Genomic DNA, 144,179 nt, shown 5'->3' with positions numbered 1-144,179 from the left:
GGGGCTGGGCACATACTCCCTATGGATCAACCAAAAGTTGCACTTCAGATGGTGAAAAGCTGGATGGATGGGAAATTGACCGGGGCAATGAAATGAGATAATGTCTCTCTTAATTGATGCAATCACTGCAAATTAAAAACCAACCTCCTCTCACATGAATAGTGATCACATTTTCTTGTGTACATGACTTCATGTATTATATTTGGAGGGTGGAATATATATATATATATATATATATATATATATATATATATATATATATATATGGTGTGTGTGTGTTTTTCTTTATTAAATTCATCTTCTTTATATCTTTGTTAACACAACAAGACGAGAATTCGATCCGAATACGAATAATATAACCTGTTTATTTTGTGAGTTGACACGGTACGACACGAATAACTCAAAAACTCATAATGCAGGTTGACAAGAATGACACGTCATAACACAAATAATCTGTCAACCACAAATTGTATTACTTTTTATGCGGGTAGACACAACACGATAAAATACGAAAAAACCTGTTTATATATATACAACAAGACACGATACAATAACCTATAAGAAATTAATGCGAGTCGTTTCGTGTTCGCATGTTGATACATAACAAGACACAATTTTTTTCAAATCAACTTTTGTCAATCCGAACATGAACGAAGTTGAAAACGGATCGACCCGAACACAATTTTTTCGTGTCATGATCATCTCATCTCATCTTAGCAGGTCGTATCGATAATTACGTTAACCAACTGTGCACAATCTTTGTGTTGATTCTGTATAAGAAATTGTCAATTATTGAACAATAATCAAATATATTCAGCATGATGCCAAGTGATATATTCATAAGCGATTCATTCCATTGCCATGTCATAAACTAGAGGTAAAATACGACAAAAAAACTAAAACAAACAAATTTTTCAAATGGGCCGAAGATGTGGTTTTACCAAAAATGAAGTATAGTACTAAGTTTATAAACTTAAAGATATAATTAATCAAGTAGAATTGTGTGACAAATTTACAAAAGTCATGCCCACGGTTTAAAGTGAAATTAAAATACTTAGTCATTTCACTTAAATGACACGGTGTTGTATTGTATCATTTATATATTTGTTATGGACTTGACATAAAAGCTCACATTCTAGAAGGCTCAAGAAGAGCTAATGTAAGAACCTGCACCGCTAAATTAAGAATTTAAATGATTAATTATGAATTTAAGAAAATACTTCCATAATTGACTTGAATAATTATTAGAAAACTTAAATAATTATTATAAGGGATTAATTACACTGAAAGCCGCTTTTCTGACGAAAAATGCAGATACCGATTCTGTTTTGCGGTATAAGTGCGTACCGGGGAAGTATCCCGAAAAATTATAATAAGTGTATGAATATTCCTAAAATAATATTTAGGACTGGTATGTCAAGTTTGAAGTCAAAATAATGAGTATTTGTGTCAGAACTTATACCGACTGCATGAAAATGCGTACCGGAAAAGTATTGCGAAAAAGTATTATAAAAATATGACAAATCTTAAAAAATGGCTAGGTTCAGAATATGAAGTTTGAGATTAAAATGATAAGCGTAACTATTATACTAATACAGTGGGATTAAACTTAAGTGCGCCTATAAATACATGGGCACAAGTCCCTAGGTCATAATTTCCATTCCTCTACGTGAGTTTTCTGAGTTCCTTGAGTGCAGCCACCTTCTTCCCTCCATTGAAGCTCCAAGAGACCACTTTTTCTCTTGCCTTCTTCACAAAATTTCCTTGTATGAGTGTGTTCTAGCCTTAGGAGGTTGAAAGGCCAACCATTTCTGAGTTTACAGCCCCTATTTTGAGTGTGAGAGTTGCTGACCTTGTGTTTGTGAGGTGTGGGAGCCATTTCTATGCCACTTGGTGCTTCAAGAAGCCACCTTTTGGTATAAAGGGCTAAGCTTGGTGATCAAATTCGTGATCTTGCAAAGTCAGAACTTGTGAGTTGTGTTGAGGGCTCCAAATCACCTTCTTGCTTCTGAGTTCTTGAGCCATAGGTATACCTTGATCATTCCTCTTGAAAATCCATGATTTTAGCTTATTTAAGTCACTAAAAGAGGGAACTTTGATTAATCAAGCTAAGAGTTGTTAATCTATGCATGTTTAGTGTTTTTGAACATTTATTTTTGTGAAAAACCGAACCTTGGATCATGGGAAGCCATTACCACTTAGGATTATGCAGAAAAATTATGCAGAATGTTGTTCTGTCCGCGTGGTAATCGATTACCTTTCACTTGGTAATCGATTACCATGTGCAGCAATCGATTACTCTGTTTTGGGTAATCGATTACCAAGTGCAGTAATCGATTACCAAGTGTTCGGTAATCGATTACCACCTGTCAGAATGACCTGAAACCAGTTTTAATGCGTGGGAAAGTTCTCATTTGGGCATGAGGCCCTAGAAAGTCAGGGTTACTATCGGGAAACAATAATACCTTTAATTGTGGGCTTAATGCTTGATAATTATGAACTAGAAAAGATGTAAACGAAAAAGAAAACGTTATCATAATGTAATTAATGTCTAGAGTTGGAATGTTGATAATGTTTCTATTGTTAAACAGACCGTGAGTGGGTTGTTTGGTGACTGTGGGCTGTTGTGGACTCTTGACTTGGGATTGATCGCTTAAGAGGTAAGCTTTCGTATCCTCAGTTTTGCCCATTGTTGGTTCCACCATACTTCATGGAGGGATGGTTATATGCATGCTGTGTTTTTGTGAAAATATGAAATGATTACTGATATGCTATTGAGCTGTGATATTGAGTGCAAGTGCCATATGATATGTATGTAGTGTTCCACCTAGACGGTAAGCCTGAGTATGTGGCGACATACAAGATAGTGATTCTGTGGGTGAGGTACAAGCGGGGTCCTTGTACCGTAGGTTGTAGACGTATGTATTCCCTACATTTTGTTCTTTGGCCAGTAGGATGTTGACACACATGACATGGATATATCCTGCATTGCACCGATTTTGAAACTTATACTGTTTTACTGTTTTAGGACTTATATTGCACATGTAAGTGAGCTTGGGGTGGAGAGATCTTTGAGGACCCCTTGTCTTACTGAGATTTCTTTTTAGAGATCTCACCCCGTGTTGGGGCACATTTTCAGGTTCAGGTACCTCGGGGGTTGAGACCTCAGGCAGCAGGAGGCTGGAGTTGAGCTGACTGATGCATGCTTATGATTTAGCTATTTTACATGATTATGCCTGATTCTCCTGTTATGACTATTGTATTGAGACTTGATGTTATGTTGTTTATTTGGTGAGCATGGGGGTTGTCCATGCCACATTGATTTCAGACTTGTTGGTTTATGTTGGAGTTGTATAATGTATCAGGATATTGTCCGGTCTACGTGTTGTAGTATCGTGATTAGATACACACTTATATTATAAGGTTATTCTTTTAGTTGTTTAATTGCAATTTACATACACGCAATGTTTTGAAAAAGAAATAAGTAATCAACTCGGTTAATAATAATGACATCATAATTGAAAAGAAAAAATTAGCTTCCGCATTTAATTGAGCTGCGCTTAATACTGTAATATGATAACAATCCGGGTATACACGGGGTGTTACAGCTAACAACTAAGAAAAATTTAGGAAAGATTCCTTAATTATACTAATCATAGTACGACATTAATGGATCAAGAACTGGGTCCCCAATATTCTTAAGGAGGCCCAAAAATCCACTTCTCCCAAGTAACTCATCTATAAATAAAGGGTTAAACCAACTAAGTATACACATTCTAAACCCTTTCTCTCTTGATTGTCACTGTGCACACACCACACCCTTTGGCTATGCTGTTATTATAGTGCACAGTGATCCACTATTCTCTAAGATATATACCTCCCCCATATGTACCTAAAAGAATGCATTTTGATCCTATATAAACATACCAATCTATGATTGATAGTCTCGATCCTTCTAGGATCGAACATTGGCACCGCCTGTGGAAAGATTTGAAAGTGCAACTTGGCCATTGATCCAACCCTTTTTCAAGACATTGGAGTTGTAGTAGTGGTTCAGTTTTTCCCTTTCTGCTACTGATTGCAAACTTTGTAACCCGTTTTGGTAAAAAAATGAGCTGAACTGGCAGGTTAGGTACTTGGCTGCCTTCTCATGCTCTGCATCTATTGGATTATAATTTGATTGCGATGGCAGCTGCGCCACACTCACCACGATTGGATAGAAATCGAAGTTTATTTATTTTCACAAACAACCCATATTCTAGAAGGCTCAAGAAGGACTAACAATATATATAACACTTTTATAAAAATATTTTCTATCTGTTTTATGGTTGATTTCATTAACTTATTTACAGAAAATGAAATTATGTAATGCAGTTACAATTTTTTTTTAAACAACTTTAAAAAAATATTTTCCTCAAAATAATGTTCATATCCAAAAATAAATAAAATTTTCTCTGTTGAATAATTAATATCTGTTTGACCGGTGTTTTTTAACTTATCTTCTTTTTATAAAGAGCAATTATGTCGAACATATTTTTAATTTAGGAGTTTGATACGACACAACATGGATTTAACACAAAAACAAATGCAATCAATATGATCATGACACGAATTTGAAAATGAGTCAAAACTTTTGACACGAACACAATACGCTTATTTTACGGGTTGACACGACACAACATGAATAATCCACCAACCTCAAGTATGTTACTTTATTAAGTGAATTAACACAATATGACACGAATAACCTACCAATCTCAAAATATATCATTTATTATGTGAGTTAACGAGATACAACATGACAATAATAAACTGTAAAAAGATCGACATGAGTCAATTTCTTGTGTGCGGATTAACACGTAACACAACCAACTTTTTTTTAATCTGATCCTCCTTCTCTTCAAAATACTCAAAAAGTCGTCAAGAATAATGAATAAATTATCTTTTTTTATCTATTTTTCCTTTAAAATATTCATCTTTAAAACATTTATATTTTATATTTTATTATATCTGTGATTATCTAAATAATAGAGATCTCTAACGCTTTTTTGGTAATTTAAATTCAAAGTGGTTTTTATGAAAGTTATTTTATTAAATAATTTACTTTTAATTCGAATTTTCAAGTAATTTTCAAGTTAAAATTTTTATTCAATTATAAAAATATTAAATTTATTTTATTTTTAACTTAAAATTAATTTTAAACTTAAAAAAATACGCCAAACAAGTTTCGAAATAATTTATTAAAAACCAAACACAAGGAGTATTTTTAATTTTATTATTTCATGCTTTTATTTGAATTTTATTTAATTGTATTATTAACCTTGACCTTGAGTTTGCGGTAATGGGGTGGCTATGTAACTTCTAGTATAATAATCAATGTGCTACAAATTCCTAAAGAAAGCGCAATCTATTTCTTTGAAACAGAACCTAGTAAACACATACCGGGCTAGCCCACTGGGCTCATATTTGAGGAAATAAAAAACAATGCAATGTTGACTCAATTCGGTGAAGAAAAAGTAATGAATGGGGTCGTGCTGCACCCAACTTCACAGGAAATTAAGAAACTTGATTTTAAAAACAATAAAATTTAGCACCTACATGTTTTCTCTTTCTGTGCAAAATAAGCTAGCTAGCTGTCTGTGGCTGTAATTTTATAATTTCGTATATCCTATAATGTGCAAGGCGATCAGCTTAAAGTGTGACCCACGCCCTTTTACGTGTCATTAATATATTCGTTGTTTTAAGTATATCTTGCAGGAAACCAAAAACCGTGCTTGCTTAACTCAGTTTATTACTGTCTAAGAAAAGTCAAACATGGAGGATAGAGCTTCAGTACTGTTTTGGATCCCCACCTCAGGCTCACCAGTTAGGTCCAATCTCTTAAGTTCACATCTAGAATCTTCTAGAGGGCACTCATGGTAAATCATAGAAGCTCACCACTGGAGAATTCCCCTTCTTGCACAGCTGTCCCTGTACACTGACAGGAGCAGAGAGACAGCAGAGGGAAGACCAACAGTCTCCCCCAAAAGAGGACTCTCCTCTCTAAATACCCCCTCACACATGGAGGGGGGATCTTCTTCCCCACTCTTGACTATGCTGTCACTCTGCCCATTTGGTAGAGCTATCCTTGCCATACACACACCCCCTTATGCACCATGGGAAGCTTCACTAGTGCTTGGTCTCTACCATTGCCACTATGGACTCTCCCTATATCAACATACTTCACCCTCTATGGGAGACATCTATGTACCACCATAAGTACATTGGCGCCGTCTGTGGGAAACCATAAACTCTTATTCCCACACCATTATGGAAAAAGCTTTCGACCCATTTCCGATATTTTAATGGCAGATTCTTAATTTCGTCTGCAACGACGATCTCAGTTCTACAAAGCCTCATCAATGTTCTTTCTTAAAGGGTCCAAACCCATATCTGCGAAAAGAAAAAGAAGCACCACATCCAGAGAGACAAGAAGAATCGTAGATACCCACCAGAATGCAGAACCAGAACCCAGAACGAGGAGCCAGAAACAAAGCATGAAGAACCAGATGGATCGTGTCAAACGACCACCTGGACCGCCACTAACGGTGAAACTCACCCACTCTATCAGAAGTTCAATGTAAGAGCCTGCACCGTTAATTAAGGAAAATAATTAAATAAATATGAGAATTAAGAAATAATTTCATAATTGACCCTAATAATTATGAGAAGGCTTAAATAATTATACTAAGTGTGAAATAATACTGAAAGTCGCTTTTCTGACGAAAAATACATATACCGGTTCTGCTACTCGGTATAAATGCGTACCGATGAAGTATCCCGGAAAATTATAATAAGTGTGAAAATATTTCTAGAATAATATGTAGGACTTGTAAAACAAGTTTCAAGTCAAAATAATGTGAACTGATTCCAAAACTGATACTGGCTATGGAAAAACGCGTACCGGGAAGGTGCTGCGAAAAATAAAATAAAAATATGATAAATCTTAGAAAAATGAGTAGATTCAGAATTCTAAGTTTGGGATTAAAATGATAAGCGTAGCCATTAGCGCTAACATTGTGCGATTAAAATTTAAGTGGCCTATATAAAGATCCTTGCACATTAACCTAGGCTGATACTCAGCCATTTTGAACGTGATTTTTTGTGCCTTGGGCTGCTGCCTCCTTCACCACTTGGTCCTAAGGCTTTCTTCCACCATTTCTCACCAAAGACACCACCTTTGATCATTGTTTCTTTTCTAAATCAACATAACTTGGTGTGAGCAACCTTGAGTGGGTGAGAGACCTTTGTTGCTGAGCATTGGTCACTGCTTTTGGGAGGTATAGGGGGCTGACTTCTTTGTTGGGGAAGAAGGAGCCATTGTCATGCTTCAAGGTGTGACCTTTGAAGAGAAAGGGACCTCCTTGTGTGCCATTTTCGTGCACCCTTGTTGTCTAAACTTTGGAGCTGAAGTGAGAGCTCGAAGAGCATCATCCACCTTTGTTTTGGTGCTTGGGGTATGTGTTGAACCTTGATCATGAGTTTTAGTTGTTTAAAGGTTGAGTCTTGGCATGTTAATCGGTTAAATAAGTAACCAACCAGTATATGAACTTAAAAGAGTGTAAAAATGCATGCTTGGACGTAGTAATGGGTTAAAAACCCAACCTTGGAAGTGATATCTCACGAAATGAAGAAACTGCATTCTGTCGTGAAATATCCGGATATGATATCCGGATATGGGGTCTTGAGATATCCGAATATGGTTGGTGCACGGCTCGTTCACCCTTGACGAGTATCTGGCGAAGTTTAATGAGCTGGTTAAGTTCGCTCACTTTCGGATTGTTGTGCCTACTCCGACTTTTTTGGCTGCTAAGTTCCGCAGGGGACGTACTGAGGAGATTGTAGAGCGTATTGCTGGAGCAGCATCAAGAGATTTTGGTACACTGGTACAACATTGCAAGGACATTAAGGATGTCTGCATTGTGAGTGAGGCCAAGAGGGCCAAGATTTCTGAGACGAAGGGAATTGGTAGTTCCACCTCCTAGAAGGACAGGAAGTTTTCTGGTAAGGGCAAAGGAAAGCAGTTGGCGGCTAGGTAAGCGCCAAATCAGTTTAAGAGGACTTCCACTCAGGGAAGTACAGCGAGACCTCCTACTCCCAGATGCACGGGATGTGGGAAGGTTCATCTGGGGCCATGTACTACCGGCCAGACTATATCTTTCCAGTATGGCAAGGAGGGCCACTATGCTAGGGAGTGTCCGTCGTCGATTGCGAGAGCTGCAGCCGTTCAGGCAGTTCCACTTCAGATGGTTCCTCTTCCACCTACAGCGGCACCTGTGGTGCCACCTGCCACGGGGCGAGTTTACACTTTGGATCGGCAGCAGTCGAACCGAGCTCCAAACCTAGTTAGAGGTACTGTTTCCATTGGTGGATCTATTGTTGATGTCTTGTTTGACTCTGGGGCTACGCATTCTGTAACATCCCGTATATATCCGGTAATGTTATCATACTATCGTATAAAGCTGTGCTTAATTAAAAATGCGGAATATCTTTTTCTTTCCAACTTATGATGTCATTATCATTACCAACTTGCTTATTAATCAATTAATAAAACATCGCCTGTATGTAATTGCAATAAAACAGCTAACTGAAATACCTCATAACATAGATAATATAAGTGTCTCTAGAAATCACGGGACTACCACAAGTAGGCCGGACCAACTAGCAGGTTATACAACTCCAATCTAAAAGTACTAACAGAAAGTGTCATGGACATTCCCCATGCTCACTCAAATAAGGCAACAAGCCCAACATCAGTCTCAACAACAACATAATCATAAATAGCGGAAAACATAAACAACATCTAAATCCAGTCATGTCAGCAATACAGCATAAATATCATAATTAGCTAAGCTCTGGTCTCCTGCCGCCAGAGGCATCAGTCCCCATACTACCTAAACCTGAAATAAGCATTTCCCAAACGTGGGGTGAGATCTCTAAACCAGAAATCTCAGTAAGACAAGGGGTCCTCACGGATCTTCCACCCAAGCTCACTTACATTTGCAATATAAGTTTAAAAGCAGTTCATCAATATCATTTCTAAAACAGTGCAATGCAGCAGATAATCATGTCATGTGTGTCAATTCTATTCTACTGGCCAGAGAAATGCAGGAATAAGTATACGTCTATTATCCACAATTAGTGCAAGATGCTACTTGCATCCACCCCGGATCACCATCTTGTATGACGCTACATACTCAGGCTTACCGTCAAGATGGAACAACACATGCATATTAAAAGCCATTACACATAAAGCTCAACAGTATTTCAAATATTCAAAGCATGTAACACAGCATGCATATAACCATATCCCCATGGGACATGGTGGAACCACAACATGGCTAAACCGAGGACACGAAAGCTTACCTTGTAAACTAGCTATCCAAACCAAGAGTCCACACAAGCTCAAGGCCCACAAACAGCACAATCACAATCTGCCCATACTATAATTAATAATCAATAATCATAGCACAGATTACACTAAGTGATTAAGTATTTCTTACTCATTTTAACTCATTACATGTTGTTTCTGCAGGAGGTATTCAAATACTCCACGAGTAGTATTCGAATACTCCAGCTCTCCAGAAAGTATTCGATTACTTTCATTTAAGTATTCTAATACTTTTCTCCCCAATATCTGAATACCATAGTATTTGAGTATTTGCATACATCACATGATTAATGATTCTTAGTATTTATCTCACTGAGCAAGAGATTATACTGTCATGATATAAATGCCTTAACATGAACATGCATTGAAATTACTGTTTTTAAACTTATATTATACTTGTAAGTGAGCTTGGGGCGGAAGAGTCCTTGAGGACCCCTTCTCTTACTGAGATTTCTTTTTAGAGATCTCACCCCACATTTTCAGGTTCAGGTACCTCGGGGGTTGAGACCTCGGGCGGCAGGAGGCCGGAGCTTAGTTGACTTTTTATGCATGCTTATGCTGTTATGACTGGATGCTGACATGTTCTATATTTATCTATTATTATGTTATTTGAGTTGAGACTCTATTGGGCTTTGTTGCCTTATTTGGTGAGCATGAGGGTTGTCCATGCCACATTGATTGACTCTGTTTTATTTTAGAATTGATTTTTATAATTGTATCAGGATTATGGTCCGGGCTACGTGTTGTAGTTTCGTGATTTAGATACACACTAATTTATATTATGAGGTTATTCAGTGTAAATAGCTGTCTATTTGCAATTTACATACATGCAATATTTTGAAAAGTGATTAAGTAATTAACTTGGTTAATAATAATGACGTCATAATTGAAAGTAAAAAGTTAGTTCTGCATTTTTATTTAAGCACTGCTTAATACGATGATATGATAACAACCGGGTATACACGGGGTGTTTGATTAAGTGAACGAGGGCAACAGAAATCGGATCAAGTAGTTAGAGTTATTATCTTCAGTTGACAGTTTGGAGTTTGTATCTTATAAGCTTTATTAATCTCATGCAAGGGAAATTTTCTAATGCTATAGAGATAATTATATATAGGACCACCTACTAATAAAAAAAGAAAAAAAGAAAATGCAATACGGGAAATGATATATTTATAGGAGAGAAAAACACTCTTCTATAAGATAAGAGTATATTTTCATATCATATTATATCTTCAAAGTCGCAGTAAGTTAAAATAAAGTGATGCTAAAAACGTATAGAAAAAATGACTAAACAGAAAATTAAGATTTTACAAAAAAAAAAGTAACCCTTCGATCCTTAATTTTTAATTAGCAAAATAACAAAATTTAACGCATAGAATAAGGGTCATAAGCAGCCTTTTATAAATTAATTACAAATCGATACAAACTTCAAGATTCAAAATCTAAAATCCTAAAAATAAGAAAAATTTCTAAAATAAATATAATGGTAAATAACTTCCAAAAATAAATAAATTATTATAATTAAATCATTCAAAACACATCCCAAATCTTAGATCTCAAATCATGCCAAATCTGTTTCCAAAAAAAAAATATGTCAAATGTGTTGCTTTCCTTTTCCAGCCAAACAAATTACAATCGTATCTGCTTTATTGAGATTTGAATTTGATCATAATTTGTTATATTTTAAATCAATAATTCTTTCAACAATTGAGCTATACTTATTGAGCCACAATTCTGATTAACTCTGAGCTTCTTGAATCAATAGTTGACCCATGTGCAATGGATCAACTTTAAATACATCATAAAGCAAAAGAGCATGATATCTGAATAATTTTATAATCTCGACGTACGTTTGGGTCCAGCGTGCATGTAGGTCAATAATTACGTAGTATTAGTGATATATTGTGATTATTGTCCTATATTTTGAAGTTTGAATTGCTATCTCTAGTTTTCCTTTACATTACTTCACATTTATTTTATTTGATAAAATTTTATATATATGAGGCAATTGTATATTTGTATGTTCCCATTTGATTACAGTCGCACTAATACATATACACAAGACACAGCTCGCGAGCATGCTCATTACACAAGAAAGTGACCATTTTACTAACGAGGCAATGACGCTGACTTAAGTGCATATTCTGTTTATCTAAAGTTTTTAAATATTATCACTCAATTATTCTGTCGTATAACTAACTTTTTTTAACAACATATATAAGAAGTTAATTAACATCACATGATTGAGTAATAATTAAAAAAATCATTATTTAATTGATTTTTTATTATTTAAATTCTTTTATTACCATTACTCATAAGTTAAATAACTTAACTAGTAAAGGTAAAAACATCAATTTCAAGATTTAAACTAAAATCAATCTAAATCTACTCAAACCCAACTAAAATTAAATAATTTTTTTATTCATACACAACTAAAGATAAAATGATTTTAAAACCATATATATTTCTTGGCTTTAACATTTCTAGAGTGAATGTAAATAAATTATCTACATTCACTCCCAAAACAACGTCGTTTTAGGTTGAAAGTTTAAAAAATTATAATGAGAAAGATTATTATAACACTGAAATAAATTATAATTACAAAAATACCTTGATTTTCGTCCCAAAATGATATCGTTTTAGACTCGATATAAATAACTTATCTACATTGACTGCAGAAAAAACGAACTCATATTCTTTCCAAATATATATAAGACTTATTTATAGAAGAATATAAGGTCAGACATAGGTTGAGTTCGATGAGTTATTCATTGTGGAAATGTTGCCACAACAATGAGAAATATTTATGGCTTGAATTTATTGTTATATTATTTATGGGTTCGTTTTTCTGCAGTTACTGCAGATAAGTTATCTACAGTAAGCTCAATACGACGTCGTTTTGGGTGGAAATCATGGTGTTTTTGTAATTTTAATTTATTTCAGGGTTATAATAGTCTTTTTATTTATAATTTTTTAAGATTTCAATACCAAAATGACATCGTTTTGGGAATAAATGCAGATAACTTATCTACAGTAACTGTAGAAATATTTTTCCCATTATTTATTATGATAAATAATCAATACTTGTGATGTCATAAATATTGATATGTGTAGTCTTTATATGTATGTAATGTATGCAAATTGTTATTTTATGGTGTTGACAAATGATAATTCTTGTCCATAATGCATTTTATAACATGATGGATATATGAGTTTTATATTGAAGTATCTTATGATATTATGTGAATTTGAAAGGGTTTTTTTTTTAGATATTCCAATCGATTCATCGCTTCGCGACTAGTCCGATTTTAGTGATGGCATGATCAAAGTTGTTTATCAAAACGTAATTTGTGGTGTTGATGGGATTAAAATTTAATGTGAAATCTTAAATCCTAAAATTGTTTGCACAATTTTTACATCTTGGAATTAAATTACGGTAAATTTCTGGATGACCAAAATGGTCAAATATTTGATTTGATTTAGTTTCAAATTGTATGATTTTATTTCAAATGCCCAATATTCGTGCAAATGCAAATAACTTACAAAATCTAGTAGAGAAAAAATTATTTTAAAATTCTGATTCTTTGTTTATTTATAGAAAACGTAAGGTCACGATTCAAAAGACATATATTCGACGACGAAACAACACATCAGTTCGACATAAAAGAACACATCCGTTCGATCATGAAAAGACACAGCTTTCCATATCAAACTTCTTATTTACAAACATAATTAATTCAAAATTAATTCCAACACCTATTTGATTACGTTCGCACTAATACATATATATATATACACAAGACATAGCTCGCGAACATGCTCATTACTCAAGAAAGTGACCATTTTACTAACGAGGCAATGACGCTGACTTAATTGCATATTCTGTATATCTAAAGTTTTTAAATATTATCACTCAATTATTCTTTGTCGTATATATCCAACTATTTTTAACAACATATATAACAAGTTAGTTAACAACACATGATGGAGTAATAATTAAAAAAAAATTCAAATTAATAATATATCAAAATGAAACAAATTCATTTCATACTTAGACTGCATAAAAGTAAAACATGAATTTAATTGAATTTTTAATATTTAAATTATTTTATTACCATTACTTATAATTAACTAGTAAAGGTAAAAAATCAATTTCATATAAAAAATAAAAAAATAAATTACAAGATTTAAACTAAAATCAACTCAAACCCAACTAAAATTAAATAATTTCTTTATTCATACACAACTAAAGATAAAATGATTTTAAAACCATATATATTTCTTTTTTATTTCTTTCCAAATATATACATATATATATTTTATAAATGAAATTAGTAGAGGAAATATTTCATTCCAAACGTATTTACTATAATCTGAAAGTAGGTGACGCTTCGCAGGCAAAGTTTGCATATGGAGTGCTATAAATTCAAATCCATTGCTAAGCATTTTCCGCAAGTGAAAACAACATGGCATCATCACCAACCTTCTCGAAAATCACTCTGTCTCTTTTTTCTCTCTTCATCATTTCAGTTTCTTCATCCTATGCAACTTCTCGCAACATCAATGACCGTGGCTTGTTATACACCCCAAAACCACAAGCAGAAACGCTCATAAGAGGCCTTAACCTATTTCCAAAAGATCCTGTTAACATAAGACTAGGTGACACTGTTGGTTTTGTCCCTGGAAAGATCGTGGAGAAGAAGTTTTCGTTTCTTGGTGCCTCTGGGGCTTCTGTTGAAGACCTTGGTCACCATGCAGGGTATTATTCGCTTCCTCGTTCCAAAGCAGCAAGGTAAATATTCTTCTGATTCAAACTCTGGCATATGTTACAGGTTTTACTTTTCTCACCTGGCAGAGGAGAAACTATGTTATGTTGTGAATGGGGTCCACCAATTAAAAAAAAAGAGTAACCACCTTTTTTAGTCCCTGGCAATATCTACGAAATCTTTTTCAGTCCCTGGCAATAAAAAAGGACTAAATTGATCCCTGAAATTACAAGAAAATGGCCACTCTACATATTTGGGAGTTGACATAAGGACTAACATGATCTTTTTTTGTAATTTCAGGGACCAATTTGGTCCTTTTTTTATTGTCAGGGACTAAAAAGGATTTCGTAATATTGACAGGGACTAAAAAATATAGTGTTTACTCTTAAAAAAATAAATAAATATGAGAGATGAAAACGTGAGAGTATAATTTCCTACATTTTAAACTTTATATTGGGTTTTTAAGTTTCTATGTTTTTTATTTTATTTTTCTGTCTAGAACGAGAATCATCAAGACAAATATTTTTCTGCGATTTTAAGGGGTTTTTTAGTTTGCGTAATTCTTTATATCCAGACAAACGAGAATCTGGTGTGGCAAAGTGCCAAGAGATTCAGAGTAATGTGGAAAATGTAAATAATGTATATACGAAGGATATTTTGGTTAAAACGATATATAAATAGTTGACGTGTTCTTTTAAGTTTTTGTAAGTAATTAACTGTGATCATGTGTTAAAGTTGGGCAGGTTACAAATTTTTTTTGTTTACAAACTATGTTATATTCTTTCGGGAGAACACTAATTTTACTATGTTCTCTCGCGGGAACAGTATAATTTGTAAAAATTTATCAAAAAATTTTATAAACGGATCATTTTCCGTTAAAGTTAACGTAATTAGCTACACCAAATGATAGTAGGTCAGTTAGTGTTAGGAAACTGCATGTGGGGTGAGAATGTGTTTGATCTTCCTTAGTATCTTCTTTGGGAGGGGTTTAAAGTCTTAATTCCGATATCCGTCCCAAATTAAACTAGTTGCGAATCGATGAATTAATTGGAATATATATTTCCAAAAAAAAAAAAACGTACTTAGCCACACAAAAAAAAAAAATTCTTCATGATGTTTAAGGTCAATCGTTGGTTGTATTGTACCGCTTTAGTCTTTTTTTACAAGTAGCTATTATTTTGGTTTACTCGCTTTTTTCAGTCGATCGTGATGTTTTCAAAGTGACGACGGATATAAAGGAACCGTAATATTGACCAACAAGTAACGTGTTTGTTGATACGTCATAAACATAATATAATTATACAATAGCTAATTATATAATTTCACATGGTTGTATCATTGTGCAGTCGTTTAATTAACGCAAGTGTTTTTTTTTCCAAATTAATTAATTTAAAATCTCTCTCTTTAATTACTGGCTAACATGTGGTCCTGGCTTGAATTGCCATATTTTCTTCTATGATTTGCAGAATGTTCTATTTTTTCTTTGAATCCCGAAACAACACGAATGACCCAGTTGTCATATGGTTGACTGGTGGTCCAGGGTGTAGCAGTGAATTAGCTTTGTTTTACGAGAATGGTCCTTTCAAAATTGGCAATAACTTGTCTCTTATATGGAATGATTACGGATGGGATAAGGTAACAATCATTGTCATACCAAAGGCATTGGTTAATTCAGAGAATCAAGTTGTTGCACCAAATTTATTTTCTCATTCTCATCATCAAGATGGTGTTTTCTCATTTTGTAGGTATCAAATATTATATTTGTTGACCAACCAATTGGGACAGGTTTCAGCTACACTTCCGATTCTGCTGATATTCCCCATGATGAAATGGGTGTTAGCAATGATTTGTATGACTTCTTGCAGGTAATGTAGAAAAGCCAAGCTTATTAAGATGTAGAGAAGTATATATATGTTATATGCTTATATATAAATAAGATCCACTAATTAATCTTACTATAATGACAGGCATTTTTCAAGCAGCACCCCAAGTTCGTTAAGAATGATTTTTACATTACTGGAGAATCATACGCAGGACACTACATTCCAGCTCTTGCATCTCGGGTTCACAAAGGAAATAAAGAAAAACAAGGAATTTATATAAACCTCAAGGTCTTTATACTACTTCTTATATAATTTATATCATCAGTCATCATTATGAAACGATAATTAGTTTAGCCTTGCTAGTATTGATTTATTTGATCCAATATAATAACAGGGCTTTGCTATTGGTAATGGGTTAACAAATCCTGGAATTCAGTACCAGGCATACCCAGACTTTGCATTAGACACGGGATTAATTTCAAAGGCTGAATACGAAAGTATCAAACAGTTTATCCCAGGGTGTGAGCAGGCCATAACAGCATGCAGTACAACTTCCCCCTAGTTTTTTTTTTCCCTATTTGTTAATTCATTGAGCTAGCTAGAAATGTATGTTTTATCTCTTTGTGATGTTCATTGATCTGTGTTTGATTCATCAGACTCTAAAGGTGGACAAAGCTGCGTGTCTGCGTTAAGTATTTGCGAAAACATATTCGCTCGTATCTTGGACATTACTGGCGACATTAATGTAAGTAATCATGAAAGAACATTATTTATTATCATTATACTTTTTTTCTGTTCAGCATGGTTTGAGAAAATAGTGTAGTTCGAGTTAATTACTTACTGCATTTTGCTTATTATCGAATTGCAGTACTATGACATCAGAAAGAAATGTGAGGGAGAATTGTGTTATGACTTCTCAAACTTGGAGACACTTTTAAACAAGCAAAGTGCGAGGGATGCTTTAGGTGTGGGGGACTTGGAGTACGTATCATGCAGTCAAACAGTGTATGATGCCATGATGCAAGATTGGATGAGAAACCTTGAAGTGGGAATCCCTTCACTTCTTGAGGATGGAATCAGAATGCTTGCGTATGCTGGGGAAGAAGATCTCATATGCAATTGGCTTGGTGAGCCTTCTTGATTCATTTGAAAACAAAAAAGTTGTATGTTGGATTGCATTCTTGATGTTCTTCTCAATTGGCAGGGAATTCAAGATGGGTTCATGCCATGGAGTGGTCAGGACAAAAGGAGTTTGGGGCATCCCATACAGTGCAATTTATGGTTGATGGTGCAAAAGCAGGGAGTCTGAATAGCTATGGACCTCTCTCTTTCCTCAAGGTTTGTGTTTAGGGGTGTATTCTTGACCCTAACATTGCTAATAACACATTTGGTAACTTTGTTTTTGTGATACAACAGGTATATGGGGCTGGGCACATGGTCCCTATGGATCAACCAAAAGCTGCACTTCAGATGTTGCAAAGCTGGATGGAAGGGAAATTGACTGTGGCATTGAAATAAGATAATGTCTCTCTTAATTGGTTCAATCACTGCAAAATAAAATCCAACCTCCTCTGACATGAACAGTGATCACATTTTCTTGTGTACATGACTTCATGTATTTATTATATTTGGATGGTAGAATATATATTTTTTTTTTCTAAACCTTTTATCAAGTTCCTGTTCTTTATACCCGTGTTAACAAATGGTGCACAATTTTTGTGCTGATTCTGTGCAAGAAAATGTCAATTATTGAACAAAAATTGAACATATTCGGCATGATCCCAAGTGATTGATAAGAGATTCATTCCGTTCCCATGTCATTGTTGGGACCAAACTTAATAGCCAAATGCAAATTGAAGTAAATTTATAATACAGAAAACCGCAACAGTAATAGCAGCAACACAATAATTTCGAACACACTAAGTTGAAAAGTCAATGTGGGAAGAAAAACCACGGAACTTTTATCGGAGTCCATCTAAACTTCCACTATCACCAATCAATAATAATAGGTACGCATACATAATATTATCTCTCTATAGGAATCCAACAACATCATCAAATAGATAGAAATCAAGAGATAGACTAAGGAGAAAAGTCACCAAAGAAGCTTCAAAAGGAGAAACCATATATGTGGGTCTAGAGATCTCCAAACCACAAAAGGACAGGTGGATGTGAAGTAATAGATGTCACAAACACTCTCCTAAAATTTGAGCTTGTTCCGACGAAGTCTCACCGTTGAATCCGCCGGAGAAAACCTTTTCTTTCCTTCTCCCCTACGCGCTTTTGCTCTCTCTCTATTTTTCTTCTTTTTTTTTTTCCTTGTGCACCCGTTCTCTCTCTCTCTCTTCTTTTTATTTTCAATCATTGTCTCTCATGGATCGTCTGACTTGTGATTTTACAACCTCTACTTGTGGGGGCTGCCCCCTACTCAATGATCTCTCATCAACATTATCCACTACCTATGAACCATCATGACCAACATGCTCTTCATAAACCTCTTCTCCTCCAATGGCGCCATTTTAAGAAGAAGGAATTAATGTTGGATCAAACATATTTTTTCCCCCTTAGTAGGCCCCACAATCTTCTCAAAGTGTGTAATATTCTCAGTCACACGGAGTACTACATCTCTGCTTATGAAAATATTCTTCTTTTCTTGGTCCCATCGTTTGTAGCTAAACTCTTTATTTCCATAACCCAGGAAAATGCAAGGAATAATTTCGGCCACTGCTCTTTTGAAACATATGTAAGAGCCTTGCAACCAAACACCATCAGATGAGAGTATGAGGCATCTTTCCCCCTCCATAACCTTTCTGGAATATCTGAGCCTAACGTAGATGAGGGAGATCTGTTCATCAAATAAAAGGTAGTGCTAGCAGTTTTTCCCCAATGCAGCTATCTTCAACATACATCAGATCTTCTCAACAACTGTGTGGTTTTACCTCTCTACTACCCCATTGTGCTGAGGGGTTCAAAGAATTGTCCTCTCATGTCTGATGCCATATTTAGAGAAGTAATTTTCAAACTCTTTTGAAGTATACTCGCCTCTATTATCAGTACAGAGACATTTTAGGAGCTTTCAGGTTTCTCTTTCTACCATGACATTGAACTGTTGAAAATACTGGAACACGTTGTCCTTATATTTCATTAGAAGCAACCACATCTTTCGTGAAGTGTCATTAATAAAAGTAACAAAATATATATTACCTCATAATGATGGAACATCAAATGGACAACAAACATCAGAATGCACTAAGTCTAATATATTAGATTTCATATCATGATGCTTTTGGAATGAGACTTTATGATGCTTGTCAATCACATAATAATCAAATGTATTTAAATGCATACCTTTGACAAAGGGAATTAAAGACTTCTTTCCTAGTACGTGCAAATCTTTGTCACTTGTAACACCTCGTTCTAGAACTGATTTGTTAACATTGCATATGATATTAAGCGCAGTTACAACCAAAGTATTTGAATTAAAATTATGGATAAACTTTTTCTTTTACTTTCTACTTAAGCAATTTATTTTGTACTCATAATATTCAAATACTTTAATTATAACTCATATATTGTGCGGAACATCATAAATCAACTTAATATCATCTACCAATTAGTTCCCATAAATTATCCTGTGTAATACTCACTTTTCCATTTAGACATATTGTATATACTTTAACTAATTTATTATTAATCATAATCAATTATGCAATCATTTAGCATATCACTGTTATATGATATAAACCTTCACCAATTATAAATAATGGTTAATCATACCTCTTATCTTTAACATTTTAAACTTTACAAAACCTCAGTGATGGTAATCAACTACCCGAATATGGAAATCATGTACCATATTGGTTCGAAATAAAATGGATAGCACCTAATTGGAGGGTTTGAGACATTTTCCCAATCTCATTAAACTCTTAATGAACAACATATATAATTTCATACATATTCCAGTCTATCTACTAGACTACTCATAGGATCCATCAATGGATCTTACATATGATTCTTCTAAACATAACTTTTACATCAAAATCATTATTTACATGGCTTCAATCTAAAACATCATAAACTAGTACATTTAATACATAAAGTTCAGGTTTGTGACCATAGTCTCATAATTACAACATCAACCTCATACCAAATTACCTAGCCTCATTGGCATATGATTTCGTACATATGACTTGCACCACAAGCAAGCATTAAATTTACATCTCATGCACAATACATATCTCAAATGAATGTACCTCATTACATAATCTCATTACACATTTTTAATACTCATAATATAAGCCTATACATGATCATTTATCAAATGTAATGAAGGCTTATACAAAATGTATAACCAAAACTGTCATATATATCATGTTTCCATTTGCTCAATACTGATTACATACATCATAATAGTAATCAAGCTATATGTTATGCAATCATTCCACTGCTGGCTTCTTGCCATGTGAAGCACCTATACCATCACTGCTGGTACCTGAAATGATATCCCCAACACGGGGTGGAATAAAAATATCAATAAATTAAGGATCCTTGGAGGATCGCTCCACCCCATAGTTCACCTTACATGCATCACAAAAAATAAACATAGCATATAATACATAATCTCATGCATTATATCAATTCAACTCACAGGAAACTTCCAAGAAAATCCTTTTGCTTTCTTAGATATCTAATCTTAAGGAGGTCCTCATCGGGCTAACTTCAAAGGAAGTCCCGATAGTATAGTCCTTTCAAGAAATATTTTTTCTCTTAGGCATCATATCCCCAAAGAACCCTTTTGTTCCAAGGAAAGTCCATACATGTAGTGCACTTTCAATAAACCCTTTTGTTTCTTACGTATCTAACTCCAAGGAAATCCTCGTCGGGCACCAAGGAAAGTGACTATAAACATACATCTATCTACTGGCTAGAGATCATCTCAAACATAAAGCTCAAAATCATAACATAACTATTATCAACTCAACATCAACTCAAATGCATCATATTATGCTCAAATTCTACAATGCACGTTTATCCATCAAACCATCTTCACGAAGGAATATGGTGGAACACACAAGGGGATTAACGCCAAGGTCTAGAAGTTTACCTTTCTATAGACTTTCATTCACTAATTTTCTTTAACTCGAAATGCTAACAGTCACCACTTTCACACTAAGACAACCTATGGCCAAGGTGAAAGTGAGATCATCAACTCAAACAACACATAAATATTAAGTCAAATGGCTAAAATTTCTGAACATTTACTCATTTGTGGACTTACCCTCTTAGGAAATTTCCAAGAAACTCGATCTTGGTCTAATGAAGCTACCAATTGGTTTTCCTCAATCAATAGACCTCTCGAAAAAAACTCTACATTATGAAATAATACAACATTCACCATCAACCACCATTTCAAGTCTTAAATATCATAAGACTTAATATTTTTTCATGACCAAAATCTCAAAGTGTTCAAATAATGATTTCTTTTGTTGTGCTTTCACAAGAAATAATCCTATGCATATTTAATAAAGTAAACTATATCCAAATCACTCTTTAACTCACCCAACCATTAAAATTTTGAAGTTACTATTCATGCAAACCTAAGATTTTGCAAAATTCATAAAAACTTGAAATAAGTGATGAAATCTTACCACCAATCACCTTAGAATGCTAGAAAAAGTAAACCTCAAGCTCTGATGCACTTAAAACCTCTCAAAACACCAAAAGGTCTCAAATTTACGAAGTGGTTGAGGGGTGATAACTCTCTCCACACAGCTCCCCACTCAAAAATAAGGGTGGAATAGGTTCTTTGCGAGATTCTACACAAGTTTGGCTTTGAAATCACTCAATTTCATGGAATATAACTCAAGTTATGGATTTTTGAAACTTTTCTCTCTTTCTCTCATGGTGGCTGCACGTTTGAAGAAGAAGAAAGGTGTTATGTTGTGTTTTTGGTGGAAAAATGACTTAAGTTAAGTGGTCTCATCCCCACTTGGTTTGGTCAACATCTCCCACATAATTACTTACTCATTTACCTTCATTTATTTACTCAAAACTAGCAATGACTTCACATTTTACCATTGTGTGTTTAACTCATAAATCATGAATTTACTCATCTATCATGGATTTTAACATTAATTGTTCTCATGAGATATCCTCTCCCTAACTCATTCTCGAATTTCTGGTAACTTTTGCAATACCGCATTTTTAACCGAAACTCACTGTAATTACACTTTTATCTAAAAAGTGACTTACATCATATAATTAGATTTCTTATCTAATTAATCTAATATAATCATGCAAAAATCTCTTATTACTCATGTACGAGTTATTATATCACTCATGTGACTCAATCTCCTATGCCACGTCAAGTGAAGAATTATCATGTACTATATTCAATCCACTCTGACATATCTTTACTATAGTCTTGTATAAATTACAACAAGCATCTCTTTCGGCAATCACTAAAGATCCCTTGGTCAGCTTCCACTTTCCATTGTTAAAAGTGCTCCCAAAATCTCTTTTATCCAAAGCAATCCCTGATATCAAATTGAGGTGTAACTCAAGAACATGTCATACATCCTTTAATGTCAGTGTATAACCCATGTTTGTTATTATGCAAACATCACCAATTCCCACAATGTTGCAGAAGCTAGTATTACCCATCTTCGCAGTACCAAAGTCTCATACCTTGTAACTTCTGATGAGGCATTATTGCTTCTTCCTTTTGGCGAAGACCATTGTTTGCACGTGTTAGGTAAATAAGTTGAACGTAAAACTGACACAGGAGCATCTTCTCATACATAAGTAGTAATGGTATTCTTATCATCGTCTATCCTCTAGCTACTATCTTTAATGTGCTCTCTTTTCCAAATCTGACAATTCCTCTTCATATGCCTCTCTATGCCACAATGGTAACACTTGACTTTTACTCTAGATTTTGATATGTTCTGTGACTTTCCATGACTCTTATCTTGGTAATGACCTTTATTAAATTTTTCTTTGCTCCTCCCCCTGTTCTCTGTGACAATTGCTTGTGCATCATTCGAACCTATGGACTTTCTTCTAGTCTTTTCATTCAATAAGGCACTGGTAAGCATACTCACAGACAGTTTACCTTATGGAGCAAAATTACTAATAGATACCACCAAGGTCTCTTAAGAATATGGTAAAAAGCTCATCAACGGTAAAACTTGCAATTCATCTTCAAGCTTAACTTTATTGTGGTCAACTAATTCATATACCTTGATACTCATTCAAGTGTTCATTGATAGCGATATTACCCTTGTACTTTAAGTTTACAAGTTTTATCATCAGTAATGCTTTGTTCCCAACTATTTTCCTCTCTACAAAGTTTTCAGCTTTTTCCAAAGCTCTTCAATCGATGTCTCATTTGCAACATGATGAAACATTGATGTCCAACCACTGCCTAATTGTGCCAATTTTTTTTCTATTAAATTTATTCAATTCTGCTTCTGACATCCCTGATGGTCTCTTAGCATCACTCTCAACAGGCTCATACAAGTTTTTGCATAATAAATAACCCTCCATCATAGTCTTCTAAATCAACCAATTTGATCCATTGAGTTTAATCATAATGCATGAACCACCTTCCATTTCAATTTACACCATAGACACTCATAACTACAAACCAAGGCTCTTGATACCACTTTGTTGGGGGAAACACAAAAACCAAGTGCAAATTGAAGTAAACTTATAACACAAAAAAAATAACAACAACAATAAAAGTAGCAACAATAGCGACACAATAATTTGGGACACGAGATTTTTTACATTAAAAATCCAATTTGAGAAGAAAAACCACTAGACATTTATCAGAGTCCATTCAAATTTCCACTATCACCAATCAATAGTAATAGGTACACATACATAATGTTATCTTTCTATATAACAATAGAGTAATCCAATAACATTATCAAATAGATGCAAATCAAGAGATAGAGTAAGGAAAAAAGTCACCAAAGAGGCAAAGAAGGTTCAAAGGGTGAAACAAGATATGTGGCTCTAGAGACCTCCAAACCACAAAATGACCGGTGGATGTGAAGTAATAGATGCCACGAACACTCCCCTGAAATTTGAGCTTGTTTTGACGAAATCTCACCGTTGGATCCGCTGGAGAAAACCTCTTCTTCTTTCATTTTCTTCCCTTTTCCCCTGCACGTTTTTGCTCTCTCTCTCTCTCTCTGTTTTTCTTCTTTTTCCCATTGTTATCATTGCCCCTATCTCTTTCTTCCTTTTCTTTTCAGTCGCTGCCTCTCTTTTTTGTTTCTTTCTTTTGTTGCAAATGGGCCTCACCATTAATAGAAAGGGGTCACGGACCTAACAGTCATAAACTATCTGGTTTTACCAAAAGTGAAGCCTAGTACTAATTTTTTTTTTAAATACCTCCACTACATATTTAATACTCAAGATTTAAACTCAAGACTGGAATAACCCATATCATCCACGTTTTATAAATATAATAAAGAATGGTCTTATAAATTTACAAAACAATTTCTTAAAAGCCATGCCTATGTTTAAGACATCTCTTTTTCGAATCGTCTGATAAAAGTTATAAACTTGAATATATAAATGATAAAGCATAAACAACAACATAAGTTGTTATTGAAACAATGGAGGCATGCTTGAATTTTGTTCCCCTGGATAGAGGATTGAAGCATTTGAAGTCATTGAGTTTGTAAGTGAAGAAGCCCATTGCCTGTGACAGGTTAATTGTATTTGCTTAACCCCAACTATGTAATTCAGCACAATAAATAAAACCAAGTTGCTTAAATCACCCAAAAGGTGCCTATGTGAGTATGAAGGAAATATTATTTCCTTTTTTTCCTTTTTCACTCTTGTAAAATTGATCTATAATTGTAAATAATTCCTAGAGGGTAATGTTAGAGCTTCTAAACATTGCAATTTTATTTTAATTTTTTTCTGAAATAACGTATACAAATTTTATCCAAATCCTCTTTGAATCATTACCTCAAGCTAATTGGTCGATAAGCATTTCATAATATTTTGATAAAATAAATTGCATGGGAAGTAGCATTGCTCTAACCAAATTCAAGCAAAGGACTGTTATATCTTATGAAAAATTTATATAAAAACAATGAGAAAATTATTAAAAAAAATTGTCACACTCACATAAAAGTAAATGAATTCTATTAAAAGGGAAGAAAGAAAATAAATTAGCTAAACATGTTCATTTTTTATGTGAATGTAAATGAAAGGAAAAAGAAAGTTTCTATAAAAAAAAAAAAACAAGAATATCAAACCAAAAAACAATTCAAAGAAGATGTGGGCGGTAACATTTGGTTGTTTCTTACCTTAACCGCAATAATTGAATATTATAAATAAAAGTATAATGTTATCTAAACATCCAACACAATAATTGATCATTCATAAGTTTTATGTGACAATGAGCAATAATTTGTAGCATTCTTTGATAAACCGTTTTGTTTAAAAATGTTCATAGGTTATATAATAGTCAAATAATTACTCTGGGTGGCTATTTAACTTCAAATTATAATAATCAATGTGCTACAAATTCCTAAAGTGTAAACTTCATACATATCCAAACCTAACTATATATCAGTTCACTAGACTCATATTTGAGAGGGGAAAATATATGCAAATGGTGACTCAATTTTGTGTAGGAAGAGCATTGAATAGGGTCATGCTCCAACCAACATCAAATGAAATTAAGAAACTTGATTTAAAAATAATAACATTTAGCACCTAATTGTTTTATCATTTTGTGGAGAATAAGCAAGCAACCTGTGGTTGTGATTTTATTAATTCCTTTATCCAGTGATGGCCAAGGAACTTGTGAAACATAACTCAATGTGTGACCCACACCCTATTATGTGTCATTAATATTAGGCTAAAATATAACTTACTCCTTTGAACTTTGACCATGTTTTAAATTATCCCCTTGTACTTTTAATTATTTCAATTAACCCCTTATACTTTGTAATTGTATCAAATCAACATTTCTGTTAAAATTTTCACAAAAAGTGTTAAACCTCTTTACATGCCCTAAGCCCTAAATGTCAAAAGTTTATTCTCTTTTTTCCTTTTTTTCTCCAGTGGTCTCTCTTATTACAGTGTGCTTTGGATCTTTTCTTAGCAATATTCGTAGATTGGGATGATTTGGATTTAAATATGAGAAGATTATCGTTCCTCTCTTGTTGGATTAATAAAATGGTTGTAAGAACAATTGTAGGTTGTGAAAATTGAGAACAACTCAAGAACTTGTGAATAATTCAAAGATGCTTTTAAAACCTTGAGAACAACAGATTAAGGTTGGGAAAATAATTGAGATAATATTGCGGTAAAGAACACCAACACCTTTATGATCCCCACCTTGTAACCTGAATTAACATTTACATTCAATTATGCAATTGATCAAACGATTCACTATCTTTTAATTGATTAGTTAAGCATTAATTCCTTAGTGATCTTAACTTTATTAACTCTATTAGAATCCTAATCCCTTAGAAATTCCTTTTCAAGTTAAGCCTTTTAAATCAGTGAATCTTTCACGTTTGCAATTCATGTAGCCTATCCCTAGTGCTTACATGAATTGTTATTTTACCCTTTGTCAGGAACTAGAATCTCAATATCCCTATTGAAAACCCTAACCCTCGCAATCCCAATAAAGTGATCGGTTCTAGAAGAATTATAAGATGAAGAACATGATAAAATAAATGCAATTGGAATAATTAAATATAAAAATTAATCAAACTACAAGGGGTTCACATCAAGGGTTGTGACCCTTACCACAATAATAAAAGACTAGCCAGACATATTCATGTCTGACAATTCAATGTGTGAAAAAAAATTCATGAATAAATAATAACCCGAAAATTTGGGAAGAAGAAAGCTTGAGTCTTCAATCTAAGAGCTTGCTCCGAGTTCTGCCTTCGTTATCTTCTCCGTGCAAAAAGTTCATTTCTTTAGGGTTTCTGACTCCCTTTTATACCCAATAGGGGTGTCAATATAGGTTTTGACACGTGAGTCGACCCGCGACACGACACGAAAATTTGTGTTCGGGTTGGCCCGCAAAAAATTCGTGTCGTGTTCATGTTGGAAAAAATGACACGTAAAAAATTCGTGTCGTGTTCGTGTCGACCCGTATTTTTTTAAAATTATTTTTTTTAATTTATTATTATTATTTTTTTAATTTTTTTTAATATTGATCCATTTTTTAAAAAAAATTTTGTCAATTACCATTTTGACCCCTATTTTGCGTGTTATTCGTATCGTGTCGTGTCAACCCGCAAAACATTCGTGTCGTGTCAGTGTTGAAGATTTTGACACGAATAAAAATTCGTGTCGTGTTAGTGTTGATGTATTCATGTCGTGTCAAATTCGTGTCGTGTCGAATTTGTGTCGTGTTGACCCGTTTTGACACCCCTAATACCCAATTACCCAATCAGGTCATAATCTTCCAGAAGATTTGATTTTTCTTTCTGTTTCTATCCGAATCTGCAAATTAGGACGCTGAAATCACGACGCCCGCGCGATCAGCGCGTGATTCACGCGGGCAAGCAATGGAGAACTCTGTGCTTGGCGCGACTAGCATGAGAACCACGCTATTAGCGTGAAATTGAAGTGATGTTGCTCTTCCTTCCTTAGTCTGGCGCGGTCCGCGCCATTCTCATGCTATTCGCATGAGTTGGTTGTTTGCAACATAGCTTATTGTTGGGCAAGTGGCTTCTTACACAGGACGCGTACGGAACACCTAGAGGGGGGTGAATAGGTGTTCTAAACTTTTTCAAAATCTTTTTGAATTCAGTAAACAATTACACAATTTTTCTTCAATCCCTATATGCCCAAAATACTTTTTCACAATGCTAAGAACAATGTAGTAACTGAATGCGTACCTTAGCAATTTATAGAGTATAAACGCAGCAATGTAATTTTCTTAAACAAAACAGAAAAATATTAATTCTCCTACAACACTTTTAAACCAGAAATCAGTGTTACTTTAAGTCTCTAAACAGAATATTCAGAAATTAAATCAGAGAGACAAGAGACACACGATATATCCCGGTTCACACCCACTAAGCCTAAGTAGGGTGCTACGTCCAGACTAAAGTAGCTGCAGATATTTTATTTATCACAAGTGAACCTGTTTTACAAACACGCGTCACACAAGCAATCAAAAAAGATATCAAAAATCTTCCTAGTGCCTACACTGCTCCAAGCTCTGAGAATACTCTCAAGCCGAACTTACGGAGTTCACCAACTCCTCTCACAAGACCTCCACTCTCCCTAGTGGATTCTTGAGGCTCCAAGCCTTGAGACACACTCTCAAGCCAAGCACAAGGTCGCCAACCTACACGGTTGCACCCACACACCTAGGACAGATTTACAGCACGACACTACTCCACTTTAACAATCAATACAGAATTTTTCAGAACTGTAACAAGTGAAATAATCCAAAAATACAGTGTCCTATCACACCAAATATATCACGGTAATATCAAACTAAGCTCCACAAATTTATGCCATATGCAGAAAATTAAATCAATGACATATGTATCAAAATCTCGAAAATTAATGCACCAAGGAGCTTAGATATTACACAAATATTTTTCTAAACAAAGGACACCAAGAAATCTGATTTAAAAGAAAATATCACAATTATAACCAGAAAAATCAGATTTGAAATTTATCTCAAAATTTCACATAAAATTCAGAATTAGTTCTAGATAAATCTTTTGATAATAAACCAAAAGAAATCTAAATTTTAATCACAATATACTTCAATTAAAATAGAAAATTCAGATTTAATATTTCAACAATAAAATTTCTAGAACAATTCAAAATTAGGTTTCTAAACAATAAATCCCAAACAAAAATCTGAATTAACACAATGTATAACAAGGTGTAAAAATAAATTCAGTTTTAATATTTTTAATCAATATTTCACCAAAATTAGAAACACTAATCTTACACAAAGAGCATCAAGATTTCTAAAATATTCACTTAAAATCAAAACAGAAAAATCAAAATGCAAAAATCAGATTGCAAATTTTAACAAAAAAAATCCCTAAATCAATGAACAACTCAAGAGATTTAATATTCAGATTAAACAACTCAAAATTCTTAAAGCATATGAACTAATAGATCTGGAAATTTCAGATTAAATGCTTTAAATCAAAGATTCATAAAAGATTTGAGTTGGTCGGAAAATACCACAATGAAGCCCTAAATTCTTTATCAAAGATCCCCAAATTCTTCTCCAAGAAAATATGCAGCCACCAAAAAAAAATTGAAGAGTAATTGCAAGACAGAAAAAGCGAGAAAAAGAGTTTACTGTTCTTTTTTCTTTTGTTGTGCCTTCAAATCGATTATCCGAGAGAAAATGAGTTTCGCTTCTGTGTCCAGGTCGAAGAAGAGGTTCTGTGAATGAGCGTTGTTTTTTTTTCCGTATGTGAACGATCATAGAGAGTGAACTTTTTCTTTCTTTTTCATTGAGCTTCTTTTTTTGATTTGTAAAAGTAACATCTCTTATTTGTTTATTATTTTCTTTATATACTACATTTTGGTTTGAAAGTCACGTGAATGCATATGATGACTAATAGCTTTACCTGATAGCTTTCCTTCTTTCTTTCATTACTTTATCCAATTAATAGTTTGACAAGTCAAAGTATCTAACCAAAAATTGGCTTACGATGACAATTAGAAAACATATACATATTGCATTCATTTCATACATATATATATATATATATATATATATATATATAAAGAAACGAAACAAACGAAACAAAATCTACGAACAGCGTTCTTTGTTGCGTTGATTGTTATATTTATATATATATATATATATAATATAACTTTTACTTTTTAGTTTTTATTAAAACAAATTTTTAATATACTTTTCTCTCCTTTTTTTTATCAAAACAGATATTTAAAATGAAATTAAATGCATGAAATGCAATGATAAGTATTGGAGCTTAGGTAGATATTATATGATATAATATTGTGTGTAACAAAATATCTAAAAATACCTAACCACTTGTATCTTCAAACTCTATCTTCAATTTGAGACTTTTTTTAAACCCTTTGTCATCATCAAAATATGTATTCCGTTATGCTTAAGAGGTCTTCAATCTCCCCTTTTTTGATGATGGCTATTTAAACTCAAATTGATACAAGTAAGGGTTAGTAGCATAAGATATTAAAATCATGTAATCACATACTCCCCCTAAACATATGCATACTCAAAATTATTATGCTAATCAAAAGTAAGGCATACATATGTTCTCAAGACTTCTCAAAACTCCCCCTCAAAATATGCATAAGTTCATAAGCTCAATTTGATGATATTTATATTTTCTCCCCCTTTGACATCATCAAAATCAATTATAGCATATAATAAGGATTAAAGATGGATAAGGCATATAACAAACATATCATATATCCAAAAATTACCCATGTCTTGTACCAAGTATTGATTCTTTGCAATTTTTGGGCTTATCTAAGAGGTTCTTCAATTTGTCAGTATCTTCAATGTAATCTTCATCTTTTCATTCATTTCCATTTTCTTTTAAATACCTACAATATCATGTTTCACACTTGCCTTTCTCGACATATTAGCAAGATCAAGCATTTATCAAATAGTGCAAGTATGAATAATAGGCATTATATGAAAGATAACTCATTCATGATTGCTAATAGGCATTATTTATGAAAGATACATTGAAATAGGTTTGCTGTCCTATTTTGATATAATTGAATATAAGAGTAAAATGGTGGAGTATTCAAGTACATAGGCATGTAGTGCATGTAGTGCATGAAGTAAGCTTTCTATCCACATATAGAACATTTATATTGAACATGTACAACATAAGATGTGAAAAAAAATAGTCTATGCATGTCATATTAAACACCAAACCACAACTAGACATCATGTGCAAAATGATTTATCAAATAAAATAGTCCATGGCACATGATGCATACATGCTCACTAAGTTTTCTTAGGAACATATATCATGTTCTTAACCTTGGGGCTAAAGAACATGCTAGATGTGATAGGTTGAGGTCCATAAGATGTTGAAGCAATGTTGCTCACATTTATAGTCCTCTTAGGAACCCACTTAAGATTAGTTCCTTTTAGGCCATACTTCTTAATATTGAATTGATATACAAGATGACCACTCATGCAACAATATGTACATTTCTTAAATGGTAGCTTAGACATGAACTTAGGAGGATATTGGTTTGTCTTTCTTGGTTGAGCAAAGGGAGGTTTTTGAAAACCAAGTCCATGTTTAGTAGTCTCAACCCTTTGTCTACCAAGGAGGACATTCAAGTCATCTCTCCCACTTGTCATTCTATCAACCATTATTTTCAATCTATCCACTTCATTAGATAATTCAACGCATTTAGTACATAAAATAGTGGAAGGGGGGTTCACATCATCACATGATCCAACAAGACAATTCATGAAAAAAAAATTCATTTTTAAGATCTTCATTGTCTTTCATTAGATCATTTACAATGTGGTCAAACTATCAACTTTGTCTTGGAAGCAATTTTTCTCAGTTTCAATTTTCTTAACCTTAGAGGTTAATTTTTCATTTTCAACTTGCAAACACTTATAAGCATACAACAAATCATCATATGATGGACCAACCATAGAAGAGGTATCACAAGAGGAACTAGAACTACACATTGAATTAGAATCACATACCGAATCGAAATCCCACATAGAACTAGAAGAGTGGCTAGAATATACCTCAATTTGATCTTTTTCAATTTGTGTCATTAAGCAAAGGTTAGCTTGTTCACTTGATGAGGAGCTTGTAGTACTTAAAGTGTCATCCGACAATGCCATGTAAGCTCTCTTCTTTTTGCTTTTACCTTTCTTGAATTTGCCATTGTCATATTTGTTCTTTTTGTTCGGGCAATCCTGTTGGAAATGACCTTCCTTTCCATACTCAAAACAAGCATTGTTGGAGTTGCTTTCTTTTCTACTTTGGTTGTTTCCTTTTCTTCTCCTTTTGTTGAACTTCTTGTTCAAGAACTTGGTGAACGACTTGTTAAAATTTTTCACGAACATTGTCATTTCATCATCTTCATCGGTGCTTGATTCACTTGAAGAAGTATCGGTACTTTTCTTACTTTGCTTGGATTGAGAAGAAGAAACTTTTAGAGCTATACTCTTTGAATTTTTCTTGTTAAGCTCACGCTTAGCCCTTCTGTTTAACTCCAACTCGTACTCCTGAAGCTTTCCAAATAAGGTAGCAATGGACAATGTGGAGAGATCTTTAGCTTCATAGATTGCCGAAGCTTTTGCATCGCATTCATTAGTAAGACATCTCAGAATTTTGTTAACTAACAGTTCATCATCATGAAAAATATTTAAAGCATTCATTGATGTAACTATATGCATGAAACATTTTTGCATGTCAAATATAGACTCACCCTCATACATCTCAAAGAGCTCAAACTCCCTAGATAATGCATTTTGTTTAGAACGCTTTACTTCACTAGTACCTTCATGGGTTGTTTCTAAAATAAGCCACATCACACGTGCGGTCTTACATGAAGATACTCGGTAGTATTCATCCTTACCAAGTGCATTAAGTATTAAGTTATTTGCTTTTGAGTTGTATTGGGCACTATCTAATTCTGCTCTAGTAAACTCTGTGTATTTTTTAAGCACACTTATACCATTGTCATCAAATCTAGTTGGAGGCTGATATCCTTCCTCTACACTATACCAAATTTTAAGATCTACCGACTCAAGAAAAATCTGCATCCTTGTTTCCAGTAAGGATAATCAATCCCATTGAAAAACGGAGGGCGATAGGTGGAACCACCCTCAAGAGGAATATCCTGATGGAAAGAAGTCATAGGATCTTTAACTCTTTGGCAGATAGCCAATCACTCAGAGCACGAAGCTCTGATACCACTTGTTGGGCAAGTGGCTTCTTACACAGGACGCGGACGGAACACCTAGAGGGGGGGTGAATAGGTGTTCTAAACTTTTTCAATTTTTTTTTGAATTCAGTAAACAATTACACAAATTTTCTTCAATCCCTATATGCCTAAAATAATTTTTCACAATGCTAAGAACAATGTAGTAACAGAATGCGTACCTTAGCAATTTATAGAGTATAAACGCAACAATGTAATTTTCTTAAACAAAACAGAAAAATATTAATTCTGCTACAACACTTTTAAACTAGAAATCAGTGTTACTTTAAGTCTCTAAACAGAATATTCAGAAATTAAATCAGAGAGACAAGAGACACACTATATATCCGGGTTCACACCCACTAAGCCTAAGTAGGGTGCTACGTCCAGACTAAAGTAGCTGCATATATTTTATTTATCACAAGTGAACCTGTTTTACAAACACGCGTCACACAAGCAATCAAAAATCTTCCTAGTGCCTACACTGCTCCAAGCTCTGAGATTACTCTCAAGCCGAACCTACGGAGTTCACCAACTCCTCTCATAAGACCTCCACTCTCCCTAGTGGATTCTTGAGGCTCCAAGCCTTGAGACACACTCTCAAGCCAAGCACAAGGTTGCCAACCCACAGGGTTGCACCCATACACCTAGGACAGATTTACAGCACGCAACTACTCCATTTTAACAATCAATACAGAATTTTTCAGAACTGTAACAAGTGAAATAATCCAAAAATACAGTGTTCTATCACACCAAATATATCACGGTAGTATCAAACTAAGCTCCACAAATTTATGCCATATGCAGAAAATTAAACCAATGACATATGTATCAAAATCGCTAAAATTAATGCAGTAAGGAGCTTAGATATTACAAAAATATTTTTCTAAACAAAGGACACCAAGAAATCTGATTTAAAAGAAAATATCACAATTATAACCAGAAAAATCAGATTTGAAATTTATCTCAAAATTTCACATAAAATTCAGAATTAGTTCTAGATAAATCTTTTAATAATAAACCAAAAGAAATCTGATTTTTAATCACAATATACTTCAATTAAAACAGAAAATTCAGATTTAATATTGCAACAATAAAATTTCTAGAACAATTCAAAATTAGGTTTCTAAACAATAAATCCAAACAAAAATCTGAATTAACACAATGTATAACAAGGTGTAAAAATAAATTCAGATTTAATATTTTTAATCAATATTTCACAAAAATTAGAAACACTAATCTTACACAAAGAGCATCAAGATTTCTAAAATATTCACTTAAAATCAAAACAGAAAAATCAAAATGCAAAAATCAGATTCCAAATTTTAACAAAAAATCCCTAAATCAATGAACAACTCAAGAGATTTAATATTCAGATTAAACAACTCAAAATCCTTAAAGCATATGAACTAATAGATCTGGAAATTTCAATTAAATGCTTTAAATCAAAGATTCACAAAAGATTTGAGTTGGTCAGAAAATACAACAATGAAGCCCTAAATTCTTTATCAAAGATCCCCAAATTCTTCTCCAAGAAAATATGCAGCCACCAAAAAAAAAATTGAAGAGTAATCGCAAGACAGAAAAAGCGAGAAAAAGAGTTTACTGTTCTTTTTCTTTTGTTGTGCCTTCAAATCGATTATCCAAGAGAATATGAGTTTCGAATCTGTGTGCAGGTCAAAGAAGAGGTTCTGTGAATGAGCGTTGTTTTTTTTTTCCGTATGTGAACGATCAGAGAGAGTGAACTTTTTCTTTCTTTTTCATTGAGCTTCTTTTTTTGATTTGTAAAAGTAACATCTCTTATTTGTTTATTATTTTCTTTATATACTACTTTTTGGTTTGAAAGTCACGTGAATGCATATGATGACTAATAGCTTTACCTCATAGCTTTCCTTCTTTCTTTCATTACTTTATCCAATTAATAGTTTGACAAGTCAAAGTATCTAACCAAAAATTGGCTTACGATGACAATTAGAAAGCATATACATATTGCATTCATTTCATATATATATATATATATATATATAAAGAAACGAAACTACGCACAGCGTTCTTTGTTGCATTGATTGTTATATTTATATATATATATATAATATAACTTTTACTTTTTAGTTTTTATTAAAACAAATTTTTAATATACTTTTCTCTCCTTTTTTTTATTAAAACAGATATTCAAAATGAAATTAAATGCATGAAATGCAATGATATGTATTGGAGCTTAGGTAGATATTATATGATATAATATTGTGTGTAACAAAATATCTAAAAATACCTAACCACTTGTATCTTTAAACTCCATCTTCAATTTGAGACTTTTTGTAAACCCTTTGTCTTCGTCAAAATATGTATTCCATTATGCTTAAGAGGTCTTCACTTATCTCCATGTTTTCCTCCTACAAAAACATTGAATTTTGCGTGAAATTGTGTCTGAAGATGGATCATCAATAATTCCTCAAAAATAATAACTTTATCACTGAATTACTGTCAAATCCTTGTTCTTTTTACTCTGAAATACTTATATGCCGAAGGCACATCAAACAATTCCCAGATTTAGATATTGTTGTCCCCAGCAATAAATAAGATCAAACATTAGGCAACAATGGTAAGCTTTGTGAGAAGAATTTATGTCATTAATGAAATTTTCTACATGGAAGAGATTAAGAGTTATAATGATATGCATGAGTGAATTCAAAGTTGAGAATTTTAAGAATCACTTTTTGTATAAGGAATTAGAATCTAGCTCAATCACTCCTTACCAAGATAATCACTGCATTTTTCACTCTTGTGTATAGGGTTTAAAGTCTCAATCCGTCAGTGCAATAAGACTACCATAGGTTTGATCCTATTCTAAAGTTCCTAAAGATAAGGAACATGTAAAACATGCACAATTAGATCTAAAGGTCTTTGCAGGGTTGTAACTTGGCTTAGGCTAGTGTAGGAATATCTGGGAAAGTGGCTAATTTTTACTGTATATGAGATCGAAACACAACTATTTATTTTTAGTTGTTCACACTCAGACACAATTCCACTTAGTCTTTTCCTTTCTATTCATACTTTTTCTTTTTCTTCTTTCTTTTTGACCCTTTTCATGCTTTTTCGTTACTATGCAACTTTTCATTTTGTTCTTTTTCTCTTTGCTCTCAGCTTTTTCTTTCACCATAACTTTAACTTCTGTGAACTTTTTCCTGAATTCTACAATCAGTGCTTCAATCTCATTCAAGGTAGGTCAACAGGAGAAGAATTCAAGTGTCTTATGGTTGAATTTAATAAGAAACAAAAAGCTAAAGCTCAAAGGGCTAGCATTGGAAATTTTTCAGGATAGCTATTTGGCAAAGTGGTTACCAAGAAAGAATTGTCTTTATCATTACAGATCATGCATGTATTACAGAGAAACAGATCAAGTTCTAGAGTATTATCACAATGAAGTCTCTCTAAAAAAATATTACTGTATAGGCTCAAACCTCACGGCTGTGCAATCAAACTAGAATCTATAATCCACTTATCATCACATATCAACTGTAATTCTCAACAAAGAATTCAATCAAACGAGCAATAATAACTCTTAATACTTCAATGCATAACTCATAACATTTATCCATTATGACTTCTCACACAGTATCTTATATGCTCTCTAAGATTTAATCATCTTGTTGCATGACTAGCTAATGCAAATCCAGGTATGTTGCTCAGAGAATTCTTCTATCAAAACAAAAATAACAAAAGAAATTGGGACAAAAGGGTTCAGATATCTCCCCTGATTCATAAAAATTTTCTGTTAGAGGTCTTTTCAGTTTGGTTCCTTAGTCTTTTCTGTCTGGTTCCTTTGTACCACATGTGGTGCACCCAATTCCCAGATTTAGAACATTGTTGTCCTCAGCAATAACTAAACTAATCAAAGAAAGTAACTGTTGCGCACGTAAAACACACACATGTGAAATATCAAGCAGAAAATAGCATGACCAATGTACTGGAGAATTACAAAACCAAAGACCAAATGTGTCTGAATGAACCTAACATTATACTAGATGGTCAACTAAAAACAATTAAAATAAAACAGCAAAAACATCACCCTCACGCGGATTGCGCCAGGATCTGCGCGATTTGTGCGGTGAAACAGAAGCTTCCAAGCTAATATAGCGCGGATGGCGCCAGGGTCCACGCATTTTACGAGAGGAGACACGAAGTTTCATTGGAAACTCGCGCTTTTCGCTCCTTATACCGCGCGATTTGCACGGTACTCTGTTTTCCTTGACTCAAAAACTAATTATTTTCTAAAACTTAAAAGACTCAACAGAAATAAATAAGAAAATTACTCAAAAATTATTGGGTTGCCTCCCAACCAGCGCTTGTTTAACTTCACGAGCCTGACGTACTCCCTGTGATTATGGTGGTTGGAAGCATGCTACCATTGATGACCCAATCTTTTTAGTCCAGTATTGTCTCTTTCCATAATAATCATATGCACGTGGATGATGATGAGGGTTCTCAGGAACTTTAAATTTAGTCTTCACATGCTTTTCCTTACTCCTGGATTTTTCCATCTTAACCTTTGGCTTGCTTTCTTCATGTCGCTGATGGACTTCCTTCTTTGTGGAGTTTAGTCTTCTCTGAGGTTGTCTCACAGGTTTAACATTGTCTTCCATTAGAATCTTGTGAGTACAGAAAGAATGGTTGATATCCTTCAAATCAGAAATAGACCACCCAAAAGCTGTCTTGTGCTCCTTGAGCACTTTCAACAACTTCTCTTCTTCATCCATAGACAACTCTTTATTGATTCATCTCCCAAAAAGGCATATTTCAGAGTTTCAAGTAACTCTTTCAATTCTGTTTTTGGTGCTACTGTAACTAGATCATTTTCTTTCTTTTCTAGCACCTCAAAAACAACTTCTAGCTCTTCTTGTGGAGTAGCTTCATCTTGAGCCTTCAACTCTTCTTCAAGCTCTTGATAATCACTTTTCTCTTCCATAACCACCTCTTCAAACACATCAAGTCTGAAACAATCACTATGATCAGATGAATTTTTCATAGCATCGAAAACATTGATAGTGATTTTCTCATCATTCATACTCAACTCGAGCTTTCCTTGTTCTACATCAATCATAGCTCGAGTTGTGGCCAAGAACGGTCTACCTAACATAAGGGGTATTTCACTCTCCTCCTCCATATCCAACACAATGAAATCAGCAGGAAAAATGAACTTGTCAACCTTGACAAGGACATCTTCTATTACTCCATTAGGTCTCCTCAAGGAACGGTCAGCAAGCTGTAGAGAGACCATAGTTGGCTTCAACTCAGAAATTCCCAATGACTTGCATATTGACAATGGCATCAGTTTGATGCTTGCTCCAAGATCACGGAGTGCCCGGCCAACATTAGTGTTGTCTACCGCAACTGGAATATTGAAAATCCCAGGATCTCGAAGCTTTGGTGGCAACTTCTTCTGTATAATGGCACTACACTCTTCAGTAAGTGCTATTGTCTCACAATCTGCAACTTATGCTTTCTAGACAACAATCTTTCATGAATTTAACATAGTTAGGCATATTAGCTAAAGCCTCAGTAAAAGGAATATTAATATGCAACTTTTTAAACATATCTAAAAACCTGGCATATTGTTGCTTCTGTGCCTGTTGCTTGAGCTTCATGGGATAAGGAGGTTTCTCAAATCGAGAATAATCTATCAGCTTCTTCGGAGCTTCAACAAGTTTCTCCTTTGCCTCTTCTTTTTCTTGCTCTGCAGTCTCTTCTTTCTCACTTGCAGGTGTTTTCTTCTCTTTTTCTTGCTCTGGTTCAATTACTACTTCAGCAGCTTTCTTTTTCTGAACCATCTTTTGCTTTTCTTGAGGGGTAAACATGATTCCACTTCTAGTTACAATGGAATTGCAGTGTGCCTTAGGATTCACAATAGTATCACTTGGAAACTGCCCTTGAGCTCTTTCAGCTAGCAGACAACTGGCCTATCTGGTTCTCCAAGTTCCGAATGGAAGCATCTTGAATTTTGTGATAGGCTCTTGTCTCATTCATGAAGGCATCAGTAATCTGCATGTGATCATTTGTGGTCTTGGAAATCTGCAACATTGCTTTCTCTAGTTCAGATAGCTCTTTATGTGGAAGAGGAGGAGGTTGCAAATAATTGTTGGATTTATAATCCAACCCTCCACCTTGACTTCTCCTTTGAAAATTGCTTCCTTGAGCACCATTCTGATTCCTCTGAAAATTTTGGGTATTCTGTGGTGGCCTTGGATCTTACTAAACTCCATTGACCTGGAATGGTTCAGCTCCCATGAGTGTTGGGCACTCATTAGTCTCATGCTCCCCTTTGCAGTACTCGCAGTTAACTGAATTAACCTGAGCTGTAGAGATTTGCATCTTGTCTAACTTAGCATTCATGCTAGCTAGCTGTTGAGATATAATCTTTTGCTCCGCTAGTGATGCATCATTGTTCCCCAGCTGCAGAAGTCCTTTCTTCGGTTGAACTGGTTGAACCGGGTGAACTTCCATTGAAGCATTCTCGTTCCATGCCATGTAATCAATCAGCTCCAGAGTTTGAGCTGTTGTCTTCTTTCCTATGGTTCCACTGACTGCACCGTTGACAACCATTCTAGAATCTGGTGTCATTCCATTGTAGAAGACTCTGACCTTCTTGGTATCTGGCAAGTCGTATTGGAGGCATTTTCTGATCAACTCCTGGAATCTGGTCCAGGCTGCACACAGAGTCTCTCCCGGTTGTTGAGTGAAGTTGCTGATTTCATTCACCAACTTATTGTACTTTTCCCTGGAAAAGTGCTCAGCAAAGAACTTGGATGCCAACTCGTTCCATGTGCGGATACTGTTAGGAGCTTGTCGATCCAACCATCTCAGGGTTTTTCCGGTCAAAGCAAAAGGAAACAACTGGAGTTTGATTGCATCATCGGATACTCCATGATGTTTGGTTGTATCACAGATTCTCAGAAATCTATCCATAAAGTCATGGGGATCTTCGTAGTCTTCTCCACCAAAAGGATTCTTCTCCACCAAAGTAATCAGCGACGGATGGATGTCATGGTTGTTGGCATCTATCGGTGGCCTGACTATGCTAGAGTTCGGCCTCGTGAAAAGAGGAGCGAGAATTGACTCCATCAATTCTTCTCCTGGAGGTGGATTATTAGCTTCCATCACTAGTTCTGTGTTTGGCTTAGAACTCGAAGACTCTTCCTGCTATCTTTGCTTGGCTAGCTTTCGGTTCTTCTTTGCAGTTTTCTCGATTTCTGGATCAAACTGTAAAGTGTCTCGATTTACTTTACATCGCATAAACTAAGCAAAAAGATTAGTAACAAAAAAAAATCCAATCAAGAAAATCAAGTTATAAATAAAATTGGCGTATTCAATCCCCGACAACGGCGCCAAAAACTTGTTGCGAAAAATCAGCAAGTGTACCGATTGTTCCAAGTAATAAAGGGATGAGTAGAGTATCGTCTCCACGAGGATTGAGGCACCAAAATTATTATAACTATTCCTCTCTTGTTGGATTAATAAAATGGTTGTAAGAACAATTGTAGGTTGTAAAAATTGAGAACAACTCAAGAACTTGTGAATAATTCAAAGATGTTTTTAAAACCTTGAGAACAACATATTAAGGTTGGGAAAATAATTGAGATAATATTGCGGTAAAGAACACCAACACCTTTATGATCCCCACCTTGTAACCTGAATTAACATTTCCATTCAATTATGCAATTGATCAAATGATTCACTATCTTTTAATTGATTAGTTAAACCTTAATTCCTTAGTGATCTTAACTTTATTGTCTCTAGAATCCTAATCTCTTAGAAATTCCTTTTCAAGTTAAGCCTTTTAAATCAGTGAATCTTTCACGTTTGCAATTCATGTAGCCTATCCTTAGTGCTTACATGAATAGTTATTTTACCCTTTGTCAGGAACTAGAATCTCAATATCCCTATTGAAAACCCTAACCCTCGCAATCCCAATAGAGTGATCGATTCTAGAAGAATTATAACATGAAGAACAGGATAAAATAAATGCAATTGGAATAATTAAATATAAAAATTAATCAAACTACAAGGTGTTCACATCAAAGGTTGTAACCTTTACCACAATGATAAAACACTAGCCAGACATATTCATGCCTGACAATCCAATGTATGAAAAAGAATTCATGAATAAATAATAACCAGAAAATTTGGGAAGAAGAAAGCTTGAATCTTCAATCCAAGAGCTTGCTCTGAGTTCTGCCTTCGTAATCTTCTCCGTACAAAAAGTTCCTTTCTTTAGGGTTTTTGACTCCCTTTTATACCCAATAACCCAATCAGGTCATAATCTTCCAGAAGATTTGATTTTTCTTTCTGTTTCTATCAAAATCTGCAAATCAGGACGCTGAAATCACGACGCCCGCGCCAGATTCGCGTGATTCACGCGGGCAAGCAGTGGAGAACTCTGTGCTTGGCGCGACTAGCATGAGAACCATGCTATTAGCGTGAAATTGAAGTGATGTTGCTCTTCCTTCCTTAGTCTGGCGCGATCCGCGCCATTCTCATGTTATTTGCGTGAGTTGGTTGTTTGCAACATAGCTTATCTCCATGCTTTCCTCCTACAAAAACATTGAATTCAGCGTGAAAGTGTGTCTGAAGATGGATCATCAATAATTCCTCAAAAATAATAACTTTATCACTGAATTACTGTCAGATCCTTGTTCTTTTTACTCTGAAATACCTATATGCCGAAGGCACATCAGTTCTCCCATAGTCTCTCTTAGTACATGTTAACATCTTCTACGAAGGGGCCACAATCATCGTTGGAAACCTAGTAACTGTTGTTGTGGAGGTAAGTTTGATTACCCATTCTCATTTCTCAGTAATATTCATAGACCTGAATGTGTTTTGGATCTTTTCAAAAATATTTGTATAACGATTTTTAATATTATCAGTGTGCTTGTGTCATCTAAACTGCTGTCTGCACTCTATTCCTAATGGGTGGAGGAGGGCTTTAAGAGTTGGCTTAGGGAAATTGAGTTGCAGTTCAACATACATTTAGCTTTCACTGCAGTTCAACATTTAGCCTACAGTTAGTTGATTATAAAAAGTTGATTTTCATGTGTCATCACAATATTACATGTATTTGGTATATGTAATTGTGCCTCATTTTTCCTAATTGTGATCAATCCTAAATTTTTACAGATTCTAACCAATAAGACTAAAGTGGAGGAATCACAAATGCTTTTGGATATTCCAATTAAACTAGAAACTGAGCATTATGACAGTGAACAAAAATCATCAATAAATTTGGATGGATGTGACTTTTAGGTAGTGATGTTGAGATGGTTGACTTATTCTGCGAAACAGGGATTGAATCTGTTCATTAAGAGGTTGAGAATTTTCTAAGAGATGCTAATTCTGGGCCATCTATGAAGCTTAAAGATTGGGATGGTGAGATACAATTTGATTATGCAGATAGTGATAATTTGTATTCTTTTCATAGTTCTAATGATAACAAAGGCAAGCCTAAATGCCAAGAATCCAATGAGAACACGGATATGCAAAGAAAAATTAATTTAGAGATTCGAATGAAGTTTACAAATTTCAAAGTTTAGGAAAGCACTGCAAGAGTATTGCATAGAAAATGGGCTTGATTTTTCATACATTTGCAATGACTCTAAGAGTATTACGATAGAGTGCAAGAATTAGTGTGGGTAGAGGATACATGCTTCACTTATACAAGAGGGAGATGTTTTCCAAATAAAGACATTCCGGCAAAAAGAACATAATTGTGGTTGGGTTAGAAGCAACACCAAAATAAATGTATCATGGTTGTCTAAGAAGTATATGGAACACATTCGTGATCAACCAAATTGGAAGAACACTGCATTTATGAATCAAGTGGATAGATATAATAATTTTCATGTCTCTTAATTAAAAGCTTATGACTTGTTGATTGAATGAGCTGTGGAATGACTTGTTTGCATGGACTGAATAACTTGTTATTTAATTCTATATTTAACTATATATTTGCATGGATTGAATGACTTGTTATTTAATTTTTTTTTATACATTGATGAGAAACTTGTTATTTAATTTAATTATATATTTGCATGGATTGAATGACTAAAGTTTTGCGTATATTACAAGATTGAATGATGTACTGAAGGCATATGGTTGCGAACACAGATTCTGCATGCGACAATTATATAACAATTTCAAATTAACTTATAAAGGAAAAAGTCTAAAGGATGGGTTGTGGAATGCTGCATGATCCACCATTGTATGAGTTTGAGAAGCACATGAAAAATATTAAGGCTCTTGACCCATTAACAGAAAAATGGTTAAAAGATGTTGAACCATCGTCATAGAGCAGACATGCATTCAGTACATGGGCAAAGTGTGATATATTACAAAATAACATTGAAGAGACTTTTAATTCATTTGTAATGAAGGCACGAGACAAACCAATTTTGACAATGTGTGAAATTATAAGAAGAATGTTAATGAAGAGATTCATTGCAAAGAAGGATGGAATGAGGCGATATACAATGTTGTAACGATATTAACATTACATTTTGGCAACTTGTAATGATGTTAACATGTACTCTTTTGGCAATTGGATGGTTATAGCAAACATGGATCTTTGCAAGTTTATTTTTTGTGTAGGATCCCTAGTGAAAGGTAAAAAGCTGACAGATAATCTTCTTTCTGATTTACAAGTTCAATAGGATCAACTCCTTCACCCTTTCTAGTAGCCACAACATCTACATTATGCGCCACAAACTTTCCTCTTTGGAACATGTTTTGGCGAAATTGACAGTAATTTTCAATGGCAATGCTCTGATTTCAATATAATTTTATGAAATACAAAAAACCATATTAGTTTAAGTACGGCGCAAAAAGCCAAAAACCATGATTGCTTATCTCAATCTATTACTCTATAAAGCCACTAGGATTGGTCTAGTGGTGAGGGTTTGAGTAGTTTGTATTAGGTTATGTGTTCAATTCTCATTAATATATAAAAAAAAAATCTATTACTTTCTAAGAAATAGGTACTAGAGTTGTATAATTAAGTCAATCTCAATATTCGTTTGAGTAGTTTAATTAAGTCATTGAGGGCAACCGAAATAGGATATGTATAATTAGCGTGAGTTAGTAAAGGTAAAAATATCAATTTCAAGATTTAAACTACAATCAATCTAAATCAACTCAAATTATTTATGGAACTGTGAAAAGTACTTATAGACTAATAAAGCATAAGCAAAATACTTTGTGATTGTAACCAGAGGTGGCTGATTTAAATGTTTTGAAGTCGGAGGATTTGTAAGAGGTCTTTTTGAATTGGGTGAGGAGAAAAAAGAAAGACAAGGGACTCGTGATTTAATTTCGTTTATATTAATGCTAATGTTGAATGCTACAATACAGGGTATATTGTAGAGAGTCACTAACATATACGATTGAAACCGATAAATAAAACCTAAGATACCCAACTCACCCAAAAATTATAATGGGTGCCCATTAATGTAAATGTATCTGAGCTTGGAGATGGTCTCTAGCTTGAGCCCAGCCCATATGAAAACTATCTAGCTTGATGTTGGGCCCAAAGTCAACAATTTTCAAATAGAAACTATTTTATAAAAAACTTAAAAACAGTTGATATTGTATAATTGAAGAAATATTTTATATAGCGCTTACGAATAAATTTTTAATACTATTGCTGTATTTAGATTCAGTGCATCTTATCAATGAGAGCATTACACATCAGAGGAGAGAAAAAAAATTTGACAGAAAAAAAAAAATTATCTGACATGTAATATTTTCATTAGTAGGATGTACTGAATCTTTAATATAACAGTAGTATCAAAGATTTATTCCCAAAATACAAAGACTGAAAGAGCTGGAGAAGTCGAAAATAAAAATTGGTTGGGTCCCACTTTGTGAATGAGGTCCACAAGTGGGCCCACTCTAATGCACGCAATCTTGATTCCTGTCACTTATGGGACCAAACACGATGGTATTTACTGTTTTCCAAATTAGAGTTATTTGTAAATAAGAGGATTTGAGTGGGAGGGAAACAATATAATTGTCATGTTTCTTATTACTTCGACGGATCACTTATCTTTTATATAGCACCGATACCGATATGGGACACGTGACACGATACGACACGACACTCCGACACGTTAATTTTAAAAACTGTTAGATTTCGATACGTTTTGATATTAAATAATATTTTTAATTTATGTAGTGTATATTATATTTAATAATCAATCATTTAACAAAAAAAATGAATCTAAACTTATAATATTCATAAATTTTGTAAAAAAACATAAGATATCCCAAATATTTATATTAAACTCAATAAAATGGTAATCGCAATCCAATGAATCTAATAATTGAAACTAAAAACTTAACGCAACGCAACTTTTGAACCTTTTTTTGAATTTTTATAAAGCGTGTTGGAGTGTCGGAAAGTGTCGGAGTGTCCGAGAGTGTCGGGAAGTCAGACACGACACGTCAGGATTTTTGAAGTGTCGGTGCTTCATAGCTTATCTTAGCTCATTGGGTGGAACAAATTTTGGTACTTCTGTAGTATCATATATTATTCTAAAAAGTTAAAAAGTTAGGATTTAAATGAAAATAAAAAAAAAATAGAATTTAAATGAGAAAAAAAATTTCTTTTTAAGACAAAATGAAGTATCAAGCCACTGTGTTTGATCTAGTCATGAAGAATTTAAATAAGTTATATTAGATAGGACGCATCAAAGATAAATTACATTGGGTGGGTCGGGTACGGAACAAAAATCATCATATGAAATTGGTTAAATATAGAAAGAAATAATTTATTGTTTCCAAAAAAAAGGAAAAAAATATTTATTTTTTTATCAAATTCTTGATAAAAAAGAATGCAAATAGCTAGTAATTTAAACCCATTAATCTGAAAAAACATTAAATAATAATTTCTTCAAATTTTTGTGATTTTTCATTTTTGGTTCGTTTGGTCCATGCTTGAAATTTAATTTAAAAAAAAAAAAATCAAAACTAAGGAGCAGATAAAGGACTCGACATCAACGAAACGGCAAAGTTTAAAGTTTAAACGAACAGGCACATCTAAACTGGTGATAGGGTCTAACCTTGGTTGCTCCGAAGTTGAAATTCTACACTAACCTGGATGTCTGTTTTCATTCCTCCGACTCCGAGTTCAACCTTCGGGATCATTGTTCAATCTGCCGCCTCTTTGTCCGTTATATATGTATATATTTTTAATTCTTTTTTGGGTCACTGTCATATTTTTTTTATTTTTTTTTTATCTTTTAAAATATGATACATAATTATGAATTACTTATAAACGACTGAAAATAAAGGAATTCAACTTTTATCCATGATTTGAATTGGGGTTTTGGTTAGAAAAGTTTCCTGATACTTGAACTTATTTGGAGTTAAATTCTTGGACATTAGCATATTGCGTGAATGTTATTGCTTCCCTCTTCCAAGTGTGTTTGTTTTCCTGCATATGCATAGTTAATAAAGTTTTTTCTTTTTTCTCAGTGATTCGTCTTTCTTATTAAGGGCTTTTGTTTAGCAGACTCTGATCTTATGGAACCTGACAGGTATCCTTCTTACTCTGTCTTTTTTCTGAGATAAAAACGGGAAGAACAAAAAAAAAATCATCTTTCCGCACAAATCATGATATATATTTGAATTTTTACATTAACATTAGCATATGTTCGTATTGGCACTGCAATTTTGGTTTCAGTAATTTATTATTGGTTATTGATTAAAATGAGCTATTCAGCTATGACTTGTTAAGATAGGTAGCACAAATTGCCATGAATTGGTGGAATTTGTTAAATTTGCAACACCTTTGACCATAGTACCTGCCTTCAGTGTTCTTGCAATGGGCTTCTCTGAATTTTGATACCCAGTGACCACATAGGTTTAGTTATTTCCTGCCCTTATCATTCCATTATGTTATTAAGTTGATAATTGGATACAACCTTCTCAACAGAAATACAAATTATGTTTTTCTACTAAGGAAGAAAACATATGGTGATATCTAGCAGTACATTATTGTACAGTTATGCAGTTGTACTTGCAGAATCTAAGGCAATTAGGATAATAGAATGATTCTTTCTTAGTTTTTTTTACTATGCTATGTTTCATAAATATTCCTTTCATAATACTCATTGTTGATTTACTAGGTTAAATACCCCAACCACGTTTGAGATGCCATTGGAGGTTTTGGGCCACGATTTGCAGTTTTCTCAGGTATTGTGTTGTTTTTAAAACTATCCTGTTTGGAGGGTGCTTTGAGGAAGGTGTTCTTTTCTGCAATAGGCGAATGGAACTTCAGTTATGTACTCTTAATGCAAGTAGATTAATGTGCAGCGAAAGCCTTGGCCCTTTTAGCGAATTCTAGTACATATTCCCTTAAGCTTGAGTTATGTACTCTTAATGCAAGTAGATTAATGTGCAGCGAAAGCCTTGGTCCTTTTAGCGAATTCTAGTACATATTCCCTTAAGCAGTGAAAGGTTAGCTTATTTCGTAAACTACACGTTAGCCGAGTCAAGATTTCTTTCAAGAAGAAACTCTCTTGAGTCAGAGTTTTCTTAGGAAAATGAGATGCCCCTTTAAATTTACTGAAAGGTTGAATCCAAAACCCTAAATGCATCGCAAGGAGGGGATAATTGAGTAGGATGATGATAGCTCACAGGTGCTCCAAAGGCTTTCGAGGTGCATTAGAGACTTTTAAGTTCCTGCTTAGTTATCAAGTATTCTCAAAATCTTTAGGAAGAAAGGAAGAATTAGTTAGAAAATTTTGAAGTCATGATTGACCAATGTCCGATATACCTACTAGTTTTTACATGTTGACTGATATTTTCTCTTATTGCTTCAGCTTCTTCGCACTGACTTGATTATATTTTATTGAAGATTGATACTTTTTGATTTTCTTAACATTTGCTGTTTTTTTCTTTCTTATATATCTTTCTATAAAATCACTGGCAATGTCATTTTTGTTTTCAATAGGATCCGAATTCCAAGCACTTAGGGACTACAGTATGGGATGCATCACTTGTGTTTGTCAAGTTTCTTGTACGTTGTTTATCCTCCTCACATGCTCGTGAATGTCCTGTCATTTTTTCATGAATGTAAAATTTTGTTAGATCTTAAGTGTTTTTTTGGGTATTTGTAGAATTTAACTGGTTCATTCTTTAGGTTCTCAACTTCTAAATTATACATGATTTGTACCTTGTAATTTTGGGGTGTATACGAAATAAAGAGATAGGGTTAAAAAACTGGATGTCTACATAGATAAGTGGACTTAAACTTATTCTGGAAACTCTGCATGAATAAAATTTGACATGAAAGCATATAAATCACCTTTAGCGTCAATAGCTCTTTGCTTCCTGGAAGTAATGGGAACTGGGAAGAGAGAAAACAAAAATGACATGGATTAAAAGAAGATGCATTTTCTCTCTTTGTTGGTGGACATGATCTTAAGTTGAGGTTAGATCCTTTGAGGATGAACTAGGTCATGAAGTTCATAGATGTGGCATTTAGTTTCCTGTTACCTTGTAATATTTCTAAACTCCCATTATTTTAATTCCTCATGATGCATCTTATATTGTTCAGGAACGGAATTGTAGAAAGGGAAGGTTTTCCCCATCTAAACTTAAAGGAAAACGTGTAATTGAATTAGGAGCTGGATGCGGTGTTTCTGGATTTGGTGAGTTTCAAATTATTGTTAAAAATTTGTTTATTAAATCAATTAATTGTGCCTATATGCATTCCTTGGTTGAAATTAATCGAGCTTTACCCTACTTTCAGTACTTCGATAGATGGGTTATTTCCTGTCTGATCTGCACTCCTTTTGCAGGCATGGCTTTGCTGGGGTGTGATGTTATAGTGTCAGACCAAAAGGAGGTTTTGCCATTGTTACAGAGAAACATGGAACGTAATATTTCAAGGGTCATTCAAAAGAATCCTGGTTTGATTCAAAACTTGTGAACCATCTTCATAACCATATGGATGTGTTATTTATTTTATTTTAAATGCTGTAAATTGAGTATATTTTTTACTGTTAGCATTGTACTTAATCTTTGGTGATTTTGTTCTTTGGATTTGAGTGATGGTAGTCTTACTTGGAAAATTCTTTATTTCTAGAGTCATTTGGTTCAATCAAGGTTTCAGAGCTTCAGTGGGGAGACGAGAGTCATATTAAGGCTGTTGGTCCTCCATTTGACTACATTATTGGCACTGACGTTGTAAGTGATAACCATGCCTTTCTGCATACAAAATAGAGGGAATATCACTTAACTCATTAACAAATTATTAATTGTTATTTTATTGTCATTCTGTCCTTAGTGGAACCTTATGCTACTTTTTGCTTTGCTGTATTCCATTGAAGGTTTATGTGGAGCATCTATTGGAGCCTCTATTGCAGACAATACTTGCTTTATCTGGACCTAGGACAACTATTTTGGTATGTTATTCAACTATTCTATAATCAAATTATGCACTTCTCATAATAGAGTTGGATAATTCACATATTTGTTTTTTATTTTGAATTCGTCCATGAAGTTGGGCTATGAGATCCGGTCAACATGTGTCCATGAGAAGATGCTTCAGATGTGGAAAAAAAACTTTGACGTGAAGACTGTCTCAAAATCCAAGGTATGCTATATGTTCTTATGACTATCACTACATATGTCTTGGTTTAGTAAATTATTTCCAGTTATCTTAACAAAGAGGTGAGTTTGGTTAGCTATTTGAAATTGTACTTAAGTCTTCACTTTGTGCAGATGGATGAAACATTTCAACATCCAAGTATTCAACTCTTCATTATGGGATTTAAACATTCATCAGATTGCACAGATAACTCAGGTCAGGCAACTTCTGAAAATGCTGATGTTGAAACTGGTGTGGAGGATAAAAGAAGTGAGGAAAATGTTGTAGTTGAAGGATCTGGTCTTGGAGAAGAAAATGTTGAGGACCATTGTAAGCCAATCCCGCAAAATGCAAAACTTAGTGAGTGGGAAGCCAGAAGGTATGGCTCAGTTGCTGCAAGGATTCTAAGAGATGTAAAAATATCCTGATTTTGAGAGTTCTGGTGGTGTTCTCCTTTACATGACCCACTTTTCCTTGTGACTTGCTGCATATTCCAACCTTTTCGTTCGTTAAAAGTGGGGCTATGATGAATCTGTAACCTTATTAAGTTTGGAAGAACTAGAAAGTTTTTGCATAATGCTTGGTTGCTGCACCATGTAATATAGTAATTATTATCCTGCATGATAGGAGAATGTATTACATGCAAAGAGGTGGTTTTGAGAAATTTTATTAAGAGTTATGCCTTTTAGAACTATACATTAACCATATGATTTTGCATTGGATGACATCTTTGGTATACTCATAAAATAAATTGAATTTTGAGCAACGTTGATATCACATGATGTCCTTTGATCTCAGGCTCCCAGCCAGATTTCCCATTCATTGCTGTACCCTTTAATTGATCAGTACGAGAGCCAGTTGCCCTCTAGTAAACAAAACATATACACAAATTCATATTGTACCACATATGATCACAATTTCTTGAACATGGATTTAAGGATCACTAGCTTGACACATAAGAGCTAGGGGCAACTAGTAGAATAAAGCTACCACCACGATTAGAGCATATATGAACCCCGAAAAAAGAAGGGTAGAGCATATACAATGTGATAATATCATTATCTCCATATTTGAGGAATTATAAAGAAGCTAAGAAAATTGAATGGGCATTTTCATTACTGAGCTGGATCTTGGACGTCAAAATTCAAAAGGTGCTCACATACTTGGAAAAGAAATGAATTAGTTTAGTTGCTTAATCACAATTACCGTTTCTATATGAATAGAAACACCGAGTTTCTAAAATCAAGGTTCTGCTACGTTAGTGCATTTAATTGGCCATTATTCTTTTATAACTTTTCAAACAATTTTATTTATAAAATAAAACTAATTCTTAAATTATCTATTACAAGTGGGAATGGATTAAAATTTCACATGTGAAATTTCTATATTTATCTCTCTTTTTACATGCATTAAATAGGTAGAATTTAATTATTATTAATGAAGAAAGAGATAGACACAAAATTTTCACATAATCAAATCATGCAAAATTTTCACATAATCAAATCATGCAAAATTTTAACATAAGAGAATTTACTTTCGTCATGTGAAATTTTAACATAAAAAGAGCCACTCCATGAGTATACTCGTAATAAATAATTAACTTTTTACAATCAATGAAGAAGATCTCATTCTCAAAAATGGTACAAAGAAAAGAATAGAGTCAGACTTAGGCCATGTTGATCAAATCAAACTGATTCTTCTGACATAAAATAAGGCACAAAAAGACGGATTGGTGATCATGAAATTGCAGGGGCATTTACCAATAGCTGATGAATCTGGTCATGTCATAAGATTAACGTGAGAGAGCATACAACATATATAAGTGGTAACTTGTCAATGAAGGCAAAAGACCATGAAATTGCAGTCAAAGTGTTAATAGCACCAAATCATTACCATAGCTTTGACTCCTGTGTGCGTTTGTTAGCGAGGGGTCATCATTTTTATACCACTCCTCTGGGTATAGCCAGTTTCAAATTCAAAGTTGTGAACCAACTTTACCAACCTCATCAAACAAATGGAAATTTGTTATCCACTAAACCAGTAGTAAATATAGTTTCATTGTTTAATCTATCATAAACTACGTAGCTAGTAAGAGAAACGAAACAAAGGTCAATATAATGAAGTTGGAAATTAACCTTAGTAGTTTTCAAATTTGTTTTTTGCATGAAGTGACTGATTGAGAATTGATTTTCCTTCCATTTCCCTAGTTCTGATACTTTTACCGTGCATGCACGTGCGGGGGAGTCTGAGCCACCCTTGTCATGGGGACCTCATCATAGACTCAGAATAGAGGACACGTTAAAAGTTGTAAGGTTGAATAAAAATGAAAGGATCGGTATTCATTTGAAGGGTCGATAAGAAACAATACAATTTTAATCAAATAAAAATATTTAAATTATTGAGAAAAATGATACAAAAGTTTAGTTAAGAAATTACATTATTTTTGTCGTCCCTGGATCGACAAGTATATCTTTGTCCGTCGAATCTCAGTATGGTTAGCACCTCTTTGACTTTTATTTCCTTTCCTTTTCTTGCTATTCACTTTCACATCTCCCTGTCTTCAATCTTTTCCAAATCATCCCATAAACTCTTACCAATTACATAAAATGAACCTCTAGCTCTAGGCTCTACACAGCACAACTTTCAAGTCTATATGTTGCTATAATATGAGATACACATGGGAAATGTGTGCGTCAAAATCACCCATAATTTTATAGCGAGTACCCAATTGCCATGTGTCACGCACATCAAATCATGTATTATTTCCATGCGAGACTTGAATGCACACATCTTTCATACAAGTTATATAACAGACGCACACTCGTTTTTGCATATATCAGACATGGGATGACTTATGACTATTGTTTAAAAACTCGACCTGGCCGTCGATTCGTCTGAGGTAAAGGGTCATTGGATCATAGATTCAATCGGGGGATTATATTACGGGATCACTTCGTTGACCTGATTTTATATATTAAAAAAAAAAAAACCAGTTTCTCATATTACAGGAATTCTTGCAACAAAAAAATAAATATATATTACGGGTAGTACATAGTTATAAATTTCTGCAAAATAATAATAATTATGTACTAGTTGTAGTACACAGTTATAATATTAAAGTTTTTTTTCATACCCCTTATAACTATGTACTACCCGTAGTACATTTTTATTTTTTTATTTTTTATTTGCAGGAATTCTTGCAACATAAGGGACCCTTAACAATATATATATATATATATATATATATATATATATATATATATATATATATATATATATATATATATATATATATGAAAAATTCAAAAAAATCAAACCAGCAATCATCAAAAAGATTCAAAATATACTTAACATAATTCAGTCAATTACATCCACAAGTCAATATATCACAAGCTAATCAAAGTATAAAATATATATTCCAATGGAGTTGATGAAAAGTTATACCATCAAACTCAGGAACTTCTTATCCTTCTCACGCACCTATAATAGCATATGAAAGGAGATCCATTACCCAAGAGAGAACGGGGGAAGAGAGGCAGAGGCGCGACAAATCAACGGTGGGAAGAGAAGAACCAGTACGACAGAGGAGAAGGAGAGAGAAAACTGAAGAGGATACGAGGAACCATCACCACGATGGAAGAGATCATAAGATTAGGGAGATTAGGTTTGGGTCTAGGAGAGAAGAAGAATAACGATTTAGATTTCAGATCTATTTTTAGATCTAGTTTTAGATCTAAGCTGCAGCGAGTTTTTGTTTTATTTTATGTTTGCTTTACACACCAAACGATGTATTTTCATATGTATATTTTATTTTATTTTTTAAATGAAGTGGCTCCTTTGACCCGAGAGTTATAGGTTCAATCAGGGGGTCAGAATGGTCAACATGCATGCAGGGTCTAACTGTTGACTCCAATCCTCAAAGAGAAAAAGTCAATGACCTGGCGGGGTCGACCCCAGAAGGAGATGGGATTTTAAAACACTGCTTACGACTTAAACGCGCACACCTTTTGTATATCTTGATGTATTGTTTTGTCAAAATATTTGGATTTTGAATCCATTGAATAAAATGTTTTCCTTTTCACATCATGTTAAAAAGATCCTATAATTTAAGTCGGGCTAGCTAATTAATCAGTGCCACTCGGAATGCCAATTCCATATCATAAACATTCAACTAAGCGCAACATGATGAAACTATGGCTACACCCGTACACCACTCTTAATTAATTTGTGTAAGAGAACGAGATGGATACGACAATTATATATTTTGAAAACGCTAATATTGGTTAATGTTGTTATCTGCTTGCATCATGTTTTCTACGGAGACTATTCAAAGTTGTATCTTGAAAGAAATGAAAGAACTTTCCGTCATTAATTATTTATACATGCATCTAGCTAATGCTATATATATATACGGCCATCTTTCATTCCCCCTTGCTTTGGACATCAACGCAACTTCATTTATGTTGGAAAGTTTGACTAAATTTTTATGCTGTTCATGCATATGACAACAGAGAAGGGAAGAGGCTTCCAGATAATACATATCTAAGATATAAAGACAGTATTCGATACCTTGTCTTATTCATATACCAACCAAACTTGGTGAACTAAAATCCTCCTACCTTCCTAGCTCCTTCTATGATTGCTTACTTGGTTCTTCCAAATACTAATCCTACAAAATTGTTCTGGGGCTACTTTATACCTCATTATACTATGTGTAATTCTTGGTGAAATATAATCTCATAAGTATTTAAATTATTATTTGAAATATATAAAATTATGTAGGTCGTGTTAAAAATGTATTTATGGTAAATTGTAAATTGGCACATGTCAAATAATAATTTTAGTGTGACGTCATAGCTAGATTTTTCCTAACTAAGAATTTCTCTTATACTCATTGTCTTTTAGAGTTCCTGTTTCAACTCCAAAAGGAAAACTAAACATCCTCCATATTAGATATACATTTTACATGTTTATCACTTTATTTAATATGGGGCAGGTTATATTTACAAACTTTTATAAACTACACTATTTTCTCCCGGGAGAACATGGTTACACGATGTTCTCCCGGGATAACATAGTGTAATTTGTAAAAAAATTTAAAAAAAATTTGTAAACGTATCCGTCCCCATTTAATATTATTGATTATTATATTTTTGCTTTAGTTTAATTATATCATATTATTGATCAGAAACATGGTGGGGATTTTAAAATGATGCCACAGGTACAATTACAAACGAGAAGGTACAAAATGTATAAAGCTACACTGCTTGATTTCATTTTCATTTTAGTCAATTTAATGAATGAATATTATTATTACAGTAACGCGAAGACGATCACAGCCTATACAAAACTTTCCAGCTTACTTTCCCAACCGTTTACAAAAGGGGAAGCATCAATTGAAGTTTTAGAGTCAATAATGCTGAAGACTATGACACTTGTCCTTTTAAATTTTTTATGAATATGATGAATGATTAATTACCTTTTGAATAATCAATGATATGCATATGTTTGTCCATATATACTGAATCGTAAGATGATGGCCCATTATGTTTTTCAATTGGATGCATGATTCCACAAGGGGAAGGAGAAGACAAAGGAAAGAGATTTTGCTTGCCACGAACAGTAAGAAAAATGATCCAAATAATCCTCACCTTTGCTTTCGATTTCAAACTATATATAGTTCTTGTTTATTAAATATCTTTATTAATGTGGAAAAGAATAAACAATTGGATTAAGGATCCATTCTAGCATGCTTGTGTGTGTGTATATATATGTATAATTTATACGCTGAAGGGCATGTATGAGATCATCATTCATTTTTATGCACCTGCATGCACATATAAAGAAGTCTTATTTTATTTTTTTTGGTGGATGAAAAGAAGTCTTAAATTGTACATAGAACTGCCAAGCTAATTAACCACTTGTTAAGCGCAATTCTACAAGGTAAAAAACTCATCTGTGTACAAGAATAAGAATATATGACTAACGATTGAATATGCCTATGCATATAAATTTAAATTAATGATTTTCTACCTCTTTTTTTGGTCTAAGGCTAAGATATGCTATTCCGTCCAATTGTTAAACATGTGGGTATACCTTGATTGAATGAAAATCTCCCGTGCATATATATTTATGATCCTTATTTCTCTGACCACTCATTAATTAGAATCATTAATATACATACTTGAGTCAATTTTAAACATTTCAATCTTGATTAAAAACTTTATAATTTAGCTAACTCTTTATGTCAGTATCATCTTATATATGCATTTAATGACATGGTAAAATAACCCGGGTTGATGTTACCTTATTCAAGACCTAGAGATATTAAAAATATATATACTCTACTCTTGCCCCATATCCTGTCACCAGATTGATGCTGCTGCTTTTGAACTGGTTGTCACAACTTTAGACAGCACCAGATTATATCACAGAACTACTGAAATATTTTGGGCACAGAAGCAAGAGATTTAGTCCAGTTCATAGCCCCTGAATCTCATAGGCATACCTTTATGTTCTCCTGAATTAAACTATTACATACATACATATATATATATATATATCATCGTCCTTTGTAGTATTTTCAGTTTGAAAAGAAGAAGAAAGTCTTGAGTATATATATCCGTGCAATTGTAATTTAAAAAAAGATGGAAGAAAGGATGGGGTGGGTGCAAGCAAGATGGATTGACTTTTTGAAGGTTGATTATGATCTGGAGATGATTATATTTGGAAGGTGAAAAGTTTGATTTAATGATATGAAGATAATGATTGTCTTATAATTGTTAGAAGTCAACTATTATATTGTTACAGTGAACAAGCACCACACACACACTATATATATATATAGACAGGATTCTTTGACACTGGTGTCAAAGAAAAAGTTCGACACCTCATCTGAGAGTCGTTAGATTAAAAAAGATCAATAGTGTCACATGCTTACAAATCAGCGTCGTTGATTTTTTTTAATCTAACGGCTCTCAGATGAGGTGTCAAACTTTTTCTTTGACACCGGTGTCAAAAGATCCTCCCTCTATATATATATATATATATATAACAAAAAGTGAGAACAAAATGCAGGCATTATATGTTGATAAGCTAATTACTAAAAGATGGACGACTTTAATGCCAGCATATCTTCCTAGATCCCTGTCTGCCAACGGAGATTATGATATTGCTTTAATTCATATAATAAAGTTTACTTTATGATAGCCACTACGACTTTCCTTGTCTTCATTCAATGATTTAGGTAAAATTAATTACCAAAAAGGAACCATGAAACCCACCAAAAGTATAAAAGAAAAAAAAAATAGTGTATGTATATCAATATTACTGTGACATAATTAATTATAGAAAATCTTCTTTTCGAAAATCTTGGAAACCTTCATTTTGAGTTTTTTCACCCATTTTTTTTAATCTTGATAAAAATAAAATAGCCTCGCGTGATGGCCTGTGGTTATGCGATTCCAGTTCTATGTGAAAAAGAGTACAAGAAATAAAAACATACTTCATGAATATGCAAGCTGGTGCTATATTATAATATTTGAATTGGTCACGGATCAATTGGTAGACTCTGATTTGCATATAATAGACTATTCATCCTGTCAGAAAAAATCAGTTAAACGAAGTTACAAAATTAATCAATTCGATAAATTTTTATCACATTTTAAACCAATTAATCAGTTGTTTTATCATATTCAAAATCAGTTGTTTTTATTTTTACATTTGGTCCAAAAATGATCAGCATATTAAACCTGATCGACCGGAAATCTAAGTAATAAATCTAACAATTGATCCAAATTTTATAACTTCTTACCCAAACTCATTATGGCAAATGATATTGCAGATGCACCTCAAATTCTAAATTAGGATATAAACTGGGTTTTTTTTTTAGATAAATGTAAACTGAATATTATGGCAAAATCATATAGTTAAATTGTATTTGAATATGATTTTGAATCTAAAGTCATGGTTTGAATGGAATGAAAAGAAAATTATTTTTTTTTTAATTCAAACCATATAATTTGCAAATTACATTCCAAAAATGTTATATATGACACTCTTGGAGTTTACGATTGACTTGGAATAGAGTTATATATATATATGACACTCTGACTTAAGGGAGTGCTTTGCTTACAAAGAGAAAAAGAGTAAAAAATAAACACTCGTATGTAGATGCATCACGTATGCTTAATTAATACATTATCTTAACAATTTTCATAATAATTAAGGACGTGCAGAGAATTGCATGCATAGTATAATTGTTACAATACGTTAGCAGTGACACACTTGAGTTCATTAAATAAATCAAACAACAGGACCGCTACAGTATTTATTTAAGACGGTCAATAAAAAGGAAAGATTCTATATCTTTTAAACAATGTGACTTCTATAATATTCTTCGAGAGTATCAAAATAATTATATTTTATATTTTAATATTTAAAAATTAATAATAAATTGTACTAAGAAGAAATGATAGTATGCTCATTGAACTGATTTCACATATTCGTTTACAAATGATGCAGGAGAGCTTCCATTAATATAGATTTGATGTGGTTGAAAATGATTTCTTTATATGTTTCGCGCGGTGGGCAAAAGGGGACGAGGCATCCGTAAAGACTCCGATGTTCGAATAGTATTTATAAAGAATAGAATGTAACACTCCTACAAAGCATAATGAATGATGGTGCTAGAATTTAAGTGGGAGTATAAAAGTCTTACATTGATTAAAAATGGACTAAATAATAACTAAGGTTGGCAAAATGGCCCAACCCGGCCCGGTCCGGCCCAACCCGCATTTAACCCGAAAAAACGAATCGGATTAGGGTTGGTTCGAAAAAAATGAGTCAAAAAACTCACCCAACCTAACCCGAGTGGGGTTGGGGTTGGCTCGCGGGTTGGCTAAAAAATATGGCTCGTGGGTTGGCTTGAAAAAATAGCTCGCGAGTTGGCTCGAAAATTGGCTCGCGGGTTGGCTCGTTTTCAGCCTATTTAAATGAACCTATAGTATTAATGCACCAGCTATGTAGCTTCCATCAGCTTAAACAAAGGGTTACAAAATATAGAAATAAAAACAAAATATTTTAGTTTTGAATTTTCTTCACAACAAATTTGCATTAACATCAAGAAACAATCAGAACCACATGCTATCAAGTGGGTAAGATATTTGAACCAAACAGAGTCAGCACAGCCTAACAATACAAAAATGGCAGGGATGTGAGAAGATTAGGTACTTAGGTTTAGAGAAGGAAGAAAAATGATGACAACATGTGTGGGTTTTGTCCATTTTTGTATATTATATTTTGTATTTTTTTATAAAAAAAAAAAACTCAACCCGCAAACTAGCTCGTTTGACCTGCGGATTGGCTCGTTTTTTCACAAGCTGGCTCGAGTCGGGTTGGCAGCTCATTTTTACCAACCCAACCCAGTTCATTTTTGGTGGGTTACGAGCCAATCCGACGGGTTGTAACTATATAAGTGGAAGGATCCATAAAGATGTGATATCAAGTCCATATATTATGGTAGATTGTTGTTTAGTCCATTTTAATGGTAGTTTCCCCAATCTTGAACTCTTCTTAATTTGCCTAACAATAGTATTAGAGTCAAAAATTGAATGATTTGTGTGAATAGGGAGAGAATGTGGTTTTGGGACTTACACTCGAGGTGAAGCATATTGAGAATCCAAATATGAATAATAAAGAATCACATTGGTTATAAATGAATTAAGTGGGACCATATAAATAAAAGAACTCACAAATTTAATATTTTAAAATATTGGGTTGAAATATAATGTGAAACTCACTTATTAATTATTATATATAAGGGATTGTCTTAACTCATTTTAATGGTAATTCGTCCTACCATATAAGTCCCTCCGTCTCCCCAATAGATGTGGTAAAGACCGTATGTGTATAAGAGGCGACTATAGGCATGAAGATGTGGGCATAATTGGACAGTGATATCTCCGGAACAATTACATTATTTTTAGATTTTATTTGTTTACAAAAGTTATGAAAACTTTAATTTGGACACCATATTAGGGATTAAAATATTATTTATTATTTATATTTACTATTCTAAGGTAAAATATTAAATACTTTTTAATTTTTTAAAATTATTTCATATTTATACATTTCAATTAAAAATGCGTTTTATGTTTATCATGTTGTAGAAGATAAAATTATCTTTTACACACATATAAAAGTGTGTGAGGCTCATGTGATGCCATGTGAAAAAGAAGAAAAAGAAAACATGGACCCACACACTTTTATATTTGTATAAAAGATAAAATTATCTTCTATAATATAAGAAACATTAGACCCTTTAAAAATCTTATTTTTAATTTCAGAACATTTACTGTAAGGACACGTTAATAAAACGTAAAGACAAAAAAGTGTAAAATTTTATCATTTGTACATCAATATTTTTAATCATTTTAATATTTTATAATTTTCAAAATAAAAGATATGTTAGAATACTTTTTTCATATTAAAAAAAAGTAACCCAATAACAAAGTAATAAAAATAACGTGTCGTAAATGATACTACTAAGTGTAAGAATAGTAATATAAATATATTTACCAAAAAAAAAATACAATATAAATTTATTTATTTTTTCGAATAGTTTTCATACATCGTGCTATTTATCTTTTCCGTTTTAAAAAAATATATCGCGCCCATATACAGCATAAGTAGATGCGCCCATGGTCCCATATAAAATAGCATAGAACATATATAAACTAATTTCAGCTCCTTAAGTAATGCATGACTTTGTCCTCTGCGCCACACCTCAATAATGATTCGGCAATTACTTGCTAATGCACCCCAATTGACTGATTAATAAACAATCTGTCTTGTTAATTTTAACTTTTTTATGATATGACGCTTTTATATCAAGGCCATATGATAAAATTTAGAGGTAACCAAAGAGAAACCATTATTTTCCTCATGATCGATCCATTTTAAGCAATATAAATAAAATCTTACATTATATACAATGATCATTGCTATGTAGCCTCATGAATATCAGCACATCTTATGGTCTACGAAATCAAGTAGTGTCTTTCCTTAGAGTCTTAGGTCTCTATTCCTATGTGTGTCGCCAAGCAACACGAGGCTCCCCAGTAGGAATGTTACAATGTGGCAGGACAAATCTGTAAGAATTGTTTGCCTAATTTTCACAACATTGCTGGTCACAATGGCTGGCTAGGATGAATATGATGTATCATCACTCATAAAAACGTGCACATGCTACCATTGCGTTGATTAGTCAATCCCCAACACCTGATCAGATGAATCTAATAGCAAAGAATCTGATTCTTAGGGCCCATTCAAATATGAAACGTTATGGTCATGCTCATGACACTTCCCATGGATTCTGCTAACACTGCACCATGTTAGATCCTCAACAGTTAACTCTGCATGAGAGTGTAAGCAGAAATTAACTATTATGTCTAATTTAGCAAATTTCCAATGTCACATTATTTAATTAAGTTAATTAGACATCTATTAAATATTATCTTACTATTATAGTTTAATTAGGAACGTGCCATAAGTGGGTATGTAGTTCCAAAAGATACACCTGCTTCCATGCACAATTTTTTTTTTTTCAATTATATTCAGAAAAATCTTTGTACATACATAATGCGGATGTGTATACTACTAAATCAATCAGTATTTTAAATAAGGGGTATTAGTTTCTCCTATTACAAGAGATGTGTTTTATAGGTGTGTAGGATATATGTTTTTTCATTCTGCAACAGGAGAAAAACATGCCCTTTTAAATAATAGTGCATAATTAAATCTATAAATTTCATGAATATTTAGTTGTGTTAGAGATATTTAATATAAAAAAATTATAGATGGATCTTCATTTAATGACTTCTTTTATGAAGACGATTGCTTATATGATATCAGAACTCTGTGAATTTTAATTCTTACTAACTCCTTTTTTGGTATAATTAAATCATCACAAGGTGTGTCTAATCCAACACATCCTTTAATCAGATATGGGTTTAGTGAAATAAGATTTAATATTTTTTAATTAATTGTCTAAACCTTAATTTTCAAACTCTTTTGTAGGTCTTTCTCTAAAAAAACACATGCCTTTTTACTTTATGCAAAGTGTCAATGCATAATATGCAATGCATTACCAAATAATAATAATAATATTAATGAAATAATAAAGTAAGAGGAAGAAAACTAGGCCAATCGTCATTTTGGTCCTAGAGTTTGGAAAGTGTCACAATTCTGGTAGCTGTACCCATCAATTCAGTAGTCCTGTTGTGTCGTGTTTCTTCCTGTATTACAAACATTGGATGCTTTCTCTTCGAGATGTGAAGAATAATATGAGTGAGGTTTCATATATAGCTTGGCCAGGTCTTCAACGTTGAAGATTAGAAAGTTCTCTCTGACCCTGAGTACCCTTCTTGTCATTTAATTATTAACAGTGTGTGGAAAGTTAAGTTAAAATTATATTAAATTGTATATATAATGTCCTGTCCTTGTTTTCATTTGACTTGTACATATTTCTCCCTCTTTCTCTCTCAAATGATAAAATAATATATATTTTTTAAACTGTCCAAAACCAAGGTCTCTTATTTATAAGGCTCAAGCACACCATCCACCGAAGTTTCATTTAGATTAGAAAGTGAGAGTTTGGATCAAAGACAGGTTGAGATTGCAAGGAATACAGAGAGAGAGAGAGAGAAAGAGAGAGAGATGGGAAGAGCACCATGTTGTGACAAGGCAATTGTGAAGAGAGGGCCATGGTCACCTGAAGAAGACTCAAAGCTGAAGGATTACATAGAGAAGAATGGGACTGGAGGGAATTGGATTGCTCTTCCTCAGAAAGCTGGTAAGAACATATCATGATTTTTATGAAGAAAAAAATTTCTAGAATTTGTAAAGTTGAAACCTGTATATATTATCTTTTTGTGGGATCTCATATATATGTGTTATATATATACACTACTCTCTAGCTAATAAGGTTCAATTTGATTGTGAATATGATCATAGGTCTCAAGAGATGTGGGAAAAGTTGCAGATTGAGATGGCTTAACTATCTCAGGCCCAACATTAAGCATGGAGATTTCTCAGATGAAGAAGACAGAATAATTTGCAGCCTCTATGTTAATATTGGAAGCAGGTATTTAAAACAACCACTAGCAGTAGCACTGAACAAGTTGTTTAGCACTTTCGGACCAATCTAATCTGAAATTAATGATCTAGATCCAGCATATTCATATAACATCTTTTCCCCCTCCTTTTTTTCCTCTTTAATCGTCATCAACTACATGCTCCAGCGAAATACTGATAAAATCTCTATCTATCTATCCAAATGAGGTAAAACGAAAATTGAAAAACAAGGAGAAAAAAAGGGCAATACTAGTTTTTTTTTTTAATTTTTTTTTAAAAAAAACTGATTGTTAATTAGTATATGCCTATATTTGGATAGCACTTTCACATGCATGCTGAGTTTAGAGTTCAGATCCAACACCATATCCACTTAAATAATGTTTTTAAAACGTTGAGTTGAAACTTAATTAGCTTTCATATACATATTTATAGGTGGTCAATTATAGCTGCTCAGTTGCCAGGGAGGACTGACAATGACATAAAGAACTATTGGAACACAAAGTTAAAGAAAAAGCTCATGGGGTTTCTTCTTGTTTCTCATCAAAGAAAACCTCAATTTCCATCTTCCAATGAACAAAATCCACTACCTTCTCCTTCTTCTCACCCACTATCCTCATCAATGTACACTGACTACTGCAGCTACAACCCAGCAACAGCTTCATCTTTCACAGGTCTTGAACCTATTTCACTTCCTTCAAGTAACTATGCAAGCACAAGTTGCAACACAACAACCTCAATTTCTGTCCCCTTTTACCAAAACCAAGAGTCCATGGTTAGTGTTAGTCCCATGCAACAATATTACCCTATCAGAGACAACATGCTCATTTTTGGTAGTGAAGGAAGTTGCAGTTCCTCTGATGGAAGCTGCACTCAGGTTAGCCATAGCAGGGAGATCAAGCAAGAGGAAATGGGTTATCAGAGCTACATGTCTAGTGGATTTGAAGAATATAACAACAATTTTATGCTTAGTTATGGAAGCACTAATGATGGTGGTGAAAATAATATTAACCATTATGCAGAAAAGTCATCATGTGGATTCTTTGGCCAAAAGCAAACCCCTAATTTGGATTATGATCTTGAGAATATTAAGCAATTGATTAGTAGTAGTAGTAACAACAACAGTTTCAGTATTGATGAAAACAAGACAGAGGAGAAAGGCATGTACTATTGCTACTACTGACTGAAACTGATGACTGACTACAAGTGAAATCAGAAAGATATGATTCAGAAAGAAAAAAAGGACATTGAGCTTTCTGGGGTTCTGCGTTTCTTTGATGAAATGAAACATTTCTTATTTTGACAGTACATGGTAAATGTTTCTTTATATTTTGTGCATATCTTCTCGGAAATGATGATGATGACGACCATGATGTAAGATTTTTGTATGTATGCTATGCTCTGCGTGCAAGTGGAACTCTCCGATCAGAAATGAATGTTATGAAAAATTAGAAAACAAAGCTTCTTATATCATAGGAGAGTGGGAAAAAAAAATGAAATATATAAGCTTTATCTTTTCTATGTATATTATATAATGGGAAAAATTATTCTTATATCACATGAGACCACCTTTCTTTCTTACACACCTGTGCCACCTTTTTTTTTTTCTTTTTTCTTTTTTTCAGATGATAGAGTCCACTAGTTTGTCTCTATGACATGAGATAATTATCTCTTTTAATATGAGATTAATAAAACCCTTATATAATATAGATGAGAATTTGTTATTTGTTATGTGTTATTTGTCAGAAACAGAATTATTGATTTAAGCACCCCGTTGAAGGATCTTTTGCAAAGTAGCAAGGTCTGAGTGAAAATGGAAACTTGTTTGCTACAAACCTCAATTTTCTTAAAATTAATAAAAAGAAAATAATTATATATGGATGCTAGCGAATTTTTGTTGTCATGTGTGGAAATCTGGGGACTCAATCTGTAACATTAACTTAAATTATTAAATATAATATTAATCGTTTTGAACAAGTTTGTTTAAAGATGAGAGATATTTTAACTACTAAATTTTTTCACTACCAACTTATTACGTATCTAATTATTATTAGATTAACATTTTCTCTCTTTTTAAAAACTTTGTAACATTCTCTATCTTTGATCCAATGATAATGTGATGAATAATAAGTTAGTAGTTAAAGTTTTTGGTAGTTAGAATATCCTCACGATTGTTTAAATTAGTATGACAACTATGAGGCGGCAAAAGCCATGAAACTTGTGTCTAAGTTTGTGCGAAACAGAAGCCATTGTTGACAAATTGAAAGTTCTTTTATTAATTTAGAATATATGTTCTTTTAAAAGTAGTTTGATTTTTTTAGTCTAACTTTTACTAAAATTAACATATGTTATGTTTAATTTTTTTAAATTGTGTATATATCTTGTTTATAATTTTAAATTTTTTATTTATATTTTAAAATTATATCTGAATTAATTGTACATATTTCTCTTATAATTTTAAATATGTTTTTTTTCAATATTTTATCTTTTAATCTATTTTTTTTATTTGAGTTTAAAACTTGAAACATTATTTGGTCTACATTACACTCATTTTTAATTTGGTCCTTATTTAAAAATATTGTTATTTAGCCCTATATATCCAATTGTTTTTAATTTGGTTATTATTGTGTATTATTGTTATAAAATTGTTTGTTAAAGTTTAATATATTTTTTAGTACACTAAAGTTTAATATATTAAATGCATCGACTAAATTGAAAATGAATTGTCACATCTAAATATTAGAAACATTATAATTTTGGTCCACATACAGTAAAGTTTTTTTAATTTGATTTTGATATTTAACAATAATTTCAGCAAATAATGATAAAATGCGTTTAATTTTGGGGGAATATATCAAAATACTGAGTGATGTTATGTTTATGTATCTTGACTGTGTATTTTGTCAAATGAAATTTATCTAGTCTTACGAGTGAATGATTTTATTTTTTTATAATATATTTAGTTAAATCATCTCGAGATTCAATGGTCTAACTATTGAAAATAAGACCATTTAGTGGGGGGAAATTAACATAATCTGAATGGACCCCAAATACATGAACCTCCCCTAGCTACTGCTATTCCAGTTGTTTTAAAAATAGAAAGAAATTCAAGATAATCAAATAACAAAATCAAACTCCAAAAAAAGTAGTTATATTTATATCGTATATCATCTTTATAGGTCACCTATCGCTCTCAGCATACAGTTTAGTATCCCATCAGTAATCTTTGGAAAAATATTACCAAAAAGGAAAAGAAAAATTAAAATAATAATAATAATAATATTTTGCAAAGAGAGCCCTTCGTATATGCATGGACTGAAGATATATAATTTGATCACTCTTCATTATTCGAGTCTAAGATGTGATATAATCGTGACATAAAATTATATCACATTGAAAAATAATTTTTAATACTTTTTAAAAAACTATAGTATATTGATTAATAAGCCATTTTAATGAATTAATTTATATTTGTTTATGTTATATAATGACATAATATGGGAGAAAAATAACGAGCAGGAGGCGTTGCCATATCATATTCAGGATTCACAGTCATGGGGAACAGTGACCATTGTGCCACTGTTCCCACTGTTATTTACCTAAATGCCATGCACCTGAACTTTTTTTCCAAACTGCCACGCGGGCTAGTTCGCTGGGAGTAGTAGCGAACTACGCATGATGATGTGTCAGTCAGCTGCTGGTTCTCAAGTTCGCTTGTGTCAGCCGCGAACTTGGGTGATAAAAAGTCTGCAACGTATTTTGAGTTCGCTGCCTACGCAAGCGACCTAGGTGGCACGTGTTTGAACCCTGCCAAGTTCGCTGGGGGCCAAGGCGACCTAGGTGCCACATGGCAGTTCCCTCGAAGTCAGCGCTGCCTTGGTCAGCGAACTACTTGCCGACAGCTACAGGTCGCTGGGCCATAAAGCGAACTCAGTGTTATATAATTTAGTCCCCCTTCCTCGATCAGTCATTCATTCTCTCGTTCATTTTCAAAAGAAATTTTTCCATTTCTGTGTGTGAATTCTATTTTCAGTACATAATGAGTGAGAATAACAATGATGTAATATGCCTTCTATATTACAATGGGAGAAGATATTTTGGATCGAATGGTCAAGTGTTTGAAGGAGATACGAAGATCTTCCGCATGAGTCCGCGTTGCAAATATAATGAGCTCAAGAAAATAATATACAAGAAGTTGAGATTACAACGAGGTCAATCCTTGTCTCGACTGATTGTTAGATGTGCTTCTGGTAACCCCGTGCAATGGGTTGCTGTAGAGGTGGTTGAGGATGAAGATGTGTCACTAGTAGTTGATGCATTTCGACAGCAAGGAGAGTCCTCATACATCGAGTTATATGCGGAACTAAACAACGGTGGAGAGGCAAGCACTCAATGTTTCATCCCTACCAGTCACTCCATAGACATTAACAAAGAGCCGGAAGTAGATGCGGAAGATATGAATGTTTCACCCCCACCATCATCTCCCCCAATAACACAACCTTTAGATGTGATTCATGCCAATGAAGTAGATGATCCATCGGGGCGTACTGATAGTTCCGAGGAGGTGGTTGATGAAGGTCTGGTCCTTGACAGTGACTCGTCGGATACAGACGTTGATGGTGATTTCGAGTTGGAAACGTCCACTGCTTTGGTTCAACCGATTCCATCACCGGGTATTATTGGTGCGCATGACCCACCACTGCTGCAGGTTAGGTAGTTTACCATTTGAGTTTTAAGATAGTTTACTGTTTCAGTTTAATTATATTTTTATGTACTTAACGACATTCGAAATGTGTGTTAAAAAGCAGTGGATAATGTTCCATTTTGGTTAGAAATACCACATTACACGCACATTAACTGGGCACACCCCGATCAAGAGTGTGATGACATGCAAGGGGCACAAGTACCAAATTGGCAAATGGGTCAAGAGCTTTATAAGGACCAGCAATTTGAAAGCAAGCAGGATGTACAAATGGCCATCAAACAGTATTGTATGGAAAAAAATCGCACAACTGTCGTACTAAAAAGTGATACGCAAAGGCTGATAATGATTTGTCAAAATCACAATGATGGTTGTCCGTGGAGGATGCGAGCATATCTGAAAAAAGGCGGTCATGAATGGATAATAGGCGTGTGGAACAACATCCATACGTGTGTATCTCAAACACTTTCACAGGATCACAAACAACTTAACTCTAGTTTCATTTGTGAATTGATCATCGGTAAGTCAACCGTCTGGTAAATGTTTAAATTAATATTGTGAGTGTAACGCTAATACGTTGTTTGTCAAACCGCAGAAATGATACGTGAAGAGCCTAGTGTTAAAATTGGGTTAATACAGGAGAGGATTGCATCAAGTCTAGGATTTCATATATCATACCGAAAAGCCTGGAAATCAAAGCAGAAGGCAATTGTGAGGGTATTTGGGGATTGGGATGAGTCGTACGCGTTTCTGCCAAGATGGTTGGATTATATGTTATTGTTTTCTCCTGGGTCTGCCTATAAACTGGATGTGAATGAACATAGGATTGATGGTCGGCTCGATGGTTCGCACAAGGTGTTTAAAAGGGTTTTTTGGACATTCAAATAGTGTTGTGATGCCTTTAATTATTGCAAGCCTATGCTCCAAATCGATGGGACACATTTGTATGGAAAATACCGCGGAACGCTAATGATCGCTACAGCTATTGACGGTAACAATTATGTCCTCCCTGTAGCGTTTGCTGTTGTTAGTTGTGAGAATATTGACAATTGGTCCTGGTTTTTGGCCATGTTACGGATCCATGTGACTCCGAAAGATGGAATATGCCTTATTTCTAATCGACATGCAGGTATATTGGCAGCCGTCAATAATGTTGCGTTAGGGTGGCAACCACCCAAAGCGTACCATGTTTTTTGCGTAAGACATCTGGCAAGCAATTTCAATCATAAGTTCAAAAACATCATGTTGAAGAAGCAGTTAAAGAAGTTAGGTATGGATGTCACTAGAATTTTATTAATTTGTTACAATGATCGTATGACGCTGATGTTATTAGTTATTAACAATTATGTGTTGTCATGTACAGGCTACACTACATCGCAATTGGATTTTGACGCTGGTTTGGAAAAATTTAAAGAATCAAGCCCACAGATAACAGCATGGATTGATCGAATTCCGAAGGAAGAATGGAGTATATCATACGATGCTGAAGGAAGGCGATTTGGCCATATGACTACAAACTTGTCGGAGTGTGTTAACAAGGTTCTTAAAGGTGCTAGAAACTTACCAATCACGTCTTTGGTGCGCATCACGTACGCTAGGCTTAACGAATATTTTTTGGCCCACGGGGAGGAGGCTCGGGAAGAGATGGACAAAGATAATCGTTTCGCCAAAGTGTTCTGGGTTGAATATGTTAAAAACCAACAAAATGCTGCAACACACTTTGTTACGTCGTATGACAGACAAAAAACACGATTTGAAGTTCAAGAGTCTTACAATCAAAGAACTCATAGAGGAGGAAAGAAATGGTGGGTTTCATTACAGGATCGGGCCTGTCAATGTGGTGAGTTTACTGCTTTTAGGTACCCATGTAGTCATGTGATTGTTGCGTGCAAATCAGTAAATCATGACCCCTTACAATACATTGATCCTGCATATAGTGCGTCATATCAATGCCAGGTATATTCTGGGCAATGGTATCCAATTGGTAATGAAGACTTCATCCCACCCAGCCAAGGCCCAACAATTCTCCCGGATGTGTCACTGAGACGTAAAAAAGGCAGGCCGCGAAGTACCCGAATCTGTAACGAAATGGATCAGCGCGAGGGTGTGAGCCAGCAGGTAAGATGTGGTTATTGTAGGGTTGTTGGCCATGACAGACGTCGTTGTCCATCTCGCTTGCAAGGCAATTAAATGTTGCGTGAAACAAACTTGTCGAAACGTTGGTTACCCTCTTCTGCCTGTGTGTTGTCACACGTTTTTTTGTTTTGTTTATAATTATGCCTGCTTTTATTTGATTCTGGATTGTCGTTAGTCGTGATGTTTATTGAATGTAATATGTTAATTAATATGATCATCGGGTGCTTACTGGTTTCATAATTTTCTTTTCGGGTAGTTAACTAGGGATAGCACATAACACCACATGAATCTAAAAATAACATAATAGTCAGCATACAGTAATAAATGGAAATCAAAGGATGGAGTCCAAAACAGATCATTTACATACATATGAATGCTCTGATAAAAATAAAAGTCCTATGATAAAACAACAAATCACTGCTGTCGCGGTCGCCCATGATACTTCGCACAACGTGCCTGGTTATGCTCATATGGTGACAAGAAACAGCGCTCCCTGGCCTGTCTATCTGGATTACGCCTGACCACGTCTTCACCGTCTCCTCCGGGTGCAACGTCTGCTTCCGCTCCTGGGTCTGCATCAATATCGTCCATAGTACCCGCAATGTCCTCCTGCGCAAGCAAACCTGTAGGACCAGATGAGGGTGACTGAAAGAAGTCAGCCAAAAATGCCTCCGGTGTGGCCATGACGGCAAGGGAATCGAATGTGGGTATGTAATCCTCTGTGAACTCTTCCAGACCGGGCTGAGGATGCGAACTGGACTGTCCTGGAAACTGGTTGTGCTCGTGCGCAGAAGGCTCAACATGAGAATAAGATGGACCACTGGTCTGACCTGGGAACTGCTGACCTGGGAATGGCTGAGTGAAGTGTGGCTGATATCCAGGGTACGAGTGCGTCGGTGCTGAAAACCATGGGTACCCGAAGTGAGTCGATGACCCGCTAGGCTGAGACGGACCGCCTGGGGGAGGCCACCAGTAAGGCTGCGACAGCCCACCTGGAGGGTAAGCTGGGGCATAAAACTGACCGGCTGGACGGGGCGGAAGAGACTGCACAAGCACAGGCCTATCAGCCATAGCGGGAGCCTGATGATGCAGTGGCAGTCCCTCGTGGTGTGCACGCTGGCTAACACGCGGATGACGAGGCGGTTCCACTGTCTGCACCACTGCCGGCGGAGGTGCAGCCTCTCCAGGCTCTGTCAATCTGCCAAACTCATCGAATGCGGACATCATCTGAAGGGTCTCATCGTATATCTGGCGATATGTGAATGCTCCTTGGGCCTCGTCTGATGCCATATGCAGAACAGTCTCCATGCGATCACTCTGTGAAGCGAATATAATGTTAAATGTATGATGTCATTACAAAAAAAAAATACAAAATGTAACAATATTAATGACAAGGGCTAAAATTAACGTACCACATGAGAACGAATGGCCGATCTCTGCATCATCCATCTACGCGTATGCTGAAAATACCACTGCATGTACGTGCTGTTGGGAGACAGATGACCTTCTCCCTGCAAGGGCTGTGGACCCTGCACAATGAGGGCATCCCTGGAATGCCACTGCGCTATATAAAGTCCATGACGGTCCCTCCAGTCAACATCACCCTTATCAGTCAGGGTGATGGTCAGCAGCTCTGAACTCATGAAAGGATCGCTCGGTATCGGCTGCCTAAAATGAAATTGCCTCAGCACTCTATCCGGCTGCTGGTAGACAACAATCTGGTAGTGTATGAGTGGGCATATAGCTAACCATCTGCGTGACTCCTCGGACGAGGGGGGATGCCCAACGAATCCGTCGTATGGCCTCCACTGTATCCTGCGGGTAGGGATAACGTCAATGTGATGACGATATCGTCTGATGTGGGAGTAACGACGTCGTATGGACACATATTCATTAAACCTGCAAAACAATAACACAATAAAAATTACTAATTAACGTAACAGACAGTGAAAATGAAGACAAACAAAAAAACCAGACATACCTTGCTCCAAAAATAGCATCTGGATCGGTGATCGCTGGGATTCCTGGGGAGATAGTAGGGAAACGTGTCCATGCCCACAATTGTAGTAACAGAGTACAGCCACCCATATCCGATCGTCCTGGGTCAGTAACCTTGCACAACTCCCTGTACAAAGTAGCCAGGACAGTGGAACCCTAAGAATACGTCCTAGTCCTCTGAAAATCATCCAAAAATAGGAGATACCGCGCATGGACGAAGCTAGATGCAGTCTCAACGAAGAGGCAACCACCTATAATGCGCAAAATCAATGCACGTGTGTATCGCATACGGTCAACTTCATTGCCAGACCATTCATGCCAATTTAGATACTGTTCCCTCATAAATGTAAGCGAAATTTGGTTTTTATATAAGTCGCGCGACCGACCCGGCCGAACGCCCAAAAAATCTCCCACCATCTGGGAGAAGGGATGACCTCCAACGCGGCCAAATACAACCTCTCCATCTGTAGGCAGTCCAAGCAGATGGTGGACATCCTCCAGAGTAATCGTCACCTCACCCATGGACATATGGAATGTGCGCGTCTCAGGACGCCATCTCTCCACAAGGGCCGAAATGAGATGGTGGTCAATCTGACAATAAAAAATTATTTTACATTTTATCACAATTGATTAACTATACAACATGTAATTTTTTTACTTATCTACTCTATGTATCACCGACCTCATGGTTGCGCAGACGCGCAATGTGATAAAACCCTGCCTGCTGCAGGTAAGGATGGATCTCCTCGGGTATATTTAGATGATCCCATGAAGCAGCGTGTCTGACGTTCAGTACACGATCATCTGAATTTGCGTCACCAGATCTGTTCCATACGTACGTCGAAATGTGTTTCTCCTGCAACGTCAGGAGAGACGGCACCAATGGACCAGGGTCAATGAAGGTCTGGTGCGGGTCCTGTTGCGGGTTCTGTTGCTCCATGAATCTATTTACAAATAATAAATACAAAATTGATTAATAAATATATAAATTTTAAAGTTCAATTAATTATTCTATACTCCATAATTAATTACTAATAAAGAAATACTAAAATTAAATACTAATTACTAAAAAATAATTAAATAAACACAAACATTGTGGTAAAAAGACTTTGTCACATTTATTTGTCAACCCTAAAACACGCTAATTTTATTTAATTCGGTTATTTTAATTATTGCATAATCTAAATTTTAGTAAATACAAAATCTAACAAAATTAAAATAATTCTTTTCTAACCTAGATGCCAAGACTATAAATAATATCAAACAATTAATATTATTAAATTATACATTAATAAAAAGTACCACACCTAATAACATTAACATACATATTATATAAGTCAATGTTCAAAGTTAACACCAATTATTTTTCAATCCTACAAATAAATTATTTTATTTAATTCAATATTATTATTTATTGCATAATTAACATTTTATTAACTACATAAATAGACACATTAACATATAAAAATATAACATGACTAAATCCTATTAATAAATAATGCATATAAAATAATTTATTAAATAGATTAATTAAACTATAAAATATTTAACTACTTAAATTAACATGCAATTACTAAACTATTAATATTAGAATAATTCAAATAATAAAATAAATAATATGTCATCTAACCTAATGTGTCATAACATTAATCATAAAAATTATCTTACCCTAAAACCTATAAATAAATAACGCATATAAAATAATTTATTACATACATTAATTAAACAATATGTTATTTAACTACTAACATTAAAATGTAATTACTAAACTACTAATATTAAAATAATTAAAATAATAAAACAATTAAATTAAATAGATTAATTAAACTATAAAATATTTAACTACTTAAATTAACATGCAATTACTAAACTATTAATATTAGAATAATTCAAATAATAAAATAAATAATATGTCATCTAACCTAATGTGTCATAACATTAATCATCAAAATTATCTTCTTCTAAAACCTATAAATGAATAATGCATATAAAACAATTTATTACATACATTAATTAAACAATATGTTATTTAACTACTAACATTAAAATGTAATTACTAAACTACTAATATTAAACTAATTAAAATAATAAAACAATTAAAATGTCATCTAACCTAATATTTTATGTTACATATAATATATTAAACAACAACTAATTAACAATAAAAAAATTAAAAATTAATCAAATGATACATCACTAACCTCAAATGAAGACTTAAGACCAAATGTGAGAGCAAGGAAATTAAGAGAGAGAGAGAGAATTAAGAGAGAGAGAGAGAGAGAGAGAAAATGAGGAGACGTATGAAAGGGAGGGGGGTGTTTATATAGGGTGAAAATGTAGCCGTTGGGCACAGGTCACCTGCGTGGGCAGCGACCTCGCTCATGCACGTCACGCGGCCTGACTGGTCAGGCATTAATTGCAACAGAGGTCGCCTGCGTCAGTCGCGACCTCTCTTGCATGCACGTCACGTGGCCTGGCTGGGCAGGCATTAATTGCAACAGAGGTCGCCTGCGTCAGTCACGAACTCTGACACCACCAGGAAGCTGACAGCTCAGCATTACGAGGTCGCTACTACTCCCAGCAAACTAGCCCGCGTGGCAGTTTGGAAAAAAAATTCAAGTGCGTGACATTTAGGTAAATAACAGTGGCAATGGTGGCACAATAGTCACTGTTGCCGGTCATGACTGGTTTCGAAGGCATTGGGGATTGGGAGCACAGTGCAGAAGAGAAACAGCATAAGTTTATGGAAGCGACAAAGGAAGGTTCATGCAAGTCGTTTTATATTAACAGGTTGTGTGATGTGGTGGAATCCCCATTGGAAACCAATCAAATTAATAGGCTCCAAAATAATATGATAGCCAATATTTCTGTCAGTTTGAACTTGCTCATTTTTTGTTTTTGTTTTTTATCAATTTTCAAATCACATTTCACAACTGCCAAACAAATATATAAAAATTATTAATATAACTTCATCCAACATATTAAGTTTTTGAATTGAAATAATTTTTTATATAATATCAGAACTAACGTAAATTGATTAAGTGATTATTAGTTCAATCTCACCACCTCATTATATTAATAAAAATAATTAATACTGCTTACCAAAAAAAAAAAGGATTTGCATTTGTCATTTAACATGACACAATAAATTTTTCTACACACACAATATTTTGTGGGGCCCACATTTTTGAAGAAAAAAGAAAAAGAAAAAATTACGGCACGCAAAACGAATCTCTATAACATTACACAATCACTTTTTCTACAACATAACTCTTATAAAACCCAAAAAATTAATACTATAAAGTTCCTTAACACAAATAAGCTGAACTTGATGTATCATCCATCTTTTAAATCCAATGAAATCTCATGTAAAAGAACATGTAAAAAAAATATAAAATTCATTAAAATAAGTTCAACCAACAACTGAATATTTTGAAAAATATTCAATAAATACGCACACGTTGTTTTGGATCAATATTGTTAATTCTGATTGCTACTTTTTGTTTCCTCTTCCCTCTTCCTCTTTTTCATTCTCATCAATAACCAATCACTCTATCTTGAAGTTTGTGAAATATGTGAATATAAGAAATTTTTAATATACTCCAGAATCATCGTGGTGCTTCTATTCAAAAATTAATATTTGTATTAAATTTTTTTTTCTTCTCTCTCCTCTCTCTTCAACCTTTTCTCTCACCTCATTTTCACCCAATTTTTTTTACTCCCAGACCACAGTAAATTCGCTCGTGAACATGATGATTTTGAACATGACAATTATATCTTACTTTCTGTTTTTTTACCTTTCGTATTTGGATGAAAGTTACATATTTGACTATACATATAATACCTTGTGCACTTTAAAATTCCTAAAATCATATTTACCTGCCTCAACTTCATTTGGTATACCGTATACGGTGGCAAAAAAAAAATTAAAATATTACTTTTTTAATAAATAATTATAAATAAGTTGCTGTTTTGAACATATTTACGAATATATTGCACTCATTCACGTCTAAATTAGGCGTGATTCTCAAGGTATTCACGCCTAAATTAGGCATAACTCTTCTGGTGTTGACACGTGATATAAAAAGTTAACAGTTTAATCGTAAAATTTTATAAGGCCAAAACTTTTGACTCGTGTATCCGAATCAGGTAATTTTTTCTTTTGATTCGACATAACTTTTCAAGATCTACACAATGACATCTCATTTGATATATTTTATCTCTTACAAACATAGTTCAAATTTGAAATAATGGTACTATAAAGATGACACCAAAGTGGATTAGCTTATGGAAAAAATATTTCTGCACTTAATACAGATAAGTTATCTGCATTTATTCTCAAAAAGACGTTCTTTTAGTATTGAAATCTTAGAAAATTATAAATATAAAGACTATTATAACCTTGAAATAAATTAAAATTACAAAATACTATAATTTCTGCCCCAAAACGACATCGTATTGGACTTACTGCAGATAACTTATCTGCAGTAATTGCAGAAAAAGCGAACCCGTAGCTTATTTATAGCCTATGAATGGTTTTTATAAATAAAATACATCTTTGTTAAAGGTTTAGAATATTTATTTAATTATTTTCTTTATTAATACAGATTTTTCAAATTAATTTTTGAGTTTAAATCACAAATCAAATCTTTATTTTTTTTATTAATAATAATTTCTTAATTTTTTAAATTTAAATCACAAATCAAATCTTTATTTATTATTTTATATTAAATCACAAACTCAGAACTCGGATGCTTCTAGGTTTAAACCTTCTTATTATACCATTATTGTAAATCTAAATTGTGTTTATAAGAGATAAAATATATCAAATGAGATGTCATTGCGTAGATCTCGAAAAGTTACGTGGAATAAAAAAAATTAACTTATTCGGATACCCGAGTCAAAAGTTACAACATTCCAAAGTTTTACGGTTCGTAAGTTGATTTTTTTGTGTCACGTGTCAACACCAGATGAGTCACGCCTAACTTAGGCGTGAATGATCACGTTTAATTTGGACGTAAATATGTGTATAAATTCATAAATAATTGCGAAACAATTATACATTAATAATTATTTATTAAATTCATTTTAATTGTTTTTGCCGGTATACGGTAGTTTACTTTTTGAATTATAACATTTAATTTACACCTACTAAAAACATTCTGAATACGTCTCAGGTGGTTCAATAGATACCACCCTATCATCACCGTTGAGCCCAAGAAATTATATGTGGTAATTAAATGAAAAGTCTTTGGTCCAATAAAATAAGAAAAAAATATTTATTCTTTTAAAGAATGATCATTTTATTAATAAGGATATTTTTCTTCTTTCTTATTTTTATTTTTATTTTTATTTTTTATAACTTACCGATCACCAACGGTTAAGTATGTATTGTATCATTTTTTCCGTACATGGATGGCGAATATCTAGTAAAGTTTGTTTGTGTATTGAGCGAATGATTTAATTAATTATCTGAAAACTAAAACATCAACAAATAATGTGTATTATTTGAATATTTATAAATAAAAAAGCTCAAGTATAGTAAAGTTTTAAAGTAGCCAAAATAATTAAAATAATCACTTTTATATTTATCTGTATATTTGTTTTTTCCTGGAGATAATTTATCCTCTTTAATTCCAAAAAGATATTTTTTTTGATAATTGGAGATAACTTCAGCTATAAAAAAATTTAAATTAAACTATATATTTTTTTTCGAAACAAGACGATAAAAAAATGAAAATCAAAATAATGTGAAACAATTAACTTACATAATTTATACTGGACCAATCTCTATACAGACAAATGGCGTGTGTTGTTATCCTATCAGATGTTGTACCGGAGCACCCACTTTTTAGGGGTGTACCTTTCGATTAGCTTTATGTCAGACTGTTGCTTGGTCATACCTTTTGACTTTATCAATTATTTCTTAAATTATATATATATATATATATATATATATATATATTTATGTATATATATATATATATTTTGTTTTCATATTATAAAAATAATTTTACTTTTTATATATATATAAATGTGTATAGATCCATGTGAAGACAAAAAAAAAATAACATGAGGGGTACATATTTTTATGTGTGTAGAAGATAAATTATTTCTTATAAAAAATAATAATTCATATATATATATATATATATATTGGATTTAGTGTTTAGGATATAAGGTTAAATTTACTTAACAATTAAGGAGTTTATTTAAAATTAAAAAAACAATATTTTGATTTGAAAAAGAATATTTAGACTATAATTTTAAAATTTTATTTTAATTAAATGTAATAAACTAGGCAAACTCAAATTAAGATAGTGAGTTTTTAAGAAAGATGTTGAATGATGCTTGTTATCCTTCGAGTTTGGATGGAAGAGTTTGAACAATAAGGAAAGAAAAAAAAATTATGAAAATATGAAATATTTTGAAACAACTAAACAACCAGTGTTCGAGAATTTTAAAATAATATATTTTTTATAGTAAAAAAAATACAAAAAATAAAGAATTTTCCTTTTTTTTCAAATCTCTCCATTTATACATATCAAAGATTCTTTTGTAGATTTAATATATTTCTATTTTACATTAAACAAGTAAAATTTTTATGTAAATTATATGGTATAATTAGATAATATCTAAAATAATAATATACTACTTTTCATCAACTAATTTCACATAAATTGATTTGTCAAATCAAATTTAGTGCTGATCGGGAATGCTACTTTAATAATTTTATATTAGACTTATCTAGCACATCTTCTTACAAAAGCTCATTGAGATAAGAAATTTTAGAGTAAAATATGTCATATACCATATTAAATAATTATCTCACATAAAAACTCAAATTGTTAAGTAAAGGGTATTTTAATAATTTTATATTAGATTTCTAAGGTATTTTAATAATTTTATATTAGATTTCTCTAATAAAAAGTTATGATCGAGTGGCTCATTCACACTTGTTTTTGTCAATTTAACAGGGAATCTAATACTGAATTGTGACTTTGATGAACCAGGACACTTACTCGAAATAAGTCCATTTACTTGAGTAAACATTTGAGCTTACTCGAGTATTTGTTGAGGGAGCCTTAAAATATCAGTCAGGTGAGTTGGTGATCTATGGATGGAATGTATTCATGGGAACTAATACTAGAGAACTTTGTTTAGAACGATGGGACTACTCATAATTAACCATGTAGGAAGCTCATAAAAGTGAAATTTCCACCAGACATAAAATACGATTTAGGACCTAATGTTTTCAATTGAGTATGTTATAAATAAATATATTGAGTTAAGGAGTCACATAATCAACCACGATAACATTTTAATATTTAACTTGTCGTCAGTGTCAAGTTGTTCTTGAGATCTTCTTCTGCCGAAGATATAGTATGGCCGAATCATAGTTTTTTTTTTTTTTTTTGGATTACAAAAAGTTTAAGTGGAGTTAGACACCGGTATCTCACTAGGGTAAGGGAAGACCCCCAACCTCTTTGAGGATTTCTGAGAGAGATTACATATCATCCACCAACAAAGTTCTCACATCGGCCAGCGAGGTTTGAACCCACGCCCTTGAGAGGTATGGACCAAATCCTTAGTCAACTGTGTCCACCTTTGTTGGATAAATTAAGATAAATCAAATCTTATAATTCCATACTTATGTACACCTTGGACCTGAAGAATTTGATATGAGTTGGTATAAAAACTTTTTAGCCATAAGATTTGATAAAATTCGTTGTTGCCTTAAATCAAACAGTTTGGATTGTCAGTCACCTTACAAATTCCATAACTGGAACTAAACCAAAAATTATGAATTAGGTGTCTTTTATATGCTTGAGATGTCTAGCTTTATACTCTGAAATTTTAGAATTTTTGGGTGAAGGATTGTTCCTGGTTTTCAGTGGAAGCAATCCTGCCATAAATCCATTATTCATTCGTTGTCATGTATAGTTAAAGGACTGTTTTGTAATAATCATAACTCCTTCAGTTCTTGACTAAATTTAACAAACGAGATTTCAATTTAAAGCCTTAAATGTATGTGGTAAAGTGTCATGATTTTTTAAGTTAGAATATATTCCCACATTTTAAATGATTATGAGATACCAAAATTCCGCTTTCTCTATTTTTCGTTGAAAGTTAGCAATTTTGATGTTTGATTGTTCAAGCTGTTGGTGATTGACAATTTTTATTTATTTATTTATTTCGGTAAACGGTGATTGATAATTTTACTACTAGACGTATTTGTTCTAGTTTAAATTAATGTTAGTTTTTCACCAAATAAAAATAAAAATTAATGTTAGTAGGGATTAAGATTCAAGTGAGTCTTCTTGGATAGCATTAGCTATCTTACGTATGTTTCCGTGTGAATTATATTGCACTGTTATGATATGATAAGGAGTAATCAACTGGATCGATACGAGACCTTGTGGTGATGGCTGTCGAGAAAGAGGCATAAAATTCCCCCCTTGAATCTATAAATTAGTTAAAAGGTGCTTATACTTGTATTGTCCTCGCACCACTTACCCTCAATTTCATCTTAGTAGAAAACATGCAAATATTGATGCCACTGAAAAAAGTCAGAATATTAATTTTTTTTTTTGAGATATTTCAATCGGTTCATCACTTTGCGATGAGTTTGAAATGGAATGAATTCTAAAATAAAGACTTTAAATCCCTCTCAAATATAATACTGAAGAGGATAGTTAGAATTCTGATTTATGCTCCCGTTATATAACGCCACTTCCAAATAATTTATCTAGAACTACATATCCTTTAAATTTGACGACATCCAATGGCTGCGACGTTATGACCAGTAAACTCAAATTATATGTGTGAACCCTAGTTTCAACCCTGATATGATTAATTAATGATGAATTATTAAGAAGGTATTAGTTGTCAACCAACGAGAAAGATTTACCTAACTGAATAGCTGTTTCAGGTCTTAACCATCCAGCTGGTGGACTCTGATTGACTATTGTCTACGACCTATATACATATAGAGAGAAATCTGTCATCACATCATGAGTTATTTTATTTTATTCATTGGACACAGTTTCAACCTGTTCATAGAATATTTTCCACATGTAATGCATTGAACGACGAACAAAGTGGAAAATACTTAAAAGAGTTTGAGTGTATAAAGTAAACTAAAACATTTATAAGTATTCTTATTCAAATGTAATTAAATTACGTTCATACGCATTGGTAAAAAAGCAAACCAAACACAATTTGACTAATTAATCGTTTCATTTGTTCCTCGCTCGGAAAGTTCAATTGTCGACGACTTACTAAAAGTCTAGAACATTAATGAGCTCTCTCTCATTCTTTAATTAATTGGACTGTGACAGATACCATATACATGGTAGAGCTAGGATTTGCGATTAAAAATTAAATAGACATATATTTTTAAATATTTAAGTCAATCATTTTTGTTATCGTACAGTATAATTATATAAAATAAAATAAATTTAAGAATAAATTACACTTTATTTCTCCTATAATTTTATCCTTTTTTATAATCATGTTTAGTGATCAGTCCAATACCAATTGGGCTGGGCCTAACTACACACCGTTAAAGGTAGATGATGTTGCTGAGATTCTTGGAAGCCTGACGAGCTGGTATTATGTGCTCCGATATAGTTGGACAGCATTTTTGCTTCTCTTGGTTGAATGAGAGATTTTGAAGGTACCTGCAAAGGCACTATGACGCTTAGGTCAATTTAATATCTAAGGAGGTTCAAGTATTCAAAAAGAAATATTATACCTGGGCCAATGGCCTCTATATTTATAGTGTCCGAGCGCCATGCTTACCATCATCCTTCAAGAGGCAGTGTTAATTGGTGGAGAGGGCTGGTCTCTCTAAGGCTATTTCTTAGTGAGCAATAGCAAGCTGGATCTGTCATCCTTTCATCGGTCCCTAGTTGTGGCCGTTTTGCCTAAGTTGTTGATCACGACAATGATGATTTCTTCAAAGTTAAGTCATATTGACTTAGTGGGCAAGTATGTAACGAGATTCATGCTTCTTCTGCGAGATAGTCTATTTGCGAGATAGTCTATCTACGTGACTATGTCGCATGGGCCCTTTGGGCCTTATTACAATTGGCCTCTATAATAAGTTTGGATCACTTAGCATCTTTTTTTTATTCGCACTTAAAATGTTACAAACAATAAATAGATTGTACAGGTATATAAACAAAGAGATACAGCCGATTCTAGATCAATGTAAGGATGAGAATAGATCATGTTAAAATTTCATATCATTTGGTCATGTAAAATTTTTATATTTATCTCTTTCTTCATTATTAATAATTGGACCCACTTATTTAATATATATAATAAAAGAGATAGACATAAAAAAACTTATATCATCCGATCATATAAAATTCAGAAAAATCTATATGAAAATAGATCCTCATGTTGAAATTTAGCATGCCTTTTCATAATTTAAAATTTCAATTGGTCATAGATGTATTGGAAAAGAGAGTTCCCTTGAGCATTTTACTTTTGACAAGTCAAGCTGCTGCATTGACTTCTGATTATGAATGGAGAGCAAAGGCTTCTTTTCATTTTCATATAGTCATAATCATGAGTTTCTCGGGACTGGTTGCACCTCTCAAGTCTCAAGATCTTGTCTCTTCTGACTACTTTACCAGAGAAGACAGGTTTGCAGTCTGTGCTGAGATCGCACATCAAAAAACTATAATGCACAATCAGTAAGTATCTGAAGAAAGTTCGTGCTAAGCTTTTGTTGTTAAAAGAAATACTTACGTTACTATTTAAATAGATTATCTTATTGATATCATCAAAAGCATATAAGCATAGTAAGTCTGTCATGCTTTTTCCTTATGATGAGTTTGTTTAGTATATGAAAAAATGTATCGAAAATGAAATACTTTTTAACAGTATAGTATATGTTTGTTGATGAATTAACCCCAATAAAACTCTTTCAAAAAAAAAAAAAAAAAAAAAAAAACTAGAGTTGAAATAATAAGTCTGTCATGCACAGAGTTGTAAAAAAGTTAACGTGTTATTTTTATATTAGAAAAGCTATTTAAAATTTGTGAGAAAAAAAAAATGATGCTGATAACCTGCTATAAAAATAAAAATAAATGTAATAAATGATAGAGAAGAAATAGGGAGAGAAAAAGGCAATTAATGATTAATATCAGTATTTATTATATAAGGCAGGAAAGGTGTATTTATACTCTTAAGGGTAAGGTAACTAAAACCGTAAAATTAAATCAAATCCTAATTAGATACAGGTTTTCTTATAACCAAATCTCAGTCAAATATAAGTTTCAATTTTTAATGAATATTCATAGCAATAAAAGTGGGAATTCACATAACAATACTATATTGGGTTTTTATTTTAAATTATATATGGACTTAACGAACCCTCTAAGGATTTTGTCTAGGATGATTTCTTATAACTTGTTGGGTCTCCTTACCTCTTTTTTTCCTTCCCCTTAGCTGTTTCATTTCTTTGGGCTTTGCCCCCCATTTTTTTATGAAAAAAAAACTATTGTTAATGTTGTTTTATTATCTGTTTAATGTATTGTTGGTCGAACAATTGCTGTTCGGTTGAGTAGCCATTATTACTGACCCTCAGATAAATAAACAATTCTCGCTGCTTTAACTTATCCAAACACCAATCTTGAATCTTGACAAATTTTATTTGAATTTTATCACATTTTTCTGTGGAACACTATTCATGCAAGAATCGCCATTATCCAAACACCATTAGGAGAACCCCAAAGTAGCCCCGAATAATTGCGGAGCCAGGTGGATAGTTCAATGTGCTCCCTGAGATGTAAATCATCCAAGACACATTAGCATGATATAGTGAAAGGGATTTGAAACCTCTATTGGGGGGACTTTGAAAAGGGGACGGAAGCAGAAAGTTTAAGAAAAATCAACGAAAAGAATTAACAAAGATTTGAACGATGCTATCCTCACTATTCTCAATTCTTTTACCGAGCTGTTATCACTCTACTAAGTGTTTGATAGGAAGATAAAATTTAAAATCCCAGAAAACTTAAGTTGGTAATCTGAGATATCCATGTTTGATACAAGGAAGTGTAAAATTTTCCTGAATTTCTTGCTTTTCCGGGATTCTAGAATGTGAAGAAAATTCCCAATGAATAATACTATCTCCCATATGGTATTCTTAAAAACCCAGAGGAAAAATACTGAATAATTTTTCAGACCAAAAAACCCTTCGCCCCCCAACTTTGCTGATAATTATTGCATCTAGCAGCTTATCAAAATGGGGATGACAAGTATTGTGCAAAACTGTACTGCTAAGTTCTCTGCATGACCAATGAGAAGAACCTTCACAATTAGAAAGATTGACTACTTGTTATTCTGATTACTTTTTTTCCGTTGAGTAATAATTTTTTCAAGATGCAAATGTCTAAGAAACACCCAAATTCAGCTGGTATCCACTTCCATCACCAGCCTATGCAAGGCATTTACCAAATATTACAAAACAATCTATGCCGTGATATCCATGATAGCAGCAGCAGCCAAGGTACTACTGCTTCTTTTGAAACCTGCAAGGAGCAATAGTTTACCCTGAAATCATCCCCAGTAACCACTGGTTTCATGGGTTGTGATTCCCCTTCCTATGCCAGTATATCATCAAACGGGAGTCCATTTTCTCCACAAGGTTCACAGTCATGCTATTCTGAAAATCCTAGGCAGTGTTTTTGTTCGTCGGAGAGGAACACAATACTAAATTTTGTTTTTTGATTTAATTAAAAATGATGGGTTAATTGAGAATATAAAGGTTAGTTTCGTAAAATCATTCACATTCTCAGTAATATTTGATAATCAATCAAACATGAAATCAGGAAACTTGAGCCAACATTCCCAGTAATATTTTGATATACCAAACAGCTTTTTGATCACTGTTACAAGTCCCACATTGGTTGCCCATGCAGGTTCGAGACCTGCATGGGCAACCAATAACCAATGTGAGACTCGTAACAGTCACATTCCCAGAAAAATAACTTTTCCAACATATTCCTGGTAATCGTAATTCCCAAACATAAAAAAATTTCTCCTCTACCAAACACACCCTAAAGGAAACACGCTCCTAAGCTCCTTACTAGTTGAACAATTTATATGATCTTTAGTTCTCAACATGTAAGCTAGCTTATAACATGTGCAAAATATCTGACTAGAGTTTATATATGCCATTAGGGAAAAAATTGTTTGTCCAAGTACCCAAGTTATGTCATTTTACGCCTTTATAACTATTTACTTCCCGAAGTACATAGTTAAATATTAAAGTTGTATTTGTTCTTTTTTCCTCTTCAAAAGCTGTCGGCTGACGTGAAAAGTGAAAAAAAATACAACTTTAATATTATAACTATGTATTCCACAGAATACATAGTTATAAGGGGGTGAAAGAACATAACTTAGTTCCTTTAAAAGTACAAAACATTTTCCCATGCCATTAATAACACGACGCACATACAAAAATGTATCATCTTGTCCGATTGATAGCAGACACCCTCAAAATCTATTATCGAGCAATTATAAGGCATTTCGAATAAAAACATAGGATTCATAACACAATCCTTGGTACTCAGTTTTGACTACAAATTATTCATTCTTAACGGAAAGTTTGACAAATACGAGCCACTTCAAAAGCAATTGGTCAATTATACATCGTAGCTGTGTCCCAAATTCACAGTAAATCTGCAAAGACATGAAACCGTATAACACAAAAGCCGGGCCAGCAACAGAAACGAGAAGAATTAATTCCAAAAGCATATAGTATGTGAAAACACTAGAGCATCGTGACCTTAACGCACTAAATGATCTAAAGGGTGGATACACCTTATTTGCTCAGTTTAGAGATAAGCTTAATAGGAGATTTTTCTGTTTGCATCCTTGTTTTTACCAAGGGGAGAGACCCATCCATTGAGCACTTAAAATCTCAAAACAGTTGTTCCAAAGAGAAGTCGAACTACAAAATTGAGTGGTTTATTGTTCCTGAACTAGATATGCAGATAGCACACACATTTGGAGAAAGAGGAGTTTGACATGGATATGCATAATTCAGTGTAATGAAACAAAATTTGACACGCATGTAACCGAGTTCTTATATCAGAGAGATTATTTTGTAAGAGACAGCATTAGATTCAGTAGGTAAAACATAAATACGTAAATGGAGGCATGGGAATGGAAAACCAGGGAGTTTACCTGAAGGTCTTGTCTTAAGCAGCAGCTTGTGTTAAATTTCCAATTGTTTTTTTATCAAATATTTCAATCCAGTATCCATCAGGATCCTTAATAAATGCAATCCCTTTCATTTTCCCTGCAGAAAATTACTTAAAAAATAAAGAAAAGTTCAAAGTTCATGATTGAAGCATTAATGGTGGGGAATTTCCCTGAAGGAATCAGCAGAGTTCAGTCCTTCATCATTAACATTTAATATTTGTGCATCATAAGTTACTTTCTCAAAAATAGCAGCCAACAATTCAGAGATATTTGTGCACCATTAACATATGCTCAATTTTCTTTGATGGTTGTACCACCACAAACACCAGGTAACAGTGGCACCAGCAGCTGTGCAGTGGCCAACTTTTGGTGTCTTGTGGTTCAAATTGTTACACAGCATGACAGCATGATAATTATGTTTTGTTAATTAGATAACCTACCAGAGTTACTATGTGTCTATGACCATATCCCATCTCTTGCACTTTTTATTTAAAAGTACAAGATGAGAAAGCCTAAACAAAACTTTTCCTCTCTCTCTCTCTCTCTCTCTTGGAAGGAAAAGTTTTTTTTTTTTTTTTGTTTAATACCAAGGCAGGGAAGGTCTTTCAACAAACTAAAAGTATTCTTGGAATAATTACATTTAATCCCGAGATACTCAGACATGAATGACAAGTATTAAGCAAAATAACAACTAGCCTATTTAATTCAAACCCAAGTTTTTAAAAATTAGATTCCATCCTTGAGCTTCTAGCCACTTTAATAAATATTTCACACCCGATTTATCCCTGAAATATCTATTAACATAGAAGTCACCATGCACAGGAATTAATCAAACCCAAACAAACAAAATATTATGTCATGTAGGGAACAAAAATAATTTAGATAGTTATCTCCCGTATAACCAATCTCAAACACAAATCATCCATAGCTGTTAAAAATGACCATGACATATTCATAACATAGTATCACTGCTAGAATGAATAAGAATAAAGATTGTTACCATCATCTAGTTTCTTAACAAACTCAACTCCCAGATTCTGAAATCTTTCACATGCCTTGTAGGTGTCATCAACAGTTATGCCAATGTGTCCTGCAAACAGAAAGACAACTTATTATTAGAATTCAATTCCTATTTATCCCGATAAGACAAAGAACAGTATGAATATATCCAGTAAACAGCTGTGGAATAAAAAAAGTTAATTACAGCCATGTTAATTACAGGAAAACTAACAGTGAAAAATATAGCCAGAAAATAACAGTAAAAAATAATTACAGACACGTTAGTGACATGAAATCTAGGTCACCAGAGAGGCTGAGAAAAATACAAATTTTTAGTCTATCTGCATTTTTGGGGTAATTCATAAAAACTCAAAAACATTGATAACTCGCAAATAAAAGTGATGAGGATCCCCTAACGCGAACAACAACTTCTTAACAGCTAGTACGTAGGTATGCTTTAGCTTTTTTTTGTTATGTTTTTGGTATAACATGTATAACTGAGGGTAAAAAGTAAATCTGAACCTAAAAGAATGCAAATCAGATTACCTAAACCAATGCAGGAAATGCTTCCCATGTACACTTTTGACGATTGTGTGCTACAAACATTCAAAAAATTATGGTCCACTAACTTCATCATTTAATAGAGGACAAGTCTTGGAGTAGTCATAAGATTGCTCCTTGTGACCGAATGGTCAAGGGTTCGAGTCTAGAAAACAGCCTCGTTGCAAAAATTGCAAAGATAAGACTGCGTACAATTGACTCTCACCCCTACTCTCTCAAGTTGCGGACCCTTGTGCACTAGGCAATTTTCCCTTTTTTAACTTCATTAAATAAAATCAATGCCTCTCTCGACACATTTCTGATTAAGGGAAACAAACACACACTACCACTGTGTCACAGTCTATGAGAGAAATTTTTAAGATAAGGTATTCACAACTAAACATAATTCATGAACCATGTACCCTCAAAGCATCAAATAAGGACCTAACCTTCACGACTATATAATAAGACAAGAATAATAGTCAACATTTTTCCCAGATAACGAACTCAAAGTGTAACCAACAAGCCAAGAAAGGACTAAGGCTTTAGAAGTCAAATACGTATCAAATTATATGAGATATCACATACCAAAGCCGCGAGGTTCAGAATTGCCATTGTGGTACCCTTTGAACTCTGGATCACTTTCAGTACCCCAGTTACTGTACATTACTTTATTGTTAGATAAGAGACACTGACATAAAGAAATTTGACAAATTTATAGTCCTTACTGTGTCAGTTCAATTGTAGCCTTCTGAGCAAAGGTCCAAACTGTTCTATCAACTGGATTAGTTGGAGCTTCTGCTGTATCCTAAACCAGATAAAAATGTGCATAAATGATCAAGAGCATATCCATGAAAATAAAAACACAAAGGAGTTAACTATATATATGAGCTAAGAGATAGTAGGTACTTAATAATTGTTTAGCAGCAATTTAATATTGCCAGCACAGCATATGCATGATGCACATCCAGTAAGCCACTTCATGCAACTAAGTTTTCACTAGAAAATAGGTAAAACAATATAAGTGGTACCTCATAGCCCACAAAGTACAGGCTGAACTTCATCTCTGGAAAATCCAATCTCTTAAGCAAACTAAACCAACCAACAAACTGCCGTCAGCTTTCATAAAGTGACAGCATTGTGAATCAAAGAAGAAATTCAAAATAAATTAAATATCGTTGATAGACATATAAAATTTCTGAGCATATAAAATCAGACCAATGCAACAGAATATAGGCGTTACACTAGACACAATACATTAGTTCTGTAGAAGGGGAAGTACACATATACTTCTGCAGTAATAACCGCAAGAATGGAAAGGGGGAGAGTTAAGATTAAGAACCTTCGTTTTACCCTTTTTTCCCCTTCTTCATAATTTTTGCTTCATCCGGAAAGGAGCTACATTATGCTTACCAAACAATCAAACTAGAAAGGAAACCTCAAAAATACTATGAGTGTGCTTATTTATACTTGTTTATCTTTTACATCATTACAGAAATATCAAATAATAAAAGAACGGTATGAAAGAATTACTTAAATAGTAACATCCTCAAAAAACAGAGCTACACAGTACCATGGGAGAATTTAATGACCCTAAATCAGTGATATCGATAATTGAAGTCCAATTCCAAACACTAATAAATAAATAACCAATCCAAAAATTGTAGTATCGAAATGAATCACTTACGACATGCCCAAAACGCGAGAATAAAAATCAAGGCTCACTTTGGGGTCTTTGATTCTAAACATCTGCGATTGAAATAATACATAAAAAAAAAATAAAAAAAAAAAATCAAAATCAAACACCTGATGCAAATAAGAATAATAAAAAGTTGATTCACAAAAATGGGGTGGATAAAAGCTCACAGTTTGTTGCATAAAGTATCCCTTAGTAGCTTCATCTGGAGTTGCATGGAGACCGGGGTTGTTAGCAGGTGACTCCTTCGGTTCTGCAGCCATTGAGAATAATCGGAATCGACTCAATTTCTGCAAAAAAGAAAAAAGTAAAATTGACAACATAGACATACAATACAAGTAAAGGATATTGAAAGCATTGAGGAAAAGCACGAATTTTGAACCTTTGTTTTGGGGGTGATTGAGAAATAGAATGGGAGTGAATGAGGGGAAAGGAAAGGGTGGGGCTTGGTGATGAATCGGAGCTGAGAAAGGCGGTGTGAGGTGGCTCTGAGGGAAGATAAAGATGCCATTTGTAAAATTGGTATTTATAAGAGTAATTGAGAGAGAGAGAGAGAGAGATTGCGTACCTTGTGATTTTGAAGCAGATGAGGATCAGACTCAGAGTGTGTGTGTGTGTGAAATAGAGAGAATCAGTGAGTGGAGACAATTTCAGTATGAAAATTCCTATTCCATTTTATTATAAATTTAATTTTTTGTTTGTTATTAATTAATTAAATAATTAAAAGATATGTGATTTTATGATCCAGTAATTTAGGTGAAAAGAAAATTTATGAACCATGTAAGTGCACATGAATGTCTCACAATTCAACTGATATGTTGGGCTCGGATGATGATTTTCAGGTCAAATCGATGTTTTAAAACTATACTGATGTTGAATTGATGAGATTTTTTAGTCATAATTTAATTAAGTTTTTTTAGTAGATATAATTCAATTAATTTATAACTAGTTAAATTTGTGATTAGATTATTATTAAACTTGATAATATTCGAATTAAATACCTACCTAATTCACAAATTGATCCAATTTAATTCTCTAAAACATTACCTTAAATTCCTTTCGAATTCTCTGATTTTTTTAAGATTATATTTATCTCAATTTACATGAGATAACTAAATTTTTTACACACATAAAAAATGAGTGGATCCTACTTCTTCTTTTTTCTCTCTATCGTCTCACTTGCAATCTTGTTTCTACAACATAAGATAACTATTTTTTTACATAATAAAAAAATTATTTCCCTTTTTTTTTTTTTTGAATTATGGAAGAAAACGTGACTCTTGTGGGCCAATTTTTGTGCAAAGCACCTGGGGCTCCTTGGCATTTATATAGGTCAATGGGGTGGCAATATGGGTTGAGCCCGGCGGGTCAACCCGCCAACCCGCCAAAACGGGGCGGGTTGGGTTGAGATTTTCAACCCACCAACCCACCTCAACCCGCCCCGCCTAGAAGTGGGTCAAAACGGGTTCAACCCGCCGCGGGGCGGGTTGACCCGCCGGGTTTTAAATTTTTTTATTTTTTTTTATTTTTTTACAATTAGGTAGTATTTCATTAGTATTTAAATTTTTGTGATATTCAATTTTTTTTTTATCTTAGTACTTTCTAGAAAAAATAAAGAATAACTATTTTATTTATGACAAATGTTATCTATTTATAAATTCCTAAAGAATGTTTGACAAATATTAGTATACATCTAAGATTGAAACTAAAAAAAATATAGAGAAGTGTGAAATAAAATAAAATAATATTAAAAAAATTCATAAAATATAATTTATTTTTGAATTTTAATTAATTTTTTTTTAATTGGCGGGTTGGTGGGTTGACCCGCCAACCCACCATAAAACGGGGTGGGTTCATTTTTACAACCCATATTTTTTGGCGGGTCAACCCGCCCCGCCCCGTTTTTGGCGGGTTGGTGGCGGGGCGGGGCGGGTCGGGGCGGGTCAACCCAAATTGCCACCCCTAGACAATGATATAAATGCATGAGTTTCTTGTTTTTATTTATTTTTTTTCTAACTTATTTAAATGATTCATTTCAGAAATCTCCACAACAATAATAAAAATCATATAATAATAATGGGGACAATTCGCCTATTGAACATAAGTTTTTTTTTTTTTGTGCTTGGATATTTTTAATCATTCTTCGTATGAATTTTGTTTAGAGTAGTGAAAGTGACCCCCTTTGTTTTCGTTTTTAGTGAAATTTGAAGGAATCTTCACAGGTTTGGCCATTTTGTACTATCTATCAAACGAATTTCCGTTCATATAGATATGTAGAAAAGTATGACCATTTTACAAAAGTTATTTTCTTAAAATTTGAACTCGTGTTAAGAAAGGTTATTTACCAGTTACCACATTGAACCCCCTCTTTTAGGTGGTGCCTCTACTAATAATACATATTCACAAGATCAAATTACTTAAATTACATAGAATTAACCATAAACAGGTGGTAGAATAATCAAGTTACTTTTTTCTAATTTAGGTAGGTGATAGCAGATTAGCAATGTTATAACGAATAAATTTAATAAAATTTTAAAATTTTACTGTAAATAAAGACGTGGGTATTTTTCTTTTTCAAATTGATAATTAATACTTAAGAACTTATCTGTAGTCAGCATGTTGCAAATGGGCAACTTTGTACTTTCTGACCATGATTTGATAGCTAAAAAGTAAGGAAGAGTGACCATTTTGTCACACTTGACAAAAAAAATTATCAGACTGCCACGCCAACAGTAAATTTTGTCAAAATGCCACGCTGCACCCTTAGCCATCGTCGAAGAAGTCTGAAAATATAACTAATTCGCATTATCTTATCTTAACTCTTAATTATTTTCAGACTTCTTCAACGACGGCTAAGGATGCAGCGTGGCATTTTGATAAAATTTACTGTTGACGTGACAGTATAGTAATTTTTTTTGCCAAGTGTGGTAAAATGGTCACTCTTCCAAAAAGTAATAGAGCTATCAACAATGGGAAATGTATTCAATTTCTGAAAGAGATAAAAAAATCACATGGGTTGTTTAGATATGAATAAATAGGATCAAATGGGTTGTTTAGATATGGTAGTTTAGATATGCTATATAGATAAGAGTGCAGCTCGTTTCTGGTGTAACAAACTTTCTAATATCATGTTTTATATATATATATATATGACGTCTTATGTAAACTTACTTTGAGATAATGGAAGATACCTATTCTATTATGGTATCAGAGCCTATCGATCATTACTTTTGCATAAATAAACTCTGATAAAAGTTGATGTGAAGCACAGTGCAATATTCAGCAATGGCAACTTGTGATCAACAACACGCATCAACACACTTAGCACTCACACCAGAGATTGTCAATCGACTGCTATCCTTAGTGGAGCAACCACAAGCCTCATAAAAAGTATCTGAAAATTTATCTTACTCTGCATCTTGGTTGGTTGATAGCAGGGCTTCCCAGCATATGACAGGCACCCTAAATTTGCTTGACTAGGTGGAAAATATAACACCTATATCAATAAGATTACCAAATGGTACTGTAACTCATGCAACCAAACGAGGGACACTGCAGTTTGAACCAAATCTCACACTAAGCAACGTGTTCTTTGTGCCAACTTTAAAATGCAACCTCATTTCAGTTGCACAATTACTTCAGAATGGTACCAGAAGCATTAAATTTACTAATAAGATGTGTGTTTTGCAGGACCTAGTCTCGAAGAAAGAGATTGGCTTGGGTGAAGAATGTGGAGGTGTTTACATGTATCGACCCGTTCAAAACACAGTATCTGCAGTTCACATACTTGACAAGCTTGATTTATGGCATAGACGATTCGGACACGCATCTGATCAAGCTCTTCTTTTAATTCCAGAATTAGAGTGTATTAAGGGCAAAAAAATGAATGATAGAGTATGTGATATATGCCACCGAGCAAAACAATCTAAAGTTGTCTTTCCTTTTAGTGTACATCACAGCAAAAATATGTTTGATCTGATTCACTGTGATTTATGGGGGCCTTATCGCACAACTTCATCCAATGGCGCTCACTATTTTTTGACCATCGTAGATGATTTCAGTAGATCGGTTTGGACTTATTTATTAGCAGAAAAAGGTGAGACTTACAACCGTTTAAAGAGCTTCTTTGCAATGACTCAAAAACAGTATGGTCGACATGTGAAAATTATAAGAACGGATAATGGAACAGAATTTAAATCTCATAGTTTGATGTGTTTGTATGATGAACTTGGGATAATTCACCAAACCTCTTGTGTAGACACTCCGCAGCAAAACGGACGTGCTGAGCGCAAGCATAGACACATACTGAACGTTGCAAGAGCTTTGCGTTTCCAATCTGCAATGCCAATTGAATATTGGGATGAGTGTGTCCTTGCAGCAACCCACTTAATAAATCGTACCCCATCCAAGATACTGGGAGGAAAGACGCCTTTTGAGTTTCTTCACGGCTATGCTCCATCTAACAATCACTTAAGAACTTTCGGATGCTTGTGCTATGCATAAATCAGGCCTAAGCCTACGGACAAGTTCTCAGCTAGATCCAGACGACGTGTTTTCATCGGATATCCCTTTTATACAAAAGGTTGGAAGGTACTTGATCCTGAAACAAATAAAGTCTTTGTGTCTCGGGATGTTGTGTTTTATGAAAATGAGTTTCCATTCAAGGAATCATAACAACGCTGCCATGAGCATACTCAAGGGTTGTTGCCTACTACTACCATTGTGGATGACAGTTTGCATACACCCTCTGATAATGACGCCATCGTGTGCCCAGAAACTGTACCTGAAAAAGAATCCTTAATGGACAGAACCACACAAAATGATAGGGGGAGCTATGATGTTGGGGGAGTCCTAGTTCACAAACTACTGAACCTGACTCTTCAACTACCGAACCTGACTCTTCATCTGGGGTTATAGCTGAGTCCAGCTCTATAGACTTGCACCGTACATTCAGAAAACAAAGGGTTCAAAAACCTCCAGCATACCTACAAGACTACCAATGCAACCTTGCAGATACATATACATCTCCACCACATATCACCCATTGGCCAATCTCAGGTACTCCATACCCTATTAATAATTGTGTTTCATGTGCAAAATTCTCAGAAAAGCACAAAGCTTTGCTTGCAGCTGTTGATGCAGGAAAGGAGCCAAGCAATTTCAAAGAAGCTATGGCAGATACAAGATGGGTTGAAGCTATGCAGAAAGAAATAACTGCACTGGAAGAAAATCATACATGGACAATTACAGATCTCCCACCAAGAAAACGCCCATTACCTTGCAAGTGGGTATACCGCATCAAGTTTAACTCCGACGGATCTGTGGAACGATATAAAGCAAGACTGGTAATAGCTGGAAATAACCAGATTGAAAGGGAAGACTTTAATGAGACATTTTCCCCTGTAGCGAAGATGGTAAGCGTCAGAACTCTTCTTGCAGTTGCTGCTGTGAAAAAGTGGGAGTTGCACCAAATGGATGTCCACAATGCATTTTTGCATGGGGATCTCTCGGAAGAGGTCTAGATGAGGTTTCCTCCAGGCTTCACAAATGGCTCAACAAACAAAGTTTGTAGATTGCAAAAATCATTATATAGCCTATGACAATCTCCGAGAAATTGGTTCGCCAAACTAAGTTCCTCTCTGATAGCCTATGGGTTCATACAACAGTTAAAGGCTTATTTCACTCTATTTACACTCCAACGAGGGGATGTATTTCTTGCTTTACTTGTTTATGTGGATGATTTATGTAACACTCCGTATATATCCGGTAGTGTTATCATTACATCGTATTAAGCTACGCTTAATCAAAAATGCGGAATATTCTTTTTCTTTTTAATTATGACGTCATTATCAATTACCAACTTGATTACTTAATCAATTTCATAAAATATTTCCTGAATGTAAATTGCAATAAGACATCTACTGAAATACCTCAATATATAATAAAGTGAGTATCTAAGTCACGACATTACATCACGTAATCCGGACATTATCATGATACATTAATACAACTCTACTTAAAACAAGACATAACAAGTCTACGTGGCATGGACAATCCCCATGCTCACCAAATCAACAGCGTCTCAACGAGATAATCCAAAATCATAAAATGAAGCTAAAAGCATATAAGCAGCAAGCATATCCAGCATCCAACAAGTCAGCATATAATATCATCAATATCTAACTCAGCTCCGGCCTCCTGTCGCTTGGGTCCTCAACCCCAACATTACCTGATCCTGAAATAAGCATTCTCCAAACGTAAGGTGAGATCTCTAAACCAGAAATCTCAGTAAGAATAGGGGTCCTCAAGGATCTTCCACCCCAAGCTTACTTACATGTGCAATATAAGTTCTAAAAGCATTTATATCAATATCAGTTCCAAAACTATGCAGTGCAACAGATATTCATGCCATGTGTATTTATCACTATTCTACTGGTCAGAGAAATGCAGGAATATGTCTATACCTACATGTAGTACAAGGAACACAGCTTGCACCTCACCCACAGCCTCACCATCTTGTATGTACCACATACTCAGACTTACCGTATAGGTGGAACACCACATGCATATCATAAAGGCACTAGCATATAACAACTCAATAGCATTTCCAAAACATCAAAAACATGTAACACAGCATGCATATAACCATACCCCCATGGGACATGGTGGAACCACAACATAGCTAAACCGAGGACACGAAAGCTTACCTTACAAGCTCACTATCCAATGCCAAGAGTTCTCGCTGCTTAAGTCCAACACACAGCAGATCACAATCTGATTTAGGACCAGCAAGTGTATCAACATACATAGATCAAAAGCATTAACATAAAGACTATGTTCTCCTTTAACGATTTACGTCTTAAGGCTTCCAATAAAGCCACAAGCCCTTAATCACATAATTCTGACTTAGTTCATTAATTACAGAAGTTCAACTTCATCAATCTAGGGTCCACAAACCCCCAATAGCCTACTGTACACACAACACCGCTACTGTTCTTCGAAATCCCAGATATCCAGATATTCCTCGGGGCATATCCGGATATCCAATATCCGGATATCTATCTGGCAATATCCGGATATCAATATCCGGATATCCAGATCCTCATATCCGGATATCAATATCCGGATATTTCACGGTTAAATATCTGGATATTTCGCGAAGATATCCTTCAAAGGTTGGGTTTTTACCGGTTTTAGACACTAACACATGCATTTCTAGGTGTGTTAAGCATTGCCCAACATTAGGTTATCATCTTTTAACCATTACATGCATCAAGGTTCCATTTTTACACACTTCAACTCAAGTTCAAGGTTGATGATCATACCACAAGCTTAAACTCAGCAAGAATGACTCAAGGAGCTCACCAACAACCCTTCCAAGTACTGTTTCTACAGGTACACGAAAATGGACCAACAAGATGAGTTCTTTCCTCACCAAGGAAGCTACTTGGAGCTTTAAACCACCAAGAACAAGATGACTCTCCTCCAAAGTCTCAAACTCAGAACAAGAACCTCCCAAACAGCAACTTATACACTCAGAAAGGTGACTCTTTTCTGCTCACAAGACTCACACCCTTAAGACCAAGTGTTTAGGAAGAGGTATCATGGAGGTAGAAGGTCACAAGGCTCACACAAGGGGAAGAAAGCACCAACACAGAGCAAAACTGATCAGCCACCACAAGAACCCATGCATAGAGTCAGTTTTCTAGGGCTTTGTGCCCTTAATAAGGGTATATATAGGCACTTAAGCATTAAACACACAGTATAAACTTTAATTGCTACGCTTAGCATTTTAATCTCAAACGTTGGATTCTTAACCTACACAATTTTACAAGAATTATCATATTTTTATTATATTTTTTGGAGCACCTTTCCGGTACGCATTTTTCATAGCCAGTATCAGTTTCTGGCACCAGTTCTCATTATTTGGACTTGAAACTCGTTTTACAAGTCCTATATATTATTCTAGTAATTATCATGCACTTATTATAATTTTCCGGAATACTTTTTCGGTACGCATTTATACCGACTAGCAGAACCGGTATCTGCACTTTTCTTCCGAAAAGCGACTTTCAGCATTCTTAATCACTTATCATAATTATTAAAGCCTCTTAATAAATATTAGGGTCAATTATGGAATTATTCCCTAAATTAACATAATTAATCAGTTAAATTCTTTATTTAACGATGCGGGTTCTTACAATTTAGTTCTTGCAGACAACAATTCTATTGCATGTCAAGAAGTTAAAAATTATCTTGGTTCTGTGTTTAAAATTAAAGATCTTGGTTCACTAAATTTCTTCTTAGGGCTCGAGATTGCACGGAATGCATCTGGTATTATCATAAGTCAGCGCAAATATGCCATGGATTTATTAACAGAATCGGGTCTTCTCGGCTGCAAACCGGCTTCTTCACCTATGGCGCAGAATCACAAGCTTGCCTTGGCAGCAGGACCAACTTATGATGACCTAGCAAGGTACCGAAGGCTCATTGGGAAGTTGGTTTATTTGACTATCACAAGGCCCGATCTTAGTTATGCAGTGCACACTCTTTCCCAATTTATGCAAAATCCACAACAACAACATTTTGATGCTGTCATCCGAGTTCTGCGATATGTGAAGCAAAACTCAGGACAAGGTCTCTTCATGAGCTCTGGCTCTAGTTTATCTATACGAGCCTTTTGTGACTCGGATTGGGCAAGTTGCCCCGTTACCAAAAGATCAACCACCGATTACTTCATCTTGTTAGGAGATTCTCCAATATCTTGGAAGACCAAAAAGCAAGTCAAGATCACATGGGTTGTTTAGATATGGATAAATAGGATCACATGGGTTATTTAGATATGCTGTGTAGATAAGAGTGCAACTCGTTTCTGGTGTAACAAACTTTCTGTTATCATGTTATATAAATAGGACGTCTTATGTAAACTTACTTTGAGATAATGGAAGATACCTATTCTATTATGTTACAGAATATAATATAAATCATTAAAAATGCTCTATCCTAACACCTTAATGTTTTGGGTTGAAGTGGTTCTTTAACATCATCCGGTAGCACCACGTGCGACGGATCTGCTATGTACTTCCAAAGTTGAGACACGTGAAACACGTCATGGATGTTGGCCAAGTTCGGAGGCAAGGCAAGCCGGTAGGCAACAGGTCCTACTCTACCAAGTATCTGGTATGGCCCAATATATCGCGGGCTCAGCTTCCTCACTCCGAGTGCCCGACCAACACCGGTGATAGGTGAAAGTCTCACAAACACGTGCTCACCCTCACTGAACTCCAGCGGACGATGCTTGACATCATAGTAGCTCTTCTGGCGATTCTGCGCCTGCTTCAACTTTTCACGGATCATCTGGATCTGCAAGATGGTATCTTGGACAAAGTCCAAGCCAAAAAGCTCCTTGTCCCCAACCTCAGACCAACAAGTAGGAGTCCGACACCTCCTACCATACATTGCTTCGAAGGGCGCCATGCCCAGGCTAGCATGAAAGCTGTTGTTGTAAGAAAACTCAACCAACGGAAGGTACCTATCCCATGCCGAGCCTTGCTCCATCGTGCAAGCTCGCAACATGTCCTCCAAGGTCTGGATGATCCTCTCAGTCTGTCCATCAGTCTGAGGGTGATAGGTGGTACTCAATCTCAACTACGTACCAAAAGCCTCCTGCAGCGCCTTCCAGAACCGAGATGCGAACTTCGAGTCCCTATTACTAATGATACTCTCGGGCACCCTGTGAAGCCTCACAATCTCACGAACATAAAGCTTGGCCAACTGCTATGTAGTGAAGCTCACCTTCACTTGAAGAAAATGGGTAGACTTCGTCAGTCTATCCACAATGACCCAAATAGAGTCACAACTCGCCTGAGTCTTCGGCAATCCCACCACGAAGTCCATGGAAATACCTTCCCACTTCCACTGTGGTGCTTCAAGAGGTTAAAGTTCACCAGACGGTCTCTGATGTTCAATCTTCACCTTCTAGCAAACCAAACACTTGGACACAAAGACAACAACATCTTTCTTCATGCTCGGCCACCAGAAGTTCTTCTTCAGGTCTTGATACATCTTAGTAGCACCAGGGTGAATCGAAAATTGGCCCTTATGGCCCTCTGCCATAACCTCTTCGGTCAACGGACCTCGAGGAACCACGATCCTCTGCTGAAACAAAAGAAGTCCACCATCATTCCAAAACACACCGTCTTGGTTCTTCACATAATCCAGACACTCTCTCTGAACTTGTGCCTCTTTGATCTTTTCTAACAGCTCGTTCACGACGTCTGCTGCTTCCATCTCGAGAAGTACACCCTCACGCGGAGCGGTCACTGCTAGGTTTCGAAACTTCTCAACCACATCAAAGTTACCAAGTAACAAACTGGATGAGCTACTGGATTTCCGACTCAAAGCATCAGCTACCACATTGGCCTTTCCAGGATGATACCTCAGCTCGAAGTCGTAGTCCTTTATGAACTCCATCCATCTCCTCTGCCTCATGTTCAACTCCTTCTGGTCGAACAGGTACTTCAAACTCTTGTGGTCACTGAACACCACAAACCTCAAACCAAACAGATAATGCCTCCAAATCTTGAAAGCAAACACAATAGCAGCCAATTCCAAGTCATGAGTAGGGTAGTTCTCTAAATGAGGTTTCAACTGCCTCGAAGCATAGGCAATCACTTTGCCCAACTGCATCAACACACAACCTATCCCCTTCCCGGAGGCGTCGGTGTAAAGCTCAATCTCGAGCGCAGGATCAGGAAGGACCAACACAGGTGCAGTAGTCAGTCTCTCCTTCAACTCCTGAAAACAAACCTCAAACTCGTGAGTCCACACAAATGGAGTCTCCTTCCGGGTAAGGCGAGTCAAAGGGAGAACCATCGTGGAGAAACCCTTGATGAACCTCCGATAGTAACCTGCCAGACCCAGAAAGCTCTTCACTTCCATAACTGTCTTGGGTCTCTCCCAATCCAGTATGGCCTCGATCTTGTTCGGATCCACTGCAACTCCTTCAGCAGAAATAACATGCCCGAGAAACTTCACAGACTTGAGCCAAAACTCACACTTTGAAGGTTTCGCATACAGCTTCTTCTCCTTCAGCACTTGCAGAACAATCCTCAGATGCTCCACATGCTCCTCCTCCGTCTTGGAGTAAATCAAAATATCGTCAATGAAGACGATCACAAACTGATCCAGGTACGACTGGAAAATCCGGTTCATGTAATCCATGAACACAGCAGGTACATTGGTGAGTCCAAACGGAATCACCAAATACTCAAAGTGACCGTATCTCGAACGAAATGCGGTCTTAGGGACATCCTCCGGCTTCACCTGAATCTGATGGTATCCGGACCGGAGATCAATCTTTGAATACACGCAAGCACCCCTGAGCTGATCCAACGGATCATCAATCCGAGGAAGGGGATACTTGTTCTTGATTGTCACCTTGTTCAGCTGCCTGTAGTCGGTGCACAATCGCATTGTCACATCCTTCTTCTTCACAAAGATGACCGGTGCTCCCCAAGGAGACACACTCGGTCGAATGAAATCTCTCGCTAAAAGATCCTCAATATGCTTCTTCAGCTCTGCCAGCTCCGGTGGCGACATCCGGTATGGAGCTAATGAAATAGGCCCTACACCAGGCAACAGATCAATGGAGAACTTTATCTCCCTCTGTGGCGGAAACTCAGGAATCTCCTCAGGAAATACCTCGAGGAATTCCCTCACCACAGGAATGCCAGTGATATCCTCATGTGTCCCACTCACCAAACCTACCAACATGACATATCCAAATGCCCCTGCTCTCAAGGCTCTCCTAGCCTGCAGCAACAAAATGTACGGCGAGGAACTAGCTGTGGAATCACACGGAGACATCACCACACGCTTGGCACAACAGTCAATCAATGCACAATTCCTGGACAACCAATCCATGCCCAGAATAACCTCCAAGTTGGCCATCGACAATCCTATCAGATCTACCGAGAACTCACGACACTCACACTGAAACACGACATCTCGATGTACAGTGGTAGAATCACACTTTTCTCCGGTGGCGGTGGTCACCTGCAACGGTGGAGAAAGAACAGACATGGGCAACTCAAGCCCCACAACAATCGGGGTAGCAACAAACGAATGCGTAGCCCCAGAGTCAAACAAGACATCAACAAATGATGCACCAATAGTAACTGTACCTCTAACAAGGTTCGGAGCTCTATCCAACTGCTGACAATCCAGAGTATAAACTCTCCCAGAAGATGGTGGCACTGCCGGTGCCGAAGTAGGTGGAAGGGGGACCATCTGAAGTTGCACTGCCTGCACTGCAGTAGCCCTCCTTGCCACACTGAAAGCAAATCAACTGGCCGGTAGAACACGACCCAAAATGAGTCTTCCCGCATCCCGAACACCTGGGAGCAGGAAGTCTCGCTGCGCTCCCCTGAGCAGAAGTCCTCTTAAACTGATTCGGCGCCTGCCGAGCTGCCATCTGTTTTCCTTTACCCTTGCTCCCAAACTTCATGTCTCTCCAAGAAGTGGAACTACCAGCTACAACCTTCGTCGCCTCAGCAACCTTGGCCTTCTTGGGCTTACTGGAGCTGTAGAAATCCTCAATATCACGACACTGCTGAACCAGTGTCCCAAAGTCTCTAGAAGCAGAACCAGCAAGGTAACCAGCAATATCCTCACTAAGTCCCCTGCGGAACTTAGCCGCCAAGAATGTAGGAGTAGGCCTTGCCATCCTGAAGTGTGCAAACTTCACCAACTGGTTGAACTTGGCCGTGTACTCGTCCACAGACAACGAGCCCTGAACCAAACGGTCAAACTCTCCCTGCTGCCTCTCCGAGCGTCATACGAAAAGTACTGACCCAAGAAGAAATCCTCGAACAATGGCCACGTCATCCGATGGCCCTGCATCTCGTAAATGTGAGAAGTGTTCGTCCACCACTCGTGGGCATCGCCCTCCAGCATGTAAGTAGCGAACATCAGCTTCTGCGGATCTGTGCACTGTATGACCCGAAATATCTTGTCCAACGCCTGTAGCCAACGCACCACAGCAACAGGATCAAAGGATCCATCAAAGGCAGGTGGCTTATGCTTACGGAAAGCATTCAGCCGGCGATCGATCTCATCTCGATCCTCAACAAAAACAGGGACGGTCTGCATGGCCCTCGCAACGTGACTGCCATCACCCATCTGACTCTGAGAGTCATCCTGCAGACTGGGTGGAGGTGGTGGTGGCGGAGGAACATGGTCAACAGCAGGACCATTCCTCATATCCTCCAACATAACTCTAAACATCGTCATGTTCGCCAGACGGTTGGCCTCCAACACGTCCTCAGTGGCCTTCCTGTTCGCCTCTCTGACGACATCCAGCATGGCCTGGTTTGCCATTCTCATGGCCTTCTGGTCGGCTTGTCGGGCCACCTGCATCTCAGCCAATGCAGCCAGGACAGGATCGGGCTGATCCTCCGAAGTCTCGCGGTTTCTCCAGGGTCTTACCATAACTCTGCACAAGTTACACAAATTATGAGTTGATCAGGCCCACGCAATGTGATCACATGTGCATTATCATAATAATACTCGACGGAGCAAACACACAAAACAGACACAACCAAACGTCCTAATCATTGCAATACATACAGGCTTTTCCCTTGAACCGTTGCTCTGATACCATAAAATGTAACACCCCGTATATATCCGGTAGTATTATCATTACATCGTATTAAGCTACACTTAATCAAAATTGCGGAATATTCTTTTTCTTTTCAATTATGACGTCATTATCAATTACCAACTTGATTACTTAATCAATTTCATAAAATATCGCCTGAATGTAAATTGCAATAAGACATCTACTGAAATACCTCAATATATAATAAAGTGAGTATCTAAGTCACGATATTACATCACGTAATCCGGACATTATCCTGATACATTAATACAACTCTACTTAAAACAAGACATAGCAAGTCTACGTGGCATGGACAATTCCCATGCTCACCAAATCAACAGCGTCTCAACGAGATAATCCAAAATCATAAAATGAAGCTAAAAGCATATAAGCAGCAAGCATATCCAGCATCCAATAAGTCAGCATATAATATCATCAATATCTAACTCAGCTCCGGCCTCCTGCCGCTTGGGGCCTCAACCCCAACATTACCTGATCCTGAAATAAGCATTCCCCAAACGTGGGGTGAGATCTCTAAACCAGAAATCTCAGTAAGACTAGGGGTCCTCAAAGATCTTCCACCCCAAGCTCACTTAAGCCTTACTACTCACTACTACTTATTTTATTCGATTACCAGCTTTCCTTGATCAGAGAAATCCGCCCGTCCCCTATCTTTAATGCCTGACCCGCTCCTTTTATCATGACATTGAGATCTGTCTCCCTTCCTTCTCAATGCGATTCGATCCGGACCTTGATTGACATGTGCAATATAAGTTCTAAAAGCATTTATATCAATATCAGTTTCAAAACTATGCAGTGCAACAGATATTCATGCAATGTGTGTTTATCATTATTCTACTGGACAGAGAAATGCAGGAATACGTCTATACCTACATGTAGTACAAGGAACACCACTTTCACCTCACCCACAACCTCACCATCATGTATGTACTACATACTCAGGCTTACCGTATAGGTGGAACACCACATGTATATCATAAAGGCACTAGCATATAACAACTCAATAGCATTTCTAAAACATCAAAAGCTTGTAACACATCATGCATATAACCATACCCCCATGGGCCATGGTGGAACCACAACATGACTAAACCGAGAACACGAAAGCTTACCTTGCAAGCTCCCTATCCAATGCCAAGAGTCCTCGCCGCTCAAGTTCAACACATAGCAGATCACAATCTGATTTAGGACCAGCAAGTGTATCAACATACATAGCTCAAAAGCATTAACATAAAGACTACGTTCTCCTTTAACGATTTACGTCTTAAGGCTTCCAACAAAGCCACAAGCCCTTAATCACATGATTCTGACTTAGTTCATTAATTACAGAAGTTCAACTTCATCAATCTAGGGTCCACAAACCCCCAATAGCCTATTGTACACACAGCACCGCTACCGTTCTTCGAAATCCCAGAATATCCTGATATTCCTCGGGGCATATCCGGATATCCAATATCCGGATATCTATCTGGCAATATCCGGATATCAATATCCAGATATCCAGATCCCCATATCGGAATATCAATATCCGGACACCCATATCCGGATATCAATATTCAGATATTTCACGGGCAAATATCCGGATATTTCGCGACAGAATGCAGTTTCTGCATTTCACGAAGATATCCTTCAAAGGTTGGGTTTTTACCGATTTTAGACACTAACACATGCATTTCTAGGTGTTTAAGCATTACCCAACATTAGGTTATCATCTTTTAACCATTACATGCATCAAGGTTCCATTTTTACACACTTAAACTCAAGTTCAAGGTTGATGATCATACCACAAGCTTAAACTCAACAAGAATGACTCAAGGAGCTCACCAACAACTCTTCCAAGTACTGTTTCTACAGGTACACGAAAATGGACCAACAAAATGAGTTCTTTCCTCACCAAGGAAGCTACTTGGAGCTTTAAACCACCAAGAACAAGATGAATCTCCTCCAAACTCTCAAACTCAAAACATGAACCTCCCAAACAACAGCTTATACACTAAAAAAGGTGACTCTTTTCTACTCACAAGACTCAAACCCTCAAGACCAAGTGTTTAGGAAGAGGTATCATGGAGGTAGAAGGTCACAAGGCACACACAAAGGGAAGAAAGCACCAACACAGAGCAAAAATGATCAGCCACCACAAGAACCCACGCATAAAGTCAGTTTTCTAGGGCTTTGTGCCCTTAATAAGAGTATATATAGGCACTTAAATATTAAACACACAGTATTAACTTTAATTGCTACGCTTAGCATTTTAATCCCAAATATTGGATTCTTAACCTATACAATTTTACAAGAATTATCATATTTTTATTATATTTTCCGGAGCACCTTTCCGGTACGCGCTTTTCATAGCCAGTATCAGTTTCTGGCATCAGTTCTCATTATTTGGACTTGAAACTCGTTTTACAAGTCCTATATATTATTCTAGTAATTATCATGCACTTATTATAATTTTTTGGGATACTTTTTCGGTACTCATTTATACCGACTAGCAGAACCGGTATCTGCACTTTTCTTCCAAAAAATGACTTTCAGCATTTTTAATCACTTATCATAATTATTAAAGCCTCTTAATAAATATTAGGATCAATTATGGAATTATTTCCTAATTTAACATAATTAATCAGTTAAATTCCTTATTTAACGGTGCGGGTTCTTACAATTTAGTTCTTGCGGGCAACAATTCTATTGCATGTCAAGAAGTTAAAAATTATCTTGGTTCTGTGTTTAAAATTAAAGATCTTGGTTCACTAAATTTCTTCTTAGGGCTCGAGATTGCACGGAATGCATCTGGTATTATTATAAGTCAGCGCAAATATGCCATGGATTTATTAACAGAATCGGGTCTTCTCGGCTGCAAACTGGCTTCTTCACCTATGGAGCAGAATCACAAGCTTGCCTTGGCAGCAGGACCAACTTATGATGACCTAGCAAGGTACCGAAAGCTCATTGGGAAGTTGGTTTATTTGACTATCACAAGGCCTGATCTTAGTTATGCAGTGCACACTCTTTCCCAATTTATGCAAAATCCACAACAACAACATTTTGATGCTGTCATCCGAGTTCTGTGATATGTGAAGCAAAACCCAGGACAAGGTCTCTTCATGAGCTCTGGCTCTAGTTTATCTATACGAGCCTTTTGTGACTCGGATTAGGCAAGTTGCCCCGTTACCAGAAGATCAACCACCGATTACTTCATCTTGTTAGGAGATTCTCCAATATCTTAGAAGACCAAAAAGCATGTCAAGATCACATGGGTTGTTTAGATATGGATAAATAGGATCACATAGGTTATTTAGATAAGAGTGCAGCTCGTTTCTGGTGTAACAAACTTTCTGTTATCATGTTATATATATAGGACGTCTTATGTAAACTTACTTTGAGATAATGGAAAATACCTATTCTATTATGTTACAGAATATAATATAAATCATTAAAAAGACTCTCACCTAACACCTTAATGTTTTGGGTTGAAGTGGTTCTTTAACATCATCCGGTTGCACCACGTGCGACGGATCCGCTATGTACTTCCGAAGCTGAGACACGTGAAACACGTCATAGATGTAAGAAAATTTATTTATGCGTACATATTAAATGGCGGGAATACGACTACATTATTATAATAATTAAAAAATAATATAAAAAAAAAACTTCAAAACTTAACATAAAAATAATAATAATCAAGAATCAACTACATTATAATAATAGAATGATTACAAATAGAGAGTTATTAATCTTATGTTGTATAAGATATGTATCTTATGTGAATGAAATAAAATTGTAGGGCCCACAATTTAAAAAAAAATAAAAAAGAAGAGAAAAAATGAGCACAAAATTTTATGAGTGTGCAATGAAACATAATTTATCTTATGTGACATAAAGAAAACTATTTGCCTTACAAATACACACTTACATTCTTAGTTCCTTAATTTAAATGGGCAGAAAGTACTCTAAACTTTGTTTAAAAAAAAAAAACCAAAACATTTGATATTTCTGCTACCATGCCTCACCTTTCACGTGGTGGGGTTCTGTGCTTTTTCCTTTCTAATTTTTCCACATACACATACACGTCGAGTATTTTGAATTCAAGAGACTGTTAAACACAGAATTATTTTTGGTGCTCCAGATTTATATAGTTCTTCTATTTAAAAAGGTGACACTTGAATACAAAGTTATTTTTTTTTATTTCTTCTCTTTTCATATAAGTTGTATGATTTTGATTGATTGAATCACTGAATAAATAATAATCAAGGACTACTGAAATTCTTTCTCGTCAAACACATTATTAAAGTTCAAGATGCATGGAGTTCATAAGCTGCATTTGACTCATTCCCCTGACAAGGACACTGTTCACCGGTTCGGTTACTTCGGTAGGCAATTCTCATGATACAAGGCTATTAAGTTTAGAAGATAGAGGTGCCAGTCGATACCAAATTTTTTGTGTCTGCGCATGTAGACACAGGTACATTTGTAGGTCCGCCACTGAATTAAGCACGCCTGTTATTTCTAACAAAATAATAATAATAATAATAATAATAATCCTATCTTTGTCTGCTTATCATAGTCAAAGCATAAAATATCATCCACTTGCAAGTAACTCCATTGCCACAAATCTTGTACTCAGCAAACTCTCATCAACTTCGGGAATGCCTCAACCCACAACTTTCGTGTCTAATTAAACGTGTCTAATAAAACACACAACCTAACTCACAATTCACAAACCAAAACCAAAAACCACTTTCACTTTATTCATTCTATCACCGTATACACATTTAAATGGAGAGATCAGGGTACGGTCGTGATGGAATCTACAGGTCTCTAAGACCTTCCCTCGTACTCCCCGAAGACCCCAACATCTCCCTCGTATCATTCCTCTTCGAAAGTGTATCCTCTTTTCCCAACAAACACGCCCTTATCGACGCCGATTCCTCCGAAACACTCTCTTTCGCGCAACTCAAATCCCAAGTCGCCAAGCTCGCCCGTTGTTTTCCACCTTGGCATAAACAAAAACGACGTCGTCCTCTTGCTCGCACCCAACACCATTCACTTCCCCATATGCTTCCTCGCCGCAACAGCCATCGGCGCCGTCTTCTCCACCGCCAACCCCGTTTACACCGTTGCCGAACTCTCCAGACAAGTCAACGACTCCAACCCCAAGCTCGTCATCACTGTCCCCGAATTATGCGACAAAGTGAAGTGTTTCAACCTTCAGACGGTGGTTCTCGGTTCCGAGAGTTTCGACGAGTTGTTGGGGGTGTCAGGGTCGGAAACAGAGTTGCCGGAAAACGACGTGAAGCAGGGTGATACGGCGGCGCTAATGTACTCGTCGGGGACCACGGGGTTGAGCAAGGGCGTGATGCTCACGCACGGGAACTTCATCGCCGCATCGCTCATGGTTGGCATGGACGACGATTTGGCTGGGGAATACGACCACGTGTTCCTCTGCTTTTTGCCGATGTCTCATGTCTTTGGGCTCGGGATTATCTTGTACGTGTCGCTCAGGCGAGGGTGTATGGTGGTTTCATTGAGGAGGTTCGAGTTGGAGGCGTTTCTGAAGGCGATTGAGAAGCATAAGGTGACGAACCTGTGGGTTGTGCCTCCCATCGTGCTTGCTCTGGCGAAACAGAGTGTTGTTAGTAACTATGATCTTTCATCCTTGAAGCGTATTATTTCTGGTGCTGCTCCTCTTCGCAAAGAGTTGATGGAAGAGTGTGCAAGTCGTTAAAGGAGTTTTCAATACACCCATAAATCTGTGGTTCATGTTACTTATCCAAAAGACATGTCAGATCTTACAATACCAATAATTGTTATTGTTTACATCAAAATAAAGGAAATGACAATAATACCATAACAGTCAATTGCACATACTCAAGGACCCCACATGGCTATTACTATTCAGCCCAATAACTATAATTGATAATCCTTAAGATATACTTAGTCTTCAACCTAGCAGGCCTGGTATTAATTTGGGCTGCTACACCCTCACAAAATTTTCTCGCTCCACCGTTGCACAGGATGAGTACCACATTTTCCTTATTAGTGTAATAAGCATGAATAATGATATTATGGGAAACTTGATACCAAGTGTTTCCACTAGCTCAAAAGTTTTAGCTCACGGGGTGCAACTTTACTTTATTTCCTTTTTAAGTTTCTCAAAAGTTTACGTATTTTTTGTTGTGGTGTCAGGGCTATGGTATGACAGAAACTTGTGGCATTGTTTCTTTGGAGAATCCAAGAATAGGGACTCGTCATAATGGCTCAGCAGGAATTCTGGCTTCAGGGGTCGAAGCTCAAATAGTGAGTGTGGATACACACAAGCCCCTCCCTCCTAGACAGTTAGGGGAGATATGGGTACGGGGTCATAACATGATGCAAGGTACAGTGACATGCCATGTAGCTTTCATTCTTATGCATAAGATTCTTAAAGAAAAAGTTGTTGTGCGGCTGGGTTCATAAAAACACCCAAGTCCTTTTCCAACAGAATACAATCACATTGTAGTGTTCTTGTAATGCTTCTAGGACTATACTAAGAAAGGGACTTGCGTTTTTTTCCTGCTTGATGTCCCTCTCTAATCTTTCTGGTCAAGATCACTGTGACTGTTAGTATATTTGTAACTTCTCTGCCAATGCAACTACTCGTCGTAGAGTTAATAATTAAAATGGAACAACTTTTCCATACACTGTTAGTGTTCCTTCTCCATGCTTTCGTTTCACTCCATGTTTTCCGTTGGGATGTGAGGGGTCAACATGCTTTTACTTTATATGGATTTTTGCATTAATTTGTAGTCTGTAGGCTTTCCTAAGATGATACGTAGTTCAACGGTTACAAAAAAAATTCAGGTTATCATAACAATCCACAGGCCACAAGATCGACTATAGATGATAAGGGGTGGGTACACACAGGAGATCTTGGATATTTTGATGAGGATGGGCAACTTTATGTTGTTGATCGTATCAAAGAACTGATCAAGTATAAAGGTTTTCAGGTATGTAATCCAAATGCAATGTCATTAACGAAAGTAAATTTGACTGGTATGCATTGTTGTATCAATGGTTATGAATAAGAAGTTGGAAGAGTCATGTCTTTTCATCCCTCTTCGTTTCCGACTAATCGCGCATTTTCCACATGTCTCCGTCACACCCTTCATCTCTTATAAATATCAGTGTTCAATAAATTCAAACAAGTTTTTTCATGACTCCTTACCAAGATTAATCCTTACACACTGCCTTTCTCTGCAATTGATCAAGCATTTGTTGTGTCCGCCGGTGTTGTTTTTCCGTTCTATTCTGGAAGGTATTTGTCCACGAAGCTTAGGCACCATTGAAGGAGCAATATTGGGTTCGGGTTTGATTTTATTCAATTTTTATGTCGAGTATATTGCATTCTATTCTATGCAATTTTGTGTTTTCATTGATATTATCATAACCAACAACACAAATTTTTGGACTACTACCAATAACATGCAATACATTGTTAGTCATATATCTGAAATCTTAACCAAATCCTTGTTGGTCTCGGGTTTAAACGAGTGTCAAGAAGATAGTGTTGTGTTGGGGTGCATTGATTAAACTAATGTTCCATGCCCCAAATTGTTAATGTGTCAAGTATAGTAATTTCAGTACATAATAAAGCGTGTGCTGCTCTGTTTAGATAATTATTTGTCTATAACCCTTGTGATTATAGGTGCCAATGAGTATTTATGATCAAGAGTTTAGTCTTATTGAATTATGTGCTGTTTTTCACATTGTTGTAAATAGGTTGCACCAGCAGAACTTGAAGGGCTTCTAGTTTCTCACCCTGAAATAGTAGAGGCTGTTGTCATCCCGTATGTATCACATACATTATCTGTAGTTTTAATTTTACACACATCTTATGTTATCTGTTATTAGGAATTCATAATTGAATTACTTCCTTTCTGTAGATATCCGGATGATGAGGCTGGTGAGGTTCCAATTGCCTATGTTGTTCGTTCACTTAACAGTTCGCTGACTGAAGAAGAAGTTCAGAAGTTTATTGCTAATCAGGTAAGAGAAAATATAAAGAACGAGCTTGTTCTTTGACTTACACTCAAAACAAAGAAATTTTGTCTTGTCAATGTATAATCAAGTGAACTGGAAATTTGGTTGTGAAATTTTATTTTTCCTAGAAAACATAATGTGCCTGCTTTTATGGAAAATTGCTTCTCTTTCTTTGGTTCTCAGTGTTTGAGCTTTCTCCTCTACAAATACTTGTTTTTCAGATGAGCATAAACACCAAAATTTACTAGGTACTAGATACTGAGTTGTAGAATCTTGTTTGCATGCTTTAAACTACAATGCTTGAATGAAGCATTTGCTCTCTGTATACTTGTTTTCTCTGTTGATCAATTGATCACGTAGGAATGCTTGGTATGTGCCTTTGTCAGTTGTTACTCATTTTTATACTTGTTTACAGGTTGCACCTTTCAAAAGATTGCGAAGGGTGACATTCATCACAACTGTTCCTAAGACAGCTTCAGGAAAACTTCTCAGAAGAGAGTTTATTGCAAAAGCACGATCCAAAATATAAGATATTACAATTTTTCTTGGTCAATTTATGTTATAAAGTGCAAGTTTGGAGTGCATCCTGTAGGATTTAGCAGATATAGACAATCAAGTTCGAATTTAAAATAAGATAACAATGTACCAAAAAAAAAAAAAACAAGATAACAATCCCTCCAGATTATAGTAGCACTGCTTCGTACCTAAGCCCAAGTAAATTTCAACTATTTCCTCTAGTCAAAAAGAAAATAAAAGAAATTCAACTATTTCCTGGTGTTTGTGGAATTGATGCAGAATCCAATTCAAAGAAGCTCATAGTATTAGAGGGGATTGCTTATGTGATCCTTTGTTTGCCAGTTTGGAGTGGAAGGAAGGGGATCCAAGGGTAAGGGAGGGAAGAGAAGAAAAATGGAGGATATTCTTTCCTCTTGTTTAGGAGTTAAAACCCCTCCAAAATAGGGGAATTTTAATTTTAAGAAGAGTTTTGGAGGGTTGTGTGAAATTCTCCAATTCAATGTTATTAAAATCGGCTCGTTTATTGACCTGATCGAGGTACTGGGTCATTGGTTCAACCAGTGGGTCACTATTCAACTGCATGACCCAGTAATTATATGCAATTTTATAATTTATATTAAAAAATTATAAACATACTCAAATATCTAAAAAAAATATAAAAATATAAAAATTTCAAATATTTTAATATAAAAAATAATAAATCACATATTATTATCCAATAAAGGATCAAACAAAAATATAATGATCGTGATACGAGTCTTTAAGTTCAGAAAATGACATCTCTGACTACCAATCAAATCAAAATTTTCTGCATAGTGCATAATTAAGATAATATTAGTGTTTTATGTACATAACTTATGTAAGTCAATAAGCAAAAAAATATTCAAATATGTCCATTATGATTTTTTTAAAAAAATAATTTGGAATTTTTTTTTTTTTTGGGACCGCCCGGGTCACCGGTTAACCGACCAGGTCACTGGTTTTCATGAAAACCGGCCGAGTCAGATCGGGTCGCACCAGTTTTGATGCATGGTCGGTCCGTTGCTTCAACCGGACCGGTTATATGATTGGTTTACCGGTTCCCGGGTCGACCCGATCGGGTCAGTCCGGTTTTATTAACACTGCTCCAATTCCTTCCCCTTACTTTTTTAAACTCACAAACAAAAAAGAAGAATTAATAAAATCATCTTCTTCCTTTCCTTTTTATCCTAAAATTGACTCCAAACAAGTACTAAAGTGAATTTTCAATCATTTATTGTTTGTTAATTGTATTCAACCAATTTTAAAACAGTTAGCTCTATTTACTATTTTGAGTACATATGCTTAAATAGTTGTTTAAAAAATTAATGAATAGTCTCACTTAGGAAAAAAATAACTATATTTAATTAAATTATTCTTTATCAATGTACTCAAATAATGATTTCATCAATATTTCGTTTATTTTACTAAAGCGGAATATTAGCATATAATAATAAAGTTTGAAAAATTAATTTGTCTTTTTTAATTTTCTAAAAAGACAAATAGCTAGAGTGAAAAGAAATTCGTCTTCCTATAAGGCACTTATTTGTACCAGAGGGAGTAACGACAAATAAATATTTAAACTATATGGAAAAAGAATTTGGGTTACAAAATAATTTCTTACCCCTATTCTTTTTGTTTTTTTCTAGTCTTTTAGAAACGCGTTTCTTTTTCTTCTTATTTATTTCGGAATCAATAAAATATTAATTTTTTCCTAACTTTAGTACTTTGAACATTAATGACTTAGAGAAAATATTCATAGAATGATAATAATAACTTAAGTGTTTTAATAAACTTAATTCAATTAAATGAAGTTTTTTTTTTTTTTTTATAACAAAATGAAGTTATTTTGATTATACTGATAGCCATTCAAAGACTTAAAAAGAATTTACGCAATAATAAATTGAAAGACGGATAAAAAAGAACAAGGAAGTAATGCTTAACTACAACCTCCATTTTAGAATATAACTAGTTGATTACCCGTGCGATGCACGGAAAAAAAGAAATCAGTTTGTTTGTCCCGTAAACGAATTAATAAGAAAATCAGTTTGTTCGTATGACATAAACTTTTAAGGTAGGAACAAAAAAGAATATAATAATTTAAACACAGTAAATTCCATGGTTGACAGCAAAATCTCCATTAAAAAAATCTAAATGTCATGTTGACAGCAATATAATAAGAAATATGGCCAACCGATACTCACAACAGATGTAAAATATCGTCCGCCATGCACTATTGGTATTTGCTGCTGTTCGAAATGAATCATAAACAATAATTGGAAAAGAAAAAAATTATTGAAGGGAATTATATAGTTTATGGCAGATGAATAATTCAGAATTACAATGAAAAACCTTTGACTCTGAAAAATGACAATGGAATAATATACTGATTGTGCCTCGAATACTGAATCTGTATAACAATAAAAAAATTAGCAGAAAAATAGGCATAACAACTAAAGGAAATCAACAAAGAAGATTAAAAAATATTTTCTGATAAAAAATTGAGATCTTACCTGATACCAAACAACAATGTTATCTCTTTGTAGAAATAACCAAGTATACTACATTAATCTTTGAAATACTTCCTTGTAGACGATGTTAAAGGTAGTATTTGTAACGCAACCATTTTCATCAAGTATCAACATCTTCAATCCATGTCTGCTCTTTACTCTAGATAGTGCCACATATAATTGCCCATGAGTGAAGACAGGCCTAGGAAGATAATGCCAACATGAGACTGTGACTGTCATTGACTTTTGTTGATAGTCATCGCAAACGAAACTACCAAGGGGAATCGTCTCCTTTGGAAGTTTACTGGAAATGTATGACCCGATGGGCTGATCGTCATTTTAGGGATTAACACAGTATCTCCTATATTGTTTCCTGTAAGAACAATTGCCTCAACAACATGATTCCCCAACTTTGTAATAAGTAATCTCGTACCGTTGCATAAACCTCTTGATTGATCAATATTTCTCAATAGCATTACCGGTACTTTAAACTTCAAAGTTAATTTATGATCAGGAATCCCCGAACATGAGAATGTATTTAAGATATCAGGGGAGATTTCGTCATCCTCAAGAGATGAATTACCGTCTTGTTTCAAAATCTTATCTGAACTCAAAAATGTCCTTTCTTCACCCGGAATCACAGCCATTAGGTGCTCGTTTAACATGGCAACATCGCACAATTTAGGAGTCAGAAGAGCACGTTCTTTAAAGAAAGTAGGATCTAATATATTATCCATCAAATTCGGGTAAACAAAATCAACAATATCTGAAAGTGGGTCTTCTGAACCTTTGATCAACAATTCATCTGGAATTGTTATAATAGATTCTCCATCAACATCATCCCCAAGATCACCATCTCTTATTTTAAGCAGCCACTCAGAAAATTCTTTTATTTCCAACAAATTATTAGTGCTACTTCTAGAATTGAGACGCATGTTCTTGGTCAAAGATAACAGATGACAATGGGACCATAGATAGGAAGAATTGATGGTTGCATGAACTATATCTTGTCTACTGCCATTTGGAATGACAGGTAATATTTGCCGAAAGTCACCTCCTAGAACGACAACTTTTCCACCAAAGGGCATATCAACACAGCTGGTATCATAAAATCTTAAAACATATCTAAGTGTTCTATCAAGAGCCTCAAAGCAAAATTTGTGTACCATCGGTGCTTCATCCCAAATGATTAACTTTGTTTTTGACAACAACTCTGCCAAAGTAGAATTTTGTTTTATATTACATGTTGAATCTTCGGTGATCTATATAGGAATACGAAATCTAGAATGTGTCGTACGTCCTCCAGGAAGAAGAAGTGAAGCAATTCCGCTAGAAGCAACATTAAGCACTATTTTAGCTCGAGATCGAACAAATGCTGACAGGGTGTTCCAAATAAATGTTTTTCCAGTCCCACCAAAGGCGTACAAAAAAAAAATCCTCCTTTACCTGTCGAAACAGCTGAAATTATTTTGTCATAAACAACCCTCTGCTCATCAGTGAGTGAATTCAGTAGTCTGTCATGCTCTTCTTTCAAAGAGAAACTGTCATACAACAATTCATTCATCATCAACCTATTCTGCATATCCAATAAAGATCCACCGATGATGCTCGGCATGGATGGGTAATCAAAGAGGCATTTACCGTTGCTCTGCAACACCTTATCGATTTCTGCAAGGGTTATGTTTTTTATAGAATCCTATGTAAGCAAAGCATCTGAAAAAAATTGAAAAATACAAAAAAAAGGATTAACAAAGACAAAGTTGGTGAGGAGAGAAAAATAAAGCGAAATTATGAACAAAGCAGAGGGTGTGAAACGTAACGAAATTTTTTAACCAAATATTAAGAATAGGACGGTGTATAATGTATTGATGTAATTTTATTATGAAGGAACAAAAAATGCTCACATTTTTTCGAAGGTCAAGTGAATTAAACATAAGCAAACTGTTTGCATAAATGAATGCACGATACAGAACGACAAGAATATTAATTATAGTGCACAATACACATAAATGAATGCACAAAATTTGTTCCGGACAATTACCTTCACGTCCAATTCTTTGCCTATGCCGATAAAGAACATCGTCAGATAGTAATTCCCAGCATTTTTGGAAAACATTTTCAGGCCTGTTCAGTGTGTTACCAAATAACAATAAGGCAAATAGATTTCTCAGATAAGTTGCTGACCCCTAAGAACTTGCCTCCTTAATTGCATCAATGTACTCATTGTCATCATCCAAAAGCCCCAAAGAATAGCAGACATCCTTATATGTAGGAAAAATCACCCCATTGACCGTTCTCAAATCTTCATAACTTGTACAAGCCTTTTGAAAATTAAGTAAAGTTCGGAGATAGGAATCTTCTCCATTATTGGCAGAAAAATGATTTATTCTTCCAATTGAAAATCCTTGTTTTCTGGGATGCCATTCATGCGTACTTTCTTTATATACAAATTGAGTTGGATACTCTGCATAAGTAAGATTCCTACCTTCTGAATATTTTTTATTTGCATCCATCCAAGACTCGAACATTGATTGTCTAGACTTCGCCCTAGTCTTGACATCGATAATTGAAGTCCAATTCCAAGCACTAATAAATAAATAATCAATCCAAAAATTGTTGTAACTAAAAGAGTCACTTACGACATGCCCAAAACACAAGAATAAAATCAAGGCTCACTTTGGGGACTTTGATTCGAAACATTTGCAATTGAAATAACACATAAAAAAATCCAAAAACAAACACCTGTTGCAAATAAGAATAATAAAAAGTTGATTTTCAAAAAATAGGGTTGGTAAAAGCTCACAATTTGTTGCATAAAGTATCCCTTAGTAGCTTCATTTGGAGTTGCATGGAGACCAGGGTTATTAGCAGGGGACTCTTTCGGTTCTGCAGCCATTAAGAATAATCAGAATCGACTCGGTTTCTGCAAAAAAATAAAAAGTAAAGTTGACAACATAGACATACAATACAAGTAACGATATTGAAAGCATTGAGGAAAAGCACGAATTTTGAACCTTTGTTTTGGGGGTGAGTGAGAAATAGAATGGGAGTGAATGAGGGGAAAGGAAAGGGTGGGGCTTGGTGATGAATGGGAGCTGAGAAAGGAGGTGTGAGATGGATCTGAGGGAAGATAAAGATGCCATTTGTAAAGTTGGTATTTATAAGAGTAATTGAGAGAGAGAGCGCGCTTACATACCTTGTGATTTTGAAGGAGATGAGGAAGAGACTCTCTGTGTGTGTGAGAAAGAGAATCAGTTACTGGAGACAATTTCAGTATGAAAATTCCTATTCCATTTTATTATAAATTTAATTTTTTGTTATTAATTAATTAAATAATTAAAAGATATGTGATTTTGTGATCCAGTAATTTAGGTGAAAAGAAAATTGGAAAAACTACTCTTATGTTATATGTGATAAATTTCTCTCCTACACATTCTTCGATAACTGTGCCATCTTTTTTCTTTTTCAAGTGATGAGCCCACAAGTTTATCTCTATGACATGAGATAACTTATCTCCTTTAACATGAGATTAATAAAACCCAACGAAAATTTATGAACCATGTAAATGCACATGAATGTCTCACAACTCAACTGATATGTGTGGTTCGCATGATGATTTTAAGGTTAAATTGATGTTTTAAAACTACACTGATGTTGAATTGATGAGATTTTTAGTCATAATGTAATTAAGTTTTTTAGTAGATATAATTCAATTAATTTATAACTAGTTAAATTTGTGATTAGATTATTATTAGGGATATGATATTATTATTACCAAATAATGTTATTATCAATGTCATTACCGTATCTTAACCGTTGATTTCTGTCAATTAAGGGTTATTATTTTCACAAATCAAATTAATTAATTAATTATTAATTCGTAATAAATGATAACTGTTAATTGACAAAAATCAACGGTTAAGATTTAATAGTAATATTGGTAATAATAATATTATATCCCTTATTATTAAACTTGATAATATTCGAATTAAATACCTAACTATTCACAAATTGATCCAATTTAATCCTTTAAAACATTACCTCAAATTCCTTTCGAATTCTCTGTTTTTTTTTTTTTTTTGAATAATGGAAGAAAACGTGACTCTTGTATAAGTGGGCCGATTTTTGTGCAAAGCACCCGGGGCTCCTTGGCATTTCTCTTAAATGAATTATGCTCTTATGTTATAATTATCTTAAATATGATTAGGGTAATGCTAAGAATAGGTTAATGATATAAATGCATGAGTTTCTTGTTTTTATTTATATATTTTCTAACTTATTTAAATGATTCATTTCAGAAATCTCAACAACAACAATAAGAATCATATAATAATAATGGGGACAATTCGCCTATTGAACATAAGTTGGTTTTTTTTTTTTTTTTTTGTGCTAGGATATTTTTAATCATTCTTCATAAGAATTTTATTTAGAGTAGTGAAAACCCTTTTTTTTCGTTTTTAGTGAAATTTGGAGGAATCTTCACAGGTTTGACCATTTTGTTAGGTTGGCAATACGGGCCAATCCGCATGTAACCCGAAAAAAATGAGCTGGGTTAGGATTGGCTCAAAAAAAAATGAGTCAAAAAATCCAATCCAACCCGACCCAAATCGGGTTAGGGTTGGCTCGTGAGTTGGTTCCAAAATATGGCTCGTGAGTTGGCTTGAAAAAATAGCTTGCGGGTTGGCTCGAAAATTGGCTCGCGGGTTGGTTCATTTTCAGCCTATTTAAATGAACATGTAGTATTAATTCACCAGTGGCTTCTATCAGTTTAAACAAAAGGTTACAAAATGAGAAATAAAAGCAAAATATTCTAGTTTCGAATTTTCTTCACAACAAATTTGCACCAATATCATGAAACAATGAGAACCATTTGCTACTAAGTGGGTAAGATATTTGAACCAAATAGAGCCAGCACAACCAAACAATATAAAAATTGTAGGGATGTGAGAAGATTAGAGAAGGAAGAAAGATGACGACAACATGTGTGGATTTTGTCCAGTTTTGTATACTAATTTTTTTATTTTTTAAAAAAAAAAAACTCAACCCGCGAGCTGGCCCGTTTGACTCTCGGGTTGGCTCATTTTTTTTTCTAGCTGGCTCGGGTTGGGTTGACTCGGATTGACAACTCATTTTTATCAATCCAACCCGACTCATTTTTGACAGGTTACGAGCAAACCCTAAATATGTAGAAAAGTATCCATCAAACAATTTCTGTTTACATAAATATGTAGAAAAGTATGACCATTTCACAAGAGTTATTTTCTTAAAATTTGAACTCGTTTTAAGAAAGGTTATTTACCAGTTACCACATTGAACCACCATTTTTAGGTGGTGCCTCTACTAATAATACATATTCACTAGATCAAATTACTTAAATTACATAGAATTAACCATAAAAAGTGGTAGAATAATTAAGTTTTTTTTTCTAATTTAGATAGGTGATAGCATATTAGCAGCATTATAACGAATAAAGTTTTCAAATTTTGCTGTAAATAAAGACTTGGGCATTTTTTTTGTCAAATTGATAATTAATACTTAAGGGCGTTTAGTTCAAGTATTCCTATGAGATAGCTAGACATAGTAAGTGGCATTTTTTTCTTCATCATGCTTCGTTCACGTTTTTTAAAAATTTAACAAGCAAACTTATTTGTCCATCCTTTATCAATTGTAAGGAAAAACAACAAACAAAAGATAAAAAATGCCACTTATAATATGGTATTGTAAGATGACGAGGTAAATTGATAAAAGAAACGAAATATGTGACTGATATATCTTTTCTAATCTAACCTCATAATATTGTATATCTCTATCAAGGTTACTTTTGTCAATTTTTAAAATTTAAAAAGTGTTAGTTGTACCATTTTATATTACTTTCTTATTAATATTTTACCTTCAATCAAATATAGACTTACAAAATTTTAATCAATTTATCCGATATATTTCATCGAATCAATTTTTTTTTTCAACTTTATTAGCAAATTTATTTTCTTACAATTTCTTCAATAATTATATTTATCTAATAAAAAAAATTCTCTTATATCAAAGGTTACATAAGAAGTTATACGGTGTCATGTCAACATGTTGCCCATGGGCACTTTTATGCTTTCTGACCATGATTTGATAGCTCAAAAGTAATGGAGCTATCAACAATAATGGGAAATGTATTCAAGTGCATTCAGGCATGTATTTGATAGCTCAAAACTTAATGTTTTTTTCCTTTTTTTTTCCTTTCTTTTTTTGCTATTATGTTTGCGAAAGAATTAACTAATCCTAAAAGCTTATGCTATATGAAGCTAGTAAGCTTAAATAATGGTTCCGATATATTTGTTTAAAAACTCCTCACAAGAATGGCTTAATTTTTTGTTCATCATTCTTCGTCATTTTTTATTTTACATGTATTATCTTGGCTTTCTTGTAGTGTTTAACCTAAAAAAACTTGCATAGAGTACTTCTCTTATTATCACTTTTTTATTTTCAATGGGCTTTGAAGCAGCATGGCTTAACATCTTTTGAAAAATTTACATTTTAGTCTTTTCAACCAAGCTTTAAAAAACAATGCAAGCATGAAACAAGTTGTGATCAGTGCAAGTATTAACAATGGATTAACATGCATATCAAACTCATATTGTGGACCTTATGAGGTTGTCTATTAAAATACACATCAAATTAAGCACGCCTGTTATTTCTAACAAGAAAATAATAATAATAATAATAATAATCCTATCTTTGTCTGCTTATCATAGTCAAAGCATTAAATACCATCCACTTGCAAGTAACTCCATTGCCACAAATCTTGTACTCATCAAACTCTCATCAACTTAACTTTCGTGTCTAATTAAACACCACCTAACTCACAATTCACAAACCAAAACCAAAAACCACTTTCACTTTATTCATTCTATCACCGTATACACATTTAAATGGAGAGATCAGGGTACGGTCGTGATGAAATCTACAGGTCTCTAAGACCTTCCCTCGTACTTCCCGAAGACCCCAACATCTCCCTCGTATCATTCCTCTTCGAAAGTGTATCCTCTTTTCCCAACAAACACGCCCTTATCGACGCCGATTCCTCCGAAACACTCTCTTTCGCGCAACTCAAATCCCAAGTCGCCAAGCTCGCCCGTTGTTTCCTCCACCTTGGCATAAACAAAAACGACGTCGTCCTCTTGCTCGCACCCAACACCATTCACTTCCCCATATGCTTCCTCGCCGCAACAGCCATCGGCGCCGTCGTCTCCACCGCCAACCCTGTTTACACCGTCTTCGAGCTCTCCAAACAAGTCAACGACTCCAACCCCAAGCTCGTCATCACTGTCCCTGAATTATGCGACAAAGTGAAGGGTCTCAACCTTAAAACGATGATTCTCGGTTCCGAGAGTTTCAACGCGTTGTTGGAGGTGTCAGGGTCGGAAACAGAGTTGCCGGAAAACGACGTGAAGCAGGGTGATACGGCAGCGCTTTTGTACTCGTCGGGGACCACGGGGTTGAGCAAGGGCGTGGTGCTCACGCACGGGAACTTCATCGCGGCGTCGCTCATGGTTGGCATGGACGACGATTTGGCCGGAGAATTCGACCACGTGTTCCTTTGCGTTTTGCCGATGTTTCATGTCTTTGCGCTCGCGATTATCTTGTACGCGCAGCTCCGGCGAGGGTGTACGGTGGTGTCGTTGAGGAGGTTCGAGTTGGAGGCATTTCTGAAGGCGATTGAGAAGCATAAGGTGACGAGCCTGTGGGTTGTGCCTCCCATAGTGCTTGCTCTGGCGAAACAGAGTGTGGTTAGTAACTATGATCTTTCATCGTTGAAGCGTATTAGTTCTGGTGCTGCTCCTCTTCGCAAAGAATTGATGGAAGAGTGTGCAAGACGTTTCCCTCATGCTATAGTTTATCAGGTTAGTATTCAATGCCACCCATAATTCTGTGATTCATGTTACTTATCCCGGACAGACATTGTCAATATGGTTGGCCTTATCACCATGTGAAGTCAATACAAGTTACTATCACCCTTTTTAAAGACTTAAAAAGTAATGCTAACTAAAATAGGGGAAATTGCGAATTATTGTAAGGGAAAGGTTATACTTACTACTTTTTTCTTACTATCAAATTTTAACTGTTGATTTTCGTCAATTTAACGTTATAATTTATTAGAATTAATAACTAGTTAATAAATATGATCCAATAAATTATAAGAGTTGGATTGACAGAAATCAAATGTTAAGATTTGGTAGTAACAAGTAGTAAGAAAAAAAGGTAGTAACTATAACCTCTTCCTTATTTTAAAAGACATTTTAAGTGAGAGAAAGAGATAAATAATGAGATAAAGTGAGAGAGAAAAGTTTTAAAAGTGTGAGTCTATTTCTTTGTGAGAGTGAAAAAACTTGACTATGTCATTTAAAATGATACACGATTTTTCTTCAAGAGGGTGTTTGATACAATAGATATATTTTTTTACCGAGAAAAAAAGATTTCTAAGAATATGATGGTAAATATTTTTGCCCAGGTAAGTTATAAAAAAATGTTTGGTATATGAAAATTGTACCGGAAAAGTTGAATTAATTTTATGTTGTGTTTGATTGATAATAAAATATTGATGGAATTTTGAAACAAAATGACTAAATTACTCTTCCATTTTAAATCTTGAATATCTTTTCTATAGCAAACATTCGTTTGTAAATGTTTGTAAATATCTTTTCTATCAGATTTTTAAGACATCTGCATATCTTATCTCAAGGCAATTTTGTCTAGAAAATGTAAAACGTTTTTTACCGTTGGCGGATAAAAAACAATACCACGGCTCAAATGGATTTTTTTTTTGCTAATATAAAATTGAAAAACAGATTCATGGGGATAAAATTATACCAGCATTTTTATCAGATTCTTTGTATCAAACATAGTAAACAAATATTTCACACCCCACTTTTCCAAAAATTCTATTACATTCTCGGTACCAAACACCCCTAAAAACAACATAAATGCCCTTAAGTTCATGTGCATATAATTTTTAACCTAGTGTAATATAAATTTACCCCTATTCATTTTCATTATTCTTCATGCACCAAAAAAATTTGAAAAGTTCTTCAGATCTGACTTTGTATCAACTAACTACTATGTTGCCTTGAATAAAGATAGAGAAGGATGAGGATACGGCCGGAGGAAAAATTCTGAAACTGGGTTATGCCCTTTTTCCCATTCCTTGTCTCTTTCATATACCCCGGCCCACAAAATAAAGGAAATGACAATAATACCATCACAGGCTATTGCATATACTCAAGGACCCCTATTCAGCCCAATAACTATAATTGATAATCCTTGACCCCACATGCTTAGAGCCTTTTGAATCCTTTGTTTTATAACTTTAGCTTAAAAATCATTTCTAACTTATAATAGCCTGTGACCCTCACAAAATTTTCTCGCTCCACCATTGCACAAGATGAGTATGACATTTTCCTTATTAGTGTATTAAGCATGAATTATGATATGGGAAACTTGATATCAAGTGTTTCCACTAGCTCAAAAGTTTTAGCTCATGAGGTGCAACTTTACTTTATAAGTTTCTCAAAATTTGCGTATTTTTTGCTGTGGTGTCAGGGCTATGGTATGACAGAAACTTGTGGCATTGTTTCTGTGGAGAATCCAAGAATAGGGATTCGTCATAGTGGCTCAGCAGGAATTCTGGCTTCAGGGGTCGAAGCTCAAATAGTGTGTGTGGATACACATAAGCCCCTCCCTCCTAGACAGTTAGGGGAGATATGGGTACGGGGTCCTAACATGATGCAAGGTACGTAGAGTGACATGCCCTGTAGCTTTTTATGCTTATGCATAAGATTCTTAAAGAAAAAATTGTTGTGCGGCTGGATTCATAAAAACACCCAAGTCCTTTTCCAACAGAGGACAATCACATTGTAGTTTTCTTGTTATGCTTCTTGGAAGATACTAAGAAAGAAACTTGCATTTTTCTTTTCTGCTTGATGTCCCTCTCTAATATTTCTGGTCAAGACTCTCAGTATATTTGTAACTTCTCTGCCGATGCAACTGCTCCTCGTAGAGTTAATAATTAAAATGGAACAACTTTTCCATACACTGTTAGTGCTCCTTCTTCATGCTTATGTTTTCCGTTGGGATGTGATGTGAGGGGTCAACATGCTTTTACTTTATATGAATTTTTGCATTAATTTGTAGTCTGTAGGCTTTCCTAAGATGAAACGTAGTTCAACGGTTACAAAAAAATTTCAGGTTATTATAACAATCCACAGGCCACAAGATTGACTATAGATGAAAAGGGGTGGGTACACACAGGAGATCTTGGATATTTTGATGAGGATGGGCAACTTTATGTTGTTGATCGTATCAAAGAACTGATCAAGTATAAAGGTTTTCAGGTATGTAATCCAAATTCAATGTCATTAATGAAAGTAAATTTGACCGGCATGCAATGTTGTATAAATGGTCATGAATAAGAAGTTGGAAGACTGGTGTCTTTTCATCCCTCTTCGTTTCCGAATAATCGCGCCTTTCCCGCACGTCTCCGTCACACCTTTCATCTCTTATAAATATCACTGTTCAATAAATTCAAATAAGTTTTTTCCTGACTCCTTACCAAGATTAACCCTTACACACTGCCTTTGTCTACAATTGATCAAGCATTTGTTGTGTCCGCCGGTGTTGTTTTTCTGTTCTATTTTGGAAGGTATTTGTCCATGAAGCTTACACACCATTGAGGGGGCAAAATTGCTTTAAGGACACAATATTCAATATTGGGTTCGGGTTTGATTTTATACAATTTTTATGTCGAGTATATTGCATTCTATTCTATGCAATTTTGTGTTTTCATTGATATTATCATAACCAACAACACAAATTTTTGGACTACTACCAATGACATGCAATACATTGTTAGTCATATATCTGAAATCTTAACCAAATCCTTGTTGGTCTCGGGTTTAAACGAGTGTGAAGAAGATAGTGTTGTGTTGGGGTGCATTGATTAAACTAATGTTCCATGCCCCAAATTGTTAATGTGTCAAGTATAGTAATTTCAGTACATTATAAATCGTGTGCTGCTCTGTTTCGATAATTATTTGTCTATAACCCTTGTGATTATAGGTGCTAATGAATATTTATGATCAAGAGTTTAGTCTTACTGAATTATGTGCTGTTTTTCTCATTGTTGTAACTAGGTTGCACCAGCAGAACTTGAAGGGCTTCTAGTTTCTCACCCTGAAATAGTAGAGGCTGTTGTCATCCCGTACGTATCACATACATTATCTGTAGTTTTAATTTTACACACATCTTATGTTATCTGTTATAGGGAATTCATAGTTGAATTACTTCCTTTCTGTAGATATCCGGATGATGAGGCTGGTGAGGTTCCAATTGCCTATGTTGTTCGTTCACTTAACAGTTCGCTGACCGAAGAAGAAGTTCAGAAGTTTATTGCTAATCAGGTAAGAAAAAATATAAACAACGAACTTGTTCTTTGACTTACACTCAAAACAGAGAAATTTTGTCTTGTCAATGTACAACTCAAATGGACTGAAAATTTAGTTGTGAAATTTTATTTTTCTTAGAAAAAATAATGTGCCTGCTTTTATAGAAAATTGCTTCTCTTCCTGTGGTTCTCAGTGTTTGAGCTTTCTCCTCTACAAATACTTGTTTTTCAGATGAGCATAAACACCAAAATTTACTAGGTACTAGATACTGAGTTGTATAATCTTGTTTGCGTGCTTTAAACTATAATGCTTGAATGAAGCATTTGCTTTCTATATACTAGTTTTCTCAGTTGATCAATTGATCACATTTGGTCTATGTGCCTTTGTCAGTTGTTACTCATTTTTATGCTTGTTTACAGGTTGCACCTTTCAAAAGATTGCGAAGGGTGACATTCATCACAACTGTTCCTAAGACAGCTTCAGGACAACTTCTCAGAAGAGAGTTTATTACAAAAGCACGATCCAAAATATAAGATATTACAATTTTTTTGGGTCAATTTATGTTATAAAATGCATCCTGTAGGATTTAGCAGATATAGACAATCAAGTTCAAATTTAAAACAAGATAACAATCCCTCCAGATTATAGTAGCAATGCTTGGTGCCTAAGCCCAAGTAAATTTCAACAATTTCCTCTAGTAAAAAAAGAATCAACTATTTCCTGGTGTTTGTGGAATTGATGCAGACTCCAATTCAAAGAATCTCATAGTATTAGAGGGGATTACTTAGGTGCTCCTTTTTTTTCAAGGGTATAGGACCTTAAAGTGAATTTTCAATCATTTATTGTTTGTTAATTGTATTCAACAAATTTTATGACATTTAGCTCTATTTACTATTTTGAGTACATATGCTTAAATAGTTGTTTAAAAAATTAATGAATAGTCTCGCTTGGGAAAAAAAAAAAACTATATTTAATTAAATTATTCTTTATCAATGTCCTCAAATAATTATTTCATCAATATCTTCGTTTATTTTACTAAAGAGGAATATTAGCCGATAATAATAAAGTTGGAAAAATTAATTTGTCTTTTTTAATTTTCTAAAAAGACAAATAGCTAGAGTGAAAAGAAATTCGTCTTCTTATAAGGCACTTATTTGTACCAGAGGGAGTAACGACAAATAAATATTATATTTAGTAAATAACAACAAATACAAATTTAAACTATATGGAAAAAGAATTTGGGTTACAAAATACTTTTTATTCTTTTTGGTTTATCTAGTCTTTTTAGAAACGTGTTTTTCTTTCTTCTTATTTATTTATTTCGGAATCAATAAAATATTAATTTTTTCCTAACTTTATTACTTTGAACATTAATGACTTAGAGAAAAGATCCATAGAATGATAATAATAACTTAAGTGTTTGAATGAACTTAATTCAATTAAATGAAGTTGCTTTGTTTATACTGATAGCCATTCAAAGACTTAAAAAAATTTTATGCAATAATAAATTGAAAGACGGATTAAAAAGAACAAGGAAATAATGATTAATTAGAACCTCCATTTTAAAATATAATGTACAAAAGTTTTGTATATGTTTTCAGAAAAAATTTAAATACCCTTAATTCTTAAAAATATAACTACGTTTTATAAAACTACTCTCTTATTTTATTAATATTTTATCAGTACAATTAGTAAAAATATTAGGAGATAATGGTAACATTTAACAATATTACTCTCTTATAATTAAATACCCATAATTTTTCAAAATATAACTACTTTTTATCAAATTACTCTCTTATTTTATTATTATTTTCTCATTACAATCAGTAAAAATATTAAGAGACAATGGTTACATTTAAAAATAGTTAATATCTTCATTCTTATTATTAAATAGTAATACCCTTAATTTTTAAAATATAACTAAGTTTTATACAATTACTCTCTTATTTTATAATATTTTCTCATTTCACTAATTAGTAAAAATATTAAGAGACAATGGTAACGTTTTAAAAAAATTAATGTCTTTTAATTTTATGAAAAAATATAAAATGAAACAAAACCTCTTTTAAAACTTCCTAATATTAGAAATATCATAATTAATCGATAAATAATTACCAAATTAGTGATATTGCAGGAGTTTATTCGTTTATGCATCCAACTATTTACAAGCGTCCTCTATATTGATTGTAACTTGTAAGTTAAAACACTTCCTACGGTGATAATTTTTCCTGCAAACCTGACGATATTGAATTAGAAATCGTTGGTGAGGCTCTCTCATAGACCAATATTCACCGTCTATAATGAATTAGGGTACTAATTCTTGAAAGTGATATAATTTCTAATGTATTCTTTTATTAAACACATAACTTTTTTATTGAAAATTACCTGTCATTTCTTTTTATTTTAAATTTTTTATACATTTAATATTTATAATTTACTCTCAGCTTCCTTTTTTTATACATGAAGAAATTCTAAAACAAAGTTACTTATAATTTAAGAAATTATCGATGGAAGCTGAGAGTGTCATAACCTATTAAAAAAAATTAAACAAGGAAAAGATAAAAAAAAAAAAAAACCTATTAAAAACCTCATTTTTTAATAGGTTTTTTTTTTTTTATCAATTCCTTGTTTAACTTTTTTTGGTTATCAAATTTTCATAGACAAGGTTCAATTATTGATGGAATTTATCTACACATGAGATATTCTCAAGGAATTTTATTTCTATATATTAAATTAGGGTACGTTTTTATTAAAAGTAATTTAATTTTTACTCTTTTTAAAAAAATTACATACATCATTCTTAACTTTTTTCTTTTAAATTTAAATCCTTTTAAAATAAACAATTTATATCCTCTTTGAAATTTTAAATATTTTTCCATCTAATTAATATTTTTGAAATTTATTTAAATTAAATATACATTTTTTATTATAATTTTAGATTTTTTTAGTTTATATTATTTAACTTTCATTTAAATTTAAAAATATTCATATCAAATATTAGATATGTAAAGCACAATTACGTCATTTTGTCATATAATCAAAGGTGGATCCAAAGAAGGGGTGAGGATTGGTGGACTCCTCTCGCTAAACTTTGATTTTTTTTTTTTTATATATATATTATATAAAATGATATATTTATAATAATAGTAGATTGTTGGTGCTAATAGTTAGCATCTTTCCCTTAAAAAAATATTGGAACTAGTTAGCTTTTCTATGAATTTTAATAGTTAGCTTTTCCTATTAATTTTAATAGTCACCGGAGATAAGTTATTTCCGGTGACTCCCAAAATTATGTTATTTTGAATTAATGATGGGTATTTTCATAATTTTAGGAAAATTAATGATGGGTGTTTCAGTAAAATTCATATGATAAAAGATAAATAAAATTATAAAAACACCCTTCATTAATTCAAAACAATGTAGTTTTGGGGCTCACTGAGAAATACTTTACCCTTTTAATAATCAGAAAAATATTTCTACAGTTACTGCAGATAAGTTATCTGCATTTATTTTCAAAACGACGTCGTTTTGGAATCGAAAGATTAAAAAATTATAATTATAAAGACTAAAATAACCCTAAAATAAATTAAAATTACAAAAACACCATGATTTCCGTCCCAAAATGATGTTGTATTGGGTTTACTGCAGATAAGTTATCTACAATAACTGCAGAAAAAGCGAACCCTTTAATAATACTTGTAATTTTGATATTTTATTTTCATCCCCCATCGTAAAACATCATGAGTTAGTCATTACATATAACTAGTATATTACCCGTGCGATGCACGAGGGAAAAAGATCAAAAATTTTGTCGTCTGCCGTGGTTGGTTAATCGCACTGCAAACCTTATACTTACAAAAAACTGTGTTGCTATTTTGTTCTATATTTCAGGTGGAAAAAATTATAGCATTGACACAGAACTTTGCAAATATCAATCACAAAAAAAAATCTGCTATTAAGAGGGATAATTAATTTTGCATACAACTACATCATAATACGTTATAATACACCATGTTAACATGATGAAGGGATATAAAAAGAAAAATGCATACAAATCATTGCTAACTATAACATTTATCAACAAAATCAAGGTAACAATAACACCAAGCAAATTTGGATTTAAAAGATCAGCTTTTACCTATAATATGAAAATGATATTCATTCAGTGTCATTTCGTAGCAATCATTAGAGGGATGAGTTCAACACTTACTAAATATGTCAATTTCCTGTGTGATTTTCGTTCCTTGTGCCTATAATACAGAGGACAAAAACTCATTAAATAAGTAACATTAATATGTTAACACCCAAAAGGCATAGTATCAGAAAAAAAAAGATTGAAATCACATTTAAAAATAATAACACTAATCTTTGAGATAGACTTTCATTTATTTCAATCACATTTAAAAAATAATAATAAATAATTATTATTTGCAAGGATTTGTGTCGTTAGTATTTGGAATTTTACAAATTTGTATTTAAATAAATTAAAATCAGATTTAGGAATTTAATTAAAAAAGAAAAAGGATGAAATTTTAATTAAATTATAAAAATGTGTTGGTGGGTCGGCCCTCCGGGCCGAGTCCAGTTTGCCACCTCTAACTATCAGCATGTAAAAGGTTTTTATATTTATCCACAAAAAAACATTTTTATAGTTGCGTCTAGGTTTTTATATTTTATCTCAGATATGAACTTTCAATTACTACAATCAGATTCATAAAATAATAATAAATAATTATTATTTTTTGCAAGGATTAGTGTCGTTAGTCTTAGGAATTTCACAAATTTATATTTACAAAAATTGAAATCAGATTTAGGAATTTAATTATAAAAAAAGAAGGATAAAATTTCAATTGAATTATAAAAATATATTAGCGGGCCGAGCCTAAATTTTCACCTCTAACTTTCAGCATTTTATATAAATATTTTTGTGTGTGCAAGGATTAGTGTCGTTAGTCTTTGGAATTTCACAAATTTGTATTTACAAAAATTGAAATCAGATTTAGTAATTTAATTATAAAAGAAGAAGGATAAAATTTCAATTAAATTATAAAAATATATTGGTGGGACGGCCTTCCAGGCTGAGCCCAGTTTTTCACCTCTAACTGACAGCATTTTATATAAATAATTATTTTTTGCAAGTATTTGTGTCTTGCGGAGGGGGCTGAACCTTTAGCCATCACTGATCCCCCAAACTCCGGATTAGTCCCATAGCCGGCTCAAAGAGTCGAAGCTCGTGGGGATACCGGAGGGAGCCAACTCGCCTCAAAGAGGTAATTAGGGTTGGGTAACTCCAAAAAAATAAAATTACACTCTTGCAATAAAAAAATGAAAGTTTAATTTCTTTCTTATGTATTAAATTAAAATTTTCATTTTTCTAATTCTTAAATTTTAATAATTTTTTTTTACAGAATGACAGACGTCATTTTTTATTTAAATTTAAATTTAAATTTTTTTACATTAATTATACATACTTTTTAATATATTTTTTCAATTTTAATTTATGATTTTTATATATTTTTTTAATTGGATATACATATATATTTAAAATGTTTATGTTAAATATTTTTTTAAACAAATACAAGTATATTTTTTTAATTGGTTATACATGTATATTTAAAAATTTTATGTTAAAATTTTATTTTATTTTTTGTAAAGTATAAATTATGCCAGTTCTTATTTTTTCTTTTAAATTTGAAATTTTCAATGATTTTTATCGACTATAAATGTATTTTTATAATTTTAAATATTTTATTGTTTAATCTATAATTTTCTATTAAATTCAAATTTATTATATATATCTTTTTCCACTGCATAAATATTAAATGTTGAACTCTTTTTCCACATATCAAGTTCACATAATTTTCCATTCAATTTATTTTCAAATTTCGAATTTATTTTATAATATAAATAATTTTGTTATTTTACAATATTTTATTAATGTTTTTGTTTTTTATGCAGCATTAATAGGGCTAACAATTATCCATGCAAAAAATAGTGAGATATACAAAAAGAAAAAGAAAAAGTAGAGGTCTTTTTTACTCATAATATACAAGAAAAGAAAAGTAGTGGAACATTAAATGAGATGTCTGTCACAAAAAATTTTCCAAAAGTTTTCCCACCATTACAAAGTAAAAAATTCAAAATTCAAATTTAAACATAAATTCAAAACTTATAAGAGTTGAGTTATTATTAATTTAGAAATTTCAATGTAGAATGCAGTGGGACATCGAATGAGTTGTTTGCCACCAAAAAATGTTCACATAATTTTTTATTTAATTTATTTCCAAATTTCGAATTTATTTTACAATATAAATAATTTTGTTATTTTACAATATTTTTTAATGTTTTTTTATGCAAAATTAATCGGACTAACAATTACCCATGAAAAAAATAGTGGGATATACAACAAAAGAAAAGTAGAGGTCTTTTTTACTAATAATATACAACAACAAAAAGTAGTAGAGATTAAATGAGTTGTCTACCACAAAACATTTTCCAAAACTTTTCCCACCATTAAAAATTTAAAAATTCTAATTAAAACATAAATTCGAAATTTAGAAGAGTTGAGTTATTATTAATTTAGAAATTCCAATGTATAATGCTGTGGGACATTGAATGAGTTGTCTGCCACAAAAAATTGTTCAGATAATTTTTCATTTAATTTATTTCCAAATTTCGAATTTATTTTACAATATAAATAATTTTTTTATTTTACTATATATTTTTTTTAATGTTTTTGTTTTTTTTATGCAACATTAATAGAACTAACAATTACCCATGAAAAAAATAGTATGATATACAACAAAAGAAAAGTATAGGTCTTTTTTACTCATAATATACAACAACAAAAAAGTAGTGGACAATATATGAGTTGTCTGTCACAAAAATTTTTCAAAAATTTTCCCACCATTACAAAGTTAAAAATTCAAATTCAAATTCAAAATTCAAATTTAAACATAAATTCAGAATTTAGAAGAGTTGAGTTATTATTAATTTGGAAATTCTAATGTAGAATGCAGTGGGACTTTGAATGAGTTGTCTGCCACTAAAAATTGTTCACATAATTTTTCATTTAATTTATTTCGAAATTTCGAATTTATTTTACAATATAAATAATTTTGTTATTTTACAATTTTTTTTAATTTTTTTGTTTTTTAAATGCATCATTAATAGAGCTAACAATTATACATGCAATAAATAGTGGAATATACAACAAAAGAAAAGTAGAGGTCTTTTTTACTCATAATATACAACAAAAGAAAAATAGTGGGACATTAAATGAGTTGTCTGCTGTAAGAACCCGCACCATTAATTAAGGAATTTAATTAATAAATTACGAGAAAATAGGAAATGATTCCATAATTGACACTAATAATTATTTATGAGGCTTAATAATCGTAATAAGTGATTAAGAATGCTGAAAGTCGCTTTTCGGAAGAAAAGTGCAGATACCGGTTCTGCTAGTCGGTATAAATGCGTGCCGAAAAAGTATCCCGGAAAATTATAATAAGTGCATGATAATTACTAGAATAATATGTAGGACTTGTAAAACGAGTTTCAAGTCAAGATAATGAGAACTGGTGCTAGAAACCGGTACTGGCTTGGAAAAGCGCGTACCGGAAAGGTGCTCAGAAAATTATAAGAAAAATATGATAATTCTTGTAAAATTGAGTAGGTTAGAAATCCTGAGTTTGAGATTAAAATACTAAGCGTAGCAATTAAAGTTAATATTGAGCGTTCATTCTTAAGTGGGCCTATATAAGGCCATGGCACACATTTCTAGGTCAGAAATGGTGCCTCCTACGTGACATTTTGAGAGCTTGGCTGCTGCCACCCTTCTCCTTGGTCACCTTTGCATGAGAAACCTCCAAGTCTTCACCTTTTCTTCTTTGTTTCACCATCTAAACACTTGGTTGAGGGTGTGTGAGCTTTGTGAAGGAAGTGTGTGTTCCTTTCTGAGTTGGAGAGGTTGTTGGTGAGGTGTTGAGGGGCTGAGTTGGTGTCCCTTTGGGTGAGAGCACTTGTTCTTGGCTTGTGAAGCTTCAAGAAGCCTTCTTTGTGAAGAAAGGACATAGCTTATGTTGCCATTTTCGTTCTTGGGTAAAGTCAGAACCTTGGGAGTGTCAAGCGAGCTCCAAGAGCCTCTTTGTTCCGAGTTTGAAGCTTGGGTATGTTGTACCAACCTTGTTCTTGAGTTTTTATGCTTAAAAGTGGAACCTTGATGCATGTAATGGATTAAAGTTGATAACTTAATGTTGGGTAATGTTAAACACACCTTAAATCGCATGTTTAAGCTTCTGTATGCTTGAAATGAACCACCTTTGTTGGATATCTTCGCGCAATGCAAAAAAACTGCATTCTGTCGCGAAATATCCGGATATGCATATCCGGAAATGGATATCCGGATTTCGGGACAACAACGAACCTGTCTTGGTAAAAATTCAATATCTTGAGCTACAAAGCTCCAAATCGAGTGCCGTTTGGACCTATGTGAAGCTAACACATAGGGATACAACCCTGTAAAATTTCGTAGCCATTGGATAAGTGGTTTGAACACTGTGTTAGTTTAAAATCGAATCTTGGTTGCTGGAAATTCAGTTGGCAGCAGTCACTTTGCGAAAATCATAACCGAAGCTATACAACTCCGATTGAGACATAAGATATGTCGTTGAAAAGCTTGTGATGTCTAGTTTAACATATTAAAATCTCAGAATTTTTGGGAAAGAATTACAACTTCATTTTTAATAAAATGGAACCTTGGGAGCGATATCTCGCGAAATGCAGAAACTGCATTCTGTCGCGAAATATCCGGATATGATATTCGGATATTGATATCCGGATATGGGCTTGGAGATATCCGGATATGCCCCCGACATATATCCGGATATTCTGAGATTTCGAAGAACAGTAGCTGTGCTGTGAGGACAGTAGGCTATTGGGGGTTTGTGGACCCTAGATTGATGAGGCTAAACTTTTGTTTTAATTAAACTAAGTCAGAATCAAGTGATTAAGGGCTTATGGCTTGGTGTGAAGCCTTAAGACATAAAGCGTAATGAAAAGGCGTTGTCTTTAATTTGTATGCATATGGTACATGTTATTGATTTATATTTGGTCCATATCAGATTGTGATCTGCTGTGATTGGACTTTGAGCTTGTGGCATTGGATAGCTAGCTTAGAGGTAAGCTTTCGTGTCGTCGGTTTAGCCATGTTGTGGTTCCACCATGTCCCATGGGGAGATGGTTTATGCATGCTGTTTACATGCTTTTGGATATTTGATATGTTGATTGAAGTTTACATGTAATGGCTTTTAATATGCATGTGTTGTTTCATCTTGACGGGAAGCCTGAGTATGTAGCGCCATACAAGATGGTGTACCGGGGTGAATGCAAGTGGTACTTGCACGGTGTGTAGGTGATAGACGTATACCTGCACTGTCTTTGGCCAGTAGATTAGTATTGACACACATGGCATGATTATCTGCTGCATTGCATTGTTTTAGAAATGATAAATGATAAACTGCTTTTGAACTTATATTGCACATGTAAGTGAGCTTGGGGTGGAAGATCCTTGAGGACTCACTGACTTACTGAGATTTCTAGATTAGAGATCTTACCCCACGTTCTGGGAATGCTTATTTCAGGATCAGGTAGTATGGGTACTGATGCCTCAGGCGGCAGGAGGCCGAAGCTTAGCTGATTATGTTGTTTCTGCTTATTTGTTAGCATGACTGGATATGGATGCTGATTATGTTTTATGCCTTTTATCATTATGTTGTTGTTGAGACTGATGTTGGGCATGTTGCCTTATTTGAGTGAGCATGGGGATTGTCCATGACACTTTCTGTTAGTACTTGTAGTTTGGAGCTGTATAAACTGTTAGATGGTCCGGTCTATGTTGTTGTAGTTCCGTGACTAGAGCCACACTTATATTAGCTATGTTATGAGGTTTTTCAGTTAGCTGTTTTATTGCAATTACATACAGGCGATGTTTTATTAATTGATTATTAAGCAAGTTGGTAATGTTAATGGCATCATAATTGAAAAGAAAAAGTACTTCTGCATTTTAATTAAGCGCAGCTTAATACGATATTATGATAACATTACCGGATATATACGGGGTGTTACATTTATGGTATCAAAGCAATGGTTCGAGGGAAAAGCCTGTATGTATTGCAATAGCTAGGATGTTTGGTTGTGTCTGTGTTGTGTGTTTACTCCGTCGAATCTTATTACGAAGATGCATACGTGATCACATTGCGTGGGCCTGACCAACTCACAATTTGTGTAACTTGTGCAGAGTCATGGTAAGGTCCGGGAGAACACGAGAGACTTCTGAGGATCAACCCGATCCTATCCTGACTGCATTGGCTGAGATGCAGGCGGCTAGGTTAGCCGATCAGGAGGCCACTAGATTGGCCAACGCGACAATGATGGAAGTTGTTCGCGAGGCGAACCGGATAGCCGCAGCTGAGGTTCGTGAAGCGAACCGGAGGACCACTGAGGAAGTCCTCGAGGCGAACAGGATGGCAAACATGACGATGATGAGAGTCATGTTGGAAAAGATTAGAGCTGGTCCTGCTATTGGCCAGGCTCCACCACCACCGCCACCGCCTCCACCTAGTGTTCAGGAGGAGAGCCATAGTCACATCGGCAGTGCTACTCATGCCGCTGAGACGGGGGAGCCCCTTGTGGGGATTGCTGAGGATCGTGATGTGATCGATTGCCGGCTGAATGCTTTCAGGAAGCATAAGCCACCTGTGTTGGAGGGGTCTTTGGATCCTATTGCTGCTGCGAGATGGCTAGAGTCGCTGGACAAGATTTTAGGGTCATGCAGTGTACAGACCCACAGAAGCTGATGTTCTCGACCTACATGCTGGAGGGCGATGCCCATGAGTGGTGGACGCACACCTCTCGTGCTTTTGAGAGGCAAGGCCATGTCATGATGTGGCCATTCTTTGAGGAGTGCTTTCTGGGCCGATACTTTCCCTATGATGCGCGAAAGGAAGCAAGGAGAGTTTGATCGTTCGGTACAGGGCTCGATGTATGTTGATGAGTACCTGGCTAAGTTTAATGAGCTAGTGAAGTTTGCACACTTCCGGATGGTTCCTCCTACTCCGTTATTTCTGGCAGCTAAGTTTCGCAGGGGACTTAGTGAGGTGATTGTTGAGCATCTTGCTGGTGCTGCTTCGAGGGACTTTGGTACACTGGTTCAGCAGTGTAAGGACATCGAGGATGTTTGCGTGGCAAGCAAGGCCAAGAGGGCCAAGGTTGAGGAGAGCAAGGGAACAGGTGGTTCCACTCCTGCTCCTACTTCTTGGAAGGACAGGAGGTTTGCTGATAAGAGCAAGGGAAAGCAGTTAGCGACTAGGCAGGCGCCTGGTCAGTTCAAGAGAGCTGTTTCACATCAAGGGAGTTCTGCTAGGCCTCCTACCACTCCGAGATGTTCGGGATGTGGGAAGGAGCATGTGGGACGCTGTGCTACGGGGCAGTTGCTGTGCTTCAAGTGTGGCAAGAAGGGCCATTTCTCTAGAGACTGTCCGTCGTCAACGGCGAGAGCTGCAGCTGTTCAGGCAGTTCCTTTGCAGATGGTTCCGATGGCATCTTCTTCGGCACCTGCAGTGCCACCTTCTGTTGGGAGAGTGTATACACTAGATAGGCAGCAGTCGGACCGCGCTCCGAAGCTTGTCAGAGGTACTGTGTCTATTGGTGGTTTTGTTTTGATGCATTGTTTGATTCCGGGGCTACTCATTCGTTTGTTGCTACCCCGATTGCTTTGGGGCTTGAGTTGCCCAGTGCTGTGCTTTCTCCACCGTTGCCCGTTGCGGGTGACTACCGCCACCGGAGAGATTTGTGATTCTACCATTGTACATCGCGATGTAGCGTTTCAGTGGGATGGCCGTGAGTTCTCGGTAGATCTGATAGGATTGCCGATGGCCAACCTTGAGATTATTCTGGGCATGGATTGGTTGTCTAGAAACTGTGCATTGATTGATTGTTTGTTGTGCCTAGCGAGTGGTGATGTCTCCGTGTGATTCCACAGCTAGTTCCTCACCCTTTTTTTTTTTGCTGTAGGCCAGGAGAGCTTGGCGAGCAGGGGCATTCGGATATGTCTTGTTGGGTAGTGTCAAACATGAAATGAGCACCATGAACTGTGATAATAAATCAATGTTATTTCACCTTTGACTAACTCTCGATTTTGCAGATACCCTGGAGATTGAGGTATACCGTTACATAGAGTTTTTAGCTATTATGTTATTGAAATTGAAATTTTTGCAGGTGTACGTGAACTAAAGTACGTTACTATATAATTGAGTTGGTTAACTAACATGTATTGGTGGAATTAAACATAAATATGATTTAACACTTTGAACAGAATATGAATTTATTCTGAGGATATTGATTATAATTGCTAGTCTTGTTGAGGTTAGAGTCATGGAATAAGACCCAACTCACTCGAGTGTTGCGTGGATTAGAGTTTGTGGGGTAGGTCACCTCTATTGAGAGAATGACTGATGATCCCAGAGAATCGGATGACGCCGTGATGTCATTGTGAAACTTTGAGTTCTGACGATGACCTCTTTGTTTGGGGGTGCACTTCTCGAGATTGAGACTGTGAGAGTCAGGAATGAGCTTTTGAGAAGAACCAAGATGGTATGTCGTGGATTGAAGAAGGACATAGCGGTGTATGTGTCCAAGTGTTTGATTTGCCTGAAAGTGAAGATTGAACACCAGAAGCCGTCTGGTGAACTTCAACCTCTTGAGGTACCGCAGTGAACGTGGGAAGGTATTTTCATGAACTTCGTGTTGGGTCGGCCTAAGACCCAGGCTGTTAATGACTCTCTTGGGTCATTGTGGATAGATTTTCTAAGTCTTCCCACTTTCTTCCAGTAAAGGTGAGCTTCTCGTCAGAGCAGTTGGCCAAACTGTATGTTCGCCAGATCGTGAGGCTTCACGGGGTGCCCGTGAGTATCATCAGTGATAGGGACCCGAAGTTCACATCTCGGTTCTGGGAGGCGCTGCTGAGAGCTTTTGGAACTCAGTTGAGACTGAGTACAACCTATCACCCTCATACTGTGGAACAGACTGAGCGGACCCTTCGGATCTTGGAGGACATGTCGAGGGCGTGCACCTTGGAGCAGGGCCCTGCATGGGATAGGTACCTGTCATTGGTAGAGTTTTGTGATTGTGTGTTCCTAGCTAGCCTGGGCATGGGACCCTACGAGGCACTGTTTGGTAGGAGGTGCAGAACTCCTACCTGTTGGTCTGAGATTGGAGATAAAAAGAGTTGTTTGGATTGGACCTTGTCCGATTTACCATCTGTCTGGTTAGATGATCAGAGGAAAGCTGATGCAGGCGCTTAGTCGTCAGGAGGACTACGTTGACGTTGGGCATCGTTCACTGAAGTTCGGTAAGGCTGAGCACGTGTTTGTGAAGCTTTCACTGTCACTGGTGTTGTTCGGGCACTTGGAGTGAGGAAACTGAGCCCGCGGTTCTTTGGGCCATACCAGTTACGTGGTAGAGTATGATCTTTTCTTACCAGTTTGCCTTGACTTCGAACTTTGACAGCACCCAAGACGCGTTTTTCGTGTCTCAACTTCGCAAGTTTGTAGCGGATCCTTCGCACGTGGTGCAACCAGATGTTGTGGAGGTTCGGGAGAACTTGAAAACTCCCGTCGGATCACTAAAGATTCTCGATCGTGGCGAGAAGCAGCTGAGAGCAAGATCATTTCGATGGTTAGAGAACGTTGAACGGGGAAAATTCCTGAAGGGTAATTCTGGAAGCGAGAGGACGAGTTTCTCTGGCAGTATCCCGCGCTTCGGGACATGTATGTTTTCTGATTTTGAGGTCAAAATCCTAAAAAGGTGGGGTGAATGTAAGAACCCGCACCGTTAATTAAGGAATTTAATTAATAAATTACGAGAAAATAGGAAATGATTCCATAATTGACCCTAATAATTATTTATGAGGCTTAATAATCGTAATAAGTGATTAAGAATGCTGAAAGTCGCTTTTCGGAAGAAAAGTGCAGATACCGGTTCTGCTAGTCGGTATAAATGCGTGCCGAAAAAGTATCCCGGAAAATTATAATAAGTGCATGATAATTACTAGAATAATATGTAGGACTTGTAAAACGAGTTTCAAGTCAAGATAATGAGAACTGGTGCTAGAAACCGGTACTGGCTTGGAAAAGCGCGTACCAGAAAGGTGCTCAGAAAATTATAAGAAAAATATGATAATTCTTGTAAAATTGAGTATGTTAGAAATCCTGAGTTTGAGTTTAAAATGCTAAGCGTAGCAATTAAAGTTAATACTGCGCGTTCATTCTTAAGTGGGCCTATATAAGGCCATGGCACACATTTCTAGGTCAGAAATGGTGCCTCCTACGTGACATTTTGAGAGCTTGGCTGCTGCCACCCTTCTCCTTGGTCACTTTTGCATGAGAAACCTCCAAGTCTTCACCTTTTCTTCTTTGTTTCACCATCTAAACACTTGGTTGAGGGTGTGTGAGCTTTGTGAAGGAAGTGTGTGTTCCTTTCTGAGTTGGAGAGGTTGTTGGTGAGGTGTTGAGGGGCTGAGTTGGTGTCCCTTTGGGTGAGAGCACTTGTTCTTGGCTTGTGAAACTTCAAGAAGCCTTCTTTGTGAAGAAATGACATAGCTTATGTTGCCATTTTCGTTCTTGGGTAAAGTCAGAACCTTGGGAGTGTCAAGCGAGCTCCAAGAGCCTCTTTGTTCTGAGTTTGAAGCTTGGGTATGTTGTACCAACCTTGTTCTTGAGTTTTTATGCTTAAAAGTGGAACCTTGATGCATGTAATGGATTAAAGTTGATAACTTAATGTTGGGTAATGTTAAACACACCTTAAATCGCATGTTTAAGCTTCTGTATGCTTGAAATGAACCACCTTTGTTGGATATCTTCGCGAAATGCAAAAAAACTGCATTATGTCGCGAAATATCCGGATATGCATATCCCGATTTCGGGACAACAACGAGCCTGTCTTGGTAAAAATTCAATATCTTGAGCTACAGAGCTCAAAATCGAGTGCCGTTTGGACCTATGTGAATCTAACACATAAGGATACAACCCTGTAAAATTTCGTAGCCATTGGATAAGTGGTTTGAACACTGTGTTAGTTTAAAGTCGCGTCTTGGTTTCTGGAAATTCAGTTGGCAGCAGTCACTTTGCGAAAATCATAACCGAAGCTATACAACTTCGATTGAGACATAAGATGTGTCGTTGGAAAGCTTGTGATGTCTAGTTTAACATATTAAAATCTCAGAATTTTTGGGAAAGAATTACAACTTCAGTTTTAATAAAATATAACCTTGGGAGCGATATCTTGCGAAATGCAGAAACTGCATTCTGTCGCGAAATATCCGGATATGATATCCGGATATTGATATCCGGACATGGGCTTGGAGATATCCAGATATGGATATCCGGATATGCCCCCGACATATATCCGGATATTCTGGGATTTCGAAGAACAGTAGCTGTGCTGTGAGGACAGTAGGCTATTGGGGGTTTGTGGACCCTAGATTGATGAGGTTAAACTTCTGTTTTAATTAAACTAAGTCAGAATCAAGTGATTAAGGGCTTATGGCTTGGTGAGAAGCCTTAAGACATAAAGCGTAATGAAAAGACGTTGTCTTTAATTTGTATGCATGTGGTACATGTTATTGATTTATATTTGGTCTATATCAGATTGTGATCTGCTGTGATTGGACTTTGAGCTTGTGGCATTGGATAGCTAGCTTAGAGGTAAGCTTTCGTGTCCTCGGTTTAGCCATGTTGTGGTTCCACCATGTCCCATGGGGATATGGTTTATGCATGTTGTTTACATGCTTTTGGATATTTGATATGTTGATTGAAGTTTACATGTAATGGCTTTTAATATGCATGTGTTGTTCCAAATTTCATATTTATTTTACAATATAAATAATTTTGTTATTTTACAATATTTTTTTTAATGTTTTCATTTTTTATGCAACATTAATAGGGCTAACAATTACCCATAAAAAAATAGTGGGATATACAACAAAAGAAAAGTAGAGATCTTTTTTACTCATAATATACAATACAAGAAAAATAGTGGGACATAAAATGAGTTGTCTGCCACAAAATATTTTGCAAAAGTTTTCCCAACATTACAAAGTTAAAAATTCAAATTCAAAATTTAAATTTAAGCATAAATTTGAAATTTAGAAGAGTTGAGTTATTATTAATTTGGAAATACCAATGTAGAATTGAGTGGGACATTGAATGAGTTGTCTGCCACTAAAAATTGTTCACATAATTTTTCATATAATTTATTTCCAAATTTCGAATTTATTTTACAATATAAATAATTTTGTTATTTTACAATGTTTTTTTAATGTTTTTTTTATGTAACATTAATAGGGCTAACAAATACCCATGAAAAAATAGTGGGATATACAACAAAAGAAAAGTATAGATCTTTTTTACTCATAATATACAACAAAAGAAAAGTAGTGGAAAATTAAATGAGCTGTCTGCCACAAAAAAATTTCCAAAAGTTTCCCACCATTACAAAGTTAAAAATTTAAATTTAAACATAAATTCAAAATCTAGAAGAGTTAAGTTATTATTAATTTGGAAATTTCAATGTAGAATGCAGTGGGACTTTGAATGAGTTGTCTACCACAAAAAATTATTCACATAATTTCCATTTAATTTATTTCCAAATTTTGAATTTATTTTACAATATTTTTAATATTTTTGTTTTCTTTTATACAACATTAATAGGGCTAACAATTACCCATGAAAAATAGACAGATATAACATCATAGAAAAAAAAAGACTTGATTTTTTTTAAGTGTCTGTAGACTATTAATACACAAGGCACAAAACCTTATTGCTTTAATTTTTTTAATGTTCAGTTATGATTTTGAAATTACATTTAAAATTAAAGGCCCAAACCATAATAGATTTTCAAATATAGTTAAATCTAAATAAAAAACCACAAACATAAAACGAATATCGATAACAACAAATAAATAAATTAGTTTAAGTATAACATACTGTGAAATTTATAAATGGAATTATTAGAAATGATCAGTTATAATTTGAAGAAAGTTCAATTTATTATGAAGAAATATAATGATATTCTAAATTTTTGTTAAATGTAATAATTTATTATTCAAAAAATGGAACTTTTTTACGGCTAGTTAAAAAAAAAAACATTTTTCAGGGTCAAGATTTGACATAAACTTATATCCAAAACAGTGATAGAATATTTTGATATGCATTTTTTATTGTTTGCTATTAAAAAAAAATATTTTGGTACAAAATTTTGCAATGCAGCTGTTGTATTGTAACCGAAAACAAATTTTATCAATGTATGGCTTAACTTCATCATCATCGATTTCTTTCTTCAAAAAAGAAATTTCATAATATACACTTTAATTAATGTGAAATTCGTTAATGTATTTTTTACACTTTCATCTACAATCCTTAGTACTACTATAGCCCTTGAGAATTAGTATTTCTCTGTTTATTTGTTATTAAAAAATGCAGTGTGATAAGAAGCTAAACAAAATGTCACATAAACAAAAAGACACTGCAATATCGAATTATAAAATACAACAAATTTTTGGAAAAACATGTTTCTGAAACACAAAATATGCTGCCTCGGTCAGAATTGCTCCCTTCACTGCGAGTTTGTATACGCTTCTGCATCAAACCTATTTAAAAAGATGTAACAAAATAAAAAAATCAGTAATTTGAACCTGCGTCAACAAATGAAATGGTTTTGACATCATTTGCAGGAAAAAAAATAAAAAAAATACCCCAACAAAGATGACAACAACGAACCCTTTTTTTTCTTATGAATCAAAATGGAAATATAAATTAGAAACTACATAACTTTTTTTCAAGCTTTATTTATTTTCTCTGTTCGAACAACTGAACAAAATAAAAAGATTACGTTAAGTACACATGTTAGACAACGAAGTAATCAAACATATTTTTGATAACATCTCATTTAAATTCAAATGATGGATTACCTCAGCCTTTTCTGGTTCTGATAATACAATTTCATTTTCTTGAGCATTATCGAAAGTTGTTTCATCATGCAATAAAGAACAACCAACAACAGTCATTTTAATGAATAAAAAATGTGGACATCTCATACGAATAAATCAACATCGTACATTTGGGTCGACCAGAGACTTAAGGAATGCTGTGATTATTTCACTTGCTGATACAAATTTTATAAAATACACCTCCGTCACAGATTTTTTTTCGGACCTGTAAAGATCATTTGACAGTAGCATGGATACTTACACCCGACAAAAAAAGTGAAAGCCAAAATTCAAACAACGAAAACGAAAATCATAACAACAGACACATAAATTTAAAATCACAACAGAGACGAAAAAATTTAAAACATTAAAAAATGATCAGCACTACCCGTTCATCCAACATAACCATCTCAACATTGTCGTCAAAATCTTTACGCTGAAAGTTAGGAGCCTTCCAAGATCGAACCACCTTAACCTTAATCCTCCAGTCCTCCTTCGTAGGAATAATACCCTTTATAAAATCATATTCTGAAAATATTTTGTTTTGGAAGACGAAAAGAAGAAAAGAAAGAAGCTATTTTTCTCAAAGAAACAATTAGCAAAATTTGTAGACCAGACAGAAGAACGAAATAACAATGCACAACGTTCCTTTTTGTAGACGCAAGCAACAAAAGAAAAGCAATCAGAGATTAAATGAGCTGTCTGCCACCAAAAACTTTCCAAATCTTTTCCCACCATTACAATTTAAAATTCTAAATTGGAATCCAAAATTTGAAATCAATTCAAAATTTGAATTTTAAAAGAGCAGAGCAATTCCAATGTAGAAAGCAATTAAAAAAGCTGAGTAATTCCAATGTGGACAGCAGTGGGACATTGAATGAGTTGTCTGCCACCACAAATGATTTTTATTTCGATTTTTAAAAGAAA

At 34.5% G+C, this 144,179-nt stretch overlaps 8 protein-coding genes and 1 pseudogene across 11 annotated transcripts in view; 7 read left to right on the top strand and 2 right to left on the bottom strand.

Moving 5' to 3' along the window:
- The window catches only part of LOC133303533 (serine carboxypeptidase-like), a 14,850-nt gene extending 14,754 nt beyond the window's left edge, over positions 1-96 (top strand). Inside the window, exon 10 of the mRNA XM_061503450.1 lies at positions 1-96. This exon is cut by the window's left edge and continues 6 nt beyond it. Within this exon, the coding sequence (XP_061359434.1) occupies positions 1-96 (96 nt within the window).
- Positions 97-13,899: 13,803 nt separating this feature from the next.
- LOC133303532 (serine carboxypeptidase-like) lies at positions 13,900-17,540 on the top strand. The gene is made up of 9 exons (XM_061503449.1): positions 13,900-14,225; positions 15,666-15,834; positions 15,945-16,064; positions 16,167-16,310; positions 16,417-16,567; positions 16,679-16,767; positions 16,891-17,149; positions 17,227-17,360; positions 17,439-17,540. The coding sequence occupies exons 1-9, from the start codon at positions 13,900-13,902 to the stop codon at positions 17,538-17,540; spliced, it is 1,494 nt and encodes a 497-aa protein (XP_061359433.1).
- A 21,363-nt stretch (positions 17,541-38,903) lies between these two features.
- Positions 38,904-40,121, bottom strand: LOC133303531 (uncharacterized). The gene is made up of 2 exons (XM_061503448.1): positions 39,231-40,121; positions 38,904-39,176 (listed from the first exon to the last, which is right to left on the bottom strand). Exons 1-2 carry the CDS (start codon positions 40,119-40,121, stop codon positions 38,904-38,906), a joined length of 1,164 nt encoding a protein of 387 aa, XP_061359432.1.
- A 3,440-nt stretch (positions 40,122-43,561) lies between these two features.
- Positions 43,562-50,354, top strand: LOC133303537 (uncharacterized). Of its 3 annotated transcripts, none has more exons than XM_061503454.1 (10): positions 46,045-46,194; positions 46,491-46,552; positions 47,144-47,210; positions 47,971-48,036; positions 48,577-48,670; positions 48,821-48,931; positions 49,108-49,208; positions 49,352-49,426; positions 49,525-49,617; positions 49,746-50,353. In XM_061503454.1, exons 2-10 carry the CDS (start codon positions 46,539-46,541, stop codon positions 50,037-50,039), a joined length of 915 nt encoding a protein of 304 aa, XP_061359438.1. In that variant the 5' UTR covers positions 46,045-46,194; positions 46,491-46,538; the 3' UTR covers positions 50,040-50,353. The 3 variants fall into 3 exon arrangements, with proteins under 3 accessions (XP_061359440.1, XP_061359438.1, XP_061359439.1); XM_061503455.1 differs by having other exon boundaries at positions 46,054-46,181; positions 49,746-50,354; XM_061503456.1 differs by lacking the exons at positions 46,045-46,194; positions 46,491-46,552 and adding an exon at positions 43,562-43,590 and having other exon boundaries at positions 49,746-50,354.
- An 11,974-nt stretch (positions 50,355-62,328) lies between these two features.
- LOC133303542 (transcription factor RAX2-like) lies at positions 62,329-63,925 on the top strand. The gene is made up of 3 exons (XM_061503460.1): positions 62,329-62,464; positions 62,626-62,755; positions 63,178-63,925. Exons 1-3 carry the CDS (start codon positions 62,329-62,331, stop codon positions 63,923-63,925), a joined length of 1,014 nt encoding a protein of 337 aa, XP_061359444.1.
- Positions 63,926-84,792: 20,867 nt separating this feature from the next.
- LOC133303535 (lactoylglutathione lyase) lies at positions 84,793-89,680 on the bottom strand. Of its 2 annotated transcripts, none has more exons than XM_061503452.1 (9): positions 89,605-89,680; positions 89,207-89,326; positions 89,028-89,089; positions 88,372-88,432; positions 88,069-88,148; positions 87,929-87,999; positions 86,802-86,891; positions 85,784-85,898; positions 84,793-85,276 (listed from the first exon to the last, which is right to left on the bottom strand). In XM_061503452.1, exons 2-8 carry the CDS (start codon positions 89,297-89,299, stop codon positions 85,798-85,800), a joined length of 558 nt encoding a protein of 185 aa, XP_061359436.1. In that variant the 5' UTR covers positions 89,300-89,326; positions 89,605-89,680; the 3' UTR covers positions 84,793-85,276; positions 85,784-85,797. The 2 variants fall into 2 exon arrangements, with proteins under 2 accessions (XP_061359436.1, XP_061359435.1); XM_061503451.1 differs by lacking the exon at positions 89,605-89,680 and adding an exon at positions 89,419-89,590 and having other exon boundaries at positions 84,795-85,276.
- A 7,719-nt stretch (positions 89,681-97,399) lies between these two features.
- LOC133303530 (uncharacterized mitochondrial protein AtMg00810-like) lies at positions 97,400-97,843 on the top strand. Its single transcript, XM_061503447.1, has one exon. It carries the CDS (start codon positions 97,400-97,402, stop codon positions 97,841-97,843), a length of 444 nt encoding a protein of 147 aa, XP_061359431.1.
- A 9,155-nt stretch (positions 97,844-106,998) lies between these two features.
- LOC133303534 (probable CoA ligase CCL7) lies at positions 106,999-111,406 on the top strand (annotated as a pseudogene).
- A 9,050-nt stretch (positions 111,407-120,456) lies between these two features.
- LOC133303536 (probable CoA ligase CCL7) lies at positions 120,457-126,029 on the top strand. Its single transcript, XM_061503453.1, has 6 exons — positions 120,457-121,672; positions 123,369-123,558; positions 124,014-124,159; positions 124,958-125,025; positions 125,122-125,224; positions 125,629-126,029. The coding sequence occupies exons 1-6, from the start codon at positions 120,701-120,703 to the stop codon at positions 125,740-125,742; spliced, it is 1,593 nt and encodes a 530-aa protein (XP_061359437.1). The 5' UTR covers positions 120,457-120,700; the 3' UTR covers positions 125,743-126,029.
- The last annotated feature ends 18,150 nt before the right edge of the window (positions 126,030-144,179 follow it).

The sequence above is a fragment of the Gastrolobium bilobum genome, unplaced genomic scaffold, assembly GCF_033153095.1.
Source record: "Gastrolobium bilobum isolate Gb01-03AN ecotype WA unplaced genomic scaffold, APGP_CSIRO_Gbil_v1 utg10809, whole genome shotgun sequence".
NCBI lineage: Eukaryota > Viridiplantae > Streptophyta > Magnoliopsida > Fabales > Fabaceae > Gastrolobium > Gastrolobium bilobum.
This window is presented reverse-complemented; position numbering and strand designations above follow the sequence as displayed.

What these genes read in the sequence shown, in the direction of transcription:
- LOC133303537 (XM_061503456.1), top strand. Translation starts at nt 43,562, where the DNA reads ATGGTTATAGCAAACATGGATCTTTGCAA. An exon ending in GACCTAGGACAACTATTTTG is followed by an intron (nt 49,427 to 49,524) that starts GTATGTTATTCA and finishes TCGTCCATGAAG; the next exon opens with TTGGGCTATGAGATCCGGTC. An exon ending in AGACTGTCTCAAAATCCAAG is followed by an intron (nt 49,618 to 49,745) that starts GTATGCTATATG and finishes CACTTTGTGCAG; the next exon opens with ATGGATGAAACATTTCAACA.
- LOC133303532 (XM_061503449.1), top strand. Translation starts at nt 13,900, where the DNA reads ATGGCATCATCACCAACCTTCTCGAAAATCACTCTGTCTCTTTTTTCT. An exon ending in ATTTGTATGACTTCTTGCAG is followed by an intron (nt 16,065 to 16,166) that starts GTAATGTAGAAA and finishes CTATAATGACAG; the next exon opens with GCATTTTTCAAGCAGCACCC. An exon ending in ACATTACTGGCGACATTAAT is followed by an intron (nt 16,768 to 16,890) that starts GTAAGTAATCAT and finishes ATCGAATTGCAG; the next exon opens with TACTATGACATCAGAAAGAA.
- LOC133303542 (XM_061503460.1), top strand. Translation starts at nt 62,329, where the DNA reads ATGGGAAGAGCACCATGTTGTGACAAGGCAATTGTGAAGAGAGGGCCA. An exon ending in TGCTCTTCCTCAGAAAGCTG is followed by an intron (nt 62,465 to 62,625) that starts GTAAGAACATAT and finishes ATATGATCATAG; the next exon opens with GTCTCAAGAGATGTGGGAAA. An exon ending in TATGTTAATATTGGAAGCAG is followed by an intron (nt 62,756 to 63,177) that starts GTATTTAAAACA and finishes ACATATTTATAG; the next exon opens with GTGGTCAATTATAGCTGCTC.
- LOC133303531 (XM_061503448.1), bottom strand. Translation starts at nt 40,121, where the DNA reads ATGGAAGCTAATAATCCACCTCCAGGAGAAGAATTGATGGAGTCAATT. An exon ending in TGGGAGCTGAACCATTCCAG is followed by an intron (nt 39,177 to 39,230) that starts GTCAATGGAGTT and finishes CAAAATTTTCAG; the next exon opens with AGGAATCAGAATGGTGCTCA.
- LOC133303535 (XM_061503451.1), bottom strand. Translation starts at nt 89,547, where the DNA reads ATGGCATCTTTATCTTCCCTCAGAGCCACCTCACACCGCCTTTCTCAG. An exon ending in TCTCGCGTTTTGGGCATGTC is followed by an intron (nt 88,433 to 89,027) that starts GTAAGTGATTCA and finishes TGGTTGGTTTAG; the next exon opens with TTTGCTTAAGAGATTGGATT. An exon ending in TGTTAAGAAACTAGATGATG is followed by an intron (nt 85,899 to 86,801) that starts GTAACAATCTTT and finishes AATTTTCTGCAG; the next exon opens with GGAAAATGAAAGGGATTGCA.
- LOC133303530 (XM_061503447.1), top strand. Translation starts at nt 97,400, where the DNA reads ATGGATTTATTAACAGAATCGGGTCTTCTCGGCTGCAAACCGGCTTCT.
- LOC133303536 (XM_061503453.1), top strand. Translation starts at nt 120,701, where the DNA reads ATGGAGAGATCAGGGTACGGTCGTGATGAAATCTACAGGTCTCTAAGA. An exon ending in CTCATGCTATAGTTTATCAG is followed by an intron (nt 121,673 to 123,368) that starts GTTAGTATTCAA and finishes CTGTGGTGTCAG; the next exon opens with GGCTATGGTATGACAGAAAC. An exon ending in GGGTCCTAACATGATGCAAG is followed by an intron (nt 123,559 to 124,013) that starts GTACGTAGAGTG and finishes AAAAAATTTCAG; the next exon opens with GTTATTATAACAATCCACAG.